Source organism: Macaca fascicularis, chromosome 6 (genome assembly GCF_037993035.2).
Source record: "Macaca fascicularis isolate 582-1 chromosome 6, T2T-MFA8v1.1".
Classification (NCBI taxonomy): domain Eukaryota; kingdom Metazoa; phylum Chordata; class Mammalia; order Primates; family Cercopithecidae; genus Macaca; species Macaca fascicularis.
In genome coordinates, this window is record NC_088380.1 from 182483521 (window position 1) to 182626989 (window position 143469).

Sequence of the window (143469 nt, forward strand, 5' to 3'; positions counted from 1 at the left end):
TGAGGCTGGGCGAGGAAGGGGCTGGAGCCCTGGGGGTTGGCTGAGGATGGAGGGAAAATGGGCATGAACAAGTGTCCAGTGGGTTAGGAATCGGATCCTCTTTAATCTTTTCTAGTGCTATTTGTAAAGTTGAGAATTCCTGATTTTATTATTGGGCTGCACTTCTGTGGAAGAATTGTTGCAGAGATTGGGCTGGTCTGAAATCTTCAAGAGTTCTCTTGGTGACCCAGCTAAGGCCCTCCACAGCTCAGAGCGATCAGGGCCTCAGACACCCAGGAAGGGTCAGTTGCTTTACATTCCTTCTCATTTAATCCTCACAAATCCATGAAGCGGGTACATTTTACTGATGGGAAAACCAAGGCCCCTCATGTGGGGAAGCAAGGAGCTCTCAGACAGCTTGTCCACTGCTTGCCTTGCATTGCTCTGCCCACAAACTGGACACAAATGATCTCCAGTCACAAGACTGTTGGCTTGGGGCATCTGAGTCAGAGGGCCCCAGGCTGCACTGAGATCGTTTTACATTTTACCATGTTTTTTTTTGGCTTTTAAAATAGTCTAGAACTATAAAACTCTCAGAAGAACACACAGGAGAAAAGCTTTATGACATTGGATTTGGCAATATTTTCTTGGCTATGACATCAAAAGCACAAGCAACAAAAGTAAAAATAGATAACTTGGACTACATCAAAATATAAAAGTTCTATGCATCTAAGGACAGAAGCAACAGAGTGAAAAGGCAACTATGGAATTAGAGTATTTGCCTATCACGTATCTGATGAGGAGTTAATAACCAAAATATATAAACAACTATGATTCAACGACAGCAAAACAACCCAATTAAAAAATGGGCAAAGGACTTGAATACATATTTCTCCAAAGAAGATATTCATATGTCCAACAAGCACATGCAAAGAAACTCAACATCACTAATCACTAAGGAAACGCAAATCAGAACCACAATGAGATATCGCCTCACATCCATTAAGATGATTACTATCAAAAAAATAGAAAATAAGAAGTGTTGGCATGGATATGGAGAAATTGGAACCCTTGTGTACCATCGGTGGGAATGTAAAATTGTGCAGCCTCTGTGTAAAACAGTATGGCTGTTCCTCAACAAATTAAAAATAGAATTACCATATGATCCAGCAATTTCATTTCTGGGTATTTATTCAAAAGAAAGGAGGGCCTCAAAGGGCTATTTGTACAGCCATGTTTATTTACTTATTTATACATTTTTGAGGTGGAGTTTCACTCCTGTCACCAAGATTGGAGTGCAACGGCGGGATCTCAGCTCACTGCAACCTCTGCCTCTCGGGTTCAAGCGATTCTCCTGCCTCAGCCTCCCGAGTAGCTGGCATTACAGGCGCCCGCCACTACGCCTGGCTAATTTTTGTATTTTTAGTAGAGACGGGGTTTCGCCGTGTTAGCCAGGCTGGTATTGAACTCCTGACCTCAGGTGATCCGCCCGCCTCAGCCTCCCAAAGAACTGGGATTACAGGTGTGAGCTACCGCGCCCAGCTACAGCCACGTTTATAGCAGCATTACTCACAATAACCAACAGGTGGAAGCAACCTGCGTGTCCAACGACAGATGAGTGGATAAACAATATGGGGCCTATACACAATGGAATAGTACTCAGTCTTAAAAAGGAAGGAAATTCTGATGTATGCTACATGGGTGGACCTTGAAGACATTATGCTGATTGAAATAAGCCTATCACAAAAGAACAAATACTCTAATTCCACCTATGCGACCTACCTGGAATAGTCAAACTATGAGACAGGAAGTAGAATGGCGGCTGCCAGGGGCTGTGAGGGGAGGAGAATGGGGAGTTAGTGTTTCATGGGTGCAGAGTTTCAGCAGGGGAAGGTGAAAAGAGCTCTGGCAATAGATGGTGGTGATGGCGGCACACAATGTGAATGTACTTAATGCCACTGAGCTGTACACTTGAAAATAGCTAAGATTATAAATGCTTTATGTATTTTACTATTATACAATTAAAAATATATATACAGCCCAGAGTCGTTTATGTTTTCTTAGAGGTCATGGTTGCAAACTCCCGGAAGACCCCAGGTGGAGTTGTGAGTTGCTTTTTAGGCAGGTGCGGGGTCTGCAGCCCCTGAGAGCCTTTTGGTTCAGCCACCTCTGGCAAAGCAGCACAGAGTCTGAGACAAACACCACCACCACCATCCCCACACCCTCATCAGCACACAGCGCACTCACACTCACTCATCAGATTCTATCTTCCCAGAACACCACCCACCCGAGTGATGATTTCACAGATAAAGAAGAGGCTCAGAGAGGGTGAGTCACTTGCCCAGGGTCACACAGCTAGTAAAGCGGAGGAAGGCCCCACACCCAGGTGCCTGTTTCCAAAGCTTGCGCTCCTCCCTCAACTTCTCTGCCACGTGGCCTGGGGTCCAAGTCACACTGCTAGATCCCTCAGAAAATCTCTCCACCTTATGGCTCCTCCTAGGCCTCAGCCTCCTCTCATAAAAAAGGAAAGATGGGGCCAGGTGTGGTGGCTCACGCCTGTAATCCCAGCACTTTGGGAGGCCGAGGCGGGTGGATCACCTGAGGTCAGGAGTTTGAGACCAGTCTGGCCAACGTGGTGAAACCCCATCTCTACTAAAAATACAAAATTAGATGGGCGTGGTGTCAGGCGCCTGTAATCCCAGCTACTCGAGAGGCTGAGGCAGCAGAATCGCTTAGAACCTGGGAGACAGAGGTTGCAGTGGGTCGAGATGGTGCCACTGCACTGCAGCCTGGGTGACAGAGCAAGACTCTGCCAAAAAAAAAAAAAAAAAAGATGGAAAGATGCAGTTTTAAGATGTGAGTGAATGCACTCATTCAGTCCCTCAGCAGCTATGACTGGTACCTCCTATGCTCCAGGCGCTGCCCTGATCCTGCAAAGGCAGTCAGGATGGAGGAACAAGGGCTGTGGTCTCATGGAGCTTACACTGGGGCAGAGGGACAGACAATAAATACACAGATAGGAGCCTCCCAGAGTCAAGGTGCCCTGCAGAATACAGAGCAAGGTTAAGAGTGTCTGGGGAGTGCTGCTTTCGCTGGGGTGACCTCCCGGAGAAGTAGAATCAAAGGGGCCAGCCTTTAAAAAGAGAAATTATCAGCCAAAGTGGTGCGAGCAAACTTGGCTTTACAGAAAAACAGAGAAGAGGCCCGTGTGGCTGGGTGCACAGAGCTAGGAAGGTGGGTGGGAAGGAGGCAGCCCCTGCAGCTGGAAGCCAGAAGCAGGTTCAGATGTGGTTCCCACTGAGGAGGGTCCTCGGAGACCTCCTTGGAGGCCCTGAATGAGGATTCCTGCTGAGAAGGAGGGTTTGAGGAAGCAAGTGGCATGAACAGGGAAGAGACCTGGCTCTGAATGAGCTACGTGAACTGTACACACGACTGCACACCCACGAGCTCGGACGTGCTTGATCTTCTAGGGCCCCCGTTGTGGAGGGGTAATCTCCAAATTCTGGAGGGTTCTGTTTCATCCTCTGGGCAAACAGGTATACCTTGGTGCTAAGTCAGCTACAACCTGTTCTTCTCATTTCCTTCCCTGTTTGCCTTTCTGGGCTCTGGTGGGCTCTGCACCTGGATTCTGACCTTACCTAGGATGTACCCATCTGAGTCACTGGAGGGCAGGCCACAGTGGCAGTCACCAAGTGGGCAATGGGGCCACAGGGCAGGCCCCGCGCCAGGCAATCCTTGAGGGAAACAAGGCCTAGGAGGGAGAGAGCAGCGAGGACAGTCTAGAAGAAAAGGGAAAATTAATGCTGGGTGGAGATTAACTGGTGATTGTGTGGAGAAACTGAGGCCTGGAGAGAGGAAGGGACTTATCTAGAGCCACGTGGCTAGTCAGAAACACTTTGGACTAGATTCCAAGTCTCTAGCAGACCCCAATGTGAGGCCTTCTCACCAAGCCCAGAAATCTAAGTGGTCTGGCTGGGCATGGTGGTTCACCCCTGTATAATCCCAGCACTTTGAGAGGGTGAGGCAGGTGGATCACCTGAACTCAGGAGTTCGAGACCAGCCTGGGCAACATGGTGAAACCCCATCTCTACCAAAATACAAAAAATTGGCCAGGCATGGTGGCAGGTTCTTGCAGTCCCAGCTGGGCAGGAGGCTGAGGCATGAGAATCACTTGAGCCCGGGAGGCAGAGGTTGCAGTGAGCTGAGATAATGCCACTGCACTCCAGCCTGGGCGACAGAGTGAGACTGCATCTCAAAAATAAATAAATAATAAATTTTAAAAAATTAAGAATAAACAATAAAAAATAAATCTAAGTGGTCCTGGTGCGTAATAATGATAATAATAATAACAGTGGTTAATCATCATTAAGCTCCCCTTCTGTGGCGGCATTCGAAGGCATTTTCATGTTGAGTTCCTTTGCTTTTCACAACAACTCTATGAGAGAGAAGCTATTCACATCTCAGTTTCATAGAGGAGACAACAGGTGAGGTTACACAACAGGATTCAAGCTTTAGTCTATTGCCTCCAGAGCCCCACTCTTAACAACCACGCTGGCTGCATGATTAGAAAAGCAAGCCACAAGGCTCAGAGAGGGAGAATGGCTTATCACGGCCACTCCGGCCAGCAGGAACACTCAAGTAATAGTCACTGTCCTATACAATTTCCCAGAGGGTGTGTCTTCTTTGTCTTTACCATTATATTATTATTATTACTATTATTATTTTAGAGACAGGATCTCTGTTACCTGAGCTGGAGTGCAGTGGCACCACCATAGCTCACTGCAGCCTTCAACTCCTAGGCTCAAGTGATACTTCTGGTTCAGCCTTTTGAGGAACTGGGAATATAGGCACACGCCGCCATGCCCAGCTAATTTTTATTTTTATTTTTTGTAGAGATGGGGTCTCTCTATGTTACCCAGGCTGATCTTGAACTCCTGGCCTCAAGCGATTCACCCACCCTGGCCTCCCAAAGTGCTGAGATTATAGGCGTGCGCCACCACACTCGGCCCTTTGTCTTTATATTGATGGCACCGAGTATAGGAACAGGCTTGGCACAGAAAATATTGCTTGAACTGAAATTAATTGTGGTAACAAGTTTTGCTTAATTGTTGCAGTTTCATTCTGTGTAGTTAGCAAGAAAAGAGGGCAATTTCAGGAAGGAAGGGGACCAAACAAACACCCGGACTGGGCCTGGTTGCGACAGAAAGAGCAAGAGCTTTCTGTTAAGTCAACATTTCCTTGCTGCAAATCTATGCGATCTGCGACAAGCCATTTCACCTTGCTCAGCCTCAGTTTTCTTATCTAGAAAAATAAGGATAAAATGTCTAGCCTCACGGGGCATGGATCAACTCAATGAATGAATGCAAAGCAGGGGTTGACAATATTTTTTCTCCCAAGGAGCAGAGAGTAGGTCCTTTCGGCTTTGTAAGCCATACAATCTCTGCCACAACTTCTCACTCTATCTTTGTTGCACAAAAGCAACCACAGGCAATATGTATTTACAAAAACAGGCAGTAGGCTGGATTTGGCCCCCCGGCCGTGTGTGCTGATGCCTGATCAAAGCCAGGGATACATAGGACTTCATCATGACTTTCATGAGCTCTAGGTACTTGTGCCTTCATGCGTCCTTGTTTCCATAGCAGAAGTTTGTGGACCCTAGAAATTTTTTTTTAACATGAAAAAATTATCTTATGATTTTTTAGAAGAAATTAAAATATTTTGAGGGTCCCTAAAAGTATCGTGGGCCTTAGGTCTGTGCCTATGTGCCTGATGGATCGGTCAGCACTTGGCAAGCCACAAGCAGGTGCTCAGGGAAATGACACTTCCTGTCCCATCTCCTTCACTTTACTGAGTCTACCTGTGTATTTGTCTGCTCAGGCTGCCGTAACAAAATACATCAGACCAGTGGCTTAAACAACAGAAATGTGTTTTCTCACCGTTCTGGAGGCTGGAAGTCTGAGATCAAGGTGTCCACATGGTCACTTTCTGGTAAGACCTCTCTTCCTGGCTTGTAGGTGGCCGCCATCTCACTGTGTGCACATCCGACCTCTTTGAGCAGGTGCAGAGAAACAGCGCTCTGGCATTGCTTCTTATAAGGAAACTAATCCTGCAGGATCAGAAACCCATTCTTATGACCACCTCATTTCGCCTTTGTTACTTCCTTATTATCTCCAAATACAGCCACACTGAGAGTTAAGGCTTCGACATATGAATTCTGGGTGAGACACAGCCCATCTATAGCAGCCTGGAATAAGGTAAGGGGAGGAAGCAGGAAGACTTCTGCAGAGCAGCTTACAAGAAAGTACCTGTGAGCGCAGGATCTGCGATGAGGTAGCCTGGGCTTTAGATCCTGGTGGACCCTCACTGGCATTTACCAGAGAAATCATTTCACTTTTCCTGCTCTCAAGTTCCTCAGGTAAAATGGGGATAGCTATGGTTTCCACCTCACTGGACTGCTATGGAATGTGTGGCAGAAATTCAAGAGAGGATCTGGCACATGGTAAGCACTAGATCAATGTTAGTGATGGTGATGGTGAGGATGATGATCATGGTGATGGTGATGGTGATGATGGTGATGGTGATGGTGAAAATGATGATGACGGTGATGGTGATGATGGTGACAGTGAGGATAATAATGGTGATGGTGAGGATGATGATAGCAATGGTGAATGATGATAATTATTACTGTGGTGATTATTATTATGGTGATGATGGCGATACTGATGATGGCGAGGATGATGATGGTAAGGATGATGATGGTGATGGTGATAATGTTGGTAATGGAGATGATGGTGATGGTGATGATAAGGATAATGATGGTGATACTGATTATGGTGGTGATGATGGTGAGGATGATGATGCTGGGGATGAGGATGGTGATGGTGACAGTGATTGCTATGTTTTAAATGTTTTTGTCCTTGCCAAAACTCATGTTGAAACTTAATCTCTAATGCAACAGAATTGGGAGGTATAGCCTTTGGGAGGTGATTGAGTCATGAGGGCTCTGCTCTCATGATTGGCAGTTAGGTGCCCTTGTAAAAGGGCTTGATGGGGGGAGTTCACCTCTTTTTGCCCTTTCCATCCCTTCTGCCATGTGAGGATATAGCATTCCTTCGCTCTGGAGGATAGAGCAACAAGGTGCCATCTTAGAAGTGGAGACTGGGCTCTCACCAGACACCAAATCTGCTGGTGCTTTGATCTTGGATTTCCCAACCTTTGGTACTGTGAGAAATACATTTCTATTGTTTATAAATTTCCCAGGCTGTGGCATTTTCTTGTAGCAGCACAAATGGACTAAGAGAGTGATGATGATGGTGATGTTGATAATAGTAATGGTGATGGTGATGTTAATAGCAAGGATGATGGGATGATGGTGGTGATGGGTGATAGCGTTGATAATATAATGGTGATGATAAGGATGATCTTATAAGAAATGCACGGACAGTGGTTGGATGTCCCCAGTGGCTAGGGTCTTTTAGCTGAACCTAAGCCTTCCCATTACCAATGCAAAGAAGACCCACTAAAAGCAGTAGATGCTGGCATCTCTGGGTGAGAACACTGACACTTAATCTCTTTCTCTGGGCTCCTTGCAAACAAACTATCTGTTCAAACTCTTCTTCCAGATGGACAAATAATTGTCCCTTTACTTATCTCCAATACTTTGACACCTACTAAATGTCTTGAAGTTAGCATCAGACTCACAGGTTTAAGAGTTCAGAACATCACATGACTGCCTCCACTGCAGATGCCGCCACACATTTCAGGTACCACTCACACTTCTAAAAAGTCAGCTATAAATTCACGGGTCCCAGACTCCCTTGGGTTTTGTAGTTCTCATAGAACTCATTGAAAATACTAGATTACAAGTACAGTTTTATTACAAACAGAGAAGGACTAACGGAGTGAAGAGGCACAAGGCAAGGTTTGGAGAGAGGGGTGCGGAGCTTCTGTGACCTCTCCTTGTGAAATACAGACACATCGCTTTCCTGCCACATTGGTGTGTTCACCAATTAGGAAGCTCCACCAAGCCTTGGTGTCCAGAGTTTTTACTGCAGTTTGATTTTGTGGGCATGACCGGTTAAGTCACTGGCTGTATGATTGAACTCGACCTCCAACCCCCTTCCTTTCCCAGAGCTTGGGCTGGCCCAAAATGCCAACCCTCTAATCTTTCTGGAAACCAATCTCCATCCTAAAACTATCTAGGGGCCCACCATAGGTCACCTCATTAGCATAACAAAGACACTTTTAGAACTCAGAAAATTCCAAAGATTTTTGGAGCTCAGTGCCAGAAATGGGAATAAAAATACATTTTTATTATAGCACATTTTCCTTAGGCAGCCCCCTCTTCTCCTTCCTCAAAGTCTTAATTGAATTTCTAAGCTCTGAACTTTTTCCTTTGAACTTGGGAGACATCTGGTCCCTGGAAATGACCTTGGCAAGAGCCAGTCTTATCCCTTAGCCATATGGGGGCTTATTCTGCTTATGTTTAGATAACCACGAACCCTCCCTTAACTTCCTTCTGATCCGGAGCCGGAGCTTCAGATCAGTTGTGCTGGACCCCTGTTGACTCCAATAGGCATGCCACCATGTCCAAGAGGCCAAAGAAGAGACCCGAAGCCAGTGAATAACACATAGGGTTTTTTGAGGGCTTACATATGGGATAGTCTAAGGGCAGTGGACTGGACAGGAGAACCACTGCCATTTGTAAAAAACATGTAGTTTATATAGCAATCTTCACTCAGCACACTCTACCTAGCAACCTCTATTTAACTCAAAACAAAAGGCCTCCATCTCCTGTATGGCCTTCATTCCAAGGAATGGGCCAGGGGTTCAGATGTTCTTTGTGGATAAGGAGTGAATCTCTGGGTTGGCTACTCCCCGATTCCCCAGCTAAAAACTCTGAACCAACATTCTTCTTAGAACATAGGGTCATTCTCAGGGTATACTTGAGTTATTGCTGTCAGGTGTGTCTCCTGTACAAGGTCTGAACCCCACTTCCTGGGCTGAGGCTGGGACCCTCACCCATCTATGTCCTCTGATGGATCTGCCCAGATTCCCCTGTCTCACCTGGCCACTGCCCAAGACCTCTGGCTGTGCTTTCTTGACTCACCCCAACTTCAGATCCTGAGCTAGAGAAACGTAGAATTCTGATTTGGAATGAGTCTTGAAAAGATGTAAGTCCAACTGCCAATAACACATTCCCAGCTCTGCCATTTGCTAGTTGGATGATCTAGAGCAAATCACTTTGTAAGCAGACAGGGAGGGTCTCCAGGGACTATAGGAATTTAATCAACTCATCAACTCGAGCAATCAGCCTGTTTTACAGCCTTCTGCCTTGCAGCCTGCTTTTCCCCAAACTCCATGTGGAATGCTGTCACCTAGTCAGTTGGAAGCAACGTCTGACAGACCCCGGCAACTTAGAGGTAAACCCAAGTGAACATTCCTCACCATCACACTGAAGTCTCTACCCATGGAGGAGCTATAGCGTCACTGTTGTAACACGGGACCTATGTGCTGGCCTGAGGACTCACTGCATCTGTGCCACTGGGACCCCTCCTCTACCTGCGATGATGCCCCCTCTCCCCTCTCCATCACCCCATAAAACCCTCTTCTCATTTTCCCTCGGGGAGACACTGCTTTGGAGAATACTCCCAGTACTTTTTTTGACTTGCGATAAGTAATAAAACTCCTATTGATCAAAACCTGTATTCTCGTGGAGGGTTGGTTGTTACTCACCAGGTGAAAAAACCAACCCTGTTTTTTTGGGGGTGGGTAACAGCTTCAAATTCAGAAGAGTCTATTTCCTTATCTGGAAACAAGAAAAATAATGCTACATGAATCAGGACTACTCTAGGCTTTGCTGGGGTAACAAATTACATCCTAACATAAAATAGGTGACTTGCCCCTCACATCCCCACTCACAGTGCTGCTCTGTCTTGCAACTCTGTCATCTGGGGTACATGTTGTCCAAGGTCACCAGGGCAGGGAGAAGGAAAGCAATGGAGGGGGTACACTGGTTTTCAGTTGCCTTGGCCAAAAAGTGACCGATGTTACTTCCACACACAAGCTACTGGCCAGAACGAGTCATATGGCTCCCAAATACTTACACGAATTTCTGGAGCTGTGTGCTGTGTGGCAAGCACCAACAGTCTTTCCCACAGGTCCTTTGGCTCCGTGGTTGGGAAAATCCGGAGAGCTCACGGACATCAAAACTCCAGCCACAGAGCAGGCGATCGCTAAATGCAGTTTTCTGTTTCCACAAAAAGCCTCTGTTTTGCCTGGTAAGGCTTTGGTATTGATGAGAGAGGTCGTTTCCATTTGTGCTGTTTTCACAGTGGGGGGTCCTTACCTCCTGGCTGCCCAGATGGGGCAGGTCCTAGGGATGTGGCTGCTGGGACAGTTTGGGCCGGGCTGGGGAAAACTCTGCAGAGGAAACCATGTTATTCTTCCCGACTCCTCCCCCAAGTCAGAGATCATTATCATCATTAGAGACCCAGTTGCCCAGCCTTCCAATCAGAGCCATAGGCAGAGCTTATCTCGAATATCACTGTCCTTTGCCTTAGCAGCCAAAGGTCAAAAACAATCTGACTTAGGACTGTTGTTTTCTATTTTCTGGCAAAGTTTACTCTGTGTAGCTGTAACTGAGTACTGGTTAGTGGAAGACAGCACAAGACATGCGGTCAAGATAAAAACAACAGGTTAAACACAGTGGCTCCTGTCTGTAATTCCAGCACTTTGGGAGGCTGACGCAGGAAGATTGCTTGAGCCCAGGAGTTCAAGGCCAGCCTGGGCAACATAGGGAGACCCTCTCTCTACAGAAAAATAAAAAATAAAAATAAAAACTAGCTGGGTGTGGTGGTGTGCGCCTATAGTCCCAACTACTTGGGAAGCTGAGCTCAGGAGGTTGAGACTACAGTGAGCTGCGTTCACACTACTACACTCCAGCCTGGGTGACAAAGAAAGACCCTGTCTCAAAAAAAAAAAAAGGCAACAATAATAGCAGCAGACATTTATTGAGCACTTACTATGTCCAGACTTTTTGCCAAGTGTTTTACAAGGATTGTCCCATTTAACTCTCTTAACAACCCTATGAGAAAGACCCTATTAGTGTCCTCATTTGACAAGTGGGCAAACTGAGGCACATAACAGTAGGAAAACTGTCCTGAGGTCACAGGTGGCACATGGCAGGGCCAAGATTCAAATCCAGGTCTGCCCAACTCCATGGCCTCAGTCCTGGACCACTGGACTCTACATCTGGAGCCCAACAGCGCCCTTGCTACTCACCAGTGGCAGGCACGCTTCCCAACACAAAGAACCCCTATCACCCAGGGTGTGTGAGGATTAAACTAGTTCACCTGAAAGACTAAGTCTGCAAGTGTTTACCAAGTGTCTACACTGTCCAAGGACCTGGCTCAGTTCTGGGGTTCAGGAGATGAATCAGACATGGGTTTTTCAGGAGCTCATAATCTAGGTTAGTAAATGGTTCCCACAGCCCTGTGATAGAGGTCATCCATGGGATGGAGGCCATGGAGAATGCAGGAAGGAACCAGGAAGATGGGCCAGTGGGGCAGGCAGCGTGAGGGAAGGTCAAGAAAGAACTGAGACTTCACCAAGGAACAGGTCAAAAAAGGGAGGTCATGCCAGGCAGAGACCAGCCTTGGCCAAGGTGTGGATTGGTACTGCTGAAGTTTAAGACCCAGGATGGGGCATGGCAGGTGTATTAGTCTGTTCTCATGCTGCTAATAAAGACATACCCGAGACTGGGTAATTTATTTATTTATTTACTTATTTACTTATTTTATCATTATTTTGTTGAGATGGAGTTTCACTCTTGTTGTCCAGGCTGGAGTGCAATGGTGTAATCTCAGCTCACTGCAACCTCGACCTCCCAGGTTCAAACGATTCTCTTGCCTCAGCCTCCGGAATAGCTGGGACTACAGGTGTGCGCCACCACGCCCAGCTAATTTTTTTTTCGTATTTTTAGTAGAGACAGGGTTTCACCATGTTGGCCAGGATGATCTTGATCTCTTGACCTCATGATCACCTGCCTTGGCCTCCCAAAGTGCTAGGATTACAGGCGTGAGCCACTGTGCTCAGCCAAGACTGGGTAATTTATAAAGGAAAGAAGTTTAATTGACTCAGTTCAGCAGGACTGAGGAGGCCTCAGGAAACTTACAATCACAGCAGAAAAGGAAGCAAACACGTCCTTCTTCACATGGCCTCGGTAAGGAGAAGTCCTGAACAAAAGGGAGAAAAGCCCCTTATAAAACCATCAGTCACATGAGAACAGCCTGGAGGTAACTGCCTCCATGATTCAATTACCTCCCACCAGGTCCCTCCCACGACACATGGCAATTATGGGAACTAAAACTCAAGATGAGATTTGTGTGGGGACACAGCCAAACCATGTCATCAGGGACACTTTAGGGGATGTTACTGGACAGTAGACAGGGGACAGAAGGTTTGTTCATTCATTTATTCATTTATTAAGTGAGTATCCATACAGCACCAAAAGATCCTGACACTGCATGGGCCACTGTGGATATAGCAGTGAACAAGGCACAGAGTTTAAGGTGTGGAGGAGGAAGATGGGCAGTAAGAGCACAGACAAGTGTTCAAGTACATAAGAGTTTCAGAATGACAGGGTTGTGAATAAGGAGAAGTGCCTTGAATGCCAGGCCCAGGGAGCTGAGGTGGTGGAGAGCCCACCACCTCAGAGGAGGTGTGGGAAGAGGAGGGATGAGGTTGGATCTGTGTTTCAGAGGCTTGCCCTATGCAGCAGGGAAGGGACCTGGGAGAGCAGGAGCCACACAGTTCCAGGCACTCTTAGCATGGGGCCAGGCACATTGCGGCCGTTGAGGGAATGCTAAGGAATCTGGGTCTCGGTATGGGGTTCCTCCTGATTAGGGCCTGCACCCACCTGCTTCTGGCTGCTGGGTCCCCAAGGACATCTGCACGCAGGGCTAGACGCCTCCTAATCACAGCTGACCCCGAGCCAGGGAGAAAGGGGCAAAAGGGATATCTCGATAAGCCAAAGACCTCTGGCATTGACCCTGAAGAAGGAGACAGCCAAGTCCTGGTGGTCTGCTGCTGACTGGCTGAGGATGGCTGAGGCCTCGGCAGGGTTTCTCTAGGACCCCATCCACCCCCGAACGATGGACAGAACCCTGGAGTCAAGAGCCTTGAGCTCAACTGCTGCTTCCACCCCCGACTTGCTCTGGGCCCACAGGCAGGCTGCTAGCCCCACGCTGGGCTCTTTCCTTCTCAGCAAAATGAGGGAAATAATCCCAACTTCCCACTGCACAGGGCTATTGGAAGGAGCAAGGCAGATCATCCACTCATTCCTCAACCAGCAAGTTCTAATTAAGCACATACCGCGTGGGTGGGGGCACTCTGCCAGGTGGGAGGGGCAGTGCAGCCAGCAGAATAAGAAGTCACTCATACTTGTTAAGCGCTGCCTATGACCCAGGTTCCTCTCTAATAATATCATGTGGATTTGCTTCATTTAATTTCCACGGCAACCCAATGAGATGGGTTCTCTCATCACCCTCTTTTCATGTACAAAGAAACTAAGGCAGAAAACAGGTATATCCCTTGCCTGTAGGGAGGGCCCACATGAGTAGTAAAAAGGGACGTGAATTTGGTATGAGTCCAGAGCCCGTCCTTCTATCCACTAAGCTACACTGCTTCCCTGTCCACACAGAGCTCACAGCCCAGGTGAGGGGGGATGTGATTTTAAAAAAACTCAAGAAACTAGTGAAGGGTGAGACTGAAAAGTTGTGCGGCATAAAGTTACACGAGATCAGAGAAGGGCGGAGCGGGCAGAAGTGGTCCTCTAGGGAGCCCAGAAGAGGGCCAGAAGAGGGAGCCGGCCCAGAAGAGGGAGCCCAGAAGAGGGGAGCCGGCCCAGAAGAGGGAGCCCAGAAGAGGGAGCGGCAGCCGGCAGAGGGAAGAGGGAGACGCCCAGCGTGTGGGGCGCGGTAGGCTGCGGTGGGAGGGTCACAGCACAGCAGGGCTCAGGGGCTGCAGGCCTGGGAGGGCTCCGCAGGAAGTTTGCTCTTTACTCCAAGAGTATTGAGAAGCCATTGGAGAGATGCAAGCTGATTTATGTTCTGGGAAGAATCCTCTGGACTCAGAGGACCACAGTTGGGCACAAGGAGACCATTCAAGAGACACTGCAGGACAGAGGGCGATCTGGTGGTGATATCTATCACCCCACTGGATTGCCAAAGTTGATTCAGTTGATCTGGCTGGCTAGGCGGGTGTCCGCTTCCTCCCTCACCCCTCCATGTGTGTCCCTCCCAAAGCTGTGCGCTCAGTCAAAGGGGGCGACCGTCCCTGAGAGAGGAGGACCATTCTTCCGTTAAGCATGTGAGAGTAGTGTGCTCCCCTGCTGGAACCTCCAAACCAGCTCTCCAGAGGCGCTGCGGTGAGCCCAGTGAGAGAGACAGGGTGGTGCCCACAGGGCGGGGGAGAAGAAGGCAGCTTTGGGCAGGACACAGCGGAATAGAGTTGACAGCAGTGCATGGGAAAGGAGGCTGACTGTGGGAAGCTTGGTACATGGTATAAACCATGGATCTCAGAGACAGCTTTGCAGGAAACAAAGTAAGAGTCAGAACAAAACCAAAGTGGAGAAGGAACAGATGGACCCAGCCAGACCTGGAAACTCTGACTCCACCCCCACCAGCCATGTGACTTCCAGCAAGTCACTCCACCTTCCTAACCCTCACTTCTTTTCCCTGTCTCCAAAACAAGGATATAAACACCCACATCTCATGAAGTTGTTGAGATCATGAAAGCGATAGCTCCTGCCATGTGGGTTTAAATCACTGCATATCATTAGCTGGAATTTACTGAGCATGTAATACATGCCAGATGCTGTGCCATGTGTTCTGTACAAGATCTCATCAATCCTCCCAACATCCCAGTGAGGTAGGGCAGAGTTATTCCCTTCATTATTCAGTGAGGCTCAGACAGGTGAAGTGGTTTGCCCAAGATCACACAGTGACTAAATGTAGGACTAGAATTTAAACACAGAAAGGTCTTGTTCCGGCCGGGCGCGGTGGCTCACGCCTTTAATCCCAGCACATTGGGAGGCCAAGGTGGGCGGATCACACGGTCAGGAGATCGAGACCATCCTGGCTAACACGGTGAAACCCCGTCTCTACTAAAAATACAAAAAAAATTAGCCGGGCGTGGTGGCAGGCGCCTGTAGTCCCAGCTACTCAGGAGGCTGAGGCAGGAGAATGGCGTGAGCCCGGGAGGCGGAGCTTGCAGTGAGCCAAGATCACGCCACTGCACTCCAGCCTGGGCGACAGAGCGAGACTCCGTCTCAACAACAACAACAAAAACAAAAACAAAAAAAGAAGAAGAAGAAAGGTCTTGTTCCAAAGCCTGTGCTTTGAATTCCCACACCAGTCAGCATTAGCATATGGTCAGCTGCAAGGAACAGCAGGCAAAGGCGTTTATACAGCAGGGGTTTATTATTCTCACATATCAAGATGTCTGGTCTTAAATGATTCCAGGTTAGAGGCAATAGCTCAACCATGTCATCAAGGACTCACGCTCTTCCCAGTTTCCCACTCTGTCCCTCTTATTCTATCAGCTTGCAATTTGGCTGCCACAGCTCCAAACATCATGAATGTATCCCAAGAGAGAAGGAAAGAAGGTGGCATAAAAGGAGTATCCTCTCTTATTATACAGGAAAAATCATGCTTGAAAAACTGCAAGAGACTTGCCTTTATGTATCATTGGCCAGAAATAGGTTGCACACACCAACTCTTGACCAGTCAGTGGCAAAAGAGTAAGACTGACATGATGTGGTAGTTTTCAAACATATCTACATATTCTTGTCACACATTAACAGGTAGCGTGCCCTTGAATTTGGGCCAACCTTAGAAACTTGACCAACAGAATACGTCAGAACTGACACCCTGTGACTTCCAAGGCTCGGTCATAAAGGAGATGGAGCTCCCATCTGGTTCACTAGAACACATGCCCTGAAGAGTGTCAGGCGTGGTGACTGGACAGTGTGACAGGGTGAAGATGCAGACAGTGAGGAATGGCAGGCCACAGAAACCAGCCCTGGCCAATGGACGCTGAACAGGAACTGAACAGGAATAGGCTGGTGGGATCCCCAGGAATGAAGAGTGAAACTCGGAAAGGAGGCAGGTCCCAGGGAGACCTCAACCAGATCAGCCACAGGACAGGCTCTCGCCCTTCCTCTCTGCATGGGCTAGTTGACCACGAAACTGAGCAAACAGAGAATACCAGGCGCTTTCTCACAAGCTGCACATGGCCTGTTGCTCTGATTGTTTAGTTGGTACAATATTTACGTAAAAGCTGGAAACATTAACACTTTTTGACACAGGTTCCTACGTTACTAACGTCTGCTGTCCCTTGTCGTGGGCAGCTGATTAAATCATTCAGGCAACCTGAGACCTTTCCTGTGCCAAGCTGCCTCTGGCCCTGGAGACACAGGGATGAAAATATAGTCCCGTCCTTTCCCTCCAGGGCTCTGAGTCAAGTGTGCCCATAAATCATTTCCAGATCAAGTGGAAAGTATGTGGTATTCATGAGAAAGTGCAACTCAGATGCAGAGAGAATTCAGAGCCTGGCAATCTTGTCTGAATCTGGGGAAGGAGACAGGATGGGGGCAGCTCTGGGGCCACAGCCGCAGCAGCAGCACCGAAAAGCAAGGCAGCTTCCCACCCACCTTTCTTCCTGGCCTCTCCCTCACTCACTGCACTTCCACCACTTGGCCTTCCTTCTGTGCCCAGAACTCCTCAAGCTCATCCCTGCCCCAGGGCCTTTGCACTTGCTGTTCCTTTTGTCTACAATGCTTCCCTTCCTCCCAACTTTTCCATGACTGCCTCATTATGATTTAGATCTCAAATCAGATGTTATCTCTTCAGACACTTGTTATTTCTTGGCTAGTCAGCATCAAACCAGCCTTTACATCAAGGAGGCCAAAGAAGGGTAGAAATCCTTTCCCCCTTGCCTCCTGGGAATTTTGGGGTGGCATGTGACACAGCCTCAGCTACTCCAAAAGGACAGTCAGAACTTATTCCCCGTGGTGACAGCACTCAAGTCCACGGTCTGTCAGGACTTGGGTAGATATGTTTTGAAACAAATCTACATATTCTTGTCACTCATTAACAACAGGTAGGGTGCCCTTGAATTTGGGCCAACCTTAGGAACTTGACCAACAGAATGTGTCAGAAGTGACACCCTTTGACTTTCAAGGCTCAGTCATAAAAGGAGATGGAGCTCCCATCTGGTTCACCAGAACACATATGCTAGAGCCTTTTGTAGCCATGTTTTAAGGAGGCCCAACTAGCCCATGCAGAGAGGAAGGGCGACAGCCTGTCCTATGGCTGGTCTGGTTGAGGTCTCCCTGGGACCTGCCTCCTTTCCGAGTTTCACTCCTCATTCCTGGGGATCCCACCAGCCTGTTCCTGTTCAGTTCCTGTTCAGCGTCCATTGGCCAGGGCTGGTTTCTGTCGCCTGCCATTCCTCACTGTCTGCATCTTCACCCTGTCACACTGTCCAGTCACCACGCCTCACACTCTTCAGGGCACTTCACACCGTTGCAGATACCTTCTGTTATTGTCTTTATTTCTCTCCTGATTTGAATACGAGCTGCGTGAGAGCTGTCTTATTCACAGTTGTATTGTTCCCAGCACCTTGAACAGTGCCTAACACAAAACCAGGGGCAGAAATTCAGTATATGATTGTTGAATGGGCATGTGAGTAAATATGGAGAGGAGGAACCACAGAAGCAAAGGCTAGAGGGAGGGAGTGTTAGAGAACAAATGCAAACTGAAGCAATGTGGAAAGTAAGGAGTTGCCTTCCCAGTGGGCACCAGCCTCCAGTCCATCCTCACGCAATTCAGCTCAGGCCATGGCCAGGGCTCCGGCACAAGGCAGCAGACCAGCTGCTGTGGTGGCCCAAATGGCAGAGGAACATGTGCTGTGTATGTGCCCTGCACTGCACTAGGAGTTTTACAAACCTCCTCCCATTTATCCTTACAATAATCCTATGAGGTGATGTCAACATCCCCATGGACAGATGATGAGATGGAGGCCAGGGAGAGCAATGGACAGCTTCCAAGGAAAGATGGGCCAGCTCTGGAGCTCACACAGTTCCCTTTGCAGGGCTTACTGATACCAGCCATCAGGAAAACCCTAGAACTGCAGGCCCTGGAGTCACAAAGGGAGGCCCTCACTAGCCTCTGCTTGAATATTCACAGTGACGAGGTGCTCAGCCCATGCCATTGCCAAAAGTTTCCACCTGGCAGGTTTAGGGAAGAGAAGAAGGAGGCTAGTCTTGGGAAAAAGGTTCTAGCAAAACCTAGAAAGACTTTAGGGAAGCTCTAACAGGGGCAGACCAGACACAATCTGGACTGTAGGAAAATCCCCAGGACAAGAGGAGACGCTGCAGTCGGGGAGCTGGAGGACCACAGACTCTTGGGTGTGGGACACCCACTGCTGGAGGTGATGGGGGGCTTGCTCAAGGTCAAGGCAGACAGGAACTAGATTATGGGGTTTTCTTCTGGCTGTTCTGGGACCCCTAAGACTGCATCTTGCATGTACCCCAAAGGCAGTACACCTGTGTAGCTGATGTCTCCTTCTGGCAGACAAGGTCACGGGGGGGCCTGCTGCCTGCCAGCCTGGGACCCTAGCAGCTACGCCAACCATTAGCTGGCAATGAGGGGCCTCTGGAACCTGTGTCCAGTGGTTTCCCATACTGGCTGTCATCGCACAAGTCTGCCCAAACGCCACCCCACCTCGTCCTCGGGAATCTTGGATCTGCTCAGGCTCCCAGCTGAGGGTTTGGAACGGCTTTCTCCCACCCACCTTGGGGCAGGGCAGAAGATCATTCGAGCAGCTGTCACTAAATTTGATCCTGCTACAGCCCTGGGTAAAGGTTTATTATTGCCTCTGGGTGTCCTCACACAGGCAAACGTGCCTGGCTCTGGCCTCTCCTGGATGTGGGTTCAAATCCTGGCTTCCCACCTCTTTGTGCTTCATTTGCACTCTCTAGCCATCAGAGGAAGTGTTGTGCAGATTAAATGAGCTACTATGTATCAATACAGGAGCCCAATAGAGGATGACTCCTACTGCCTATAGGAAAGGAGAGAAGTTCTTTGAAATGCCAGCGGCAAGTCTTTTTAATCTAATGTTACAGAGGGGAAGTTCATGGGCTGAGCGATAATAAACTCTATGGAGAACATCCGTAGGGTGCATGTGAGAATGAGAATTCCTCCAGGCAATATTTACTCTTCTTTTATCATTCAATAAGCTATTATTGAGTGTTTATTCGATGTGCTAAGAGCTAGGGACATAAAGATGAAAATATCTGACCCCTGCCCTATGGGTCAACAAAGAGCCACCTGTGTGAATAAACAATTCCAATTGACCAGATAGTTGTTGTCATGAACCTGCAGCCTATGTTCAGTGGGAGCACTGGAGAAGGAGTACTGCCTAATTCTGCCTGGGAACATAAATAAAAAAGCCATCAATGCTATGCTCCAAGAGTCCAGAGTCTAGAAGGAAGGAAAAACATGTGAAAACATGTGAAAATACAATTGACCCTTGAACAATGTGAAGGCTAAGGGCGTCAAGACCCTACATAGTAAAAAAATCTGCCTATAACTTTTGTCTCCTCCAAGACTTAACTGCTAATAACCTACTGTTGACTAGAAGCCTTACCAATAACAAAAACAGTCCATGAACACATTTTGTAAGTCATGTGTGTTATATACTGTATTTTTACAATGAAGTAAGCTAGAGAAAATAAAATGTTATTAAGAAAATCATTAGGAAAAGAAAATATATTTTCTCTTTGTTAAGTGGAAGTGGATTGTCATAAAGGTCTTTATCTTGTTATCTTCACATTGAGGAGAAGGAGGAAGAGGACGAGTTTGCCTTGTCTCACAGGTGGCAGAGGAAGAAGAAAATCCATGTAGACGCCGGGTGCGGTGGCTCACCCCTGTAATCCCAGCACTTTGGGAGGCTGAGACGGGTGGATCACGAGGTCAGGAGATCGAGACCATCCTGGCTAACATGGTGAAACCCCATCTCTATTAAATACACAAAAAATGAGCCGGGCGTGATGGCGGGCGCCTGTAGTCCCAGTTACTTGGGAGGCTGAGGCAGGAGAATGGCATGAACCCAGGAGACGGAGCTTGCAGTGAGCAGAGATCACGCCACTGCACTCCAGCCTGGGCGACAGAGTGAGACTCCACCTCAAAAAAAAAAAGAAAAAAAAAAAAAGAAAATCCACGTAGAAGTGGGCCTGCGCAGTTCGAACCCAGGTTGTTTGAGGGTCAACTGCACAACCAGATACTGGTCAAAGACGTATGAGCAACATTCAATAGGAGCACTGAAGAGGGAGCAGTAAGTTCTGCCCAGGGGAGTTAAGCCAGGTGTCCCAGAACAAAAGAAGAGGACCTGAAACCTGGAAGACCATCAGGGACCATGAATGTCCATTGCCTCCCTCCTGCCCTTGCGGTTCCCGACACAGGCCCCCAGCCCAAGCTGTTCCTGCTGCCAGGCTCCCGCCTTCCTGGCCCCATGCCCACACACCAGCTCATCCTACTCAGCACCAGAGCCTTCCCGACTCTGCTCCTTGGGGACCTCCCATGCTGGGACCCCACTGTCCCCTGAGGTGTCGTACTGGCACTAAGCCCACCCAAGTCTTCCCAGAAGATGAGACCAGGAAATGTGCTTTTTTTGGCTTCCCTCCCTTTGCTTCTTGGACTCTGCTAACTTGTGCATCCCACTCCCTTCAGATTTCACAAACACAAAAACATTGACCTCCTGTCTGCTTAGAGTGGGTCAACATCCCGTACGGTTAGCTCATTTTCAGAGAAGAGGAAACAGGCTCAAAACTGTCAGGAAAGTAAAAAAGGCAGTGATGGTGTCAGCTCCAAGTTCAGGTCTCCACCAGACACAACACAGGTGACCTATGGGTCCTCTAGGCCAATCGAGATCATGGGCCACTGTGAACTGGCCTTTGCTGAAAGGGTTAAAGGAATCAACATTCATTTTAACAAAGAATTGCTGAGCTCCTGCCCTGCGGCTAGCACTGTTCTATATGCTAGAGATTTGGCAAACAACAAGACAGACAAACATGGAGCTTGGATTCTAGTGAAAAGAGATGCACAATAAATGGGCACATAAAAGAACAAACAAGGACATTTCCAAGAGTGATATATGCAAGGAAGACAATGAAACAGTGAAACGGGATGGAGGGCAACTAGAGATGAGAGGGGCCGCCCACTTAGACAGGGTGGTCAGGGAAGCAAGGATCCCGCCACGTAAAAAGCTCTGGGAAGTGTTTCAGGCCCAGAGAGCAGCAAAGGCAAGGGCTCCAAGGTGGGAATGAACTTTGCATGTTCATGAAGCCGCAAGAAGGCCCGTGTGACTGCAGCAGAGTAAGGAAGAAGCGAGCATTATGACATGAGGTCGGAGAGGTGGGGGAGCCAGCTCCTGTGGGGGTCTTGTTCATTTGGGAAAGAGGTCAGGGCTGACCACACTAGAGAAAAATTGGCTGGGTACTTCTCACAGGACCTAGATGGTCACGCACTTACGGGGTCGGGAGAGAAGGGTACAAGGCCTGAGGCCTTGGTTATCTGCTTAGTGATTCCATGGAGTCTGCTGGCTGGAGGCTATCTGGCCTTCTGATTCATTTTTTCTTTTTTCTGTTCTTTTCTTTTTTTTTTTCCTTTTCTTTTCTTTCTTTTCTTTTTTCTTTTCTTTTTTTTTTTGATGGAGTCTCACTCTGTTCCCCAGGCTGGAGTGCAGTGGCACAATCTTGGATCACTGCAACCTCTGCCTCCCGGGTTCAACTGATTCTTGTGCCTCAGCCACCCGAGTACCTGGGATTACAGGTGCCCACCACCACACCTGGCTAATTTTTGTATTTTTAGTAGAGACGGAATTTCACCATGTTGGTCAGGCTGGTCTCAAACTCCCAACCTCAAGTAATCTGCCTGCCTCAGCCTCCTAAAATGCTGGGGTTACAGGCGTGAGCCACCACGCCTGGTGGATCCATTCATTTTGACTACTAAGCCTGGTACTACGTATCTCACCAGCTTAAAACATCTCTCTTTTATTTTTCTAGGCACATGAACACCAACTTGCCCATAGAAGTTTTTCCACATTCCATGAGTTGCCCAAGCACCCCAAAGCTTTCTTAGCTCTCAACAAACTAAGTATAGAAGGAACATACCTCAAAATAATAAAAGCCGTATATGACAAACCCACAGCCAACAGTATATGGAATGGAGAAAAGTTGAAATCATTTCCTCTATGAACCGGAACAAGGAAAGGATGCCCACAACTCCCATTCAGCATGGTACTGGAAGTCCTAGCCAGAGTAATCAGGCAAAAGAAAGAAGTAAATGGCATCCAAATTTGAAAAGAGGAGTCAAATTATCTCTATTTGATGATCCTATACCTAGAAAACCCTAAAGACTCCACCAAGAGACTCCAGGATTTGATCAACGAATTCAGTAAATTTTCAAGATACAAAATCAATGTACAAAATCAGTAGCATTTCTATACACCTATAACAATCAGTCTTCTGAGAACCAAATCAAGAAGTCAATCCCATTTATAACAGCTACAAAAAATTACCTAGGAATATATTTACCCAAGGAGGTGAAAAATCTCTATAAGTAAAACTACAAAGCACTGGTGAAATAAATTATAGATGATACAAATTTTAAAAATGCTATGCACACGGATTGGAAGAATCAATATCAGTAAAATGACTATCCTGCCCCAGATAGCTTACAGATTCAACGCAATTCCTATCATATTATCGATGTCATTTTTTGTGGAATTAGAAAAAACAATCCTAAAATTCATATGGAACCAAAAAACAGATTGTAATAACCAAAGCAATCCTAGGCAAAAAGAACAAAACTGGAAGCATTTTATCTGACTTTAAATTACACTACAGGGGTTTAGCAACCAAAACAACTTGGTACACATAGAAAATAGACACACAGATTAATGGAACAGAATAGCAAACCCGGAAATAAAGTCACATACCTACAAGCAACTGATCTTTGACAAAGTCGCGACCAAAACACACACTGGAAAAGTACCCCCTACTTAATAAATAGTGCTGGGGAAATTGGATTTCCGTATACAGAAGAATGAAACTGGACCCCTATTTCTCATCATATCCAGAAATTAACTGAAGATGGATTAAAGACTTGGATATAAGACCTGTAACTATAAAAATACTAGAAGAGGCCGGGCGCGGTGGCTCACGCCTGTAATCCCAGCACTTTGGGAGGCTGAGGCGGGCGGATCAGGAGGTCAGGAGATCGAGACCATCCTGGCAAACACGGTGAAACCCCGTCTCTGCTAAAAAAATACAAAAAAATTAGCCGGGCGTGGTGGTGGGTGCCTGTAGTCCCAGTTACTCGGGAGGCTGAGGCAGGAGAATCGCATGAACCCGGGAGGTAGAGCTTGCAGTGAGCTGAGATCGCGCCGCTGCACTCCAGCCTGGGCGACAGAGCGAGACTCCGTCTCAAAAAAAAAAAAAAGGAAAAGAAAACCCCAGAAAAAAACTCTTCTGGACATTGGCATAGGCAAAGAATTCATTACTAAGACCTCAAAAGCAAATGCAACAGAAACAAAAATAGAGGAATGGAGGCCAGGGGTGGTGGCTCACGCCTATAATCCCAGCACTTGGGGAGGCCGAAGTGGGTGGATCGCCTGAGGTCAGGAGTTCAAGACCAACATGGCAAAACCCTGTCTCTACTAAAAATACAAAAATTAGCTGGGCATGGTGATGGGTGCCTGTAATCCCAGCTACTCAAGATGGGGAAGCAGGAGAATTGCTTGAACCCGGGAGGCAGAGGTTGCAGTGAGCCCAGATCTCACCACTGCACTCCAGCCTGGGCAACAAGAGCAAAACTCCATCGCAGAAAAAAAAAGAAAAAATAGATGAATAAAACTTAATTAAACTAAAAAGCTCTTGCACAGCAAAAAGAAATAATCAACAGAGTGAACAGGCAACCTGCGGAATGGGAGAAAATATATGCAAACTATGCATCTAACAAATAAACAGAATAAACAAGAAACTTAAACAACACAACAAAAAATCCCACAAATAACCCCACTAAAAAGTGGGCAGATGACATGAACAGATGTTTTTTCAAAAGAAGACATACAAGTGGCCAAGAAGCATTTGAAAAAAATGCTCAATATCATTAATCATTAGAGAAATGCAAATTAAAACCACAAAGGGATACCAACTTATACCTGTCAGAATCACTACTATTAAAATGTCAAAAAAATAACAGATATTAGTAAGGATATGGAGAAAATGGAATGCTTATACACTGTTGGTGGGAATATAAATTAGTACAACCTCTACGGGAAACAGTATGAAGATTTCTCAAAGAACTAAAAATAGAACTACCATTTGATTCAACAATCCCACTGGGAATCTACCCAAAGAAAAAGAAATCATTACATAAAAAAGATATCTGTGCTCATATGTTTACTGCAGCACTGTTCACAATAGCAAAGATGTGGACTCAATCTAAGTGTCTGTCAATGGAAGATTGGATAAGGAAAATGTGGTATGTATACACAACATAGTACTACTCAGTCATTAAAAAGCATGAAATCATGTATTTTGCAGCAACATGGATGGAACTGGAGGCCATTATCTTAAGTGAAATAGCTCTGAAAGAGAAAGTCAAACACCACAGTTTCCCACTTATAAGTGGGAGCTAAATAATGTGTCCACAAGGACACAGAATGTGGAATAACAGACATTGGAGACTTGGAAGGGTGGAAAGTGGGAGGGTGGTGAGAGATGAGAGATTACTTAGTGGGTATGATGTACACTTTTCAAGTGATACCTACACTAAAATCCCCAATTTCACCACTATGCAATATATCCATGTAACAAAACTGCCTTTGTACCCCCTAAATCTATAAAAAGATTTTGTAATTTTGAAAAATACCACGGGGAGAAAGAAATGGGAGGATTTCATCATCCACCATCCACCAGAGCTGCTGCTGCTGCTTCTTTTTTTATTTTTTTTTTTTTGAGATGGAGTTTCGCTCTTGTTGCCCGGGCTGGAGTGCAATGGCACAATCTCGGCTCACCGCAACCTCCACCTCCCGGGTTCAAGTGATTCTCCTGCCTCAGCCTCCCGAGTAGCTGGGATTACAGGCATGCGCCACTATACTCGGCTAATTTTGTATTTTTAGTAGAGACGGGGTTTCTCCATGCTGGTCAAGCTAGTCTCGAACTCCCGACCTCAGGTGATCCACCCGCCCCTGCCTCCCAAAGTGCTGGAATCACAGGTGTGAGCTACTGTGCCCGTAGGCTGCTGCTGCTATCATTGCAGAAGGTGTTGCTGTTGAACACTGGTCTTACACAGTCCTGTGGACACTCGTCTAGTGTAGCAAAGCACCGGGCTGGTCAGACCCTTCCTGTTGATGCTGCCCCAAAGTTCAGCTCTGTTGGGGTACATTCCTGTATTCCTACAATCAGCTCTTTCCTCAAGCACCCTGACTCCACGTCAGGGTGGCTGGATCTACAGGGGCTTTTAGCCACATAAACTGAGACTCTCTTTTTTACTGAAACATTATTCTTCGGGTGTTACTAGCAGATCCAGGCCAGAGACATCCCAATGAGATTTCCCAATTTTAAATAGCAGAGAACATGAAGTGGGAGATTCCAATACTGTTCTTTCCACAAAACCCTGGTATATTTCGTTACAGAGAAAAAAATGATTTAAGCTCAATGTTGCTAAATATTCCCACTTTTTCCAGTGTAAGCCAGAAACACTTTTTTGTATGTAAAATTTCCAGACCTTAAAAAAAACCCACAAATCCTGTCAACTACAAAAAAACCACTATTAATAAATCATGATTTAATTTCTGTCATATGCACATATTTCTACATAGATCCTCATATTTGTGTATGTGTATACTTCCTCCAAAATTTGACACCTTTTTTTTTCTATTAACAATGAGAAAGTAAAAGATGGTTCTACGGGCAGCCAGACCGTGATGTTCCCATCTGAACATAAACAATGCTCAATGCTCAGTGCTCACAGAATATAAACTGAGCCCCGATGGTCTGGAGCTCAGACTAGGCCATGCTGCACCGAGGAAGATGGAGACAAAACCAATCTGTGGCCACATAAATGACCAAACACTCCCTCATTTGACTCATATGAATGATTGCTGCTTTTTTCCTGCCTCCAAGATAAAATGCATTAAGACGCCCAATCACTGAACTGCTGTTGCTCCTTGACAATACCCAATTTGGAACCTGCTTCCTTATTCTCACCTAGAACCATCCAAGTCAAACGAATTCTCTACGAAACTCTCCCAACCACCTCACCTCCGATACCCCCTCCAATTACTAACACACTCCTGTGGTTCCTCAGAAATCATTCTCCCTTGCTGCAGCAAACCAGATAAACTTACCTTTCAACTACAGTTGTGCTCCTGGTGGTCTTCAGTTGGTGGCCTTTGACAGCAGCGTATCTCAGGCACCTTTCCACACCAGTCCCTAGAGCTAATCAGCACCCTCTTTAATGGCTGCATAGCAGGGCATTGTTTGAACGGCAACATCTATGTTACTTCCATTTTTTCAATATTTGCAGTGGTATTGTCAGAGGTGTTTGAACCAGAGCAACTGCATCTTGAGTAGGGGCTGGGTAAAATAAGGCTGAGACCTACTGGGCTGCATCCTCAGGAGGTTATGCATTCTAAGACACAGGATGAGATAGGAGGTTGGCACAAGGTAAGGGTCACAAAAACCTTGCTGATAAAAGGATAAGGTAAAGAAGCCAGCCAAGGCCAGGTGAGGTGGCTCACACCTGTAATCCCAACACTTTGGGAGGTCAAGGCGGGCAGATCAACTAAGGTCGGGAGTTTGAGACTAGCCGGACCAACATGGAGAAACCCTGTCTTAACTAAAAACACAAAATTAGCCAGGCGTGGCAGCACTTGCCTGTAATCCCAGCTACTCTGGAGGCTGAGGCAGGAGAATCACTTGAACCTAGGAGGCGGAGGTTGCAGTGAGCCGAGATCACGCCATTGCACTCCATTCTGGGCAATGAGAGCGAAACTCCGTCTCAAAAAAAAAAAAGAAGCCAGCCAAAACCTACCAAAACCAAGATGGTTACAAAAGTGACCTCTGGTTGTCCTCACTGCTCATTATATGTTAATTATAACGCATTAGCATACTAAAAGACTCTCCCACCAGTGCCCTGACAGTTTACAAATGCCATGACAACCTCAGGAAGTTACCCTATATGGTCAAAAAAGGGAGGAACTCTCAGTTCCAGGAATTGCCCACCCCTTTTCTGCAAAATCCATGAATAATCCACCCCGTTTAGCATAATCAAGAAATAGCTCTATGTATCCTTAGTCCAGCAGCCCAAGCCACTGCTCTGCCTGTGGAGTAACCATTCTTTACCCTTCACTTTCTTAATAAACTTCCTTTCACTTTATGGATTCACCTCAAATTCTTTCTTGCCCAAGATCCAAGAACCCTCTCCCAGGGTGTGGATCGGGACCCCTTTCCTGCTCAACAGTATGACCCCTTATCATAGTACCTCGTCACACTCTGTAACTTTTATTGCATTGTTGTATTTATTTGTATTCCGTATTTGCCTCATTATAACTGTTGGCTTGTTTTCTGTCTTCCCCACTGGACCATAAGCTCTGTGAGGGTAGGAGCCCCCATTCCCTCTACCCCAAGGCTGTGGCAGGATCAGAGCTCAGTGAATGGTGAACCAAAACTGTTTATCACCAAAAGAAAGAAAACAAGAAGAGCAAAGTCACAATCTAGAACCCGGGAAAAGTCAAGGGCTTGGGAAGGAAGGTGCCACCTGTGCAATGCAGGCCTTGGCTGGCTGCCTGCAAGCCAGGACCTCTCAGAGTCTATGAATAGCTGTCACAGAGGGGAGCCCCGTAATGTGGGATGTCCTGGGACCAGAGCCTTACGCTAATAAAGACAGCAATGTGGTTGGGCCGGAAGCAACACTCAACCCCGGGACTGACCATTTCTTCCATACTCCGATCAGCAACTCTAACATGGATTGAGTTGGCATTCCAACTGTCAGCTCAGGGAGGGAAGAGAACTGAGAAATGCCCAGGGGTCCCCACTTAACATGCTTCCAATCTACTTGTGTCATTAGACATTCTGGGAAGCTGGGGAAACTCCCTGGCCCTGCTAGGAAATAGAACGCAAGAAGAATGCTACCAACACCTTAGCCGGCACTGCCTCCCATGCGGCATTGATTCTGGGCAGAACTGTTTCTTATACTGGGAGAATTTTGGCTGAGGGTTGGAAGGAAAGATCCCACTCTTTGAATGGTGGGATGGGGTAGAACCAGATAGGGATGTTCATGCTTTTCCTAGGGCAAGAGATGAGCCAGAGTTAGAATGTGGGAAAAGAGATTTTTGTGATACCTCGATGCAAGGCTCAGATTCTGACAGTTTTAAAAGAATTTATTATGAGAATTTGTTTGGAAAGTGTTTGGAAGTCTGTTTTTTTGTTTGTTTGTTTGTTTTGTTTTGTTTTGAGACAGAGTTTCGCTCTTGTTGCCCAGGCTGTAGTGCAATGGCATGACCTCGGCTCACTGCAACGTCCGCCTCCTAGTTCAAGGGATTCTCCTGCCTCAGCCTCCTGAGTAGCTGGGATTATAGGCACCCACCACCATGCCCGGCTAATTTTTTGTATTTTGAGTAGAGACGGGGTTTCACCATTTTGGTCAGGCTAGTCTCGAACTCCCGACCTCAGGTGATCCACTCACCTCAGCCTCTCAAAGTGCTGAGATTACAGGCGTGAGCCACTGCACCCAGCCAGAAGTCTGTTATTTTTTAAAAGCCTCCTGTTCACTAAGGAAAAAGGAAGAACCTCCTCAAATGCCTGGGGAACTTGAGGCCAGTGAACTTGGATAATAAATGCAAATACATTCATTGAGGGCTTGTTTATACAGGATTTAGAACCGAGCCCTGAGAACAGCCTGACTATTCTCAGCAACCCCTACCCCCTGCACCCTGCCCCACTCTCTCCCCTGTCCTCCCCCTCTTGGATCCTTTCCTTTCTACCTATTTTGGGTTTGCCCCTCTAGGCTGTGAGCTGCTTGATGCCAAGGAACCAGTCCTCCCAGCCTTTTCTTTTCCAACACCCAGGGCACGGTACACATTTAAATGCTCAATAGAGGTATGAAGGGAATGAATAAATGTCTAAGCTCTTAGGGTGGCTGAGATAGCAATGATCTGGGTTGAACTGTGTACCCCTCAAAAGATGTTGAAGTCCTTACCCGCAATACTTGTGAATGTGACCTTATTTGGAAATAGGGTCTTTGAAGATGATCAAGATGAGGTCATTAGGAAGAGCCCTAATCCAGTATGACTGTGTCCTTATAAAAAGGGGATATTTGGACACAGAGACACATGTATAGAGGGAAGAGATGTGAAGACACAGAGGGAACGTCATCTACAAGCCAAGGGGGCCACCAGCAGCTAGAGGAATGGCACAGAACAGATTCTCCCTCATGACCCTGAGAAGAAACCAACCCTGCTGTCATCTTGATCTTGGACTTCCAGCCTCCAGAACTGTGAGACAATACACTTCTATTGTTTAAGCCACCCGGCCTGTGGCATTTTGTTACGCAGCCCTAGGAAACAGAATACACAGAAATCTAGGGTTGTGAATGCTATGTTTTAAAGGACTTGTGGGCTCCTTCTTTCATTCCTTCATTAAATAAATGCTTACCATGCGCCATCCCTACGCCCAACCCTAGCAGAGGGCCAAGGCAGTGGTCATGGCCCCTGGCATGCACCTTCCACTTTCTTGCTGTTGTCCTGTCAACTGTTTGCCCACCTCCTTTCTATCCTGCAAAATGTGTCCTCAGACCTGTTCAAATTCACTCCCTTTCTCTTGTGAAATATGCCCTTGATTTCAACATTCCTTACCGTTCACATTCAAATGAAGAAACCAACCCAGCCCTGTAGTTCCTCTGGTGCTCCCTGCTAGATTTAAGCTCCTGGAAGTTGGGACCATCTCTTACCCTTGCCTGGGTCCCCCCTTACCTGCTAACAGATATTTTTTATTTTTTTAGAGGGAGTCTTGCTCTGTTGCCTGGGCTAGAGTGCAGTGGCACAATCTCGGCTCACTGCAACCTCCACCTCCTGGGTTCAAGCAATTCCCCTGCCTCAGGCTCCCAAGTAGCTGGGACTACAGGCACACGCCACCACGCCCAGCTAATTTTTGTATTTTTATAGAGACAGGGTTTTACCATGTCTGCCAGGATGGTCTCGATCTCTTGACCTCGAGATCCGCCCACCTTGGCCTCCCAAAGTGCTGGGATTACAGGCGTGAGCCACAGTGCCCGGCCGCTAGCAGATATTCTGATTGAGTTGTCTGCTGGGCGGCCCAGGCACACACATCCTCGAAAGATCCCAGCAGCTCCTAATGCACAGCCGGGGTTGAGAAGCCCTGCCCTGGAAGCCTATGATGAGAGGGCTGATCTCTGTCTAATCATAATGATGATGAACACCAGCAGAAACAGCTAACACACAGTGTACACAATGTGCCACGAACTGCTATCATTACTCACATTGACTCTTTTCAGCCTCACGACAATCCCATAACATAGAACTGTTGTCTCCCCAATTTGCAGGTGAGAAGAGTGAGGTGAGTTCAAGGCCACATGGCTGGAAAGTGATGGAGCTGGGATGTATAGCCAGCGGCCTGGCTACCTGTCTCATTCTGGGACACAGTACGAGGCTGGGACCCAAGGCTTTCACTAGGACTGAGAGCAGAAATGCTGGTTTAAATACACGCAGGACCTCCAGCCATCAGTTGTCACAGGCAACCTGATTGTTCTTGTCACTTGCTGCCAGCTCAATGCATCTCCAGTGGATCCCCCTGAGTAAGGTGCTTGAGTAGGCTTCTGTCCTAGTTGAGGTTCTGCCTTAACATTGGATGCATGCCAGCCTAGCACATTCTACAGGGCAGAGCCTCATGGGAAGGTAGTCAACACCTGACGTGCAGGAGGATTTCCTCTAGGGGTCCGCGACAAGGGGTAGGGAGCAGTGCAGGGGAGGGCCTCAGACCTCAGACCTCAGACCCCAGGCTACGAGACCTGGATCCAGGTCCCAGCTCTGCCTCTCGGTAGCAGGGCAACTTGGGCAAGTTGCTAACCTGTCTAGGCCTCAGTTTCCCTGTGAGCAAAGTAAAGATGTTGCTGTTAATCACACCTATCTCAAAGGGTTGTGATGGGGATTAAATAAATTCATACAGATAAACGGCCTGCTAAAGAGCCAGGCACCTGCCACAAGTGTCTGCCATCACTCTTCTGGAGACTGATGTAGGGCTTCCCTGCCATGATGGATAACGTCCATCTGTCCTGCCAGACCCTCTCTCCACCCCAAAAGCCTGCTACGTCAAAGAGCTCCCTCGTCCCCTGGCTTCCTGTTGTGTTCAGCCAACGGGCGGCGTTGCCAGGAGGGAAGCAGGGAGTGAGGTTGGGGGCTAGTCTGCTCCAGCCCTAAGGGCGAAGGTGACTGGCTGTGACCACCAAGGGTGCGGCACTGTCTCTTGTGGCTCCTTTTCAGCCTGCCTGCACCTTTGTAAAAAGTCCCTCTCACGTACTGCTCAAATTACCCACTTGCAGTGCACTGTTTCCTGCCTTGACAGTTTCTAACATGCGTGCCCTGCAGGGGCTGTGTCAGGAAATTTACTTGGTGGCCCAGAATGAGAGAATACACTCATTCATGCACAGGGTTCATAGGTAATAAACGGTGTCATAAGAACTTAGCGTTGAATTTCAAAGAAGGATGCTTGAACCCTTCCAGCCCTGCAGAATCCCACCCAGAGGTAGGGAAACATGCTGAGACTGCTAGAGAAGCCTCAGCTGGGGAGGGCTGGGGGGTAGGCAGCCTGCTGGCCTTTCTCTCCATGCCCACGCCCTGCAGCAGATGCAGGTCCCCACGGCTGGTTTCCCAATCCTTCTGCCAGCCTCCTCCCGGAGCAACAGGGAGGCACTTCACTTTCTGATGGGCTCAGGCCTCTGTGGGGCCTGGGAATCTGGGGCCCTGCAGGGGACCTGCAGCCTCCATAGATGCATTGCGGGCAGCTGCAGCGCTGAGATTGTTGGTCCAGCTGTTCTGTCTTGAGGATCAAGGACCTCCTGGAGAGACCCAGGCAGAGGTCTTGGGTTGGAAGGGCAGTGCTCATAACTTCTTTGCTTGGCCAGAAAGTCAGAGGAGCAGAGACAATGGGGAGAGCTGAGGATTTCCCTCCAAAGTCCACATCACATTTGACACTTCTCTACTGTCTCCTCCCATCCTGCTCTCTTGCTCTCTCTCTCATTCCTTCCCCCCAAGAACCCTTTCCTGTTACGTTCACTCATGCCTTTCAATGTTTCCTGTCCCCATCCTCAGTCTCCACCTGGTCTTGGAGCAATTTCTCTTTCTCTCTCTGCATCTCCACACTCAACATCCACATTGCTTTCAAGAATCTGAAAGATCATTAGGCGGAGCGCTAAAAAAATAGTGCAGTCCTCTAGTTACCAAAGAGATGGGGTGGGGGGTGTGGCATCAGAAATATTTTTTGTGTATAGTAACGACAAAACGCCCAGCATGATAGTACATTGTTTAGAGTTATAAAATATTTATGCCAGTAATATTACTAAATAACCGTAATAGAAGACATTTCTTGCATATTTGTACAGGTGCCAGCCTAAAAGCTTTACTCAAAATATCTAATTTAATATTTACGGCACGACTGCAGCACATATGTTAGTTCTTCTCTGTCACAGGCCAGGAAACTGAGACTCGAGGTGGAGGGTCATTTCTCATGGTTATACACTCATTAAGTGGATTCACACCCAGATCTGCTGGACTCTGAAGCTGTGTGCTCATAACCACTGATGCCAGAAAGCGGTAGGATCTTGATTCCACCCAAGATGCTAACTGCTCAGCCACTACAATGGAGAAGAGACGCCTTTCATAAAAGCAAGAGAAACAGCAAAACATCTAGGAATAAACGTGCAGGCAAACAGGCCAGGCCAATAACAAGGAAATGATGCAGCTTAGCAAAGCTCATGAAAGAAGGGCTGGGTAAATGCACTGCAGCTCACGTTCCTGGGGCTGTAAGGCCAATTCGCCTCAAATCACCTCATTAATTTGCTGTAATGCCAGTAAAACATCCCATTAGTACCCAAGAGAAGATCTTGACAAATTAATTAAAATTAATTTGGGAGAAAAAATGCTCAAGAATAGCCAAGAAAATGTCTAAGAAATATAACAAGGAGGGGAACTCACATTACTCAGTCATTCTTTCTGTGGATGTTTGTTGAGCACCTACTATACACCAGGTTCTGAGGCACCATCCTTGTCCTCTAGAAGCTTCCAGACTGGAGGATACTAACACGGGCTATGGAACCAGAGGTTGTAAATGGTGAGGTTCTGGGGCGGAGCAGACAGAGGGAACCAGTGACAGCCCAGACATAGGTTCTTCAAGTGGGGTTGGGGGGAATTAGGAAACAGTAATCTTGAGGATGGTTACTGTGTGATTGGGAGGGACTGGATCAATTCATTCCACAGCAATCACCTGAGTTTGGAACCCTGATGATCCCCACTTTGCAAGGAGGAGGCACAAGCCCAGAGACCTTAAGTAACCTACTCAGGGTCACACAACCAGTGAGTGGCAGAGCGGGACCCAGTACCCAAGTGTGTCCAACTCAAATGTCCCTGCCAGTAACCACTACAGACAGTGGGAGGTGGGACATCAAGGCAGGTCAGTGGGGAAAGAAGGGCCTAGCCAAGTAATGATGTTGAGATGATTATTCGAGAGATGATTAATTCAATTGTAAAAACCAATTTGAAATGGATTTGATATTCAAATAACGTAAGACAGATATTGTTAAAGTCATAGGGAAAATAAAAGAAAGAAAGGTTTTATGACCCTGAGTTGAGAAAGGCCTGTCTCAGAATGCCATGAGGGTCAGAAGTGAGAAATAAGGCCAATAGGTCTCACCACGTTGAAATTTAAAACTTTTGTATTGTAAAAGGCATAAAGACAAAGGAAAGATATAATTTGCAAAATATGTGAGAGGTCAGTAGGAAAAAGAGCAATGTCCTAATAGAAAAATTGCAGGCTGGGCGCGATGGCTCACACATAAGCTAGTTCAAATGGCTTTTTTGGCACAGTGAAGTGGCTCATGCCTATAATCCCAGGGCTTTCAGAGGCCAAGGTAGAAAGATCACTTGAGGCCAGGAGTTTGAACCCAGCCTGATCAACATAGTTAGACCACATCTGTACAAAAGAAAAATTTAAAAATTAGCCAGGCATGGTGCTGTCTGCCTGTAGTTACAGCTACTCAGGAGGCTGAGGCAGGAGGATTGCTTGTGCCTGCGAGGTCAAGCACTGCGTTTCAGCCTCGGTGACAGAGTAAGAACCTGCCTCAAAAAAAAAAAAAAAAAAAAGAGGCTATTTTTGTACTTGATAACCAAAAAATCCTGACCGAAACAAGTAGCTGGTAACATTAGAGAATATTTTCAACCTTACTGAGAAACAAAGAATTGCAAACTAAAATACAAATATTCCAGTTTCCATCTATCATATTGAAGAATATTTAAGATTTTTTGTTTGTTTGTTTGTTTGTTTTTGTTTTTTTGAGACGGAGTCTCATTCTGTCACCCAGGCTGGAGTACAGTGGCTTGATCTCATCTCACTGCAACCGTCACCTCCCAGGTTCAAGTGATTCTCCTGCCTCAGCCTCCTGAGTAGCTGGGACTACAGGCACCCGCCATCATGCCTGGTTAATTTTTGTATTTTTAGGAGAGACGTGGTTTCACCATATTGACCAGGCTGGTCTTGAACTCCTGACCTTGTGATCTGCCCACCTTGGCTTCCCAAAGTGCTGGGATTACAGGCTTGAGCCACTGCACCCAGCCAGTTTAACAAATTGTTAAATGCTGTATTAGTGAGTGTGACAAGAAATAGTCCACTTTCACACCCAGATATTGGGCATACACATTTGGTCAGCCTTTGGGAGGCCACTTACCCATTAATCTATTTGTCTTTAGAACAAGAAATTCCACCATGAAGAATTTTCCAAAGAAAATCTTGAACCAGGCCGGGTGCAGTGTGTCATGCCTCTAATCCCAGCACTTGGGATGCTGAGGTGGGCAGATCACCTGAGGTCAGGGGTTTGAGGCCAGCCTGGTTAACACGGTGAAACCCTGTTTCTACTAAAAATACAGAAAATTACCCGAGCGTGTTGGCACGCGCCTGTAATCCCAACTACTCAGGAGGCTGAGGCAAGAGAATCCTTGAACTCAGGAGGTGGAGGTTGTAGTGAGCCTAGATCGCGCCATTGCACTCCAGCTTGGGCAACAAGAGCGAAACTCCATCTCAAAAAAAAAAAAAAAAAGTAAGAAAAGTAAAAAGAAAATCTTGAACCAGTTTGTGAAGATACAAGTGCAAGGATGATGACATTGTTTATATTGGTGAAAAAACTGGAAACAACCTTAGTGTGCCTCAGCAAAATAGTTGAACAAGTAGGACACCACAGCAGACGGCAGCGCCCATGACCCTGGCTCCTGGTGTCCAGGCCTTTGTGTAATGCCGTCCCCTTAAACTGTGGGTACGACCTAGTACTTGCTTCCAGCCAGTAGAATACTGCAGCATTGAGTGGGCATCACTTCTGTGATTCGATTACAAAAGGTTGGGACTTCCACCCTTCTGGCAGATTCTCTGCCTTGCTGATCTGAGGAAGTAGGGAAGGACCACATGGAAAGGAGCTGAGGACAGCCTCTGACCAACAGCCGTGAAGGAATTCAGGCTCTCTGTCCAACAACACAGAAGGAACTAATTCTGTTGACTACGTAAGTGAGCTTGGAAGCAGATATGTCTTAGTCTGTTTTGTGTTGCTATAACAAAATACCACAGATTGCATATTTTACAAATAAAAGAAATTTGTTTCTCACAGTTCTGGGGGCTGAGAAATCCAGCATCAAATTTCCAGCAACTTGCAAGGGCCTTCTTCTCACATCACCCCATGGCAAAAGGTAGAAGGGTGAACGGGCACACATGAGGGAGAGCAAGCAAGGAAGAGACAACCAAACTTGCTTTTACAATAACCTACTTTCACAATAACGAAGCCACTCTCATGATAACATTAATTCATTTATGAGGGCAGAGTCCTCATGGTCTAATTATCTCTTAGTGGTCTCACCTCTTAATACCACCAAAATGGCAATTAAATGTCAACATGAGTTTTGGAGGAGACATTCAAACCATAGCAAGATTCTTTCTTCCCCAGTCAAGCCTTCAGAAGATAACTCAATCCTGGAAGACAATTTTCAGCCTAATGAGAGACCCTAAAACAGAGAATGCAGCTAAGCAAAGCCTAGATTCCTGATCCACAGCAATTGGGAGATAATAAATATGTGTCGCTTTAAGCCACTAAGTTTGTGGTAATTTGTGAGATAGCGATAGATAACTAATACTGAAATTATCCCACTGGTAAAAAGGGTTAAGTCATATCTATTTGTATGACTATGTACAATGGCCATGCTAGTCCTAAGTTAAAAAAAACAAGTAGATAACAAAACAGTATATGTTATATAACCCACTTTTACAAACAAGTGTCTAAAATATTTTTCTGCTTAGACAAAAAATATTTTATGCCAAAATAATACATAGATTAAATTGTTCATAAGATTGTATCTAAAGGAAAAAGATTTTAGGAACCTCACTCCATAACCCATACGGTTTCCATTTTTAAAACAAGCTTTGTTGCTTTTAGAATTAGGAAAAAATAATAAAATATTTCCATTTAGAAAAAAATAAAAATAATGTTATGGCTAAAACATCAAAGAACTTAAAATATTTTGTCATTTGTGGCAGATGCTGCTTGGTGGCCAACCCATGCTTCCATTCCCAGTAGTCTTCTCCTTTGCTTGTCTTCCACTATAGAAGTTGGAAGGGTGAAATAGTCACTTTGCAAGCCTTCCTTGCAGCTAGGGTGCCTACCGTGTGGTAGGTCTGGGTGATGAGATAAAAGTGAAAGTCTGCTGAAGAGGTCGATATCACTGACTCCCTTTTCTCTTCTTCTTTCCTGCCCTCACAGAGCACACGTCTTGTGGAAAAGTTGCCATGTGACATATGCTATGAAAGCAAGTGTACGCAGAACAGAGACAGTTCAGTGGAGGGGTGTGTGATCCAGCCTAGAACTTGGAAGTTGGCTATCCAGAGAAGACAATATCTAAGCTTGAGAGGGAAGCAGGTAGAGGATGCAGAGAAAGAATATCCTAAAAACAGAGGAAAATTTGGGCACCACACTCTCGAGGGGCAACACATTGGAGATGAAGTCCTATCTGCTGCACATTTACATATTTCCTCCTTGAATCAGGATGTGTTCAGCTGTAAATAACAAACACTCTGACTCACAGTAGCTTAACCATAGGGTGTTTCATTAGCTCACCAGCAAAACGTTGATAAGTAGATGTTTCCAGGGTTTCTCTAAGAGCCTTACAATATCTGGGTTCTGAGTCCATTTCTCTTCAGTTCTCATGGTCACAATACGGCTGCCTCACCTGCAGGATCAGAGGAAGGAGATCATGGGATAAGCCATCGGGGCAACAGGAGAAGGTGTGCCTGGTGTCTGCCTTTCTTATTATAAGAGGAAATCTCCTGGTCCCTTCATCACATTGGTCAAACTGGGTCACATGACAACCCCTAGCGGCAACAGAGGCTAGGAAAGCTGTTCTCTAAATTTCCAGCAGTTGAAGTGGGTACAGAGCAGGGGTGAAGGGAGTTGGGAATCATGGTAGTGAATATCAGTGCTCTCTGCCTCTGCCTAGACCAGGAACAAACTGCCAAAGACTTCTTTGGCTGGGCCTTAGGTTTACCTCCTTAGCCTCACCTCTGAGTCCCTTATCTCATAGGCCTCTAATTAATGATCCAGCCAGGCTCCCAGGGGCTCAGCCTGGGCTGATTCCCAGACCTGGCTTTCCCTGTATTCTGGGCTATTAGTTTCTTACTAAAGTCCCCAGTCCTGGGATGCCCGTGTCAGTCAACATGTCCCCCCAGCTGCCCAAAATGTTCTCTCCCATTCTTGCTCTAGTAGGTGACTAAGAGTTCCTACTCTGGTTATTTGTCTGGGTGTTCCAGAGAATTAAAATAAATAGGATATATATTGGACCCAGGAGAGAACTAATGCTGCAGTTTAAGTCCAGATTCTGTAAGAAGAAATCCCTCTTGCTTGAAGGAGATCAGTCTTTTTGGTCTGTTTAGCTCTTCCACTGATTAAATAGTCTACCCACAATGTGGAGGGCAATCTGCTTTACTCAAAATCCACCAACATAAATGGAAATCTTACCCAGAAGCATCCTCACAGAAACATCCAGAATAATGTTTGACCAAATATCTGGGCATCATGGCTCCATCCAAGGTGACAAATAAAATTAACTCTCATGTTCTGTTAATTCCTTGCTGTTAGGCCCTAGACAAGTCATTTCTTATATTAGGCTGTTCTTGTGTTGCTGTAAAAAAAAATGAGACAGTGTCATTGATAAAGAAAAGAGATTTAATTGGCTCACAGTTCTGCTGGCTGTACAGGCCTGGCACCAGCATCTGCTTGGCTTCTGGTGAGGGCCTCAGGAGCCTACAATCATGGCAGAAGATGAAGGGGAGCAGGTGCATCACTTGGTGAGAGCAGGAGCAAGAAAGCAAGAGGAGAAGGTCCCAGACTTTTTAAAACAACAGATCTTGTGTGAACTCACTCATCCCCAAAAGGATGGTGCTAAGCCATTCATGAGGGATCTGCCTCCATGATCCAAACACCTCCCACTAGGCCCTACCTCCAGTACTGGAGATTACATTTCAACATGAGGCTTGGAGGGGATAAATATCCAAACTATCTTATCCACCCCAGACCCCCAATTCCTATGTCCTTCTCACACTGCAAAATACAATAATCTCTTCCCAACAGTCCCCTAAAATTGTAACTCATTCCAACATCAAGTCCAGAGTCCTAAGTCTCATCTGAGACTCATCTCCTCCCACCTATGAGACTGTAAGGTCAAAACAAGTTATTTACTTCCAAGATACAATGGTGGTGCAGGCATTGGATAAACACTCACAAAGGGAAAAATTGGTCAAAAGAAAGAGGCAACAGGTCCCACACAAATCTGAAATCCAGCAGTGCATTTGTTAACTGTTAATGCTCCAAAATAATCTCCTTTGACTCCATGTCCCACAGCTGGAGCAAACTGGTGAAGGGGTGGGCTCCCAAGGCCTTGGGTAGCTCTGCCCCTCTGGCTTTGTTGTGTGTAACCTACATGGCTGCTCTCAAAGATTGGAGTTGATGCTTGAAGCTTTACCAGGGTCGGTGTGCAAGCTGCCAATAGATCTACCACTCTGGGGGGTGGAGGCCAGTGATCCCCTTCCCACAGCTACACTAGGCAGTGTCATGGTGGGAATTCTGTGTGGGGGCTCCAACCCCACATTTCCCCCTTAGAATTGCCCTAATAGTGTCTCTCTGTGGGGCATCCAGGCTTTTCCATACATCCTTTGAAACATAGATGGAAGCCACCAAGCCTCCTTCATGCCTCCATTCTGAGTATTTGTAGGCTTAACACTATATGGAAACTGCCCAGGCTTATGGCTTGCACCCTGTGGTGCTGCTGCCCAAGTTGTACCTGGACCCCTTTGAGCTGAGGCTGGAGCTAGAGCTACCAGGATGTAGAGAGCAGTGTCCTGCAGCTGTGCATGGAAGTTCCAGGCCTGGCCTGCGAAACCATTCTTTCCTCCTAGACCTCTGGGTCTGTGATGGGAGGGGCTTCCTAGAAGAGCTCTGAAATGACTTCAGGGACTTTTCCCATTGTTCTGGATATCAGCACCTGACTCCCTTTAATCATGCAAGTCTCTCTAGTAAGTGGTTGCTCCACAGCCTGCTTGGATTCCGCTCCTGACAATGGGCTTTTCTTTTCTACCACATGACTAGGCTACAAATTTTCCAAACTTTTACCCTACCTTTATATATAAGTTCCAACTTAACTCATTTATTTGCTTCCACAGATGAGCATAGGCTGTTAGAAGCAGTCAGGCCACATCTTGAAGGGTTTGCTGGTCAGAAATTTCTTCTATTAGATACTCTAGGTAATCACTCTTAAGTTCAAACTTTCACAGTTCCCTAGGGCATTAACACAATATAGCCAAGCTATTTGCTAAGGCATATAAAGGGTGACCTTTGTTCTGGTTGCCAATAGTTTCCTCATTTCTTTCTTCTCTCCTTTCCTTTCCTTTCCTTTTCTCTCTCCTCTCCTCTTCTCTCCTCTCCTCCGTCCTTCTTTCTTCTCTTTCTTTTCTTTCCTTTCTTTCCTTCCTTCCTTCCTTCCTTTTCTTTCTTTTCTTTCTTTCCTTTCTCTTTCAACAGAGTCTTGCTCTGTTGCCCAGGCCAGACTGCAGTGGCATGATCTCAGCTCACTGCAACCTCCTCCTCCTGGTTTCAAGAGATTCTCCTGCCTCAGCCTCCTGAGTAGCTGGGACCGCAGACACATGCCACCACGCTCAGCTATTTTTTTTTTTAATTTTTAGTAGAGACAGGGTTTCAACATGTTGGCCAGGCTGGTCTCAAACTCCTGACCTCAAGTGATCTACCCACCTCAGCCTCGCAAAGTGCTGGGATTACAGGTGTGAGCCACCGCGCCTGGCCAGGTTCCTCATTTCTAACTGAGGCTTCATCAGCCTGGATTTCACCATCCACATCACTATCAGCATTTTAGTCACAACTATTTAGCCAGTTGAAGTTCCAAACATTCCCTTATCATCCTGTCTTCTTCCATGCCCTCCAAACTCTTCCAACCTCTGCCGATTACCCAGTTCCAAAGTTACTTCCACATCATCAGCTATCTTTACAGCAAACCTCTACTCTTTAGTTCCAATTTTTTGTATTAGGTCATTCTTGCATTGATGTAAAGAAATTTCTGAGGCTGGGTAATTGACAAAGAAAAGAAGTTTAATTGGCTCGTGCTTCTACAGGCTGTATATAGTCATGACACCAACATCTACTCAGCTTCTGGTGAGGGTCTCAGGAAGCTTACAATCATGGTGAAATGCAAAGCAGGAGCAGGCACATCACATGGCAAAAGCAGGAATGAGAGAGCAAGTGGGGGGAGGTCCGCAGACTTTTAAACAACCAGATCTCATGTGAACTCACTCATCACCAAGAGGAGAGCGCTAAACCATTCATGAGAGGTCTGCCTGCATGAACCAAACACCTCCCACCAGGCCTCTAACATTGGGGATTATAGTTCAACCTGAGACTTGGAGGGGAAGCTATCTAAACCACATCACTCTCCTTCCTGTAAAAATGGAGATTGTACCCTTTGCTCAGTGAGGCTATTGTGAGGTTAACTGAGATATTCCATGTGCCCACTTGGCACACAGTAAGCATTCAAGAAAATGTTACTTCCCTTCCCTTTCTCTTAGGTACTTTACAAGTCACTTCCCTCGGATCTTATCTTTCTTATGATCGGAATTAAGAGACTCAAAGCTGTAGTCAACTTGTGCTGGGCCATGGATCTTTGAGTCACGTAGCTTTGAGGCCCAAGCAGAGCCCCAGTAGCAATACCATGGAAGTGAAAATTATAGGGGATTCGGAATTGGGGACAAGAGTCTGCTCAAGGAGACAAAGAAGATGATTTTCCAGGAGAGGCAGAAAAAAAGGAATAGATGTTGCCTGAAGATTGTCCAGGTTCCATGAGACCAAGCTGTGTGTCCTAGCCATTTTTCATGACCTCCTGAATTTCAGATCCATAAAGTCCTGCATGCTTGAGCCAGTTCCAGGCATCTCTGTTCCTTGAAATCAGAAGATGCCTGAGTTTGTTCCTTCTTCTATCAGTCACCAGGGAGAATGTTCTCCCGCTCACCATCTCTCAGATGAACATTCTATTTTGCACTGACCACCCTCTATTGCCACCAGGATGCAGCCCAGGCTTCTTAGCAGAATGTTCAAGGGCTTCTATGCTCTACCCCAACCCACCTGTCTGTCCCATCACTCAACAATACCACTGTCCCTTTTTCCCTATTAACACCTCATACTTAATGTCCTTCTATGCTTTGTCTCTTCTTGAAACATCCCTCCCCACCCTTCCCATGAACAAAGTCCTATTTATGCTTCCAGATCCGCTATAAAAGTTGCCTCCTGGATCCCTCTCCACCCCCGGCTGAATCATTCTCTACTCTAGGTCCCCATAGAACAGTCTGTTTTGTTGTTTGAGTGGACCAGGAGAGCAGAGTGGTTAAGAGCAGAAACCTGGTGAAGTGAATCCCCCAGCTAGCTGTGGGACCTGGGAGACATATCTGACTTTCTGAGCCTCAGTTTCCTTATCTGTAACTTAGAGGAAATAAGAGTATCTGCCTCACAGAGCTGTGATGAGAATTACTAGAGATGATGTACCCAAAGAACTTAGCACAGTATACAGAAAACAGTAGATAGTCAACAAACAATGTTCCCTCCTCCCCTTGCAAGCCAAAACTGGGTCATTGTGTAATTTCAGAGATGCTGGGGGAAGCAGCTAAGTCTGGGGTCTCCAGAATAGCACGGATGGGGCAGGAATTAGCTGTATCCATCTGGGGACTCCCAGCCCCCAGACCTTTCCGATACCTCTCTCAAGGTTCTCAGCACACAACAGCCAGGAAATCCGCACCCACACAGCCCAACCACAGTTCAGGTGCCCTACCACAAACCCAGAGCTACCACACAGCACAGGATGCAGACAAGAAATAGCCAATGACAAAAACCAGTAGGTTTTTATCAGAATTGTCCACAGACCACTTGGGTAAAAGTTATTACCATACCATGTCATTCAGTATCTTAATTGTTGGGTTTATGGGGGTTTTTGGTTGTTATTATTTTGTTTTGTTTTCCGATTTCAAGCAGTCAGACTCAGCAGAGATTACTCATTCCAAAGAAAGTACGTTTTTCTATTTTGGTCCAATAGTGGTTTGGATTTCCTCAGAATGAGAGGCCTCTTCCGGCTTCCTTTGAAAGATGGTTCTTGTTACATACAGAGAGCCAGAAGGGATTTCGGGCCATCAGATCCCAAAGCCCTCCAGCAAGGCAGGGAGCCTCAATTCTGGTTATTCGTAACAACAAGGACTCCTTTTATGATGAAGATGCTTAGGAGCTTCCAAAGGTTTTCAGATCTAGTACAGAATTGGAAACTTTGAGAGCTGGACAGGGTCAACAGTGCTGTCCTGATCAGATGGGTGGCCAACCATGAACTGCTTCCAGCAGGAAATCACTTGACAGCGTGTGAAGGATATCACTACCCTATTAGAACCTCTACAGCTCCATTGCATTTAAGATGAAATCCACCACCTTACCATGGCCTACAAGGCCCTGCATCAACCCATCTCTGGCCATTGTCCCTCTTCTTCATACACCCAGCCACACTGACTTTGTCCCTGTTCCTTGTCAAGGCCAAACTTGCCCTACCCTGGAGCATTTGCACTTCTTGGTCCTTCACAGGGAGGCTGCTCCCGCTTCTCTACAAATGCCTAGCTCAGTGCAAATGTCACAGGCTCAGAAAATCCTTCCCTAAGTATCTTAAACAAAGTGCTAGCCCAGTCACTCTCAAGGACTTTACCCTGTTGGCTTTCCCCAAAGCAATTATCTGTAGCTGGAATTATCAGGCTCATTTCATCTACCTCCTATCTTGCTCGTTGCTGCATCCCAGAGTGGACCCAGTGCCTGACACATACACAGCAGGTACTCAATACACGTTTGTTGAATGAATAAATGAATTTTATATCCTTTCTTTAAAAAAATCTGAGCCTTATCCACACACTTTACAACAGACATTGTCTCTTTACAAGAGACAGTCTCTTTAAAACAGTCTCTTTACAAGGATAACGTTACTGTTATGCTTATTTTGTAGCCAAGGAAATGGACTTCAAGATGGGTGCTGATTCTCCCAGCGCCACTTACCTAGTCATTTACTGCAGCATAACAAACCACTCAAGCTAGCTTTACACCACTTTAAACCACTCCAGCAGCTTTAAACAGTGGTTCTTGTGCTGGCCCCCCCGAGCTTATTCATGTGGCTGCATTCAGCTAGTGGGTCTGCTGCGAGGGCTGTGACTGCTGGGCACTTCTCTCCATACGGTCTTTCATCCTAGATAGCTTCACAGCGTGGTGGTCTTGGGTATTGTTCTGAGAAGGGGAAAGGCCAGGCTGCCACGTCTCTTAAGGCCTAACCTCAGAAGCCACACTGCATCACTTCTACTGGGTTCTATGGGTTGGAGCAAGTCTCAAGGTCAGTCCGAAGTTCAAGGAGCAATGAAATACACTCCACCTCTCCATAGGAGGTGCTGTTCCATTGCAAAGAAGCCTGGGCTGAATTGCCAGGTTCGTTTTTGAAAATCCATCACAGCTAGTGAGTGCTGGAACCAGCCTGGGTAAGCCTGTGACTCACTAAGGCAGACCAAGGGACCGTGACTATCCAGCAATATCAGATGACTCTAGAAACTGCAGTGGCCTACAACATGTAATGTAAGTATCTCTCACTGACACCACCTGTCCACTGGGGGCCAGCTGGGCCTCTGCGGGTTCACTCTGGGACCCAGGTGATGGAGCAGCCTCTCCCTGGCACAACACCTGAATGGTGCCAGTCCTGTGGCAGACGGGAAAGGAACATGGCAGGCACTCTCGGCCCTAAAGCCTCTGCTCAGAAGAAATACACATCATTTCTACCAGCACATGAGTAGCTACACAAGTCCCAGGCACATCAACCTCTTTCCGGGAGCAGCACTGAAGATGCATGGATGGTGATTCCACCACCCTGGAGCCCGTTTTCCTCTTCAGCTCCTTTAAAAACACATTCTTTGCTGAGTGGAAATGCATCTCATTCTATTTCTACCATTAGCCTCAGTGCTGCCGTCTCATCTGTTCCCTCTGCACAGAGGTCCTTCATAGAGACGAAGGTCACTGGAGCCTTCTCTACTCCAGGACGCACATCCCAGCCTTTTCAGCTCTCCCCTGCTTAAAGACCTGCCATAACCCCCTTATTGATAACTGGATCAAGTCCAAACTGCCATCCAAGTCCTCCAGGCCTCCCTCGATCAGGTTCCCACTGGCCTCTCCAGCCTTGTCTCCTGGTTCTGTCTGTGCTCCCCACACCTTGGCTTGCAGCTGTGCTGAACGTCACGCCTCAGTACCTTTCTCTGTGCCGTCACCTCAACCTGCACAGCCCTTCCCCTCTTCTCCAGTTTGTGAAATGTTGCTTTTCTTTTAGGATTGGCCTGTAAAGTAATCTTTTTGAAGATAATCCTCTTTTTCCTTTGTCAGGGTCAATCAACTTTTTCATTTTCTAAACCTCTTTGTTATAGCATTTTTTTTCATTCACTCATTCAGTGAATGTTTATTGAGTATCTACTGTGTACCAGGTACTGTTCTAGGCTCTGGAGAGACACAGGGAACAACACAGATAAGGTTGCAATCCTTCCCCTGTTGTATGCCGGTGAGATAAAGCAGGCAATACGCATATAAGCAAATGAAAAACAAAATAGGCCAGGCATGGTGGCTCACGCCTGTAATCCCAGCACTTTGGGAGGCTGAGGCAGGTGGATCACAAGGTTAGGAATTCGAGACCAACCTGGTCAATATGGTGAAACCCCATATCTACTAAAAATACAAAAATTAGCTGGGCGTGGTGGTGAGCGCCTGTAGTCCCAGCTACTCAGGAAGTTGAGGCAGGAGAATCGCTTGAACCTGGGAAGCAGAGGTTGCAGTGAACTGAGATCACAGCACTGTACTCCAGCCTGGCAACAGAGCAAGACTCCATCTCAAAAAAAAAAAAAGGAAAAAAGAAAAACAAATTAATTTTAGGCAGTGATAAATATGTTAATTACAATAAAAGGGTCTGCTGTGAAAAACACTATAGGCAAGAAGGTGACTCCTTTAGATAAGTTGGTTAGGGGTGGGCTCACTGAGGAGGGGATGCTCGAGCAGCTACAGGAACAGAGGGGAGCTTTCCCGGCAGAAAAAACAACCCGTGCAAATGGCCTGTGGTATGGTCTGCTTGGCCTAGTCCAGGAAGGGGGAAGAAGCCACTGTGGTTGAGGTGCAGAGAGAGAGGTAAAGAGTGGTGAGAGATGAGATCTGAGAGGCGGCTCTAGCAAACCACGTAGGGTGAGGCCTCTTAGCAGTGATAAGAAACTTGGATTTTACTTGAACTATAGCAAGAAGTCACGGGAGGTCTGGAAGCAGGGAAGTAGACAGGCACGATCTGATTTACACTTTTCAGAGATTATCTGAGCTGCTTTGTGAATGGCAGGTGAGCAAGAGAGGCGTCCAGAAGACCAGTTTGGAGGCTCTTGTCATTCCAAGATGACAATGACTTGGATGCATAGTGCAGCAATAGCCTCCCCAGAAGCTGTGAACTGAGACCTAGGGGACCATGGCCCCTCGTCCTCTGCCTCGCAGCCCCTGGCACAGGGCTGGTCCGTGGTGACAGAATGGCTTGAGGTGGTGCATCAGTCAGCAGTGGCATGTGTCTGAAATGCATGCTAGCTGAACCCTCCTCGCTTTCACCATCCTTTGCCAAGCTTCCACGGAAATCCCCCTCCACACACCAGGCTCCCCAAGCAAACCCGGTCAGCCCAGCTGACCGCCTGCCTCCCCGGCACTGGGCTGCTGTCCAGGCCTGGCGAAAATCTCTCACCATCCTGCCCACCCAGGCTCCCTCCACGGAGATCTGTGTGGTTAGCACAGTGGCCTTGATATCTTGATATTCAGGAGACGGGTTTTCCCATCTGAGCCTTCGTTTTCTCATCTGGAAGGCGGGCATTATTCTCCTTATCCCAAAACCCCTTTTCCCAAAGTCCACTTCCTTACTTCTCTCTCTCTTCATCCCTTCCTTCAACCAAAACAAAGCCACTCTAGGGTTTTTGAAGTTTCCTGATTTTTTTTTTTTTTTTTTTTGGTAATTAATAACCCCTGAACTAATTAATTTCTGCATTTGTGTTTCTAGATTTCAGATTCCAGAATTATTCAAGCTTTTCCTCAAAACTAGTTATTTCCCCCTTCTAGCCTGACTCTAGCTGGGCCCTGGGCGCCCAACGTGAGGGCTGCCACCTGACCCCCTGGGTCCAGCGCCCACCCGGGGCAGGTCTCCAGCTGTGGCCACTCAGCCAGTATCTGCGCAGGTGAACCATGGGGCTCAGGAATAGGCGGTTGTCCGGTCAAGGGCGGGCTCGCAATCAGCGGGGCGGGGAGAGGGAAAGAGCCAGGGAGAAAAGGGAGAGAAAGAGGGGGCAGTGTGTCAGAAAGGAAGAGGAAGGGGCAAGTGTCAGAGTCGGCGAGATGAGGAGGGAGGGTGAAGGAGAACGGAAAATAGAAAGTGGGTGAGACCGTGGGAGAGGGAGACTGGGGGAGAAAATGTGGGTGTGTGCGCGCTGAGAGAGAGAGAGAGAGAGAGAGAGAGAGAGAGAGAGAGAGAGAGAGAGACTTAGAGAGGGAAGGAAGGGAAGGAGCGTTGAGAGCAAGGAGGAGCGAGTTGGGGGCGGAGACGAGGAAGTGGGTGCGAGGCGCGGGGCGCAGGCCGTGCGCGCGCCGCCCGCTCCATCCCTGCCCGGAGCGCAGCCGGCGCGGGCGCGGGACCGAGGCGAACCGGGTGCGGAGCCAACGCCCGCGGCAGCAGCACCAGGTAACGCGGCCGCCGCCTCCCCGCGGGGCCTCGGCGCGGGGTGGGGTCCCGAGCGGGCTTGGGGACCCGTCGTGGGCTGGCGGAGCCGCCTGAGGGGCTGCTCCGGGATCCCCGGCGGCGGTCGTGGCCCCGAACCCGGGTTCGAGACCCGGCCCCACCGCTCCCTGGCTGTGCCTGACCTTGGGCAGGTGCCTCCGCTTGGCCTGTGAGCCTCAGTTTCCTTCTCTGTGACCGCCGGGGTTGTGCCTTCCCCAAGGGGGCGTTGAGAGCTCGGGATGCAGTCCCAGTCCGCGGCGGTGCTCGGGACACGGTTCGGCTTTATGTCCTCTTTGCCCGCGAGGGGTGGATTTGGAAAGTCCACTTGCGCCGAAACAGTCCCCGTTTTGTCCCTGGGTCTGGGTGGTGGCATTTTCTCGCGGCGATGTGTCTGTCGGAGCATGGAGCAACTTTCTGCTAAAGGGAAGCCAGCGGAGGGCGAGGGCTGGTGGGGAGGGGGCTTCTATGTCTCAGGGAACGAGAACGACCTGCCTTCATCCCGCTGGGCTGCGGCTTGCTGCCCGACGACCGTTGACTGGAGCCACGACAGGCAGCGCTCAGCGGGTGGGAGTCCTTGCTGGGGACATCTGGACGTGGATTCGCCTGTGGGATGAGCGGAGCAAGCGGCCTCTTTTGATAGGAATCCCAGTTTGCGCATTGACCTTGAGCTTGACAGCCTCAGTTTCCTCCTGAGGGCCATGCTAATCCCCCCACCCCGTCCATGAGGTGTTGTGAGGTGAACGAGGTGGGGCAGGAAAGTGCCTGTGTGCTGTGGTGGCCCCCAGTGGCAGCTGTCATGCCCTAGCTCAGGTGGGCCCAGTCCTGGAGGTGGTTGCCTCTTGGTAAGTCATTTCTACGTTCTAGGTCCCCTTTGTGTCCTTTGCCAGAGAGGGTAAGTCGGTGAAGCTGGGTGGTGACCAGGCTGGACTTGAAGCAGGGCAGGGCCTAGGGAATGTGGGGGGCCCAGAAGCTTCAGCCTCCACTCCAGACCTATCCTGAGGCTGATGCTCCTCTAGACATGACGTCTCTCAGATGGCAGTTTTTGTCCTGTGAAGACTCCTGGCATAATCTCTCAGCACCTCAGTTTCCTTATTTATAAAAGGAAGTTATAAATTCCTCCCTACTAATGAGTTTCCTGTCCCTGGAGGTTATCCAAGGCAATTGGATAGATTACATTTTTTGACATCTCTGGGTCTGGATGGTGGCATTTTCTCCTTATATCTGAGCTGGGATATAAGGAGAATTCAATATCATGAGAAAATAGCTTATCTCGAGAACCTGCTCCTTGCAGGCCGGGTACTTGGTGCATTACAAGTATGGCATTGGTTAGAGTCACCACAGCAATCCTGGGAAACTGGTGCCATCAAATCCCAATTTACAGATGAGGAAACTAAGGTTCTCAGAGGTAAATGATTGCCATGTGGTCACACTGGTAGGAAATGCCTGTGCAGAGACTGGAACCAGGTCTGCCCGCCTCCAGGGTGCTTCTGGTTGTATCGTGCTGGCCCCAAAATATGACTGTATAAGTTGCGGCATAGCACAGGGCCTGGCACATGGCACGTGCGCAATCAGCACTGGCTTCTTGTTCCATGTGTCATAGGAAGGGCTGCTACAAAGCACTGGAGAACGTGAGCCTGAAGGCTGGCAGCAGGGTTGGGGTACTCTTTCCAAGAGATTTCTCTCAGGGTCTGGAAGGAAGGAAGGTCACTACTCAGTACTACATAGGATGCTGATATCAGACTGACTCACCCCAGTCCACCAATTTCTTTGCTTCCTCCATCACCTTGTCCGGGTTAACCTTGTCTTTATTTATCTCAGTCTAGGCTAATTCTCCTGAGCTCACAGGCACATCCCACTCTCCATTCTAGGCTGATGATTAACTACTGACCCTCCCAGGCGACATTCCATGGGAAAAACAAGACCAGCTGTGGTCCATCTCCGCCAACACCCCATAGTAAGGGAAACAGGATTAAGTTCCAATCCCAAAGATTTAATTCAGACTTGAGGAAGAAATCCCTGATGATGGGGAAAAGGGTGTCCCAGCAGGCTAGAGAGGTTCCTTTGCCAAAAAATGTTTTAAAGAAGAGGAGTACATCCAAATGAAAGGATGGAGATATGCACAAAGCCTCTTTCATGTGCAGAGATATTCATCAACAATCAGAAAGTGCCTAAATGTCCAACAGTAGGGAATCAATAAAATTATGGGACGCACATGTGACCACCAAAAGTTGAGAGTTTTTAGTGAATGGAAACATGTTTTGCATCGGCATGCAAATGGCAGGGTCCCAAAAATGTGGCAAGAGCTTAGAAAAAAGACTGGAAGGAAATAGGCTAAAGAGTGTTAACAGTGTTTGCCCATGGATGGTGGGGTTGTGGGAGATGTGTTCCCTGACTACTTTTTCTTGACTTTCCAGATTTTATGCAATGAGCATGTTTTTTAATAATTAGTGGACTACCTGGCTTCGAGTTCTGAGAGCAGGGAGGAGGGTGCCTGATTGAAAAAAAGGTAACTTATGGTTCAGTAAGGGTGCACTGTATCTGAGGGTGCCCTGTCTCAGGCCTACAATAAAGACTGAATTGTCTCTAAAAGGGTTCAAGTAGTGTTTTCCAGGTTGAAATTTTCACCATCTTCTTGTCTCCTATCTTGTCCCCTCCAATTCTGATACATCCTTTATCCTATTGTCAATTTGGTAATACAGAGCTGAGGCTACTGCTCCCCTGCTCAGAAATATTCCAAGACTCCTCATTACCAAATGGATCAAGACCAAAGTCCTCAGACTGGCATACATGGCTCATGATGGTCTAGTCTCTGGCCAGCCTTCTCGCCTCCAGCTACCCCACCCACCCACCCTCTGCTGGTCCACCTACAACAATCCACATCCAGCTGGCAGAATGAACTGTGTTCTTGCCCACCTCCAAACTTCCCAGTTGGAATTTCTCTTGCCTGCAATGCCCTCCTTTGCTTAGCAACCCCATCCTACTCTTACTGCAAGATTCCATTCAAACCAGATCTTTTAGGACCCCACAGTTTACAGGTATGCTCCTCCCCCAGGACTCCTTAAAGATGGGGACGATGTAACCTGTCTTCTCCTTGCCAGCACCCAGGATGCAGCTGGCACATGAAGGCTTGTCAGTAATAGGGGCAATTATATCAAGGCCTGGCAGACCCCTTAGAAGAAATACAAAATTATTGATATCAATATCTGTTATTTGTTGTATTCTTACTATGTTCTCATGACAACCCTATGGGTCTCACTTTCAGACTGGAAAGTAAGAGTAACATGCGTTCAGCCACTTGCCCAATGTCTAACAGAATTCGAACACTGGCCATCTAAATCCACAGCCTACACTCCTAATCAGGGTCAGGAAGGGTTGACAGATTCAATCAACCAACATTGAAGCAGGGATCACAGAGATGCTGTAAAAAGCAATGCATCCCTGCACTGTAGAGGTGAAAAAATGGCACAACAATGACCTCCAAAGTGTAAGGGTTTGTGCCAAATACTGGGAACCCAGGCATATATAAGATGTCATTGCAGGCTGGACACAGTGGCTCACACCTGTAATCCCAGCACTTTGGGAGGTCAAGGCAGGAGGATCACAAGTTCGGGAGTTCAAGACCAGCCTGGCTAACATGGTGAAACCCCGTCTGTAATAAAAATACACAAAAATTAGCCGGGTGTGGTGGCAGGTGCTTGCAGTCCCAGCTACTTGGGTGGCTGAGGCAGGATAATCGCTTGAACTCGGGAGGCAGAGGTTGCAGTGAGCCAAGATTGTGCCACTGTACTCCAGTCTGGGAGACAGAGTGAGACTCTGTCTCAAAAAAAAAAAAAAAAAAAAAAAAGCCATTGCTACACGGAGCTTACAGACAGTGGGGTGTGGGGAGAGTGGTGTGTAAGCAGGTCCTCAGGGCTTTGACGGGGTGTTGAGGAAACTGTGAGGCCTCAGGGGATGCAGGTGAAGGCTGCCCAGAGGGGATGATATTTGAAATAGATCAGGAAGAATAAGTAGGAATTCACCAGGTGAGCCAGGGAGGTTGGAACGATGGTTCTCAAGTGGGGACGTTTTTGCCCCTTGGAAGACATTCGTCAACGTCTGGAGCTATTTTTGATTGTCACAACTTGGGGAGGGGGAGTGCTGGTGTCTAGTGGGTAGATGCCAGAGATGCTACTAAACTTCCCACAATACACGGGACAGCCCTCATCACCAAAAATTATCCTGTCCCAAATGTCAATAGTGCGGAGGTTAAGAAACCCTGGGTTGGAAGAGAAGAGCATTCCTGACCAGAGATCAGCTGGTTCAGGTACCCACAGGTGTTTACCAAGTGCCTTCAAAGCACTGGTCCTTTGAGCCTGAGGTTGCTCTATTGGTCACCTGGCCTCCCTGCTTCCCTTCTGCCCCCACTGACCTCAAGCAACAAGGGTGGTCTTTTTTAACATAAGAGCGTTATAGAGATATAATTCATATACTATAAAAGTCACCAATTCAAGTGACAAGTCCATAATTTTTAGGATATTCACACAGAGTTGTGCAGCCGTCACCACTACCTGATTTCAGACCACTTTCGCTATCTCCAAAAGAAACCTGTCCTCATTAGCAGTCACCCTCTATCCACTCCCCACTCCCACTCAAGGCTCAGCAGCCACAGGTCTACTTTCCCTCTCTGTAGATTCGCCTATTCCAGATTCTGGACATTTCACAAAAATTGAATCACACAATAGGTTTTGTGACCGATTTCTTATACCTGGCATGTTGTTACGGTTCATCCATGTTGTTGCATGTATCGGCACTTCATGCCTTGTTATGGCTAAATAATGTTCCACGGTATGGATAGACCACATTTTCCTCATTCACCAGTTGATGGGCATTTGGATTGTTTCTGCTTTTGGGCTATAATGAATAACGTTGCTGTGAACATTTGCATAGAGGCTTTTGGGGAGACATATATTTTCATTTTTCTGGAATATATGCCTAAGAGTACAATGGCTAGGTCACACGGTGATGAAGCTTTGACTTGACGCGTGTTTGAGGAATTGCCAAACTGCTTCCAAAGAGGTTGCACCCTCTTACATTCCCACCAGCAGTGCGTGGAGGTCCCAGTCCTTTCCAAAGCTTCTCAGGTCTTTTGGATTCTAGCCATCCTTGTGGGTGTGAAGTGGTATCATTCTGGTTTTGGTTTACATTTCCCTGAGGGCCAATGAATTTGAGCATCCTTCGGTGTGCTTGTTGGCCATTTGTGTATCTTCTTTGAAAAACTGTCTATTCAGATCAGAGTCACCTTTTAAACTTCATTGAGTCATTCCTTACTTGGACTGAAAGGCAATCTCCATAGAAGTCTATCAGGTGCCCTCCATCAGGCCCTGCCCGTGCCCTGTCTGCCTTTCTCCTCACTCAGCTCTGGCCAAAGCCTCAAAAGGGCCAGCTCATTCCCCACCGGCCCTTTGTACTCGCCAGTTCCTCTGCCCAGCTTGCCCTTTGCACAGCTGCTCAAGGATCAGCCTCAGAGAGGCCCTCCTTGTCCTCCCAGTCTCAAGGACACTTCTTCAGCCCCCCTCTAGCATACTTCAAGTTTCCTTTGATCGTATTTTCCTGGTTGATAAGATCTTGAAGAACTCCAGGTGTGACTACACCTTTGACTCACTGTGTGACCCTGGGCAAACCACCTCCCCACTCTGAGCCTCAGCTGCCCCATTTGAAAACCAGAGGAAGTGAGACTGGCTGATTGCAAAGGGCCTTTCCAGCTCTGCCCTTATCTGATGCTGTGTGACGGCACTGCCAGGAGGGTGCGGGCCTGGCGCTATTGCTGTGAGAGAGGCGTGGCTGGAGCCAAGTTGGTCACGGACTGGAGCAGGCAGCTCAGCTGGTTATTGCCAGCCCCTTGGGGACAGTCTGCAAGAGCTTGTGGCAGCTTTGACCTGGCACCCAACCTCCAATAACAGGAGGAAGGATTGCAAACACTTCCAGCTCCAGCAAGGACTGGACACTTTGGCCACTTTGGGCTCTAGAATTGCCCATTTTTCCTGGGAGAATGATCTAACAGCCAAAGCCTCTGTGAACATGAGGGCCACTCATTCACTCATTCGGTCACTCACCAAATGCTTCCTGGGGCCCTGCTTGTGCTCAGTCAGTCCTGGGCAGTGCACTGAAGATTCAGCAATGGATATGTCTGACACCTGAGAAAAGATTCCAGCATAGTGGGGAAGACAGACAGGTGCATGGGAATGCAGCAGGGAGACACAGAGCGTCTGGGTATTCCAGGTGTAGAAAGGGCGTGCACAAGGAAACAGAGCTGTAAAACGTCCAGGGGTGTTCAGAGCATTCAGAATGATTAGGCTTGACCTGAGACCCCCGGGCAGTGGGGGCAGGTCATAGAGGAATCAAGGGCGCAGACCTTGAAAAGTCCTCAGTGTCAAGCTGAGGTGTTTGGATTTTGTCCTGTAGGCAGTGGGAGCCACAGAAGAATTTTTTTTTTTTTTCCTGTCACCCAAACTGGAGTGCAGTGGTGAAATCACGGCTCACTGCAGCCTTGACCTCCTGGGCTCAAGCCATCCTCCCACCTCAGCCTCCCAAGTAGCTGAGGCTACAGGAGAGCCCCACCATGCATGGCTGCTTTATTTTTTTCTTCATAGAGGCAGGGGCTCGCTGTGTTGCCCAGGCTGGTCTCAAACTCCTGGGCTCAAGAGATCCTCTTGCCATGGCCTCTTAACGTGCTGGGATTACAGGCATGAGCCACCGCACACAGCCTGCACAAAAGGATTTGCAGCTGAGGATAGAGGCGATCCGGTTTGCATTTTCTAAAATGCCTTTTCTCCAGACAGTGCGGAGGAGGGTGGGGCTGAGGAGAGAGCAGGAGGCCAGGAACCTAATCAGGATGCCCTGGCTCTTTCTCTTCATCTTGTGCAGGGATGAAGGCCAGTATTCTGCAGCTGGAGAGGAAGGGACAGCTTCAAAGCTGAGAGGTGAAATCATCTGAAGGGGCTATGGGTTGAAGGAAAGGAAGGAATCTAAGTAATGAATGACATGGGAACAGCTGATGCCAGCCCCCTGGGGTTCCTGCTACGACCGAGGAGGCACAGGAGCTGCGGGAGCTGGCATTTGAGCATGGCATTTTCCAGGTGGCTGGAGAGGGGGAGTAGAGGCAGCGGGAGAGGGAGGTCCAGACCCAGGGATCTGGATATGCACAAGCGCAGAAGGGTGAGAATTAAAGAGAGTTAAACAGTGAGAGGCCATGGATGCCTCAAGCACAGAGGGTGTGATGGCAAGATGGGAGGGGAAACTGAGGCTGGAGTGGGCAGGAGGGGCATCCCTGCTTGGCATCAGAGGACTGTTAGAACCCAGAGCAGAGGTCCTGGCTACAGGAACACTGACTGTTGCTTCCAGGCACAGAACACTCGCTGCCCTAAGAAAGCCCGTTGCTAGAGCTAGAAAGTTCTGAACACCTTACCGCACTCCCAGGGCCAGATCTGGGTGCCCGTCAGTCTGACTGTCAAACAGGCGGAAGGCAGATTCCCCCAAACTATTGACCAGTGAATGTGATGTCAACGGAGGCCAAGCTCTCAAAGCAATTATAAAATAGGGAAGATTGGTTAGAAAAGGAAGAAGGAAATCCTGGAAACTGACCTAGCTCTCCAAGAACACCAGGAACACGCCAAGATCATAGATGGCAGCTGGCAGAGGACTTTTGCAGAGACCACAAGATATTTTTGTTTAGGAAAAAAAAAAAATGAGCCAACAGTTTTAAATGAGATTTCATTGAATAGTTAGGACATTTTATTTCAAACCCAGAAGATTTTACTTAACATCCAGATTTCCAGCTTCTGGAGAATGTGCAGCTCTGATGGCACTGAGCCCATAGTGGCCACAGCTGCGTAGTGGCTGCCCCTCCAGCTGGGCGCTACACCCCCACTGTGGGTGCAGCCTGCCATGTTTCACCTGCCTGCCTGAGCCCTGAGGCCCTGGGATCTGGGACCCCAGGACCAGCCTCATCCTTGTCTCTGCCCTGCTACCTAGAGGCTGGGCCAGTAGGAGTTCCTTGCCCTGCAGCCCCCAAACTGTATTCCTCGAAGCATCAGTCTCAGAGAGTCTCATTGTGCAGGTGGGATCTGGGGCCTCATTTGGCTGTCTGGAAGCCCTGCTACCCCCAGCCCCTCTCAGTCACAGTACAGGTTGGCGAGTTCAGTCAAGTGCTCAACAGAGACCCCAGTTGACATGACCCTTGCACTAAGGCAGAGATTCCTTTTTTTGTTTTTTGAGATAGAGTCTCACTCTGTCACCGAGGCTGGGGTGCAGTGGTGCAATCTCAGCTCACGGCAGCCTCGACCTCTCCAGCTCAGGGGATCCTCCTCACCTCAGCCTCCCAAGTTGCTGGGACTACAGACATGCACCACCTCACCCTGCTAATTTTTTGTATTATTATTATTATTTTTTTTGTAGAGACGAGGTTTCACCATATTGCTCAGGCTGGTCTTGAACTCCTGGGCTCAAGCAATCCACCCGCCTTGCCTCCCAAAGCGCTGGGATTACAGACATGAGCCACTGCACCCAGGCTCCAGATCCCTTTTTTTGAAGTAGCACCTTTAACAAATATCCACAGAGCTCATTTGGGACCCTGCTGCCTCTTCTAAAGACTGATTAGATAGTTGTGTTTCTTCTTTTCACTTTTTGAGTAGATAAGACCTTCATGTGGTTCAAAAGTACAATATACAAGGTGCACAACGAAAGGCCTCATTGCACCCTGGCCGCCATCTGCCCAGTCCCTGCTCAAAAAAAGAAGAGGGTCTCTTTTGTTAATTTGTTGTGGTTCATTCTCCCAGATTTTCTTTTTGCAAGTAAAGGCATATATATATGTAATGTATAGTCTTATTTTTGGCCCAAAGGGGACTATATTATACATACTATTTTGCACCTTACATGTTGTTTTTTAGTCACTGTAGACTTCACTCTCAACGTAGAAAACTTTGAATAAAGAAATGTGCGGGCCGAGCGAGGTGGTTCATGTCTGTAATTCCAGCACTTTGGGAGGCTGAGGTAGGCAGATCACCTGAGATCAGGAGTTCAAGACCAGCCTGGCCAATGTGGTGAAACCTCATCTGTACTAAAAATACAAAAATTAGCCAGGTGTGGTGGCAGGTGCCTGTAATCCCAGCTACTCGGGAGGCTGAGGCAGGAGAATCGCTTGAACCTTGGAGGCAGAGGTTGCAGTGAGCCAAGACTGCGCCACTGCACTCCAGCCTGGGTGATAAGAGCAAAACTCCATCTCAAAAAAAAAAAAAAAGAAAAAAGAAAGAAAGAAAAAAAGAAAAGAAAAAGAAACGCGCAAAGAAGACAGAATAACCAGTATGACCATCCAAAATAAAACCACTAATACCATCCAGTCTGTCCTACTAGGCATAAATTTTTTTTTGCTGTCCCCCCACATCTCCTGGAAGTTGACAGATTAGGAGTTCATAGTTATAATCATTGTCTCCTTACAATTTGAATCCTGCTATTTTTTTGACTTAAATATAAGCATTTTCCCTCATTATTTCATAGTTTCTAAGAAATGATAGTAATAGCTATAGTAATTTCGTTATGACATAATTTAACCATTATTCTAGTTTTGAACATATAGGTCATTCCCAATATTGCCCATTGTCGAGAATATGGTCATATCTACAGTTGTTTCAAATATTTGTAATTGGGCAGAGTGAGCATCCCTAGAAAGTGGGCCACCTAGGCCAGGAGCTGAAAAGCCATGGTTTGGTGCCCCAGGGCTGGGACTGTGTGGGAATGAGGTTCTGGAAGGGGAAGGATGGCTGGGACACAGGCACCTGGGAAGCTGGAGGAAGGTAGGTGCCAGTGTAGGCCAAGCACTGTGCTGTGGGCTTGTGCATCACGCATGTGCAGTATTCACACTCACGGTGTGTGAACAAAGAATTGAGTGCTGGGGCTTGGCACACATTTGCCCACTGACTGCACAGCAGTCAGACAGTGGCGAACTGCAGGGATTTCCTTCCTCCAGTTGAGAAGTCTGAGGCAGAGACCCCCGCTGCCAGCCATTGCTCGCAGGGTGGGGGCACAGGGGAATGTCACTCAGGAAGTTGGCTCCAGAAGGGTCTTGATCTTGACCCCATACACCTGTTAACTCCCTTGTGAGGCTGGGTTATTAACCCCATTTTACAAGAAGGGAAATTGGGGCTCAAAGCAAAGTCATCTGGCCAAAATTGACTAACTGGTAGCAGCAGAGCTGGACTAGAACTCACTGCAGCTGCTGTGAACGATGCCTTTTTTCATGAGGTGCTGGAGACTGAGATGGGAGTCGCGGTGAGGGGCCGGCTAGGAGGAAGGGCCCGGGGTGGTCAGTGAGGAGGACGCCAGCCATTCTGCCGGCTGTCCAGGAAGAACCGCGTGCTCCCAGAAGCAGAGCGAGGGTGACGGGCACTCAAAGACTCCTAGGGAAGGGCAGCAAGGTCAGGGCAGAGTTGTCCAAATCCAGAAAGAGGGTGGGAGAAGCAGGGGAGAGGGGAGCTCCCCAGCATGGAAGGAATGTTGAGGGCAGGACTCACTCAGTGCAGAATCAGGAAGCAAAGTGCAACAATGTCCACAAAGAGCCGATCGCGCAGTTCCCTAGGAGGTCCCTGCTTTGGTTTTTGTTTTGTTTTGTAAGGTAGGGTCTCCTCCAGCTCAGGCTGGAGTGCAGTGGCACAATCAAAACTCGATGCAGCCTCCACCTCGCGGGCTCAGGCCATCCTCCCGCCTCGGCCTTCCAAAGTGCTGGATTACAGGCATGAGCCACAGCGCCTGGCCCGTGCTTTGTTGAATGCATTTGTTTTTGAGATTCCAAAGAGACACAGCAGTAGAGAGGAGAGAATTATGAACCCTGCATCCCCCTTTCCCAGTCTCACTATTTTCAGCATTTTGCCAGTTGTCTTTCATCCCTGCCAACACATAATGTTCATGTGAATATTTTAAAGAAAATCCAAGGCATCATGGCACTGTGCTTGTGAGAATTTCTTTCTTTTTTTTTTTTTTTTTTTCAGACAGAGTCTCGCTCTGTCGCCCAGGCTGGAGTGCAGTGGTGCAATCATCTCAGCTCACTGCACAGTCTGCCTGCCGGGTTCAGGTGATTCTCTTGCCTCAGCCTCCTGAGTAGCTGGGATTACAGGCACCCACCACCACGCCCGGCTAATTCTTGTAGTTTTAGTAGAGATGGGGTTTCACTGTGTTGGCCAGGCTGGTCTCAAACTCCTGACCTCAAGTGATCCACACACCTTGGCCTCCCAGAGTGCTGGGATTATAGGCGTGGGCCACCGTGCCCAGCTTCAGTGTTTGGGTTTATTTCTAACTGGCGAGCGCACGGCACCTCCCCATTGCTGCAGCTAGCAGAACGACAGAACGAACACAATTCCTTAACATAACCCAATGCCTGATTCGCGTTCAAGTTTCCCTGATTGCCTCAAGATGCCTTTGTACCATGATTCTGTTCACATCAGGATCCAAGCAATGTCCCTTTTAATGCTTTCAAAAAGCACTAGAGCTCCACTAGAGGAATCCTGCGCTTACCGTTCATGGACTGAGCAGAACCAGGGAGACCCGATACTTCTGTAACTTGATGCCGCTTTTCCAAGGAGCCCAGATTCACTAACCACAGGAGCAGCTCCCTCGGGGTGACAAACTCTGATGCTTCCGAGGCCAGGCAGGTGGTGTCACTGCTCTGCTCCGCGTCACTCCCTGTGGGCTTGTGTCTGGCCAAACAGGCTCCTAGCACCAGGCTCCAATCCAAAGGGGACAGGTGGGAATGAGGGCCAGGGCTGTTTCAAGAGTAATTGGAGCCAGGCCTGTAGTCCCAGCTACTCGGGAGGCCAAAGCAAAAGGATCTCTTGAGCCCAGCAGTCCAAGACCAGCCTGGGCAACATAGTGAGACCCTGCCTCAAACAAAATTATTTTTTTTTTTTAAAAGTAACTGGAAACCTAGACTTCTTACATGAAATCTCCTGATTGTTAAAGGTTGCCTCTCAAAAAAAATTGATAAACATTGTTTGAACCCCACAGCACTCCTCAGTAGACTGAATTCAGCCTGTGGCCATTGATTCCATCTTTGCTATCCAAAAATTTGAAAACGAGGGGAGACACATGTTGTTTGAAGGAAATGACCTCCCCGTCTTTGGAGGTAATCAAGGAGAGGCAACCTGGCCATCCATCAGAAATGCTGGACAGGGACTCTTCCACTCACAGTGACCACTAGGCTATTTCCTGTCCTCGGTCCTACTAATAGATCATTCAGAAATCCCACAACTTCCCCTTGGACCAGCAGTGTGCCTGAGAGCACTGCCACAGCCAGGCTGCAAATGCAACCACCTGCCTGGGGCAGAACCCTCAAGACCCTTGAGCCCACCAGAGACCCGTGGAGAGTCTACATGATTAAGCCTAATCCCCACCCTCACTGTTGTCCAAAGACTGGCCACAGGAGGATGGCAACAATCTCTTCCAGGCAGACAGCTGCCTGGGCTGGTTCTTGATTTGCTTTGCCAGGCCATGTCCAGATTTGGGCCTGTAGCAATGCTTACCAAGCCTCATCTGAATGCAGTGGTGGGCAAACAGACATGGGGCCTGCCCTGTGGCACTTACACTCACCTGGTAGGGGCCAACAGAGAGAGGAAGAATGGCACACATGGGGTTAAGGACAAGGTATGCTAAGTGTATACAATGATGCCAAGACTGTATAACCAGATGTCTAATGTCCGCTGAGAGTGCTGCGTGGGGATGGGGCCGTGCTTTGGGGAACTGGAGGACAGTTCTGTGCACAGAAGCCTCTGAGTGAGGAAAAGAGAAGTTGGGGATCCATATTAGAAAGTTCCCAGGAGCCAGATGGATTGCCCAAGGCTTTGTGGGGCACTGCATGGGCTTGGTGTTCCTCAGCAGAGCGGAGGTTGCGTAAGATAATCAACGGGTATAAATGTTCCTGGCAAGGGTTATCTGTGTGCTGCTGCTATCTTTAAGGTGACCCAGCTGCTTGCAGGACTTCTGCCTGTAAGACAAAGCTGTACCTTGGCAGAAGGGCAAAACCTGCAAGGAAGGGGGTTGGGGGAGAGAATAGAGAGGGAGGGAGAGACGTTTCATCAGCGGCAGCGCTGGTATCCAGCTCATGTGGCCACAGCTGCTACCGATGGTGGAGGTGATGGTGATGATGGTGGCGACAGCAAGCCTGGAAAAAGGAACTTGGACTTCTTCTCTGAACCTCAAAGCTTTTCAGAGACGCACAAAAAAGTTTGCAAACACACACACATACACCCAAAGTGCCAGGTATAAAATACAAAAAGAAAACGATAAAATTGCCAGTATTAAATGTCCAGTTGAACATCTGCAAATGTAACACTATGCCAGCTGGTCAAAGTCAGCTGCCTAAGTCAAATAGCCATATACAAATTATATTTTCTTTGCAAAGTGCGTACATTGCAATGTATTTGTTATGCAGTGAGGTATGACCTCCCAAAGAAAGAGGGTGTAGAGCTCTGTAAATGTCCTTAAATGGCTGTGGCTCATTGGCAAACACTTTGTAAGATAGTAAGCCCCCCATCGATGGAGGTGTGCAAGGACAGCCAGGATGACTGCCTCTCTTGGGTGCTACACAAGAGGTTCCTGAACACGAGGAGCCCTGTGTTTTATTTCCACCCAGAGCTCTATTTCACTATGGAGGGTTCATGATTCCTTGTCTTCTCCCCTCCACATACACACATACAGTTGCTGGAAGAGACCTTTGAAATATTCTAAGCCCATCTCCACATTTTTCTGCTGAGGAAACTGAGGATATGAAACTTGTTTGAGGTAACATAGCAAGTCAGAGTCACACCAGAGACACAAACCCAGGATCCGTATTCCCAGCCCAACATTCTTCCCACCCTAGCTGCTGCCCCTGAGCAGTTTTGCCCCTGGGTGGCAGGGATGTGGGCTTCCCTGAAAACATTGGCGATCCACATCTTACCTCCCCAAGAACCAAGGCAGACTATTCAGCTATCCCATCTCACCCCTGCCCTGAAAACTCCCTCCCCAGGCCTTTGCCACACTCGCCAGCCCCCTGCGGATGGAGGACTTTGGCCAAGTCACAAAACATCATAAACCTTAATTTTCTTATCTATAAAATAGAGATGGATAGTGGTACCCACATAATAGGGTCGTTGAAGAGCTTAAATGGGATAATGTATTTAAAATATTTCAAACATTACTTGATACTTTCAAAGTGCCCAATAAATGGGATATTGCATTGTTATGATGGTTATTTTCAAATGCATTTAGCCAATTGAGTATTAGTGGATTCCCCATTAAGTGCCTGTTAGGGAGCAAGGCGGAGTGGATCCTGGATCCTGGATCCTGACCCTCGCCAAGCTCTCATTCCGGTAGGGAGAGACAAATAGTGAACCAATAGAGAAACACACGAAATGCTAGGAGGGCCACGTGGGGGGGATGTTAAAGAGGGTGAATTGAGCTGCCTTGGAGGGGTCCAGGAGGCCCCTCTGCAGAGCTGATGTGTGTACCAAGACAGGAATGTCCAGGTCATCAGCAGGTCACAGACCAAGCTCTGGGGAGGAGCAGGTGTGTAGTATCCGAGGAATAAGAGCAAGGTTAGGGGAGCCAGTGTGCACCCACTGAGGCCTCAGGTGGTAAAAGAGGAGATGGAGCAGGTTGCCGGGGATGCCGATCACAAGGGGCCTTCTGAGCCGGCGGTAAGAGTGCGGAACAGGACAGAACTGGCGAGGCAGAAGCAGGCAGGTGCTCGTGATTCAAGCGCCAGCAGCAGGGAGGCTGGTGAGGACCTGTCTCAAAACTTCAGGCAAGAGAGAGCGATGGCTCGAACTAGGACTAGGACGGGGCCAGCTGCAAAGGAGAGTAGGGGTGTGTGTGTGTGTGTGTCTGTGCATGAGCGCATTTCACAGGCAGAAACCACAGGGTTTGCTGATGGGTTGGAAGTCAGAGGTGAAGGAGAGATGGGAATCAAGAAGAATGCCGGCCAGGCGCGGTGGCTCACGCCTGTAATCCCAGCACTTTGGGAGGCCGAGGCGGGTGGATCATGAGGTCAGGAGATGGAGACCATCCTGGCTAACACGGTGAAACCCCGTCTCTACTAAAAATACAAAAAATTAGCCGGGCGTGGTGGCGGGCGCTTGTAGTCCCAGCTACTTGGGAGGCTGAGGTAGGAGAATGGCGTGAACCCGGGAGACGGAGCTTGCAGTGAGCCGAGATCGCGCCACTGCACTCCAGCCTGGGCGACAGAGCGAGACTCCGCCTCAAAAAAAAAAAAAAAGAAGAAGAAGAAGAATGCCTAAGTGTATAACCTGAGCAACCAGGTGTTTGGAGGCTGGGGAGACGCAGGTTAGAAAAAAGAATCAGGGGTCCTTTTCCAGCCCCTCACCTCATGATTTATATGCACTTTGTGCCCACAATATGCAGAATAGACAAGTCTACAGAGAAAGAAAGCAGGTCGGCGGCTGCCACGGGCTAGGGAAAGGGAGGAAGCAGGAGCGACTGATAAGGGGAGCAAGGCCTGCTTCTGGGGTGATGAAAATGTTTTGGAATCAGAGAGAGGTGGTGGTTGCACAACATGGTGAAGGTACTGAATGCTCCCCAACACTGCACAATTTAACATGGTACATTGTATGTTATCTACATTTCACCTCGGTTGTTTTTTGTTTGTTTATTTATTTGTTTGATGGAGTCTCACTGTGTCGCCCAGGCTGGAGTGCAGTGGCCCGTGATCTCTGCTCACTGCAACCTCTGCCCTCTTGGGTTTAAGCCATTCTCTTGCCTCCGCCTCCCGAGTAGCTCGGATTACAGATGCCCGCCACCATGCCTGGCTAATTTTTGTATTTAGTAGAGACAGAGTTTTGCCATGTTGGCCAGGCTGGTCTCGAACTCCTGACCTCAGGTGATCCACCTGCCTCAGCCTCCTAAAGTGCTAGGATTACAGACGTGAGCCACCACACCCGGCCACCTCAGTTTTCTTTTTTTAATGTGAAAGAGAAATAAAGACTTTCCCAGACAAAAACTAAGGAATTTTGTCATTGGATGCAGCTTCAGGTTCCCATATCTGCTGTTGGCAGAGGCCGAGCAAATGGTGTGAGTCTGTCACTGATAAGGAAACATCACACAAGAACTGGTCACACAAATCAGTGGCCAGGCTGGTTTCATGCCTTCTGCGGGAGGGTGGGCCGGGGGATATGGATGTTCAAAGCCCTGCCTGCGTCTTTACTGTGGCTATGTGGGCCCAGACAAGTGAGCTTTCCAAACCTCAGTTTTACCATCTATCAGATGGGAACATGAAAACCTCTGCTATCCAGATACTATTATTATCATCTGTCAGGTGCCCGGCACGTGGTAGGTGCTCGGGAAATGGAAGTGGCCAGGGTCTTTGCGTCAAGTCCAGGTCCCCCTCTCCCTCACTATGATGCCTAGGGGATGACACTCATCATCATCAAGTGTCTGCTCTGACCCTGCCATCTAGCGCTGAGCTGGAGGACACACGTCTCGGGGGTAGTGAGACTCTTCCCCGTCTGTGCCAACACCACCAGTTACAGAACCCGCCCCCAATTCCCAATTCCAGACAACATTCAGATCCATTCACTTTTCAGCCTGTGCAGAGGAGCCCCGCTGCGGGCTGCAGAGCTTGGGACAAGACGTGCTTGAGGACAGAAGCAAGAACAAGCTCTGCCTTTGCACCCCTCCTGACTCAGAAGAAATAAAGGGGCAGGACCAGAGCTCCTGGGAGGCTCCAGACTTTCTTTCCAACGAACAGCCTCAACCAGGAGTCTTTTCCTGCCTGTAGACTCTGACCAAATGTCCTGCCAGGAAGGAGTTAGACACCTGCAACCACAAAGATGAAAGACGTGTGGATGTTACCACAAGGGAGGAAGTGTTTTGTGCTGTTGATACAACTGCAATCACACCATCTCTTTTAAAAGCCCAAGCCCTTTCTCTACCGACAAAGCCAGATATGTGGAGGCCGAGAACAGGGACTCTGGAGGCTGACAGACCTGGGTTCAAGTCCTGATTTTGCCACTTACTGTTTTTGAAACTTTGGACAATTTCCTTAATTTTGCTGAGCCTCAGTGTCTGTGTTTGTAAATGGGAAAAAGAAAAATCTCTTTCCTCACATTGTTGTGGTGAAGATTAAATGAGATAAAGCCAGGCCTGTCATGAAGTAAGCATTCCTTATATGCCAATTTGTAGTAGTATTTTCATAGGTTGTTAACTGGCTGAGATCTAGAGATATGGGGTCCCATATCTGCTGCCAGTTCCCTGGGAGATCTTAGGGCTGAGGATTGAACCTTCAGTGACTCCTTATTACCTTCAGAACTAAGTCCAAACTCCCAAGCACTCCATCCCCAGCTACACTTTCCTCTTGAGAACTAGCTGGAGAGGTTGGTGGGGGCCAATCACACAGGGCATAACAGGCGTTGCTATTTTTACCCTAACAACAAGAGGGGAATTAGAAAGCTGCGGCATGCTCAAAGACCAGGACAGTTGGACTGCAAAACCTGTGCAATGATTGAGAGGAGAGGATGAGCCCTGAGGGCTATGAGCTTGGAAGTAGAGGACTTTTTATAAAGGGGCGTCTGGACTGAGTGGACCAAGCATCAACCCTTGCCCAATCCTAGCCTGGAGCCCATCTCAACTGTATGGCCCTGTCCCACTCCTAAGCATGAGCTAGTCCTCCAGCTTCCATTCCTTTGCATGTTGTTCCCTCTGCTCAGCATACCCTTCTCCTTCCATTCTCCACCAGTCAAACTATATGTCTATTAGGTTTTGAGTAGGTGATACATATACAAGGTGAAAAGATTGAAAAGGTCCCAAGAGATACATGGTGGAAAAGAAGGCTTTCTCCCATTTGTTCGCAGCTCCCATTTCCTCCCTGGAGGCAGCCATCCCTGCCATCCCTACCCTTTCACTGCTGCCCGCCTGAGCCAGTCCTTGACCGACATTAACGTGTAGATGCGTGGGTATGCACACATGTGTTCCCCTTGTGCATATCACACTCAGCATCGGCACACTTTTGGAGGCCCTCCCGTCAGCCCAGCTAAGTCTTTTGTACAGCTTCACCGCGTTCTGTCATGTGTACGTTTATACTTTCCAGACTTTGCCAACACAAGCAGTGCTTTGGGAATCACAGGACAGATTCCTAGAAGTGCAACTGCCAGGTCAGTAGTCTGAGTGATTTTAACATTAATGGGGTTTCCAGACCCAAGAAAATGCTTCCTTCCACAAATGCATGTGTGTGTGCTGGAGTACACACTCTGGCCCACACACATCCGCGCCCGCACTTGCGCACACACGGAGCTGTTGCCTGCTACTGCCCTCAGAGCCAAAGCTCCAGTGTCCCAGTTCCCACGCCTGTGTGGCCTCCACCCACCGCTCTTATTAGCCATTTCTTGCTGTATCTGAACTTCTAGAGGATTGGGACCACCACACCTGTTCACATGTATCCCCAGCCCCTGCCCCAGAGCTGGCCTTGGGTTCCTGGGCAAAGGCAAGAAGGAGCCCGAACTCCTAGCACATAATGGGTCATCAACACTTTTTTTCCAGGTTTTTTTTTTTAATTCATATAAATTTATGGAGTACAAGTGCAATTACGTAACATACGTAGATTGCATACTGGTCAAGTCAAAACTTATCATCTCCATCACCCAAGTAATGTATATTGTACTTATTAAGTAATTTCTTATCACCCACCTCCTCACCATTCAGAGGCTCCATTGTGTAGCATTCTATGTGCTAAGTCCATGTGTACACATTTTTTACCATCTTCTGAGTGAGAACATGCAATATTTGACTGCAGTTGCACTGGAGGATATTATTTTAACTAAAACGAGGCAGACACAGAAAGTCAAATATTGCAAAAGACAGGATTTCATTCTTTTTTATAGCTGAATGGCATTCCATTTTGTGTGTGTGCGTGTCTGTATACCACTGCTTCTGTTTCTTTTTTCCGTCTTTTCTTTTCTTTTTTTCTTTCTTTGTTTTTTGTTTTGTTTTGTTTTGTTTTCGGTTCTCACTCAGTTGCCCAGGCTGGAGTGCAGTGGCATGATCTCGGCTCACTGCAGCCTTGAACTCCTGGGCTCAAGTCGTCTTCCCGCCTGGGCCTCCCGAGTAGCCTGCACTACAGGCGTGCACCACCATGCCCAGCTAATTTTTAAACTTTTTGTAGATACAGGGTCTCCCTACGTTACCCAGGCTGGTCTCAAATTCCTGGCCAATCCTCCCACCTCCCCACCTCAGCCTCCTAAAATGCTGGAACTACAGGTGTGAATCACTACGCCCTGTTGCCTTTTCTTTATGCAGTCATTCACTGATGGACATGTAGGTTGATTCCATATCTTAGCTACTGTGGATAGTGCTCGAAAAACATGAGCTCAGATATCTTTTCGGTATATTGACCAGCATTTCTTAAATGAAGCTGTCCTGCCATGTTAAGTGGAAAGAAAGGGCTCGCTGGGAAGGCCAGGGATCATTTCAGCTCTGACCGTCTGGACCGAAGCCAGGTCGGTCAGCAGCTCATATGGGGGCAGCCACTCTAGGCTTGGAGAGGCTTGTCTTCCTTGCAACACTAAAATAACTCTCTACTTCCTTGCAACCCCAAAATAACCCCTCCCAGCCCGTTTTGGGCGGCTCCTTGGGGACTGATGCTGGAGCCACTTTCCAATACCCTCAACAGGCACCTGGAACATTTGAAGTGGTCGATTACAGGGGAAAAGTTCTGAGAATGAATAGCTCATGAGAATGAGGAACTGGGCGGTGCCGGGCAGCCACCTGCTCCGGCCCACCCCCAGCTGCCACACCGCCGAATCCTGATACACAGCAGGAGGTCAGGGACCGTGTGCCCCTTTTCCCACCTTCCAATCACATCACCCTCTGCTCGAACTTCCCCTCCACCTGCCGGAGGCGTCTCAGGGCTCTTGGGATACAACCCACCATCTTTCTCCTCCAAACGTTCACAGTGGCTGTTCTCTCTGGAATCTGCTTATCCCATGTTCACTCAGTTACCTCGTTCCCATCTGTACCGATCTCAACTCGAATATCGCTTCCCTGGGGAAGCCTTCCATACCGACACCGTGATACATTCTGGCGGTGCTATTTCCCTTTAGATAACCCTTAGCACAGCTGCCATCAATAAGCAGCTCCACCGTAGGTCCCGGATTGTGTCTCCTCCCACCCCTGTGCTGGGCGCTCCAGATGTGTCTGCTGTGCTCACTGCTGTAGCCCAGTCCTCAGCACAGCGTGTTCACCTGGAAGCCACTTGGTATGTGTCATGCTCATGAATGCTGTTTGCTGGCCATGCAGCTTCAGCCAATGACAAAAATGTTATTGGGAAGAACCTACCACGTACCGGGCACTAAGGGTTTTCCATCCCTTTACTGTCTTCATTTCACAGCCATCAAGTGAAGGAGAAGGTAGTAGCATCACCATTTTACAAATGAGAAAACTGAGGCTCAGAGAGTTGGAAGTCACGTGCCCAAGGTCACAAAGCTATTTCAGCAACAGCGCTGGAATTGGAACCCAGATCTGTCCAATGTCCAAGTCCTTGCTTTCAGCGCAGGGGCTCCCCTTCACTCCTCATGGTGTCCGTTCTGTAGAGTAAGGATCAAACCACCTGTTTCACAGGGTTGCCGTGATGCTTGCCCAGCAGGGGCATCCGGCACAGTGGTCGCTGCGTGGATGCCATTTTCTTTTCCCGTTGTACATTATTGCCTGGAAAATCAGATTTATCTTTCAGGCTGAGTGAGAAGGCCAATCAGGCCTTAACTGATTCCCCCAAATTGCTGGCCGCTTGGGTGCAATTGCCGCTTGGGTGCAATTGCCAGGGCTGTGTCTGGGGTTTAAGTACTTAAACCACAAAAGGGGTTTCACTTCCCACTGAAAAGGGAAAAGAAAGTATTGGACTTGATTTGGTAAATTTGGAGGGGGAGCACATCCCAGTCCCCAGCTTGGTTGCTTTTCTAGATGGCCTCGCCCCTCTGGTTTTCAAACTGAGTGCACACCAGCGGCATTTCTTCTGGAGTTTCATGGGTTGTGGGTAGTGAGAGGGAGGCTGTGGCATCAGGCAGACCTGGGGCAGTCTGCCAAGTTCTACCTCTTTCTGTGGAGAGCTTCACCCTCCAAGCCCTGGTCCTCTTCACCACCAGGTGGAAGGATAGAAGAGAAGAGTGGTATTTTGTGTCTCACCACAACTCAATTCCTGGGAAGACACATTCTCATGGTGAATCACCAAGGACTCCACTAAGAAGAGAGTGCTCCCAGGGCCTTGAAAACTCAACACTCTGCCCAATGGGATTAAAAAAACACCCCCTTTCTGTCCACCTCAGAAAGCACAAGCCTCTGCCTGAGGTGAGTACAAGGGAGGTAGAAGTGAGAGAGGATGGAGAAGTTACCTCTGGAAGACTTCCTGGAGGAGGTGACAGAGGAGGCCAGGGCTTGACAAAAGGGTCAGAGCTCTCTAGGTAAGGAAAGGCCTTCCAGGCAGTGAAAACAGCATGTGCAAAGGCACAGAATCAGAATGGGCCTGGCACTTTTCAGAATTAAATACCGCAGAGCCAGATCAACGCTACAAGGCAGCAGGTGCTGTACAATCGAACTCGGTACAACGTGCAGAGAGGTTACTCCTGCTTTTAGGCATCTAGGAGGACTCGAGGAGACAGGTACCTGAGCTGGGCCTTGAAAGGAGAGTGGTTAAAGTAAATACAAGGAAGAGTGAAGCACCAGACATAGGGGACGCAAACGCAGAGACAGGAGGGAGAAGGCATGCTGCATCTGGGGACATGCTCGGTTGCCCGAGAGTCTGTGAAATTAACAGGCAGATGCTGGAGTGCTGGGTGAGACCCTGTTGGAAAGACAGGTTGAAGTCTGATTGAAGAATGGGCATTAAATACAGGCCAAAGGAGTTTGAGCTGAATTCGAATCCAGGCTCTGCCACTCTCTAGGGGCATGACATCACCTGGCCTCTTTGAGCCTCAGTCTCCTCAACCGTTAAACAGAGGCAATGAGTTTCCTCACTCGTGGGGTTGTGAGGATTCAGTAATATTTTATTTACTATGTGTGGTGTCGCTTTGCCCAGGACGATCCTGCAGGACAGTTGTGCCGTGATTCGTTGAAACTTCTTCCCCCTGCAGATGGCAGCTCAGATTGTTTTCCATTCTTGCCATTGCACATCTGCCAGTGGACATCCTTGTGCACATATCCTCATGACAGCAGTTGCACTGCCGTGGGCTGGGCTCCCTGAAGGATGGCTTAGATCTAAGCGACCTAGAGGGCCATCCATTATAAGGAGAAGCAGTTGCTCAGTAGCGTGTATGCTGTGTATGGACAGTGCCCAGGGTGTGTCCATGTGCATGCAGAGGCATGAGAAACGCAGGAGGCCCCCACATACCAAATGGTCAGCAGCAGTCACTTCCTGGTGCAGGGGCGCAGGTGTGTGGTGGCCCTGATTTTTGGCCCTTTCTGTACACCTCAGGGGTACTTGGCTTACTGGAATAAGCCTGTCATCACTTGAGAAGTTTGAAAGGACAGTTTGAGAGACTATTTTTTGTTAGCTATGATGGTGACAACGATGGTGACAAGGATGACATGATTCTTCCTCACAGGCAAAGAGAAGCCATTGAAGGTTGCTCCATAAGGGGATGACGTGGCCCTCTAAGGCAATCCTTCTGCCCACATGGGACAGGAGAGAATGGGAGGGAGACAGAGCGCCGTACAAAATCACCTGCCCTCGAAAAAGGTGACCAGAATTTACGGGAGCTGGGCTTTAAATAGGAATACAGCAGAAGTGGTTCTTCTTTGAAAACTCCATGAAGAAAGGACTCACAGCTGTTTTGGTCATCATTGTCCTCCCAGCACCTGGAGAAGCATCTGACACATTCTGGGTTTTCAGAGAAATGTGTGTTGAAAAGGACTGAGGAAGAGAAGGAGAGGTGGGAGGGGAGAGAAGGAAAGAATTTTCTAATTATAGGAGAGGCTGGTTCACTCAGATTTGAAGACCTCTCATCCAAACATAAATGTCAGCCTGATGCCAAAATACCTATACCCGGCTGTTGGGGTAAGTCAGAAAAAATTTTGATGAGAAATAGGGATTCTCAAAAAAAATACCCTGATTGCTACCCCCTCCAAAGTTAATTAAGTGTGGCGGTGAGACCCATGCTGTTTGGGCTATTTATATAATGAAAAGATCTGCTAAAAATAATACCCGGAGGTTCAGCTGCCAGGACTGGTGGCTGAGCCAGGGAGGGTGGCAGAAGGTGATCGGGAACCCTGATCCCTGCACGAACACAATCGTTATGATTAAATGATGCTTCTCGTATTCAGGTTGCAAACCGCTCCAGGCAAGAGCCTGGGAGAGGCTTAATTTATGTTTTATGGAGATTAGCTTGCTTCTGAGAGGAGGTTCCACCGTCAACTCGATTTCTGCACACTCTCAGAGCTCAGGAGATTGCCTGCTCTCTGAAAAACCAGGAGAAGCTGGTAGGGAAGGACTGGGGCATGGAGCAGGGCCTCCGCTTGTTTCTGGCCAGCTGGAATCATATACAGCCACCACTGGGAGGGCGCCTTGGAGATTATCTGGTGACCAGGGGCTCTTATTTAACCAAGAAGCATTGCACATGCAGTTACTTTATTGAAGTAGTGTTTGCACTACTTCAATAGTGCAAAGGGAGGAAGGGAGGAAGGAGAAACCACCCAAATGCCCGTGAGAGGGTGATATGGGGAAGATAGGATAAACCTATTCATGGTGAGCCTCCCCACAGACTCTTATGCAACCATTAGAAGGATTGAGTGAGTTCTGTCCCTGCTGACCTGGATGTGGGATCACGTGTTCTGCCAAGTAAGACCAGTAAGATTTAGAGATGTGTTCAGAGCAGGGGTGGCGTGGATGACAGGTGACGAACTGCAGACTAAATCTGGCCCTCTGCCTGGCTTTGTACAGCCCGTGGCTAAGAATGGTTTTTACATTTTTAAATTTTGGAAAAAGATCAAAAAGAGATTTTTGTGACACGTGAAAATGATATGAAATTTAAATTTCAGTGTTCATTACTGAAGTTTTGTTGGAGTGCAGCCACGCTCTTCTGTCTGCACGTCATCTGCATAGCTGCATTCTCACTGCAAAGGCAGAGCCGAGCCGTCACAGGCTGCTAGGCAGAACGTGTTTATTACCTGACCCTTTTCTGAAAAAGTTTGCCGGCCACCACCTTAGAGTATGAAGACATTTTGCCCAACAGCAGCACCAGATACTGTTCTCAGCACTTCAGAGGAGTAGATTCGTTACATTTGTTTATTCATTCATTCATTTTATCCTTTATTCATCAGACGCTTAATGTCTGTCTGTGGGGCCAGGCACCAGGAGCAAACAGATGCAGGCCCTCTTCTAGTGGAGCTGAAAGTCTGTGTCTAGATCCTTCTTTTCTCAGTGCAAGCACTTCCAGCTTTTCCAACTCTTCTCACAAGTCTCAGTATCCAACCCCTTGCATCCTGCCTCCCTTCTGCCTCCCCATTATGTATCCTGATTGCCCGAGTCCCTCCCAAAGAGAGGTATCCAGACTGGCCCCATACTTCCTGGGGTCTTGCCAAGAGGTTGAGATCTAGTAGAAGGATACATCTTGAATCGGGTCATGCTTTCTATCTGGTTTCAAGGTGCTTAACATCCAACCTTTGCCTTTTTAGCTCCTGCCCTCCACTGACTGCAGAGAGGGAGATCCTCAATACTTGACTCCATCACGCAGATGGGAGCAGGCACCAGCTATGGAGAGGGATACAGCTGTGTCTCCACATGACCCATCCTGCATGACACCAAAGCCACCGCCAGACAGTGCCTCGGATTCTATGCAAAACCCGGGGAGCGGAGACCTACCCCAGTCCCGGCAGGAAGCTAGCTCTTCAGGGGATCATCTGAGGACTGGAGTTTGATACATGAACCTGGCTTCAAGGCTTTGCTTTTCTCTATTCTTCATTCATATTCATTCTCAACACCTTAGAAGGTGTTGCTTAATTTATTTCTAGAAAAGCAGCTCAGAGTCAGTCATTGAAGCCTTCCCCACCCCCTGGCCAAAAAAAAAAAAAAAAAAAAAAAAAAAAATTGGACACATTTTGGCTCTGTTGGGAGCCTGGAATCCAGTGGTTGGCATAATTGTCACATTGGGAGCGGAGAAGCAGCAGCCAGGGGCCCTGGTCAGGGGACCGAGCCATAGGGTCCCAGCATGGCACCCAATGGCACAGCCTCTTCCTTTTGCCTGGACTCTACCGCCTGCAAGATCACCATCACCGTGGTCCTTGCGGTCCTCATCCTCATCACCATTGCTGGCAATGTGGTCGTCTGTCTGGCCGTGGGCTTGAACCGCCGGCTCCGCAACCTGACCAATTGCTTCATCGTGTCCTTGGCTGTCACTGACCTGCTCCTCGGCCTCCTGGTGCTGCCCTTCTCTGCCATCTACCAGCTGTCCTGCAAGTGGAGCTTTGGCAAGGTCTTCTGCAACATCTACACCAGCCTGGATGTGATGCTTTGCACAGCCTCCATTCTCAACCTCTTCATGATCAGCCTCGACCGGTACTGCGCTGTCATGGACCCACTGCGGTACCCTGTGCTGGTCACCCCAGTTCGGGTCGCCATCTCTCTGGTCTTAATTTGGGTCATCTCCATTACCCTGTCCTTCCTGTCTATCCACCTGGGGTGGAACAGCAGGAACGAGACCAGCAAGGGCAATCATACCACCTCTAAGTGCAAAGTCCAGGTCAATGAAGTGTACGGGCTGGTGGATGGGCTGGTCACCTTCTACCTACCACTACTGATCATGTGCATCACCTACTACCGCATCTTCAAGGTCGCCCGGGACCAGGCCAAGAGGATCAATCACATTAGCTCCTGGAAGGCAGCCACCATCAGGGAGCACAAAGCCACAGTGACACTGGCCGCCGTCATGGGGGCCTTCATCATCTGCTGGTTTCCCTACTTCACCGCGTTTGTGTACCGTGGGCTGAGAGGGGATGATGCCATCAATGAGGTGTTAGAAGCCATCGTTCTGTGGCTGGGCTATGCCAACTCAGCCCTGAACCCCATCCTGTATGCTGCGCTCAACAGAGACTTCCGTACCGGGTACCAACAGCTCTTCTGCTGCAGGCTTGCCAACCGCAACTCCCACAGAACTTCTGTGAGGTCCAACGCCTCTCAGCTGTCCAGGACCCAAAGCCGAGAACCCAGGCAACAGGAAGACAAACCCCTGAAGCTCCAGGTGTGGAGTGGGACAGAAGTCACAGCCCCCCAGGGAGCCACAGACAGGTAATAGCCCTAGCCGTTGGTGCACAGGATGGGGGCACCGGGAGGGGAGGCTACTGATGGGAATGATTTAAGGAACTGCTGTTTAGATGGTGCTGGTTTCTGTTCTAGGCACTCTTCACGAGCACTTTGTAAACACCCTCTTGCTTAATCCTCCCAACGGCCCCCAAAGGGAGAACTTATTAGCTCCATTTTAAAAGGAGCATATTAAAATTCTCAGAGGACTTGGCAAGGACCGCACAGCTGGGGCCTGAAGAGTGGCCACCTGACTTTGGAACTCGCGAGCCCTTTTTCCTAGCTACATTGTCCTTACAATTAGGAGTCTTATGTTTGAAGCCTGACTGCCACTAAGGAGTCGTAAGTGTTCAACGAACCCCTCCAGGATAGCACTCAAATAACCATGTCACCAATGCTGCCACTTGATGGGGCTGTTGTGGGGTTAAATGAGAAACTCAGCTCAGTTCAGCATTTATTGAGCACCTACTATGCATCAGCTTTACCGTGGGGGTGTGTAAGTCGGTGGGGAAAGAGGCCAGTGGAGTCAGAAAGGTGGGGCCTTGAAGGTGGCTGAGTTTGGGCATGATACTGTAGATTTTAGGAAAGGTGAAAGAGTTAGAAGCAAGGGTAAGGGTACCTTCAGCAGATCTATGCTTTGGAAAGAGGGCTCTGGGTACCCCTAAGATGTGGACCAGAGGATGAGACTGTAGACGAGGGGCTTGTGGCACTGACTCATAAGAGAGGAAAGAGAAGAAAGCAAAATCAAGGAGGCCATAGATCTTAAAAGCTTGCAGACTCTCGGATGTTCAGAGTGCGGGAGATGCAAGTGAGGACAACAGGATTCCCCTCCTGAGGGCACCAGGCAGAAAAGAGGCGCAGAATCAGAATGAGATTTGGATAAATTCGCTGGTGACAAAGCCAATGCAGGATCTTAAGGGAAACCACACCAAAGACCTGAGTGGCACCAAGGAAGCTCCCTGTGGGGAGAAGCAGCTTACTGGTCTGGGCTTTCACTGCTGAGAGGAGCAAATGAAAGAATGCTCAGAGGATACCTGGCACATAGAAGTTGCTCAATAAATGTTGCTTTCCTTTCTCTTCCCACAGACCATGGCTTTGCCTTCCAGGATGCTGGTCTGTGGAACTGACCCTTTCATTCATCTGTTTGTTCATTTGTTCATTCATTCATTTGCAAACATTCATCCAATTCCCACCACATGCCAGGAATCATGATGAATACTGGGGGTGTAGAAATGAGATTTTTTTGGGGTTTATGGTGATGACGTTATGGAAAATCAGTGGCACAGCCCTGGTCTCAGCTCTGCCGGCACTCACCTTGTATCCTGAGCAAGTTCCTCCCCATCTCAGGCCTCGGTTTGCTCATCTCATAGAGAGTTGATCTACCCTCACCGGGCTTCCTACTTGCCGTCCAGAGTTGCCTGAAGCTCACATGAGCGAAAGGACACAAACATGCTCTGCCGTCTCCCAACAGGACATAAGTCAGACTCAAGAAAAGCTTGTGTGGATGCTGCAGACCCACCAACAAGGTTTCCAGGTTCTGGAGTTGTGGGGGCAAAACTGCCTAGTGAGACCCCTGCATATTCCCTCTGGTCCTTGTAGCTACTACCCCCATTCCCAGGGGTGGAGTGTCCCTCCATAGACTTGGATCTGGGGCCCTCTGCTCCCTCACCACTGTCCATCTGAAGCAAGCCTGTTGCTCCTGCATTGAACTGTGGCCTCAGGCCCTGGACCCGGTCCCTCAAATCCACCCTCCAAGTGCACACCTGGAAACTTCCGCTTCCAGTCCTGATGGGCAAAACGCCCACCTACCATATCCTTGCGCAATCTCTTATTCAGGAGGCAGCTGGAGTGCAAAGCCTACTCAGTTTACAAAGCTTAAAAAAGAAAAAAATACAGGGATGTGGTTCAGCTAGAAGGTGGTTGCCACTCCTGGGTTTAGTCTTGTATATCCCTTTGTATTTGCCATTACCTGTTTGAGCCCTGGGTTAATAAGCCGCCTTTTCAGCTGGGTCCTTAAGGGAACTTCTTCATTCAATAAGCACTTAACAATAGCTGACATTCATTGAGCACCCACTACTGGCCTGTTTTCATGCCTGACATTGTTTCTAGGCATTAATTGTTCCTCGGGAGCATCCTACTCCCACCCCTGCACCCAGTGCTAAGGGCATGAAGTGAGATAGAGCATCTCCCACCCCCTGTCACCCTCGGCCACCTGCAATTGCTCATGGTCTAGTTAAGAAGCTGACTGGTCAGATTCAGAGCCACACATGCCAAGGATTGAAGCCCGGATGGGGCTGGCACGTGGGCCCAGGAGCCCACCCCGGAGAGTAGACCTCTGAGCTTTTAAATGCAAATGAGAAGACCCTTTCATCCAAGGCAGGACTGGACCCTTGAGACTCAGGGCCTCACTTCATCCTCCACACAACCCCGTGAAGCAGGGACTTGCTTAATCTCCACTTTACAGATGGGAAAACTGAGGCTCACAGAAGTCAAGTAAACTGCCCCAAGGGACACAACCCAAAATTGCGATCTGAGCAACAACAGAAATAGCAGCGCCTGCCATAGACTGTCCTCTGGGTGCCCGGCATGCTGCAGGGTATGAGTGTCCATCTCCTGTTCTGATCCTTGCGGGCACCCTGGGTGAGGGGCTGTGAAGAAACAAAGGCCAGCAGAGAGGCAGTGCCTGCCAGGGTCATGCATGCAGCCATGGAGGCAGGGCCAGAGCCGAGTCCAGGGCCCATGCTCCTGGAGAGCACAGCTGTGGTCTGTCCTCCAGTGGTGCAGGGGCAGAGGGCTTTGGCAGAGAAGGGTTGGGGAGCCAGTCAGAGGGCCCCACACCGTGGTTGAGGGCATGGAGGGCGGAGGTAGCCAAGAACAGCCAGAGGTTGATATTCCCACTAAGACTGCCAGGGCGATCAGGGCCTCATGTGTCCCTCGATAAGTTCGGCTCCCAGTTTCCCTGCTGGCTGATAGCATGTCCTTCCAGCTCTCCGTCTGGGGTCAAACCCGCACTGACCCAGAGCCCTTATCACTGCCAAGATTGGGCTGTCTGCCTGAGCCAAGAATTCCAAAGGGAACTGAGCCAGCCTGCCCTGGGTGGGGTGGGGGCACCATCGGCCAAGGGGTGACTCCAGAAGATAGAGTGGCCAAGCTGGTTGGTCCTCCCTTCCCTGTGGCCAACTAGCAGCCCCCCAACAACGTTCCTGCCCGGCCTCTATGAGTGCTCTTTGCAGCACACCCAGGGCAGCTCACCCCACAGTCAGGGGCCCCGGCTGGTCCCACCATTCGAGAACCTGCTGTCTGCCTTGTGGGCAGACACCATCTGCCCCTCATCACCCCTCATCACCTCTCCCCTGTCTGCTCTCAGATACCCCTGCTCCCAGCCTCTCCCTGTCTGCTCCGTCACTCACAGTGAGCTCCCTAAATCATGAATCTCAGTGTAGTGCCCTGCTCAGGACTCTCCTCTGCCTCCCACGGCCGCCTACACATAGGTAGCCCTGTGTCCATTTCCTGTGGCTGCCATAACAAATCCCTACCAGCCTAGTGGCCAAACATAACACACGTTATTCTGTTGCAATTCAGAAGGCCAGATGTCTGAGATCAAGGTGTTAGCAGGGCTGGTTCCTTCTGAAGGCTTCCAGAGAGCCTCCCTTTCCTTACCTTGCCCCACTTGTAGTTAGCCTGCATGCCTTGGCTTAGGGCCCCTCTCATATCACTCCAGCCTTTTGCTTCCAAGGTCACGTCACCTTCTGCTCTGCTGTAGCCAGCTCTCTCCGTCTACCTCCTTGTTAGAAAGACACTTGCAATTGCACTGAGGCCCGCCTGGGTAACCCATGCTACTCTAGAGCCCCAGCTTAAATTTCGTAACGTCATCGAATCTGCAAAGTCCATTTTGCCGCGTAAGGTAACATTCTCAAAGGATTAGGATGTGGACACATTTGGGGGCCATTATTCAGCCTCCCACAAGTCCCAACCCTCTGGCCCACCCTGATTTGGTCCCTGCCCACTGTCTTGCTGCCTTTCCTGCCACCTCCCCAGCCCCATCCACCACCCTCTGCCCCAGCCAGAATAAACCACCCAGAGCCCAGTGAGAAGCATTTACCAAGGACTTGCCACCTGCCAGCACTGTTTGCGGTAGAGCAGTGCGCAAGTCTGAGGCCCTCTTCTCATAGGAATGTGACTCTGCAGCAGGCATTCTCACAGTGTGGCCCCCACCCGCAGGGGACTCCCAGAAACAGAGGAGCTGGCCTGGGCCGCCAGCCTTACTGAGTGGCAGAGCTAGAATTTGAGCCTGAGTCTCTCTGATCCCAAAGCCTAGACTCTAGGGTGAAATGCTCTCTGGATTTGAACTTGGCCCTGTTTTTGACTGTCACCTCCGTGCTAGCCCTACACATACCAGATGGGGAAAATGAGGACCAGGGAGGCAAGTGACCTGTCTGAGGTGTGAAGCAAACTCAGGAAAGGCTGGGAGGAGAACCCTGTGTTTCTGGACCCCTGCCTAGGTCTCTTTGAGCCCTTTCCCCACCCATTCACTTGTTCATGGTAATCTCCCAAGGCGGGAGATAATATTCATTAGCACCTGGGCTATCACGGTCTCCGGGCGTGGCCCTTCCTCATGCCTATACACTCCCTGGGCCTGTGCCTGTGGCTTCACTACTCCTGATGTCTGGAGGGCTGGAGTCACAGCTGGTGCCTCCCCACTCCTTCCAGCTTTTCTTCTGTCCCCCCATCAGCTCAGCATCCCAACTGGCCCCTGACTGGCTCCCTGAATTTGCTTTCCTTCCCTCTGTGAGGTTTTCAGGCATAAGTTGGATTATACTCCACTTCTCCTATTGCTTAGAGTAAAACAGCAAATTCTTATTCCCATCTCCAAGGCCCTGCCCTGCCACGACCTCCTCTCCTGCCCCTCTGGCTCCCCTCAGCCCACATGGTGTCTAACCCCACGCAGGCTCCCCTCAGCCCAGGCCCTCTTCTTCCCCCTCTTGACTTACCCTATTGGTTTAACGTCTGCTCCCCCTAGACCGTAAGCTCCATAGGACAGGCCCCTGTCTGTGTTGTTCACTACTAGACCCTAACACGTGGCACTGTGCCTGGCACAGAACAGGCCCAGGAATATTGCTGGTTGAATAAATGAATGAGTGAATGTCTTGTTCTAGGCCCCCAAGAACCCTGAGAAGTGAACCCACCCCCACTGTAGAGATCAGGAAACCACGTCTCTAAGAGAGAAGTTCCAGAAACCTCATAAGAACTCAGAGATTCCTGGTTCCCGTTTTTAGCTTGGATGGCACGATAAGCCTCCCTGCAAATACTGGCATCGGGGCAGGTTTCCTGGCAGAACCCAGCACCAGCTCTGAATCACAGAACCGTGGGGTGGGAACAGCCTAACCCCTCTCCAGCTCCAGCACAGATGAACCCGGGAAGGTGGTGCGACTTCTGGCCAATAGCATAGACAGCAAGCTTCTGAGTCAGGATTGGAATCCGGAGTTCCCAACAACCTGGGCTGCATCCACAGCATCGCCACGGCATGTCCTGGTTTGGCCAGAAGTCAGGGGCACAGCTTGAGGAGCAAGACTGACTTTATCTTTTGCTCCAAATCCAATCTCAGAAGATGCGGCTGCAGCCACGTGTCTGATACACACACTTCTCAAGAAGAGCTGTTGCCCAGAAGATAAGTTTCCTTAAGGGCCTGAATGTGTTCACCCCCTTCAAGAGCCCCAGCTTGTTCACTTATACATTCAGCTTTACTGAAATGCTCCCTTTAGCACATGGTTTCAGTGTTCCTGCCCGGCCTCTATGAGTGCCCTTTGCATTACGCCCAGGGCAGCTCACCCCACAGTCAGGGGCCCCGGCTGGCCCCGCCACTCAGGAACCTTCTGGCTGCCTTGTGAAGCTGGAGCCCTGTCTCACAGCTGCTGGGGGTGCTCTCCTGGGCTGCTGGAGGGTGGGCCTGCCTGGCATGAGTCATGGCCCCACCACTTACTGGTTTGACGACTTCGGGCAAGTCACTCTCCAGTCTGAGCTGCAGCTTCTTTACTGTAAAATGCTGATAATCATCAGACTTACTTGGAAAAGTCAGAAAAGGCATAAAGGGCACAGACATTTAGCATAATTCCTGGCATGTGACGGGTATTTCAGCAAATGAGAATTTTCATTCTTCACCATCCATTTCGTTTTCTTGTTCCTGTCTGTCTGCCTGCCTGCCTTTTTCTTTCTTTCCATTTTATTGTAAGTTTTTTTCAAGCTACATTTGACATATTATAGAAGTCACCTGTTTGAAGTGGACAGTTCAGTGGTTTCTAGTATGTGCATGGAGTTGTGCATCTACAATCACAATCCATTTTAGAACATTTCACCACCCCCAAAAGAAGCCCTGCACCTGTGAGCTGACCCCCACGCTCCCTGCGCTCCACTCCCTGCACCTTCACACCGAGGTGGCCACGCGTCTGCTTTCGGCCTCTCTGGACCTGCCTGTGTGACATTTCATGGAACGGGTGCTCTTCTGTGCCTGGCTCCCTCACGTAGCGTAACATTGCCACGGTGCTATCTTTATTTTCCGCCTTTTTTTCCTTTGCCTCTTTCTTCCATCCTTTTTGCTGTGATTTTTCCTTCCCCTGTTTCTTCTGTCCTTCCCTTTCTTCCCTCCAAGGGCCCATTTTTCCTTCCCCAAGTGTTTGGGCTTTAGGGCGGCTCGTGGCCTCTGCAGGCCCTGGGTGGAGAGCTCGAGGCTGCACCCTGGGCCACCGGGGCCCCAATCCCTGCCCGCCCAGCTTCTCAGGGCCTGCACTTCTGCACAGCAGCCACGCGGAGCAACGGCGCCAGCACACAGTTAATCCTCTTCCTCTTCTGTCTCTTCAGAGAGTTTGGGGAGTGAGAGCCCCTCCCACTCCTGGAGAGGAAGTCAGGGGAAGGAGAGCAGAGAGGAGGTGGGAAGCCCTTTACAGCCTCAAAAGTCAAGGAGAATAAATCGTGGCCCCCCAGGAGTCACTGAAAGGTAGAGAACCTTCCTACATGGGTCTGGGGATGGTGACTGGAAGCCATCTGGAGACTCTGGCTTCTACCTGTGAACCCCTCCTTCCCCTCACCTGCCCTGCCTTTGCCCTGATCTACACCTCCTGGCTCCCTCTGAGCGGGTCTGAAGGTGCTACCTTCCCAGGGACCGAGATGGGGCGGGAAGGGGCACCATGCCTTCAGGGCCACTGCTAGTACGTTTGTACCCTTAAGAAGGAGCATGGCGGCTGGGCGTGGTGGCTCACGCCTGTAATACTGGCGCTTTGGGAGGCTGAAGCGGTGGACCACCTAAGGTCAGGAGTTTGAGACCAGCCTGGCCAACATGGTGAAACCCCATCTCTACTAAAAATACAAAAATTAGCTGGGAGTGGTGGTGCATGCCTGTAATCCCAGCTGCTCGGGAGGCTGAAGCAGGAGAATCGCTTGAACCTGGGAGGCAGAGGTTGCAGTGCACTCCAGCCTGGGTGACAGAGCCAGACTCCATCTCCAAAAAAAAAAAAAAGCACAGAAAGGTGAACAAATGAGGAAAAGGCCCTTCCTCCAGGGGACCCGGCCTGGGGTGCACAGCCTGGCAAGCAGAGGAAGGGCTCATGGCAGGCCCTTGCCCCCTTCACCTGATGCCTTTGTGCAGAGAACGGCCTGCACAGCCGTATGGGGGCTGCGTATTTTCCAGACCCTTCAGGAGACAGCCCAGCAAAAGGCAGGGGTCAGAAAGCTTTTCCTGCAAAGGGCCAGATAGCAAATATTTTAGGCTGTGCAGCCCATTTGATCCCTGTTGCAGTGCCGCAGCTCTGCCCTTGTAGGGTGAAAGCAGCCACAGACCGTACATAAATGGATGGAGATGGCTGTGTTCTCATAAAACTGTATTTATGAACACAAAAATTTGAGCTGCATATCATTTTCACAGGGTCACAAAATGTTATTCTATTATTTTTCAACCATTTTGACAAAAACAGGTGGTGGGCTCAATTTGCCTGTGGGCTATGGTTTGCCAACCCTGGCGTGGGGGAAGAAATGTGTGCCATTTCCAGCCCCTGCCTGTGTGACCTTGGGCAGGTGGCTTGCCCTCTCTGAGCCTCAGCATGCTCATCTGCAAAATGGGGATAAAAATGCCTCCCTGAGAGAACTAGGATAAGATTTAGCACCGATTTATGCAAAGCGCCTGGCACACAGCAAATGCTTAGTAAGTGGCAGCCTTTATTTATTTATTTATTTTCCCCATGGCCCATTTGCCAAGGAGCAGCTGGAAAGTTCAGGGCAGGCTCTGTGGATGCATGTCTCAGCTGTGCTACTGAATTGTTCCAGGGGGGTCCTGACCCTAAGCCTGGTGCCCCCCATCTGAAAACGGGAGACTTGGATCGGTGTCTGGGGACCATTCCAACACTAACTATATATAAATACTTAACAACGGAGAGCGCATGCCAACCCCCCAACTGTGTTGTGTCAAGAATCTTCTGGCAAGGGTGGTGAGGAACGTGTTTTTCATACTAATGAGTCTCTCAAATTCAGTAAAGCGTGTCCTTGTCACGACTTGAGTTGCCGGTCCGGGAGTCGGGGCAGGTGAGGGTGCAGGCTGGGCCCAGGGCGGGACTGCTGAGAGAGCCCCAGCCATGGGGACAGGAGACCAGACCAGACTTCCTCATTCCCTGCCACAGATTGGCTGTGTGAGCTTGGAGAGATCGCATCCCCCTCTTGAGTCCCAATTTCCCCATCTGTAAAAGAGGGCTAAGAATTCTGGCAGCTGTCCCTGTCCCTGAAGCAGCAGTGGTGAGTCACAGGGCTCCCTGTTTTGGGGTGTTCATTACACTCGCAGTGGCTGTTTGTGGCAGAGCATTCAGAGAGTGGAAGGGGGTGTGCCTGCATTGCAGGGCGTACACAGCCCTTGAGGCTCTCCTGGGGTAGGAGGACCGTTCCCTCCCCGCCCTGCCTGGAGATAGGAAGTCGAGGTGGTCCCGACTGCCCCAAACTGGCAGGTGGTGCTACACAGCCATCAGTGTGCCTGCTTCTCCTGTCTCTGATCCATGCAGAAAGCTGCAGAAGGTAGCGAGGGCCTCACAGACGGGAGGTCGCAGGTCCATGGAGGACACTCAGTCCCTCCTCATGTGAGGACTGACCACATCCCTTTGTCACCCAGGGACACTGTCAGGGTGGGTGGCAGGGCTGTCCCCAATGCCCAGAGGATTCAGGGAACTTCTCCTTCTCATGCTGAATCTGGAGACACAGAGTTTTAAAGCTTACTGTGAAAATGGAAGATAAAATGGAAAGTCATAGAGAACCCCATGTCTGTTGCCATCCTTCCTAGTCCCTGAAGTCCCAGCTCGACGCTCCCTTCCCATCTTGGTGTGGGTGCAGACATGGCCTTGGTATCACGGTGGTAAGAGGATGCACACGCTCGCGTTCTGCCCTGCTTTCGTTCCACCTGGTCTTCGTTCCTGAGCAGGCAGCAAGTCTCTCCCTTTTGTGGCTGCTGAGTTTCCTGCTGTCTCCCCCATTCACTCGTCCCTTACGAGACACTCTCACAAACTGGGAAGCCATCTATGACATGGCGGCGGTCTGTTGCCAGAGCTCTGAAGGCCGACCTCCCCAGTTGGCTGGCTGGCTGACATGGGGCAAGTGACTTCCTCTCTCTCAAACTCTGTGTCTTCTTCATCTGAAAAATGGAGCTGATCATTCCAGCGCCTCCCTCCCAGGGCTGGGGAAGGAACAGTTGAGTGAGCGCCCTTGCCCCAGTAGTGGAGCTTGGCACGCACACCTGGACGTGCCCAGGTGTAAGATACTTTGTTTTATTCTGCTCTGGGACCTTATAGGCCACCACTTCACAGATGATGGAAAAACTTAAATTTTCCGGGTCAGGGAGCTCAGCCACTTCCAGTAGTAAACATGGTGGCTTTGGAAATGGCACGCAGTCCCTGCAGGCTTCTCTCCCCTCCCCACCTGCATCCCCCCAGTGTAAGTCCCCAGAGGCTGTCTGGCCCCAGTGGCATTCTCTGGGCCACTCCAGACCTGTCTTGTCAGCTTCTCTATCCATGGCAGCCACGTGGACATAGTTGGCCGGCTCCTGGGCTCTCCCTGGCACTGTCCAAAGCCAGCTACATCGCCCTGCAGGCCTTTGTCTCTGCTATGGGTCCCCACCCCAGGACACCCTAGCAGGCAGTCCCCAAGTCTCAGCCATGTGCTGAGGCTCACTGTGGGCTCTGGGAGATTTTAACGATCTGCAGCCCCTGTGGAGGAGAGGAAGGAGGAACTGGGGTACAGCTTGAGGCCTCCTAGCTGCTATTTCTGTTCCCCTGCAGGGGCCCCTTCCTCTGAGACAGCCTTGTTCTGAGCTTCTAGATGGGAAGTGAAGCACAGCCTCTGTGCTTTCAGACTCCCCCAAACTCGCCTTCTAGTGACTCCCGCTCCCCTGCCATCCAGGTTTTGACCCAACAGGAGAGTGTTGGGAGTAGGAAGCAGGGCCCAGCCTAGCACTGAACTCAGCCCACCACCCCACTCCCCAGGTGGTGCCCCCTTCACCCTGGGTGGTGGGGAACGGCTCACAGGGGCTCTTGCAAACCTAAAGCACATTGACTCTCTCTCCACCGTTTCTGTTTGGGACTTAAGAAATTGTGTCTGCCTTCACCTGCCATTGCTGCCTGAGTGGCAGGGCCAGTGCCGATGACACAGACAAGCCAGGGCCAGGAGCCGTGCCGTCTCCCTGCATTGCAAAGTCCAGCCCAGCCTGCCCCACCTGACAAGCATCTCACGCTGCCCAGCACGTTGACCCTCTCCCAACAATTACCTGGTAATGGTGACTACTAACCATCGCTACCCTGGTAACAGTTGAGGCTGGTGGAGTCAGACTTTAGGGAGCTGGCTGACCTTGGGCATGCTGATTAACCTTTCCAAGCCTCGGTTTCTTCACTTGTCAAAGGGGATGTTACTAGTACCTGTTTCAAAAAGTTGTTACAAGGATTAAAAGAAAGAATAATATAGAGGCTGGAGAACAGTGTCCAGCACACAGTGAGCCCCAGGGGTACACCAGCTCGCGCGGGAGTAGGTGCGAGAAAACCCTTCCCTATTGTTGCATCTGGCTGTTGTCTCTTCTTCACTCTATGATAACATCTTCATGCAGGGAACACTTTGTTTCTTTCAGATTATTTGCCTAGAAACGGAATTTCTGGGAACAATTACTGGCTAAAGGGGAGGGTATTTGAAGCCTTTTGCCACACTTCGCCTCGCTGTTTTCTAGACAGGCTGGGGGAGCCTCCCTGCTGCCAGCCCCATCAGGTTATTACTTCCTCGAAGCCACATCAGCAAGAGGGCCCTAGAAGTGCTGTGGGGGCGGCAGACTAAGGCAGAGGGCATAGACCGCACGGAGAAGGGGTCACCAGCATTTAAGGATGGGCGAGGGGACAGGGAAGAGGGGAGAGGAATCCTCGAAGGGGCTGAGAAGGAACCGTCTGAGAGGTCCCCAGGTCCAAGGCCTGAGCCATTCAGAGGCTACAGAGCCAGTAAAGGTCTCAAACCAAAGAAACTGGCACGGCGATTCAGGGCCTACATGCAGGACACAGCACTCAACAGGCCCAGGCAATTCCCAGCTCTGCCAGGCACTGCTCAAGGCCCAGGGGCAAACAGTAGGCCTCTCTGAACCTCAGTTTCCCCATCTACAAAATGGGCGTGACACTTCGCCTGCGTCTCAGAGCTGGGATGTAATGAGGGATCGTGACTGATACTGAGAACTGCCTGTGTGTGAGCCGCCGTTGGCATGAGTGGGCAGGAGCCTGGGGGTTTCCCTCAGTTTGAAAAAAAACATTTCACGGTTTTGAGGAGAGGGCGCGTGAAGTCAGCCCATCTGAAAGTGGCAGTTATTGAAAAGTTCGAGCAGCTGGGCAGGGCAAACACAGTCCAGGACTTGGGAGACCTGAGCGTGACCCCGATTCTGGAGCAGCGTGGGCCAACTCTGGGCCCCCTCTGAGTTCGGCCTTGTGCATTATAAGGCGGGGAGCTCCCCACTTTGCCATGGGGCCGACCTGGACTTCGCAAGACTCCACCACTCACTGTGAGTCCTGGGCAAGCGACTGAAGTTCTTTGGGCCAAGACGCCCTCATCTGTTAGAGATAAGAACAGGATAAATATCTATCATATCAATCACGTGGATGTTGTAAAAGTTAAGCGACAGTGTGGATGTTAAGGGCCTCCTCCATGCATACTCTTGTGGTTTTATTACCAGCAATCCTAGGTCAGTAGCAGGAAGTGGATGGCAGGGAGGTGGGGGAGGGACTTCGCAGGAAGTAGGGCTCCCACGCCTTCACTTCTTCCACCGGAGGGTCTGCAACACACTCAGCGCCGCCTACTGGCTGTGTGACCCCCTTGCCAGGTCTTCTAACCTCTCTGTGCCTTAACTTCCTCTTCTATAAGACGGGGAGAATCTCAGCACCTGCCCCATGGGGTTGGAGTGAGAAGGAACTGAGTTAAGACATAGAAAATGCTAGAGACGGGCCACAGTGCAGCAGGAGCTCAGCGGACGGTGGCCTTGAGTGGTAGTTCTTAGGCCTCAGCCCAGGCTTTGCGCCTAGTGGAGGTGGCAGGAGTCCGGTTCCTCTGCTCACCAGCTATGTGACTTTGGTCAGGGCGTTCAACCCCAGGGAAGGCCAGTCCTCTCTTCTGTAAAGTCCCCGCTAGCATGACTGCTGGTGGCGTGGGGGATCCCAGGCTGAGCACCCAGTGCATGCTCAAAGACCGTGCTGAGTCACACATTTTGCCTAAAGTTTTACCTTTAAAGAGGATGCCCATGAAAATTGCCCAGACCCACTCCCCTGCAGCCTCATCTCTCCCAGCAGTGAGTGAATATGCTTTGCCAGAGAGGCAAGCTCCCTTCCCCATTCCCCCACTGGAGTATTCACCGCCCCATGCAGTCATAGAATTTGAAGAAGGGCCATCCCGGTCACAGACTGAGTCCAGTCATTGTTCAATTCACAACACTCTCCCTGCTCTACAGCCTTCAGTGGCTCCCCAGTGCCTGCCAGATCACACACAAATTCCTCAATCAAGACCTTCATGCTCCGACTACAGAATCCCTTCTGCCCTTCTCATCTTCTTCCGCCCCATGCTTCTTCCTCTTCGGCTGAGATAGGCCATTCCCTGTTCTCAGAGAATACCCCAGAGCTCAGGCTGCTGTCTGCCTGAAGAGCCTTACCCACCTTCCCAAACACCCCTCATGGCAACAGGCCCAACTCAAACGCCACCTGCTCCATGTAGCCTCCCGTGAACTCCAGAGCCAGAAATGGCTTTTGTGCCACACAGTCTTGCTGGTGCACGCCCACTCACACTCACGGGCAACACACCCATGCACACTCAGGCACTGGAGCACACACACGCTCTTGTGTGCAAGCAGACCTGCCCTTGTGTGTAGTTTACACCTGTGCGTACACTGGCACACCTACCTGCAGACGCTCGCTTATAGGCTCCTGTTATCACACAGGCAGTTCTGTTTTTACACTGCAGCAATTAACCCAAACGTTTTCTCACCCTTGAGTTGCTGGAGACCAGCAACCCTGCCTAGATCATCTCCGTGTCCCTCGTATTATCCCTCTGTACCATTCTGCCTGATCCATTTAGCCCGCCCCACAGGAAGCAGCATGTCATCGTGGGAGGGAAGCGTGCTTTGAAGTCAGCTAGCCCTGGGTTCAGATTTGAGCGTTGCTACTGCGTGACCTGGGGCAGCTCTTACTTATGTGGAGCCTCACGTTCATGGTCTGTTAAATGCACACACCTGTTCTCGCTTTATCGTACCATTGAGAAAGTTAAACAGAAAAAAGATGCAAAACACCTAGCTCAGGCCTCAGAACGGGAACACTCAGTAAATGCTACTTCTTGCCAGGCATTTATTCATTCACCAGCAAATTCAGGGATCCTGCTAGAGTCACAGCCAACCCCTCCCTCTGGCAGCCTCCAGGTCAGGTCCGAGGCTGTAGCTCAGGAGTGTTCAGGGATAGGGGTCCCAGGAGCTCCCTCATCACAATTCCCTTTGTGGGCCTAAAGCTCCCAGACCTTCACTTTCCCTTTATCATGGAAGATATTAAAAAGGGGTTAAGGCCTGTGACTGACAACTGTTGATCTCAAGTAAGTCCCACGGGGTTCACTGCACCTCACTGGGTGCAAAAGCAAACCCAGGATGTTTGCAAAGCTCTTGCTGGGAGTCTCCCCGGCCTGCTCAGCGGCCTGCTCATGCTGCCTGTTAACGCAGGAAGAAGTGAGCCCTGCCTTAAAGGGGGATCCCTGCCGTTCCCACCGCCCCTCAGTCTCCACTTCTTCAAAGCAGACCCTGAGGGCGGGCAAACCCTCTGTGCTTACTTCCAGAAAACCAGGAGAAGGCCTTGAGAAAAGAATTCCTTTCATGAGCAGAGGGCTGCAGTGTGGGCATTTGGGCATATTGGGTAATGTTGATTTGTGGCAGAAAACAAGGGGGAATGAAAAGAACACCGTGATTGGTCTCCAGGTGACTTTGTGTCCTGAAATTTCCACCACGGCATATTTTAAAACAACCAAAAAAAGGTATGGTCTAGAGAAAAGGGTCCCCCCCAATTTTTGCAAAAGCCTAAGGCAGTAAGAAAGATCTCTCGGGAGGTGGGTTGTGGCTGGCCCCAAGGATAGGAGCCAACCCCTCTTCTCCCCAACCTCCTGCACTTCCATTTCCTCTTAAAGGAGTGACGTCCTGGTGACCCAGTTCCCAGGATGAAACTGACCCTCTCAGTCTGGGGTTTCCGTGTGTTGTTCAGTACAGGATCAGCCCACAGCCTCAGCACACAGTCCCTCTACTGTCAGGTTTTTGTTTGTTTGTTTGTTTGTGCTTTGTTTTTTTTATTTGAGACAGAGTCTCTCTCTGTCTCCCAGGCTGGAGTGCAGTGGCGCGATCTCGGCTCACTGCAAGCTCTGCCTCCCGGGTTCACGCCATTCTCCTGCCTCAGCCTCCCGAGTAGCTGGGACCGCAGGCGCCCACCACCACGCCCGGCTAATTTTTTGTATTTTTAGTAGAGACGGAGTTTCACTGTGTTAGCCAGGATGGTCTCGATCTGATCTCCTGGCCTCATGATCCACCCACCTCAGCCTCCCAAAGTGCTGGGATTCCAGGCGTGAGCTACTGTCAGTTTTTAGGGACCCTCAGGGACAAAACATTTACAAAGGCGGAGAAAGAGAAGGATTCCCTGAAATTTCAAAACATTCCACTTCTCCCATCTCATCTCATGGCTTTCACAGCCTCTTCTTCAGGACTGCTCCTGTTGTACAGATGTGGAGAGGGACTGAGGAACAGAGATGGATGGAGTTGTCTGAGACCCAGCAGCGGTGGATGAGGAAGGCTCAGACAGAATGCAGGACTCCTGGTTCCGAATCTCACACCTCCTCCCATTCACTCCTAGCACGCAGTTGCTGCTCAGATGTTTGTTGAAGTGGTAAACCTCCTTCACTATCTCCCTCCGGTGCTCCTGCCCACAAGACTCTTACAGGCTGGTGGTGAGAAGGTAGATGGTGAAATGAAGCCAGAAAGTGGGTACCGGCTACTGGAAACAGGCGGGGAGAAGCTCAACTGCTTCTGACCATCTGTGAAATTGGGAAGTCAGAAGACAGGAGAATCACTATCCAAACTGAGATTTATTGGGGTTCTCATTCATTCGTTAACACACATGAACACCTACTATAAACTTGGACAAGGTAGATGATGAAAGATCCAATGCCTGCCTTTATGACACTCCTGTTTAGTCCAGGAGACAGACAAGTAAGCTGACACCTAACCCAGGGACATAAGTGCCTCGGCAAAGGGGCTGCAGGAGCCAGGAGGGAACCAGTAATTCTGGGAGACCTCAGAGACAGCTGCCTAGAGGAGATGATACTGAACAGAGTATTGAAACAGGAGAAATTGGCCAGGCATGGTGGCTCACACCTGTAATCCCAGCACTTTGGGAGGCAGAGGCAGACAGATCACGAGGTCAGTTTGAGACCAGCCTGACCAACATGGTGAAACCCTGTCTCTACTAAAAATAACAAAAATAAATTAGCTGGACATGATGGCATGCACCTGTAATCCCAGGAGGGGATTAAACCTGTAAACTCAGGAGGCTGTAAACTCAGGAGGCTGAGGGAGGACAATTGCTTGAACCCAGGAGGTGAAGGTTGCAGTGACCTGAGGTCGTGCCACTGCACTCCAGCCTGGGCGACAAAGCAAGACTCTGTCTCAAAAAAAAAAAAAAAAAAAAAAAAAAGTAAAGACACAGGATAAATTGACCAGCAAAAAAGAAAATGCAGGAATTTAAAGCAGTGTGAATAACAAAATCTGTGCAAAGGCACAGATGCAAGAAATAGCAGGGTAACACATACAGATGGTGGTTCTGTCTGATCATTTGTATGATAAGCAGTGGAGGGAAATGGGAAGGGGCACTGGCATTCATCATCCATTGTCCTCACATTAGCCTTGTGAGGCTGCTATTATTAACTCATTTCACAGATGAGAAAATCGAGGCTCAGAGCGGGGCTGAGCAAAGCTACCCACGCCCAGTAGCTCTGAAACCGGGTCCTGTCCCCTGGTGGCTGAACATATTATAACACTGTCCATGTAAAAACACAAGATTCAGATTCAAATAACATTTATTTAGGAATGTGATTAGTCTGAACCCTCTTAACTGCAAGTAGCAGAAACCCAGTTACAAGAGGATGGAGTTTGGGAGATAGGTAACTGACTCATAGAACTGAAGAGACTAAGAGTAGCTTCAAGCGTGGCTGGACCCAAGGGCTCAAATGTCCTCAGGAATTTGTCTTTCTCCAACTTTCAACTCGGCTTTCCACTGTGTTGACTTCCTCTTCAGGTGGAGTCTTCCCATAGAGCCACCAGTGGGTGCAAGCTTCTATCTTAACATCTTTGCAGACCCAGTGGAAAAGTATATCCCTTTCCTACTATTCCAACAAAAAGCTCCAGGCTTCAGTTTCATCAGCTGGATTGGGTCATATGTCTATCCCCGAAACCAACTGTCACGTACCCAACCCTGAAGCCAGGGCAAAGGGAAATAGGTCAACTCCACCTAATCTACAAGGACAAAAAGTGGGGAAGGTCGAATTCCAAAGAAGAATCAAGGTGCTGTTAGCATGAGAAGGGGAATGGAGGATGGAAATGTGAAAACGAGGTGTTTATCACAAACACTTACTGTTCAGCAGACGCCGTGTTATACACACCTATAACCCCATTAGCATCCACTAGCTTCCAGTGTTCTGGCTCAGGGCAAGGAGGGGCCATGGGACCGTGAAGGGGGTTGAAGAAGATTAAACCTACTAGAATCTTTGCAAGTGGTAGGTTGGTGCAAAAGTAATTGCAGATTTTACCATTAAAAGTAATCTATACTAGAGTCTACACAGCATGGGAATCCCAGTTTGGTGTTTCATCCCAGCTTATGCACAGCATGGGGGGCAAGTCAAGTAAGAGAGAGAGAGACTCCTGCCACTGGGCTTTTTAAAGCTAAATATGCATGTCAAAATGCCTCGGATAATCACTTAAAAAACAGAAGGTAGAGATTCCATATGGTATGGAGGAAAGAGAATGAGAAAAAGAAATCAACTTAAAACAAGAAAAGAGAGGGGGGAAAATTTAGAAAAAAAATGGGACAAATGTAAAGCAGAAAAACAGATGGAAGAAATGAATGAAAATAAATCAGTAATTACAGTGAATATAAATGGAATAAATTGGCCAATTAAAAAAATACAAAGATTGTCAGGCTTGGTTTTTTAAATCCAAACAAATGTTTTTACAAGAGACTTAAAATGTTAAGAACATAATTTTTGAAAGCATAGGAAGGAAAAAAAGATGTACCCAGCAAATACTAACTGAAAGAAATCTGAGTAGCTATAAGCAAAAGTATACCAACTTTTTTTTTTTTTTTTTTTGAGATACAGTCTCACTCTGTTGCCCAGCCTGGAGTGCAGTGGTGGGATCTCGGCTCACTGTAAGCTCCGCCTCCTGAGTTCATGTCATTCTCCTGCCTCAGCTTCCTGAGTAGATGGCACCTGCCACCACAACTGGCTAATTTTTTTTTTTTTTTTTTTTTTTAGTAGAGACAGGGTTTTACCTTGTTAGCCAAGATTGTCTCTATCTCCTGACCTCAGATCCGCCCGCCTCAGCCTCCCAAAGTGCTGGGATTACAGCCATGAGCCACCACGCCCAGCCAAAGTATACCATCTTTAAAGATAAATATGGTCACCATATTTTGATAAACAGTTCAGTTCACCAGAAAGATACATTTTACATTTGTATGTACCAAATAACCCTGCTTTAAAAATATGTAAAGTTGACAGAACTACAAAGAAAAATTGATAAATAATCGTTAGAGCAGAAAATGTATAATATACCTCTATCAAAATTTACAGATTAAGCTATGATAAAATAGTAATTAATATTTGGGAAACACAAAACGCTTAGAACACTGTGTCTAACAACTAGAGAGTACATACTCCTCTCAAGCACATATGGAACATTTAAAAAGCTGACCATGTATTAGGCTAAGAAGTATGTATCAGCATGTTTCAAGGCCTTGAATATGCTTCATACAGAATAATTATCTGACTACAACAAAATTAAATAATAACAAAACTCTTACATAGTTGTAAACATTTTTAATAGATCATGGGATGAAGAAAAAATAATTATGGATATTAGAAAACATTTTAAAGTAAACGACAATGAAAATACTGTACATCAAAGCTTATAGGATGCCACTAAAACGCCACTCAAAAGGAAATATATGGCCTTAATGGCTCATATTTTTAAAAGCAAATTTGAAATGTAATGATTTAAACAGCCAATTTAGGAAGTTAAAAAGAAAACAAAATAAACTCAAAGATAATTAAAGAAAGGAAACAGTAGAGACAAAGGAAGAAATTAATGAAACAGAAGACAAAGATTTAATAAGGAGAAGAGCAGCAAAACCAAACTTTAGTACTTTGAAAAGTTCTGGCAAAATTTGTTAAGATAACAGAATAAACAACATAAGTAAAGACTATGAATAATAACGGGGAGATATTAATGTAGATGTTGCAGAGATCAAAAAAGATAATAAGAACATTATGATCAATTTTATGCCCAAAACAAGAAAAAACTAAGGCGAAGTGAATAAGTAAACAGAACTTGCCAAAACTGACTTGGGAAGAAATAGAAAACCTGAATGGCCCTATAACCATTAAAAATAAATAAAATGACAGGCTCATTTTGGCAGCTCATATACTAAAATTGGGGCCATACAGAAAAGATTAGCATGGTTCCTGTGCAAGTATGACATGCAAATTCATGAGAATTCCATATTTTAAAAATAAATACATGATATGAATAAAACACCAATAGTATTTGGTTTTGCAAATGAGTTCTACCAGACACTCAAAGAAAAGAGATCACTGTGCAGTCCTGTACAAACTCTCTCGGAGGAGAGAAAAAAAGAGAAACTCTCCTATTTATTTTATGAGAGCAGATTAAAAAATAAGTATGAAAAAGGAAATTACAAGCTAATCAGAAACATGAACATAGTTAACAAAAATTTCAGAGCATTAGAAAACATAATAGTGCAATATTTTTAAAGAAAAATATAATTCCTCACGACCAAGTTAGATTTATACAGAAACAGAGGTTGCTTTAATATTAGAAATGTTACTAATGTAATTCCGCTCATCAACAAATTAAAGAAGAAAAAAAAGTCTTTGTGAATATTATATCAATAGAAGCAGAAAAAAAAAAACACTGGGTAAGTTTAAGCATTTATTCACGATTTGAAACACAAAACAAAATATCTGAGCACATTCTGAACAGAAGGAAACTTCCTTAACCTGAGGAAATACTAATAAACTACTTCTAAAATAGGGAGCAGAGATGGCCATCACACTTCTATTCAACATATTACCAGAGATCAGTCCAGTAAGACAAGAAAAATAAATTTAAAAAATAAGAAGGGGGAAAAAACAAAACTATTATTATTCACAGCTAATAACCATCCTCTATACAAAAACCAGAAAGTATCTACAAATTGTTGTCATGAATAAGAAAGCTAAGCAGCATTGCCAGGCACAAAATCAACGTACATTGTCAACTTTTGAAAACTACCACTTATAAGAACAATCAGAAAATTAGACATTGAAGAAGAGCTAAATAAATCTTTCAATGACTACATACTTTTCTTCATAAAAACCTGGTATGTCTTTTGTTAGATGAGTACCTGGGTGCCTTGTGATTTTGGTGGTTGTTATAAGTGGTCTTGCTACCTATTTCTGATACATAGAGAATTGGACTGCATATATGCAACTGAATTTTGTATACTGATCTTATGTGCAATACCCTTGTTATACCCTAACATTAATTCAAATGACTCATAGATTCTGCAGGAAAAGACTCAATTTTACAAAGATGTTTCTCCTTGCCAAATTAATCTGTATGTTCAGAACAATTCCCATTAATCCAAACAGTGTTCTCATAGAAATGGACAAGCCGATTCTAAAATCTGTACGGTTGAGAATAGGGTCAGGAATAGCCAAGTCTTTTCTAAAGAGGAAAAAAATAAGATATAGCAATTAAGTCCTTGGTGGTAATGCTGCAAGAATAGACAAATAGACTAGTGGAAAAGGATAGAGAATTCAGCTAGCACTCAAATACCTATGCACCAGGGACAGGTTCAGTGAAGTCCCGAGCAGCATTTCTTGTAATGGTAAAAAACTGGAAACAATCCAGATGTCCTTTAACAGATAAATGCATAAATAAATTGAAGTCTATTCATACGATGAAATACCATTTTTAAAAAATTACAGCACATTTCAAACATATACATAGTAAGGCTCCCTGAACCCATCACACAGATGTAAACAGTTACCAACTTATGCCCAATCTTTTGTTTTGTTTGTTGGTTTTTAATTGCTCCTTATGGAGCAGGACTACCTACCCCCCCACACACAGGACCACCTATCCCCCCCCGCCACAGGACCACCTACCCCCCCACACACAGGACCACCTACCCCCCAGAGTAGACTTTTTTTTTTTAAGACGGGGTCTCACTTTGTCCCCCAGGCTGAAGTGCAGTGGCACAATCTCAGCTCACTGGAGCCTCAGCCTCCCAGGTTCAAGCAATCCTCCTGCTTCAGCCTCCCAGGTAGCTGGGACTACAGGTGCATGCCACCAGGCCCAGCTAATTTTTGTATGTTTTTTTAGAGACAGGGTTTCACCATGTTTCCCAGGTTTTGTCATGTTGCCCAGTCTGGTCTCAAACTCCTGAGCTCAAGCGATCTACCTGCCTTGGCCTCCCAAAGTGCTAGGATTACAGGCATGAACCACTGTGCCTGGCCCTGAAATACTTTACAACGGTGAAAATGAGCTACAGCTATACCTATCAAAAATATAATGTCGGGCCGGGCGCGGTGGCTCAAGCCTGTAATCCCAGCACTTTGGGAGGCCGAGACGGGCGGATCACGAGGTCAGGAGATCGAGACCATCCTGGCTAACACGGCGAAACCCCGTCTCTACTAAAAACACAAAAAATTAGCCGGGCGAGGTGGCGGCGCCTGTGGTCCCAGCTACTCGGGAAGCTGAGGCAGGAGAATGGCGGGAACCCGGAAGGCGGAGCTTGCAGTGAGCTGAGATCTGGCCACTGCACTCCAGCCTGGGCGACAGAGCGGACTCCGTCTCAAAAAAAAAAAAAAAAAAAAATATATAATGTCAAACGATAACAAAAGGTTAGCTACAGAGAAAAGATCATAAAACACGATTTTATGTATATACAAGTGAAATACAGGCAGAACAACACAATAGATTGTTTAGGGATACAGAAATATTTGCTGAAACAAATCAGGGGCTGGTAAAGTTCAGTTTCCTAATCTGACAGGTGGTTCCACTGGTAATCTTTTCAATATTCCTTAAGCCATGTATATGTGTTTTATATAGCGTCTCTTTGGATGCTTAATGCATTTCATTTAAAAATATTTAATGAGTGAATTGACATGTAACAAAGAGATATGACTGAATAGAGGAAGACTTGAGATGTTTATTTTCATTTTAGTTCATCTTTATGGTCTGAATTTGTTACTATGAACATGTGGTATTTCCAAAATAGCATTATTTTAAGTGATTTTTAGGCCCTTTAGAAGAAGGGAGGTGGTTATTTTCTAGCCTAGAGCTAGCTGTTCTTTGATAATTTCACTGAGTGCAATGAGAGTTGCCTTCTCAGAGCCACAGGCTGCATCTGGAATGTTAATGCAAGGGCAAATACCTGCCTGCTTGGTCAAATATGTACACTGCTAACACGGTAAAGGACGCCCGCAGGCTCTGAAATGCCAGAGGGATGACCTTGAGGCCCAGGTGCAGGTGGGGTGTTCAGGGAGAAAGGGCCACACCCAGACCTTCTGCAATGGCCTGGCCGGCACATGCCCTCACATGGAAGGAAGCGCAGATGTCAGCTATGTCTTTGTTCACAAAGCCTTACAAAGTCAGGCCTCCAAACCCACAGCTATCATCAGATGGACACAAAAGGCACGAGTGTTCCTTTCCCTCTATGTGGAAGGGAGAAGGAGGAGTACGTTTGATTCCCTTGGTGGCCGAGGTGTTCACAGCTGATCTGAATGCCAGATGGAGCAACTCAGACTTCTCCCAAACTTCTTCCCCAACTCGGGGCATGCTGCAGATGCTCAGGAATCATCTCACTAAGATTCGGAACTGGCACACTTTGACGGGGCTCCTACTGCCAGGCAGCCTATGTGTGCTTACTTTTATGTGTATTCTGTAACACTGAATTCTTTCAGGAGTAGGAAAAGTGAGGGCTGGGTGCAGTGGCTCACGCCTGTCATCCCAGCACTTTGGGAGGCCAAGGCAGGAGGATCACTTGAACCCAGGAGTTCAAGACCAGCCCAGGAAACAGAGTGACAACCCACCTCTATAAAAAAGGCTTTTTTTTTTTTTTTTTTTTGAGACAGAGTTTTACTCTGTCACCCAGGCTAGAGTGCGGTGGCACGATCTGGGCTCACTGCAAGCTCTGCCTCTCAGGTTCACGCCATTCTACTGCCTCAGCCTCCCGAGTAGCTGGGACTATAGGTGCCCACCACTGCGCCTGGCTAATTTTTAGTATTTTTAGTAGAGACGAGGTTTCACCGTGTTAGCCAGGATGGTCTCGATCTCCTGACCTCGTGATCCGCCCATCTCGGCCTCCCAAAGTGCTGGGATTACAGGCATGAGCCACCGCGCCCGGCCAAAAAGGCAATTTATAAAAACTAGCCAGGCACAGTGGCACTCACCTATAATGTCTGCTACTCGGGAGGCTGAGGCGGGAGGATCCCTTGAGCCCAGGAGTTTGATGTTGCAGTGAGCTATGATCACGCCACTGCACTCCAGCCTGGGCAACAGAACAAGACCCTGTCTCAAGAAACACAAAAACAAAAACAAAACAAAAATCCTGAATTGGATATTTTTATCTTCATCTGAAGTCCAGAGACACTAAGTAAATTGACCACAGGCATACAACATGTTAGAAGCAGAGCTGGGATTTGAAAGCAAGTCTCCTGAATACTCCTTCTTGTGGGTTGAGGGAAGAAGTCCTTGTTGCCTATAGGCTGCTCGGGGTGGCAAAGGGCGGTTCCCCTCCCCCCACCCCATCCCACCCTTCCCAGGCCCTGACTTAGTAGAAGCAAAATCAAGAGGCTAAACCTGGGCTGCCCCGCCTTGCTCTGCGGCCACCTCAGCCTGGCATGTGCTTGTGTCTCCTCAGGAAGCCAGCACTGTCCTGCACTACGTGCTCCAGCAACCTCCTGAGCTGCTCCAAGAGCCTGTGGGGGCTCAGGTTCCTTCAGAGACACATGGGAGGCCCCTCGGAGGAGCCATCGGGGGAGCCACTGTCTGAGGAGCCACAGAAGAGACCTCCCCAGAAAGCGGTGAGGACGCTGCCCTCTGAGGCTGTCTAGACCTAGCCCCAGGACACTGAAGATACTGCTCCTGGTCCCCAAGATGTGACTCCTGGAGCTCCTAAGGACCCAGTCTCCAAAGCCACCAAGGACTCACCCTGGACTGAGTCTGGGGGCTCCCGGAACACACAGTTGGGGGTGGGGTCCTCAGGCCTAGGGCAGAACAGCCTATTCTGTGCTCAGCATTCCCAGACAGGCACACAAGACTCCTCTGGGCCCGAGTGGGCTGAATCCCATGGGTTCAAAGCCCATGTTGGTGCTGGCCCTGGGAGTCACGAGCAGAGACGGTTGGACAGACGGGGATGCATGCACCTGTGTGTGCATGGGTGCGTATGTGTAGGAACGTGCATGTCCTCTGAGCAAGGCAGAGGGTATTGCAAGAAAGCTTTGGTCTCTCACTCCCTCTTGGGTTCTGCAGGATGAAGGAAAGGAAGGGTAAAGATAGAGACAGGAAGGAAATAGCTTTTCATGAGCGCCTACTGTGTACCAGGTGCTTCCCTGGCATGAACTCTTGTAACCCTTACAGCAACATGAGTTTACAGCAAGAACCACCACCCCAGCTTTACAGAGATGGAAACTGAGGCTCAGAGAAGTAAGGGACCTACTCAAGGCCACTCAGCACCTAGAAAGTGTGCCTAGCACATAGGAGGCATGCAAAAATATTTGTTGGATGGGTGAATGAATGAGAGGACGGGTGAAAAGCCAGGCCTCAAACCCACACCACTGACACTGCACTACACCGCCTCTCAGGAGAGAGGGCAAATATTTCCTTGACTCAGCCACCTTCCTCCTAGCAAGGCTTAGACCCCCAGGCCGTGGGGGTCCCTTCCTGCTAGAGTATGACCCTCTCTGGTGCTTGTCATCAACAAGTGGTGTGTGGTGGACTTGCTGGGGAGAGTGTCTGCAGCCAGGCTTCATGGAGGGAGGAATGGAGCTTGAGGGACTGTAATGGTTGTGAATGGAGTTGGTCCCCAGCACTCTCTGGTGGCCGTATGACCTTGGGCACGTCTCCTGACCACTCTAAGCAGCTTTTGATTCTCCCGTCCAAGAGGGTAGGCCCCCTGTTCCTATTCACAGGATCCATAAAGTGTCTCAAAGAGACAGGATAGTGCCAGCCCCAGAGAGAGGGGGCTGTGGAGGGACATCTGCCCCCAGGGCTTCTCAGTGGCATCTCCTGGCTGGCCCCTGACACTCAATCTTCCTTGGTTTCCAAGATGCCTCATGGTCTTCCCCCTCCCTAACATCCCTGACCTCCCTTTTCTGTCCCCTTTGCAACTCATTGTCCTCTACCTGCCATCAGATGTGGCTGTTCCTCAGGCTCAGTCCGGAGTCCTCTCTTCTCACTCAGCATCTGTCCCCCTGTGACCTTGTCTGCACCCACAGCTCCAGTTACAAGGCACGAGGTTCGGTTACGAAATCCCTCACAGATTTATAACTGCAGGCTTGGCTCCTTCCGGGAGCTTGAGACCCACTGCCGCCTCCGCAACACCTCCACCTGGGAGTTTCAGAGGCGCTCTCCCTCAGCGTGTCTGCAGCTGCGTGCCTGCCTTCCCCCTGCACCTGCCCTGCTCCCCAGGTCCCTTTCTCAGACCTAAGCCTGCCCGGGCTTCACAGGCTGAGGGTCCACCTTGCCACCTCCCTTTGCCTCGGTCCTCATGGAGCCCTGGCTCCACCATCTGCTGGCTTCTCCCCATCTACTCTGTGTCACTCCATCTGACCACCACCGTCTCCATCAGGCCAGTTGGAACACCTCTTAGCACTCTCGCCCCCACCCAGTCCACCCTCCACCCGACAGCCAGAGTGAGCCATGCCAGATACAATCCAGGTCATGCCACACAGCTGGATAAAATCATCTTCAGCCCGGCCCTCAGGCCCTGCGTGCTTGGACCCTGCTGGGCCCTCTCCAGCCTCCCCCTGCACCAGGCCTCCTCTACAACTTCACTCTGGCCCTGCTGTTCTTTTCCTTTTAGTTTGATTAACTCGCTTTGCCCATTCCACGCTCAAAGCTGTTTCCACGACAAAAGGCTCCTCCTGCCCATTTTAGTGCCCCGAGATGTCATTTCCTTGAGGAAGTCTTCCTTGGCCCTTCGCACCAGGCCAGGCCCCTGCCACACCCCTCAGAGCTCTCCTTGGAAGGCACTGGCACGGCTGTTTGTGTGATTCCTTGAACACTGTCTGTCTGTCCTCCTCACGAGGCTGTGGGTCCTGTCTGTTTCTGGTGCCCGTTGTCTGTCTAACCCTGGCAGGAGAGTTTGTCTCATGGTAGGCGCCTAATAAATGTGTGTTGGATGAATGAGCAGAGAACAGAGAGTGCAGAGTGGATAAAACAGATGCTTTCAGCCGTGTATCTGCCAATAAACCTAAAGGCATGATTTGCCCTGGTGACCCCCAGAGGTGCTTAGTCTCTTGGCTGAATTCCTTCTGGAATCCCCAGAACCCCCTCCTTGGAAGTTTTCCCAGGAGTCTGAGGCAGGCAGGTCTCCCAGTCGTGGCCACATGACCTCGAGTGAAAACAAACCAGTCTGGCTGTTCACAGACTCAGCTGGTCAGAGCTCTGGCCCGAGGGGCCGACGCACCACCCGCCCCTCCACGTCTGTCTCTGGGCTGCCTCCGCCTTCTGCAGGCCTCCTGGAACCTCTGCTGGCTGCAGAAGTCGGGTGCATGCTGCCCGGAGGAGGAACATCTGCGGTGGGACCCCAAATCCATGTTTGTGTTACCGTCGTGTTCCAATAAAACTATCGAAGCAGATGCTGCCTCGCGGTTTTATTTTTTAACTTCCTGGTGAGGAAATGCTTCCCAAACTTCATCAGACGGTGTCTTGATTTAGAAAAAGAGTCATGATAAAATGCTGGGGTAAAGGCCAAATTAAAAATTGCCTCAAAAAGTAAAGACATTTCCCAGAAGCGAGTTTTATCGGAAAGGGCCACACCAGCAGGGAGGGAAGGGCTGATCAGACGGACCCGGAGAGCCAGGTAGTTGGGAGGAGCTTGGTAAGTCTTCCCGGAGTTGTCAGATGCGGAGACACCTTTTTTTTACGTGGGAGAACGAGGCGTCTTTAAAATGGAAAACTTGCCAATCAAACAAGCCCACAATAGAGAGTGGGTGGATGGATGAGGCACAAGCAAAAACCAGGTCAAGGGAAAATGCATGGATTTCGTGCAAAGAATGAATCCTAGAGCTACCAACAAAAGGGTTGTGAGGAGGAAGGAAGGGGGCAGGCCGGAGTTGAGGATGATGTTTGATCACCGCAATGTCAGCCGTGAGCCGTGCTCCCCGGCATGGTAGGGAGGAGGCCAGAGGTTGTGGAATTCTGAGCTTCCAGCCCTCCGGAAGAGCCCGCTAAGACAGACCCTGACAAATTTTCACAAGAAGCAGAGAAGAGATTGTGTGTTAATCAAAATGTGCAGGAACCACTCTGCTGAAAATGAGTTTTAATATATATTTCAGGGGAGAAAAGACAAAGCTGGAAGACTTGGGACAGGTGAAGGTAGTTAATTGGGTTGGCAGATGTTGCTAAGCAGTCCTGAACTGAAGTGTTAACCCCTGAGCGACAGCCACGGGTGTGATGAATATCCGGGCTCTTTATAGGCAAGCAGCCAGGGCTGGGGCCTGGGAACTACAAGGTCCGGAATCCTGTGCCAGCAGGCTCAGATTCCACCAGTGGGAATCGGAGAAGCAAAAATCGTGATCGCTAACTAGGCAAAGGGGAATGGGGTTGCAGAGGGGGAAGGAGACCAGAGAGTCTTTGGGAAACTACCAAGACTAGGGCGTGTGAGGCCCAAACAGGCCCCATGGGCAGACGGGAGGCTTGGCGGCCACATCAGGAATTGTGTCTCCTCCCATGAGTCACGGGAAGCCTTTGAAAGGTTTTCAGCAGAGGGGGCTAAAATGATGCAGTGTGTGTTATGAAAAGAGCATTCAGGCTCCGGTGGAGAAAATAGATCAGGGGGAGGATCGGGGGCAGATCGTGAGGCCCCTGCAGCAGGTGGGGGTGGACAGGAACATTCTATGAGCATCTGCTCACTCAAGCTACATCTGGGAACCCAAGGGAATCAAAGCTCATGCCCGCCTGAAAGATGGGCATGCACCTGAACGATACAAGGGAATGAGGGAAGAAACCAGCTGTGTGGAGAGCGGGGTGGCTGCGGCTGGGAGGGAGGCGCGGTGCTCGAGTGTGGGAAGAAGTGGACCCAGCAGCTGTGAGGTTCTAGAGGAAAAGGCTCCTGAGTACCCTGGTTCAGGGGGTGTTTAAACCCGGTTTAGATGCAAGGTGGGTGGCGGGGAGTTGCCTGGTAGCCGGATTGAGGGGTGGTTTGGAATCTAATCCCAACTGAGCTGGGTGGGATGGAGAATCCCATTCTACTCACAGTGACTGAGCCCCAGCAAAGCACCCGGAAGTTCACCATGCTTGGTGTGGCCCTCAAGACTACTGTCGAGGGTGAGGTCATCATCCTCATTGTCCAGATGAGGCAACCGAGCTCGGGGAGTTCAGGTGGCTCTCCCCATGTCACACAAGCAGGAAAACATTGCTGGGAACATACGTTTCCCACCGGAATTCCAAGCATCCAGTGAGAATTCAGGAGCCCCGAGCCTGCAGGGTGAATGGAAGGAGCCCCCCACCCCCACCCTGCCACTGCCCCAACTGTCAACAGACCTAGGCTCATAACTCAATGTTTTGGAGGTCTTTGCGGAAGTCAGTGCCATATCCCTGACCTCCTCATTCAAGGTCACAGAGCACAAAGTGCTTCTCAGGTCCTGAGATGCCACCGGGTGAGCCACTGCACTGACCTGGCCTGAACTTAGCCCTCACTGCCTGGGCCATTTGGGGCATTACCAGAGTTCTCATGCACCTGGTGGGCCTGGCAGGACTCCCAGGGAAATAGGGCCCCAAAGGGACACACAGTGTGGACCACGTGGTTCCCAGATAACCCATCCGTCACTTTCCACTGACTTTTACGAGCCCCTTCCTGTACCCAGACATGATGTCAGCCCTTCTGCAGGCACCAGCTCGTCTCTTCTGTGACCAGCCATCCCAGGTAGAGATTAGCATCCCCACGAGCTGTTAACAACTCCAAAATTAACAACCCGAACAAGCAGCATAGCTGGGGCTCCAGCCAGATTCGCTTGTCTCCAAAGTCCAGGTCTTTTCTTTATACCTTTATCTCGAAATTAATTGTGAAGGACATAACTGATAATAGACATACAATCTCTTTTTAAAATGGAAACATTATAAAGAAAAGTAGAGTTTATTTGACACCCCCGCCAACCATCTTTTTTCCCTAGCAATTTCTTTCCATGCAACCACTGTTATCCTAGTTTGCTGTATGGTATTTGGTTCAGCTTATTTATTTTGTTTTTTTTAACAGGAAAGTTCTACTGCTCCTAAGGAACCAAATGCAACAATATGTCTTCAAGTTTCAACCATGCTAGCACATAAAGATCTTCCTCATTATTTTTAGCTGTGGGAAGGTGTTCTATGGTATTGGTATTGGTAGGTACCCCACAGTTTAGCTGTCTTCCTAGCCACAGACATTTGAGTTATTTCTATTTTTTTGGCTGTTTAAACAGTGATATGCTGATCATCTCATGCACATGTGTAAGTGCAGGTTTTTTGGTTGTGTATGTGTGTGTGTGTTTAGCATAAGTGTACCTGCAAATGTCTTTCTGGATGTGGAGTATACATGCTGCCGAACAGCCCTCCAGAGAAGCAAAGCATGTTCACACTCCCACCAGCAACACTGGGAAGAAATTGTCTCTTCACAGCCTCAACATCCCACCTGTGCCTTCTAGTCCTTCTAGTCCTCCTAGAGATGCCCTACTTCCAGGGCAGGACAGAAAAGGTAGGTAGCAGAAATACTCAGACTTCTCCTGAGGCTCACCCCAGGCTCTCCCTGAGCTCTACCAAGTCCTGCCTTCCTCCTTGGACCTCTGTGGAGGAAGCCAGTCCTGCCCGAGTCACCCAGCTATTAGAGGCTGTATCAGCTAAGAATGGCTGCAGGAGTGCTGCGTAACAAACATCCACAATATCTCTCGGCATGTGAGAGTAAACATTTATTTAGCTCATTCATCTGTAGGCAGCTAATCTAGGATTGGCTCTGCTGGGATGGTTCAGCATTGCTTCCGGTGTCTCCCAGGCTCTCCTGGGACCATCAGGGCCACCCAGGCATGTTCTTCTCCGGGAAATGGCAGGGACATAAGAGAGCAAGCCCAGCAACACATGTGCATTTCAAGTTTCCGGGCATCTCATCTGCAAACACACCATGAGCCAGAGCAAGTCCCATGGCCAAGCCGTGGATGAAGCAAGTAAACCCACCCCTTCACTCTCCAGCGGAACTGAGGTGAGGGGTGAATGACCATCTAATCCGCCACAGAAGCCAGGCCAGATATGACCTGAAATCTGCCTGACACCAGAGCCCTGCAGAGCAAGGGTCTCAGGATGGAGACAGGGTCCCCCAACTGTCTGGAAATGAGTTCTTTAAAGATCCTCAACTCCCCATTATTGAAGTTGTCTTCAATCTCCTACACACACCACAGTGATTTTCTACCCTGCCCCACAGTGAGATCTCTAAGACTCAAATCTGGGCCTTGGCACTGCCTGGCTATGGGCCCCTCAGTGTTCTACCTCCATCACCACTGACCCACCCCCCGTGGTCTGACTCTGCCTAACGGTCCAGGCTCACTCACAGCCCTCCCCCTTTGCCGCACTCTCCTCTCTTGCTCAAGGACCCAACCTCTCATGCATGTTCTCACTCCATGGTCTCGTCTGCTGCAGAATTCCCTTCCCAGGCATCATTCAAGTCCCAGCTTGGGCCTCACCTCCATTTCAAAGTGATCCCTGTCTCTGTTCCCAGACTAATTCATTTTACTTCTTCCCTTGGCACATCCCTCTGTCCAAGAGACACATCACAGACATCCCAGAGGGTCTAACTCAGATGCCTTCAGGGGCCACTAAAGCTCACTGGCTTAAGACAAACAGAAGAGGGTGCCTAGCAATTTACAACCAATGTCCCTGCTGTTGATCTCCACCCCAGCCATGCTAATTGCACACATGTTTGTATGACCTTGGCCAAAATGGACCAGAGCAACTCTGCTGGACGATGATGCTGCCACCCGGGACTGTGGGCCGAGTCTATTTTTCAGGAGAAGACATAAATTTGGATATTTATTAGGAATATTAGATGGGTTAATATTTGTAAAGCTCTTAAGAAGGATGCTGGGGGCATTGTAAATGCTGTATACTTGTTTTTTTGTTTTTGTTTTTTTTTTTTTTTGAGATGGAGTCTCGTGCCGTCGCCCAGGTTGGAGTGCAGTGGCACGATCTCGGCTCACTGCAAGCTCCGCCTCCCGGGTTCACACCATTCTCCTGCCTCAGCCTCCCGAGTAGCTGGGACTACAGGTGCCCGCCACCTCGCCCAGCTAGTTTTTTTGTATTTTTTAGTAGAGACGGGGTTTCACTGTGTTAGCCAGGATGGTCTCGATCTCCTGACCTTGTGATCCGCCTGTCTCGGCCTCCCAAAGTGCTGGGATAACAGGCTTGAGCCACCGCGCCCGGCCAAATGCTATATACTTGTTAAAGTAAGTGGATAGATGGAAGGAAGGGAGGGAGAGAGGAAAGAAGGGAGAGGAGGAGGATAAATTAGATAAATCTCTCTTGGAAAAGTTGGTAATTTAAAAAAATGCTATACTGAAACAACCAAGCCTTTTCATAGGCCACATTTGATCAGAAGGCTGCCAGTTTGTGGACTCAGGAACAGAACTTCCCTGTTACTCTGGGGGAGCCCCTAGAGGAGAAAGTAGGGGTGGGGTGTGGCCCCTGCCCAGAGCAGACACCACTGAGGATGCCTCCTCCATTTCCCTCTGCCCTGACAACACCGCACACACACTTCCCTCAGCCCCTCCAGGGGAACTGGAGAGAGCAGGCAGACCTCAGAGGAAAAGAAATACAGAGAGATTGGGAATTGCCTCTGTCTTGACCAGGGTTTCTCTACAGTGCTCAAGAGAGGTCCCAAGAGCCTCCTGACCTCAGAAAGGGTCTTTAGTGAGCCCGCTCCTCCCATCTTCATCACCATTGCCCTACGTCAGGCCTCGCTTTACCTTTCTTGGACTCCCCACTAGCTTCCAGTCCTCATTCCCTCCTCGTCCAATGTCTATGGACACCACCCTGTGTCCCCAAGGGCATCTCAGAGCCAGCAGGTCATGGTATCTGACTGGCTTTGAATTCCAGCTGAGGGAACAAGTCACACTCCAGTTCCCTCATCCACCAATGGGGAAAATTGGTGGTATCTTACAGAGTTGTTGGAAGGTTTCAAAGGATGTCATGCCTGCAAAGTGCTTGGCACAATGCAGCCAAAGAGCTTAGACAATGTCATGTGCTCAATAAGCATCAGCTACTGCTACTGCCAAAGCGCAAGTCATTGAGTGCTCTTCTGCTTAAACATCTTTGTAGCTTTCATTACCTTTGAATGCAGAGCTGGCTCCTGGGCTTGACATTCACAGCCCTGCCTGATCTAGCCCATGTAGCCTTCCCTGCTCCCACATGGATGCAGTCGCCAGCCATGAGATGTACACACCCGACTCTAAATGGTACATTCTTGACTTGTCAATTCTGAGCCTTCCAAATGTCAAGACCTTGCAGGCTGCCCCCTTCCAAAAGCAATGGAGGTCCTCCACCAACCTGGGAGCTTAGTCCAGGATTTGAGTGCCAAGGCAGGGCTGCTCTGGGCATTGAAATTGAACCTCTCTTAGAGACTTAGGGACAGAGCTCATTCTGAGTTGACTCCAGGATCTTCTCCCAGGGACCCAGCATTCATCTGATCTACAGTCTGAGCCAGAGAGGGAAATCTAAGTGACTGACACAGGCCCCTGAGTCTCATTCTCTCATCCATGACATGGTGGTACTAGGGACATTTTCTTTATGCTATTTATAACCCAAACTGCCTTTTCCAAAGAAGACCCCTTAATGTTAACTAGGTCCCCTTTGTTCTGCTGAGCACCTGGATGAATCTGAAAATTCATTTATCTGCATAATAGTGGGAGAATAATTTGGAGTTCGTGAGGTACAGTCTGGGGTGGCAGGTGGTGAGGAGGAGGGATGAGAAAAGAGAAAAGAGATAAAAGTCGTTAAGATGGGGACAGAATGAAGTTAACCATGTACATTCCCAAAATGACACTTGGAAGAAAAGTGAATGCCTCATGTTCGTTTTATAGTTGTACACACTGATATGCTGTAAATCCTTCTCCACCTCTCCTCCTGCACAAAGATCTCCAGGAGAGACCATTGCACTCATGAGTATTTTGGCTTTGGTAGTGGGTGTGGAATCTGGGGAGGGAGTGGAGTTTGGCATCTGGGCCCACACAGACCACAACAGAAGGGACCCTGGAGGAGGCAGGTTTCCAGAGCCAGAAAAAAACAGGAGACTCTGGATCCTTTGGGAAGTCACTGGAATCTCAGGAAGGCTGTGGTCTTCCTAGAGGGTAGTGAATGAGTGAGATCAAACCAGCCTTGTCCAGATCTCAAGGCATCAGGAGGACACAGATACCATTTTGTTTACACAAGTTTAATAAAATCTACCTTACAGGTTGTGGTGAGGATTAAGAGATGATGAATAAAAGCATTTGATACATAATGACAACATTATTTAAGGTGGATTTTCCTTGTGGTTGTGACTCCTTCCAATGCCAGAAACAATACTATAGAAATGTCCAGTTTGAAGATTTAGGTCCCAGGCAGCATAAAATGCTAAAGCACTGGGTGGATCTAAGCAGGTGTTCAAATGATTTTAAATCTTTTAGACTTGTATTGTGTACGAGAGGTAGAGGGGAGAGGACCCTCTTAGTTCTTGGAAACTGTCTCCTTTGAAACATGTCACTAAAGACGGGACGGGCCCAAGCTGAGTTAGAGTGTGAGCCAGCCAGATGGCAGGGAGCCCTGAAACATCATGGAAATAAACCACAAACATGCGAACTCCAGTTTCCAGGATCATTCTTCTCTCATAGCTGGAGAAATGTGCATTGATCCCTACACTTGGCCCTTTAGGGAATTTTCCAAAATCCCTTGTTGTGTTGACCCTTTTCTGGAGTGTTTTTTGATTGAGATATAATTCACATACCATAAAATTTGCCTTTAAAAATGTACAACTTAATGTATTTAGTATATTCACAAAATTGTGCAACCATCACTGCTAAATTTTGCAACTTTGCAAAATTTTTTCTTTTCCCTAAAAGAAACCCCACACCCATTAGCAATGACTCTCCAGCCCCCAACAACCAAGAATCTACTTTCTGTCTCTGTGAATTTGCCCACTCTGGACATTGTGCCACACACGGGCTATCAGAGCGAGTTTGAGGTTCACAGTGTCCTCTGCTGAAATGCAGGAACCCAGTAGTTCATGCCTTCGAGCTGCTTACCAGTAAAAAATAATGCCTTGTCTAGAGTTAAAACTCTTTCCTGTGCTTCCAGTAACTTATTTTTGGGTACTCCCCAAACGAAACTAAGGAAGGAACAAAAACCGAAACAAAATTGGGAAATGTTTTGCTGAGTATTTTCTGAGTACTGACTCCATTGTGACCATGGAAATAAACAGGTAAGTGACTTTGTTTCTGTATATAGTTTTTGTTAACAGAAAAATCAGTTTTTCCCTGACCCAGCTAGTTTAATATTGAACAAAGATTGAAAGACATAGCTCTGAAGAAATGCCAAACCATTTACTTCCTTGGGAACCTTGACCCTAGCAAAGACTTGCCCTAGAAAAACCCTTTTCTCCCCCTTTCCATTGTTAAGAACTTTTACCCAAAACTTAGGAATAAAGCTAAAAGGTGACAGCATGTCCTTTGAGTGTCACACGGGGGGACCTATCTAGCAGGCCCGCCCAGGACTATCTGATTCTCCAGGGGAATGTCCCTGTGTTTGACTTACTGTTTACTATTGATTAGGGCCCAGACTCTGCAAAGTTACATGTTAACTTGTAGAAGATTAAGTTGTAAATAGCTTCCTTTTGGCCCATTAGAAATGCAAATGATTTCTGTACAGTGGCAGAGATTACACCAAAGGTTATAGTTTATTGTCCTGTAGGACATTACCCTGTTTGTGTCTAATTCAGCAATCCTATCCCAAGACATTCTTTCAGTGATGGTCTATGGCTGTTTCTCAGATTCTTATTTGAACTAGCTCCACCTACCATCCTCCTTGTTCTCTCATTAATGAGTTAAATTATTCTGTGTTTTCTGTTGACTATCTATTTGCACGAGTTGTGTGTTTAACCTTTTCAACATTACACTTAGATGAAATCTTGGGTTCTAACCACAGCCAGTGGGCAGGGACGCCCCCTGCTGGCAGGGCCATTTTATTCATTACACCTTATAAGCACAAGATTTTCAGAAGCTTCCAAAGATACTTGGGACTTGGAAAAAAAAAAAAAGGAAAAAAAGAAAGAAAAGAAAACAGCCTTTAAAGTATGAAAAGAAAAATGCAAATTTAAAATGAGTCTACATTTGATTAAAATCTACAAAATGAAATATTTTATTTTTATTTATTTATTTATTTATTTTGAGACGGAATCTTGCTTTGTAGCCCAGGCTGGAGTGCAGTGGCACAATCTCGGCTCACCGCAACCTCCGCCTCCCTGGCTCAAGCAATTCTCCTGCCTCAGTCTCCTGAGTAGCTGGGATTACAGGTACCCACCACCATGCCTGGCTAATTTTTTTGTGTTTTTAGTAGAGATGGGCTTTCACCATGTTGGCCAGGCTGGTCTCGAACTCCTGACCTCAAGTGATCCGCCTGCCTCAGCCTCCCAGAGTGCTAGGATTACAGGCTTGAGCCACCACTCCGGGCCTAAAATGCAATATTTTAGATGTCTACAAAGTATAGCTTGTCAGCCATAGCTCAGTTCAATTCATAATTACATAAAAATTATCTTTAATATGGGATATTCTGAGTGGTTACAATGTCTGATGGGAGTTCTTCAGGACAAAGGCAGAAGGCATGTTCTGTGCATCATTTTTACTTAATGTAAAACCAGCTCCATCTGCCCTATTTCCAAGATGAGATTGATCTAGGACTATAGACACCCCACTCCACCTGCCAAGGCCACCTTGCCTCAATTAGACCTAGAGCAAGAGACCTGCCTCCTCTCTACACAACCCACCAATCTTCACAAGGATGTGTGCTCATAGACATCCCCTTCTGCTATCCTGGAGACAACGGCCAGCCAATCAGCTTGGCTTTGTTGAATCCTTGCTGCAGGTTGTAAGAACCTAGAGCACACACACACACACACACAAAATACTCTAGGTTTAAAGAATTGCTCTCCTGTGTTCTGGTTTTGAGCTGCCTCTCGAGCAGTTCCTTGACCAGCTGGTATCATGGGTCACTCGAAGGGGCCAGGAAGAGGTTTCTCTGAGGCTTTCATATCTCCACATCCACAGGTCACAAACTATTTCTTGAAAGATCCTAATACTGATTTTGATAATGTAGAAGTATCAATTTTGGCCAGCCATGGAGAACATCTCGAGCACAAGAAACTCTCAACCACGCCAAAATTGCTCTTAGAGCCGTGGGGTGGGGATTAAGACCCCTGTCCTCCCAGGTCTGAAACCATCATCAGGTCCAGCATATTTGTGTTTACAAAACCAAATTTTATTTTGACCCCAGATAAGAGGAGAACACAGATATGCAAACTGCAGGCCTCAGACCCTTTGCTGAGGGGAAACTGCACTCCTCACTGGGCCTCGAAACCCTGAGATATGAGCTCTGGCTCCAGTTCAAGTTCTAAGGGAACCTTAGGGGGTCTGTTACTTCTTTATCTGTACCTTGGTTTACCCATCTGTAAAAAGGGATCAAGGATCAAGTCAGGATTGCATATAACTCATCTAGCACCTATTTAGTATTTAGTAAAATATGTTTTCAAGGTCCCATAATTTTGAAGTAAATAAAAATTAATTTATCCTACGTGTTACCAAAATGGTAAAGGTTTCCAGGTCAAAAAAAATAAAAAATTCCTGTGGTTTAATGTTTGATGAAGGTCCTTTTTATACAGACACCCTAATCTGGGGGGGTTATTCCTCATCTTAGCAACACACTAAAATGTTTCCAGACACCACCTGAAATGACTCTCCCAAGTGTTAAATTCAATTGCAATTCACAAGCTGACATAACATTACTGCCTGCAGAATATGGTGCAGAATATGGTTACATAGAAATACTGATTGGCTTTGATCCTGCAGTCCTCTTTTCATATTCTGGAATCAGCTTTTTTTTTTTTTTTTTTTTTTTTTTTTTTTTTTTTTAAAAGCAAGCTAGAGGACTGGAAGGTGACAAACCAGTGAGAAGGGGGAGGAAGTCCTGGGCTGGAGATTATAAACAGCAGCAAGGGCTGTGGAGGTCTCTCTGGGGATTGTTTAAATATTTACCTCAAATTGAAATAGAAAGTGACTTTTAAAAATGGAAGGGATTAAAAATCCTTTATTTGGCAAGATCAGATCCATCATTATTCTTCCAAACCAGTGGTCTCAGGAAACAAAAGTGACATGTTATTAGAAGAAAACGGAAATGTTTCATTTTTGTACATTGCTGCTGGGTGATTCCTGCTACCTTGTTATTCCCTGTATTTATTGCCATGGCAAGCAGCTGTCAATCAGGGCTGCCCCAATGGGGAAGCACCCTCTCACATTTAAATCCTTTCCTCTATCCTGAAAAGCCCTCCTGCCCAGTGTAGACTGCAAACCTCTGCATTGCTCAGCCTTCTTTACCCCTAGGGTGCAGACATCTGACAGAATATCCCAATCAAAGGCTCGAGCAACTCTGATTTAGAAATAAGCTCCTCCAAGCAGTAGAATTGCAGGATCATATGATAGTCCTATTTTTAGTTCTTTGAGGAACCTCCATACTGTTTTCCACCGTGGCTGTACTAATCTACAGTCTCACCAACAACGTGCAAGCATTCCCTTTTCTCTGCATCCTCGCCAGCACCCGTTATTTTTTGTCTTTTTGTTGAGACTGGGATGAGACGATATCTCATTGTGGTTTCTGCCAGGCAAGGTCAGAGTCCCAGCACTGGGAAGTGGTCAACTCGTGGGTTCATTTAAAAAAAAAAAAAAAAAAAAGTACCAACAATAGTATACGTTTGAAAAAGGAAAAGTTTATTAGAAAGGAAGAATGCTGCAAAAGCCTGCAATGGGACACCTCAGCAAGAAGACAGCTCGCTGCAGTGAATTTTCCCTTAGGGGTATCTATGGACTTCAAGGCAGGAGCTGAGGGTTGTAAAATGAGTTTTGGCATGGCCTTCCAGAGATGTATAGAAATTTTAGTTACTTATAAACACTGAAAGATGCCTGGAACCAGATGCCGACTTTAGATACTAGGGAAGTCTAATTACTTCTGATTTTCTCCAGATCTAGGGAGCTTTGCCTCCGGAGGGCCTGTCTAAAGGTCACCAGGTGGTCTTCGCTCTTTCTGAACTCCTCAGATAAGGAGTTTTTGCCTCTGGGACTGTCCAGTGCTCACCAGGTGATTTCCACTTTCCTCAGTTCCGACGTGGATTTCCCTCATGATAGACATTGAGCATTTTTTGATATACCTCCTGGTTATTTGTATGTATTCTTTTGAGAAATATTTTGCCCAATTTTAGACAAATAATTTGGGCTTTTTGCTATTGAGTTTTTGTTTGAGTCTACCAACAGATAATAGATAAACAAAATGTTATATATATATATATACACACATTATATATATTTTATATATATATATATCAGTCAATTTTCATACTGCTATGAAGACATACAGAAGACTGGGTAATTTATAAAGAAAAAGAGGTTTAGTGGACTCACAGTTCCACATGGCTGGGGAGGCCTCACAATCATGGCAGAAGGCAAAGGAGGAGTGAAGTCATGTCTTACACAGTCACAGGCAAGAGAGCGTGTGCGGGGGAACTGCCCTTTGTAAAACCATCAGATCTCATTAGACTTATTCACTATCACGAGAACAGCATGGGAAAAACCTGCCCCCATGGTTCAATCACCTCCCACCAGATCCCTCCCGTGACACGTGGGGATTATGGGAGCTACAGTTCAACATGAGATTTGGGTGGGGACAGAGCCAAATCATATCAATACATGATGGAATATTATTCAGCCACAAAAAAGAGTGAAATTGCTGTAATATGAATGGAACTAGAGGTCATCATGTCAAGTGAAACAAGTCAGGCACAGAAAGACAAAAAATCACATGTTCTCACTCATACATGGGAGCTTAAAAAGTGGATCTCATGGAGACAGAGAGTAGAACGATGGTTACTGGAGGCTGGGAAGGGGAGGAGAAGAGAGGATGAAGATAAGTTGATTAATGGGTACAAAAATACAGTCTGATAGGAGGAAGAAGATCTAGTGTCTGATAACTTAGTAAGGTGGCTAGAGTTAACAATAATGTATTGCATATTTCAAAATAGCTAAAAGAGAAGAATTTGAATATTCCCAACATAAACAAAGATAAATATTTGAGGTGGTAGATATCTCAGTTACCCTGATTTGATCATCACACATTGTACACATGTATCAAAAGATCACATGTACCCCAAAAATGTGTACAACTATTATAAATCAATTTTTAAAAGGGAGGGAGGAAGAAGCTCCTCCATGCAGGACAGAATGTGGTGGGCTCTGGCTGTAACTGGCTCGCCCTGGTGCACAGGCTTCCAAGGGCAGCCCCAGCTCCCCGCCAGGCCAGCTCTGCTGTCAATCCATGAGCTTTCTAATAACCTCTATACTAATAAATTTCTCCCTGCTTAATACCCAGTTCCTGGCCTGTAATATATGTTCAATGAATTCTAATTAAATGAATCTGCTTGAGGAGAAGGACTGGCTCTGCTCTAAGGTATGTCTTCCTTACTAACTGGGAAGCTGGAGGCTCTGTCCATCAGACGCTTTGCCAGCAAGTGCTGAGCACAGGTCAGGCCCCAGTGAAGGTGGAAGACAGGGAAGAGGGAGCAGATGTGGGCCCCAGCCCTGCCCCTGGGCTGAGTATTATTGGATCCCCCTCTTTTCTGGTATATCCCTGGAGACACCTCATCCCTGCCTGAGAAGATTAGAACAGGGGGCCCTCCCAGGACCACCCTCAGACTCAGGTAAGAGGGACCCTGCTTTGGAAGACCTGGCCCTGTCCCTCCAGTGGCCCCCACAGGGTCAAGGGTCTATGGGGCGGAAAGGATGTGGCCACCTGGAGCGCACCCCAGCCCCCTTCTACATCACACTTGCAGGAATTGGGGCCCTAGATTTTCTTGGCCAAATGGTGCTAAAACCCAATTCTTGGGCCTGTGCAGGCCTGTCCCCATGTCCAACCTCTCAGGAGTGGACCATGAACATGACTAGGCCCAAGGGCGGCTACTTATGGGGGGATATGAATGGAGTTTTGACCCTTGGGTGTGTGTAAGATGTGGGGTGTATGGGATGGAACCCAGGTGTGAAGAGACAGAGCAGGGTGGCCTTCTGCCAAGGTCCAGCTCTCCTCCCCATACCACGTTCTGGTGTGGAACTCCAAGGAGTCTGAAGATTCCAGATTTGAACCTGACCTTCTAGGTAGTTTGAAAAGTATACTTTCTCAAGATAAAAAAATAGAAGCTATTTAATTTAATAATGCGTCTATGTACCAGTTACCTATTGCTGTGTAACAAATGACCCTAAAACTTAGTAGCTTAAAACGACACACGTGCATTACCTCACAATTTGCGTGATCAGGAATCCGGAAACTTCTTAGCTGGGTTTTCTGCTTCACAGTGTCTTGGGAGGCTGCAATCAATTCTCAGCCCAGGGTCTACAGTCTCATCTGAAGGCCCAACTAGGGCAGGGTTGGCGGCTGAGCTCAGTCAGTGGCTGCCTGTCAGCCAGGCTGGCCTCAGCTCCTTGCCAGAAAGAATCTTGCTTCATCAAGGCATGTATGCCAAGAGGCATCATAAGATTGTAACAGAAGTTACCATTTTGTATAACCTACTCATGGAAGTGACACCTCATCACTTTTGTCATATTCTACTGGTTAGAAGCAAGTCTCCAGCCAGCACACCCTCAAGGGGAGGTGGTCATACAAGGGCAGGAACATCAGGAGGCGGAAATCACTAGGACCATCTTAGGGGCTGCCTGCCACAGCTTGCTTGATTTTTGACTTGTAAGTATTTAGATATGTGAGATACAGTCCTCCCAAGCTCCAAAAATCTTAAGAGCAACCCTGCTCTTCACTGTGAAGCCCACAAAGCACCTCCTTGCCATACATAAAATGTGCCACCTCAGGGGCTGTAGCAGAATCCAAATGCATCACCTGCCAAGCCCAGGGCCGTGCACTCAGAGCTCCCACTGAGAGACAGTGCTCCAGGATCACAACTCTGCATCCTGGACAGATGAGCAGAGCCCAATTCAGAGGAAGCTTCCATGAAGGACAGAAATTACCACCTCCAGCTCCAATTACCAGCTGAGCTAATTGCAAAAGTAATTGCAATTGAGGGACCTAATTACCAGGCTGGGCCAGAGAAGCGCTTCCTCTCTGCCTTTTGGGGGCCTCCTGCTGCCTCCTGGGGGCTGCAGACAGGGCGGGAATCCTATTCTTGAGAGAACAAGAGGTCTGGCCTGTGTCCCAGAGACCAGACTGTTAGAGATAGACCAGTCCTCCACCCGACCATAAAGCTTCGCAGCTCTGAGAACTGCCCCTCCCATTGGATTTCTGCCCCTGCCCTAGACTCATAAGCCACCTGGCTCACTCCAGGGCTACCAAGGGCCAACAATTATGACATTATGAGCCGTGGGCTCCTAGGCCCTGGCATCTGGGTCCTGGCCCTCTCCTTGCCCTCTCCTGCCCCAGGCACTGCCTCTGCACCAGGCACTGTCACCCTGGGGCTGGGTCCCCCTCACTGGCCAGTCCTTCTCTCAGAGCACCCCTACATTCCTATGTTCACTTCCAGCCTCTAGATCCCACCACCTGCCCACAGGACCCACCCACTCCCAGCTCCCGGGCCTCCCCAGCACATCTGGCCCAGGAGGCCCAGCCTGGCCTGGACCTGGGTGAGCTGCACGGGTGCACAGCTCAGGTTCTCCTAAGTAATGGTGGAAAAGACGAGGGTGGACAAGGGGAGGCCCCCAGGTGACAGCACTGCCTATGCCCTCCATTAGGCCCCTCCACTCCTTTCGCACAGCCCCCAAAATCAGCCATCCTCGGGCACTACACCGCCAGCATGGTCCCTACTCTACAGACTGAAGCCAGGCAAGGTCCCTGCAGACCCTGGAATCAGACCTGACGACTGTTTGGCGGAGGAAGGCCGGGGCCCCTGTAGGCGAGCTCCTGTTCTATAGAGACCTATCTCACTCACAGGGCCTGGCCACTCCCCTGCTCAAAACCTTCCAGTGGGACCCACTGCCCTCACCGGTCTCCTCCGCGCCAGCCCGCCCCTCTGCCTCTGTCGTTTGATCCTCTGCCGCTCCCTGCAGGTTCCGTGGGGCACTAGCCCAGGGCTCCGGCCACAGCGTCCTCCTGGCGGCTCTGCCTGCTCCACATCCTTCGCATGCATCCCCATCTGTCCAGCGGCAGAGCCAGGCTTGGTGGAGCCCTGAAGCTTACATGAGTTGGGGTATATCTCCTGAAGAAAAATAGTACAAAAGGATAAATGGGACAACGAAGTCCAGAGTCCTAGAAAACGAGGGTCCCCTAAAGCTTCGGGCCATTGGCCTTAAAGCAGATTTGCCTCCCCTCCCCCATCTGGTCCTATCTCCCCTCCCTTACTCTCCCGGGGCAGCCTTTCCCGGGCCCCGCCCACCGCTCCCCACTCTTGCCCGAGTTGGGTCCTTCCCCAGGACCCCCTGCGCTTAGCTTAGGGTGGTCCAATCTCCCTGCATAGTGGGCGTCTCTCTGTGGATCTGATCCTCCCATGAGGCTGGGGGCCAGGGCAGTGCGGAGTCATCAGCATTTCGGCCTGTAGAATGCAGGGAAGTGGATTAATTAAAGAACACTTTTCCCACAAATAAGCAAACACATGAACATCTGATCTCGTAGGCTTAAACATTCAGCTGTCCCAAAGCAGGGGCTGCTTGCACCAGGAAGGTCTCCAACCCGCCCATAGCCAGGAAGGTCTCCAACCCGCCCATAGCCAGCAGCCTTCAACTCCCAGTCTCCAAACCAGGGGGAGCCCAGGCACGGGGAATCCACCAGGGGGCAGTGCAGGACCACGAATGCCTATCCAGCCAGCACCTGCGAGTAAACTGCCCTCCCTAAACCCTTCAGAAATCGTCTCCCCCTAGCGCCAGCATTCCTAGACTTTCAGAGTTCCAACTACCCCTTTCAATTAAACCCAAGAAAAGTGGAGCTGAGGAGTCAGGCAGATCCAGGATCAACCCCAGCTCTACCATTTCCACCCTGGCTGTGTGAATGTAAGCATGTTCCTTCCCCTCTTTGAGCCATAACTCTCTAACCTGCAGGCTTCTATGATGCCTGCGAGGGTTCCCTGAAAATGACAAACTGCCAAACATAGGTTGGTTATTGGTTAATTTAGTCCACTGTCTGATTTCCAAATGATGCCATATTAACCCAACTTTAGCTTTAGGGGGAAAATGTTGTAAATGCCAACTCCATAGCAAGGTTATGAAAAACTCTGATTTAGTCTCTATTAAAGACATCCTGAATGGTTTGTTGATTTTGTTTTTTAAGGGGAGTGAGAGGAAATAGGACCAAACCTTTCTGGGTACCAATCAAATTCATAGTTAAACGTTTATAATATGGGAGACAGTGGGCACAGGAGAGCCCCAAGCCCTGACTCCTGGCCACTGGGCACTGGCCCCCATCCGTCCACTGTCTCTTTTCCCTGCCTTCAATCTGTGAGCTTTTCCAGGCTGTAAAGGGGACTGCTGCCTCTCTGCAACCCCAGGGGCTAGCTCACAGTAGATGACCAAAAATCACACACTGCGTTGCTTTGAGGATGGCTTTGGGAAATTCTTTCCCACTATTCATTTGGGTTTCTGTCTGCATCATCTGGAGTTGATGCATCATCTGCATCTTTGGCTGCAAGCCCTGAACACTGACTTGGGTGAGCTTTATTGGAAAGATGTCAGGTAGCTCAGAAAAAATGAAGGAAAACTGGAGGTCTGAGCTTACCGAACACCAAAGCAACTCTGGGGGCGAGGACAGGGAGCGCTTTTCCTCTCTGCCAAGTTGCCACCACTGTGATGAATGACTTCTGGTGGCCTCTCTATGATGCAGAGCCCCTGCAATCAGGCCACCCCCGCACCTGGCCTGGAGAGCACAGGACAGCTTGATGGATGCCCCAGGATAATGTCACATGCAACGCAGAAGGGCAAGTCCCCCCAGTGAAGTGGGCAGAGAGGCCAGATGGTCAAAGATCAGCCAAGTTCATGACAGTTCAATACACCAAGTCCAGTCTGGGACTCCAGTCCCCCTGACATTGGTTCCTGTTCTGGTCCTGGTCCCAGCCCTGCAGCGTGGAGCTCAGAAAGGTAGAGACATGAGAAGGAGCAGGAAAGATTCTGCTGTCAGAGTGTGTGAAAGCCACTGGGGGAGGCAAGGCTCAGGGAGGACAGAGCAGAATGAGCAAAAGTAAAGGAGGGAGGCCCTCCTTGCAGACAGGCAAAGTCCTGGCTGTTCATCACAGCTTGGCAGTCACTTGCTGTGCAACCTCCAGCAGATCCTTGGTTTCTCTGAGCCCCGGTTTTACCATCAGTAAAGACGTTTCTGGGCAAGCATACCTGTCTTCTGCAGTCCCTCTGTCCAGCAGTGCTTTACTTACAAAGAATCTCAACACTGGGGTCACTGAGGACTCAACTGCCACCCATCACCATACACACACACACAGGCATACACACTCACACTCACTCACCAGGCCCCAGTGAAAAAGAGGCCCGTAAACATCTCAGGTGACTCAATAGCATGTTTCTAGAGCCAGGGAAGCTTGCCTTGAGTTGGCTCCCCCAGTTCATAGTTCATCAGCTATGTGACCCTGGGCTTATTCGGAACCTTGCAGCCCTCTGACCCCAGCCTTCTGATTGTAGTTGATGCCATAGATTCTAGGGCAGTCCATCCAGGGAATGGCGGCTCAGTGTGGCCCCTCCCTGCCATAGGAGACTGAGCCAAAGTGGATGTGAAGAGTACTAGCTGTACCCAAAAGTGGCATTTATCAAAGCTGCCTATGTTAGGGCAATGCTAGCTGCTGGAAAAATAGACCCAGAGGTGTATGCACACTCAAACTCAATGGAAGTCTATTACTTGCTCATGCAGTGTCCAAATCTGGAAAATCCAACCCACCCAGAGAGGCCCCACCTTTCTATTTTCTTTCATTTTTGCTTGCAGACTACATAAATCTTACCTGAGCTCTTGTCTTTCTTGTAAGACCTTGCTACAAGCAGCAAAACGCAGCAAAAGCTAGTGTGTGCTCCTATGAGCAGAAACACACACTAGCTTTCAGGATTTTTGCCTCTTCCCCTAGAGCTGCCGGTTCTCTGGCCTTTGTCTTCCTTCTAGATTATTTTAGGCAATGAATGTCTCATCAGATGCGCTGCGGCTGCATCACACAAGTCCCCCACTTTCCACCTGGGATCTCCAGTCTTCGCTACTCACTGTCCACCCCCTGGGGCCATGCCATGTATTTAAGGTTGTTATGGCAACACCCTTGCTTCAAGGTGCCAATTCCTGTATTGATTAGAGTAATATAAGCTGCTGAAGCAAGTAGATCCAAAATGAATAAGGACTCAGCCCATCAGAATTTGGTTTCTTCTTTACTTGATGGTCCTGAGCCTACGGTTGCAGCCGTGGGTGGGGGGAGGGTTCTCTTCACAGTAAGCCAGACAGCAGGCTTCCACCCCTGGCAGCCACCTCCCCTGGAGCACAGGGGCCTTGTTTTCATCTCTTCCAGATTCAGGAAGGGAAGAAAATGAGGGACACATTTGCTCCTTAAAAGCTTCAGCTCCAAAAAGGAACCCCTTACTTCTGCCCAGTTTATGGGCCAGAACACAGAACTCAGCCCACCGCCCAACACACTCCAAGGGAGACACGAACCAGGAATAAAAGAAAACAGATTCAGGGTGAGCAGCCAGCCATCAAGAGGGAGGCCCCACGCTTTCCTTTGGGGGTTTCTTGCTGGCCCACACCACACGGCTAGTGGCCCATCCAAGTAAGCAATTGTTGACTTAGCCTCTGATGTGTGCAGGCCTCAGGCTGGGAACCAGCAATAGTGATGAATCAGACATCATCTGTATACACTGAGTTCACCACCTAATGGAGAGACCAGAGAAACACGTGATTCCCCCCAGCTGGATTGGACCGAGAAGGGTGCTGAGAGGGTGTTGAACGGGCACATGCCCAACTTCTCAGAGGAGGTGACACTGGAGCTGAGAGGTATGGGAGCTGTCCCCGTGGAAGAGAAAGGTGGAGGGTAGGTCCCAGACAGTGGCAGGCCAGCCAGCAGGTGGAGTGGGGTCACTGGAGGGGAGACCTGAATCCAGCTGACAGCTGTGAGCCGGGAGAGGTGGCTCCATCTGTGGGTGACAAAGTGGGGGCCAGTGTGGAGCATGATCTCCCGAAAGTAAGACGTCAGGTATGAAGCCATTAAGTTTTTGATCTGATGTGGCCATAACAGATCACAAACTTAATTGCTGCAAACAACACAGAGGTAGGACCAGAAAGTGCTGGAGACCAGAAGTCCAAAATTGGTCTCACAGGGCTAAAATCAAGGTGCAATTGGTCTGTATTCCTTCTGCAGGCTCCAGGGGAAAATCCATTGCCCTTCCTTTCCCAGCGTCTGGAGGCCACTTGCATTCCTTGGCTGGTGGCCCCAGCCAGCAGCTGCATCCCTCCCACCTCTGCTCATCATCCCTTCCCCTTTTCGGACTCTACTTATAAGGACAGACCCTTGTGATTACATCAGGGGCGCCAGATAAGTCAGGGTCACCTTCCCAGCTCATGATTCTTAATCACATCTGCAAAGCCACTTTTGTCACGTAAGGAAACACATTCACAGGTTCCAAGGACTAGGACACGAACATCTTTGGGGGCCATTCTTCAGCCTGCCACACCTGGTCATTCATGCTGGCAGTCACCAAGAGAAAGCTCAGACAAGATGAGGAGCATCTGTGCAAAGGGCCAGAGGACAGCGACAGGAAAGCCCGGAGCTCTCATGTCTGAAGGAAAGGTGGGCTGGGCGTGCTGGCTCTGGAGTGTAACGCCAGTGATCCGGGAGTGCTGGGAAAGGAGGGGGTGGTCCCTGGCTAGGGCTCCACCCGCACAGAGCTAGATGAGGACAGGCACTTCTGCCTTCGCACACAAATGTTGCATTTCTCCAGACCACCCTCGCCCGCCACGCCCCCATTCTGGGCCTATGAAAACCTGAGACCCTAGCAAGGCAGAGACACGAGCGGCTAGACGTAGTGAGGAACACATCGGTGGAAGAAGATGCAAGCGACTGGTCCTCGAGAGCATGCGGGTGGGAGCACACGTTGCCAGGCACCGGCAGGCTGGCAGGCCAGTGACCGGGGGGACGACGCGGAGTTAGGAAAGAGCGGTCGGAGAAGAGTCAGGCTGCACAGCGGCCAGACTTCAGGGAAAACCGTCTCCCTTCTGGCTCCCCCATCTGTTGAGAGCTGCTTCCACTCAATAAAACCTCGCACTCATTCTCCAAGCCCACATGTGGCCCCATTCTTCCGCTATACCAAGGAAGAACCCGGGATACAGAAAGCTCTCCATCCTTGTGACACGTAGAGGGTCTAATTGAGCTGGTTAATACAAGCCTCCTATAGATGGCAGAACTAAGACAGCACCCTGTAACACACACCCAGGCTTCAGGAGCTGCCAACATTCACCCCTAGACACTGCCCTGGGGTCGGAGCCTAGACACTGCCCTGGGGTCGGAGCCTCACAGCCCGCCCATCTGTTTGCTCCCCTAGAGGTTTAAGCAGCGGGGTACTGAAGAAGCGAGCCACACCCACATCGTACGCCCTGCGAGGGGGGCAAGGGAACTTTTCCTGTTTCACCAGCACTTTGAGAAACTGAGGTAGGAGGATCGCTTGAGCTCAGGAGTTCAAGACTAGCCTGGGCAACATAGTGAGACCCCCATCTCTATAAAAAAATACAAAATTAGCTGGACATGGTGGCATGTACCTGCAGATCCAGCTACTGAGGAGGTAGAGATAGAAGGATTGCTTGTGCCCAGAAGGTTGAGGTTGCAGTGATCTATAGCCATGCCACTGCACTGCAGCCTGGAAGACAGAGTGAAACCCTGTCTCAAAAAAAAAAAAAAAAGAAGGAATGATAGAGGCAGCTGGCAGCAGGAAGCATTACAGCAGGACCAGGCCCTGCCATGGACATAGCTTTTGCCTGCCCTAAATCCACTATCTCTCTTCCAGTAACTGCACCCCAGGTTTCCTAATGGAAATACTTTTGTACATTCTTAACCCAAGGATCAGCCCATGATCCAGTCAAAACTAACCAGAGCCTTTCATCCCCATCCCTCAGGGGTGGGCGTGGCCCAAGCCAGGACAGAGACCTTTCTTGGAACTTACTCTGGAGCTATTGGGGAAGACGTTGGTGCTGGGGGCTGCTTTGAGAGAGAGCCCCTCTGAGATTCTACAGGGGGAAAGCAGACTTGAGTGATGAAAAGAGATGATGACAGCGTTTGGAAAACTGCATCTAGCTATGCAGAAAGCCAACTCTAGATTTCTCAATTATGTGAACCAAAAAAAGAAGAAGAAATCAGCTTAATCCCATTTCTAGCTGTTGCAACTGCATAAGTATTGACGAATCCAGCCCCGGCACTGGTCTAAGGTTTTGAGGCTGCCTGCTGTGTCTCTTCTCTCCCCACCGCCCCCGCCCCCCACCCAGTTTCTTCCCCATCCTTCAAGGCTGTGCTCAACACCACCTTCCTAAGGAAGCCATCACTGGCTCGGATTCTCCCGTTCCCAGGTTGGCCTGGCCCTACCTTAGGGTCCCAGCCTCTCAGGGTGGCTGCCTTGCCCAGGGTGCCGCTCACAGCCCCCTTGCCTTTCACCTCTTGGGTAATGGGCTGCTGGTCTTCTCTGGTTGCTTGCAGCCCCCAGGGACACGTCCCCATTTTCAGAGAGGGACCCCAGCTTGGACAGGGTCTGCCAGCCAGTGAATGTCAGAGCAGGGGCTTGAGTCCAGCCTATTTGATGCTAAGCCACCCCACGCTACGCCTGTCTCCACCCTCCCTTCCCGCACTGGAGCGCACTGGGAATGCTCCATTGCGGCGAGAGGCTGCTGCTGAGGGGCACAGGCCCGGTGGCTGTGCAGCTTTTTCCCACAAGAGGAAGGGGTTGCTGCTGAGAGAGGGATGCAACAAAAAGCCAGGCTCCAGGAGGGGATGCAGCAATTTCTTCAGATGAAAACGCCAGACTTTATGAGCCTGGTTGCTTCTCAGGACTGCCTGGCAAGGCCTCTGCTCCACTCCAAATCCCCCTCCTTCCAGAGGCCACCTCAGACCTGCACACACATGCACCCCCATGCACGCTGGCCTTCCCAGCTCAGTAACTCACCAGGGCACTGCCTGGCCAAGCCTGCTGCTTAACGAGGGCTCAGGGGCCTGTGATGTCAGAGGAGGGGAGGCCATGCAGTCAGGGGCACATTCACTCAGTTACACCAGGAACATTCTTTATTATTCTAGACACTACTTATCAGCTTCCCACTGTGCATGCGGTAGGTTCCAGCTGTGCAACTCTGGGCAAAGCAGTTCTCTCTCAGCCTCAGTTTCTTATCTGTAAAATATGAGAGTCTCTGGTGTTTGCCTTAAAAATTTGTTGGAAGAAATAAATGAGTAAGCCTTCACCTAATGCCAGCTGCTATTATGACTATATTACTATTACACTGTTTCTAATCCTGACGACAACACAGCTAGGGAGGTGCTGTTATTCCCATTTCACAGATGAGAAGACTGAGGCAAAAGCAGGGCAGACCCTGCTCAAGGTCCAATGGAGAGAGCTCGGGGCGATACCAGAAGCTCTCTTTACCATGTCATTGTTTCTATGTTCACCCAGCATCATTTTCACCCCCAGCAGCACATCAAGGGCCAGGGCCTCTGGGGTACATCAGACCTGATCCTCCGTCCAGTGGGGGAGACAAACACGTAGATAGACAATTGCAATTCCAGGTAGCGAGAACTGGTTGGAGAGCCCAGGGAGCTGGGGAAACACAGGAGAGCCCCTCACTCAGCCTCGGGCCCTGGGGAGACCTCGTGAATGGCCAGCTCTTAGCCAGGTCTTGAGTAACTAGGACTATATAAGGAGCACTGTCCTAGTTCCTGGGGAAGCAGTTGGAACCGAGCCTGGCTCTGCCCCTTTGCTGTGTGATTACATGATCTTGAGGGAGTAAGTTTGCCTCTCTGGGCATCCATTTCCTCGCTTCAATAGTGAGGGTCTCAGCAAGTGCACACCGGCGGGAGGGGGGATGCCCGGCACTGGGGGGATTCATGGCTCTCGAAGTCTCCTCTTCCTTCAGTCTCCAAAGGCATAGTGAGCAGTGAGCACCTCATACCCGACCCACCTGGGATGCAGGATCATCATTATCTCATTTTATAGCCGAAGCTGCTTGGGCTCAGAGAGCTGACGTGACCTGCCCCGAGTTTACATGAGTTCTGAGCCAACTCTGCATTCACTGGGCACTTACTAAGTGCTCATCCCTCGTTTGGTCCTCCCCACGTCTCTGGGAGGGTGGAGTTGTTTGCTTCCATTTCACAAATGAGGGAGTGAAGATCCAGGGCAGGTCCTGACCAGCACTAGATCCTCCAGGGTGCCCGGGGCACGGCCAGGACCGAGCGGGCTTCAGCCTTCCCTGACGCTCCCCACACACTCCCACCCAAGCACCTGCGCTGATGGCCCCACACAGGCCCCTGGACAGGCCCAGAAGTCAACATGAGCACCCCAGTTCCATAAGGGCTTTAGGAGTTGACAGTTTAATGCCCAGGTCCCATTTTTCAGAGGAAATGAGCTTATCGCAGGGGACCAAGTTAGCTGCCAATAGGACAGTAGTGAACACAGGTGCTTTCTTCACCAGTAAAACAGAAGGAATAACAACCCTCCCTTCCGCGTCCATGAACCCAGCACTGATTTCACTCAGCGATCCATCACTTGCCTCTCCAAGCCCACGAGGTCTGGAAGGGGATGAGCCCCTCCCCAGCTCCAGGCATGGACCCAGCAGGGCTGGCCAGCGTGTTACCATCCCTCAGCTGTGCTTGGATCTGAGTTCTGGGACTCTGAGGGTCTGCGATGGAGGGAAGAGCTCTTTCAGTGGGGCTGTAGAGAGGAGAGGATGGGGTGAAAGACCTGTGCCACGAGCGAGAGCCACATGGTGGAGAGCAAGCCAGGAGGTAGACGGGGGTCCTGACACCATCCTTGGATTGTCTGAACACAGCCTCCGCTTTGGCTGAAGCAATCCCCCTGGAATGTTTAGTTACAGAAACCAATAAATTTCCCCTTTTACTTAAGCCAATTTGAATCAAAACGTCAGAGACTTGACAAATACAGTAACCCAAAATGGAACTAAAATATCACATTTGCCGTGAGAAAATACAAAAAAGCATTAACATTTTAATGGTAGTAATTAAACAAACAGGAAAACAATCAAATTAAATAAAAGCATTTTATTTATCTAGAAGGCAGTACTTAAGGGGAACATTATTTATTTAGGGAAGAATAAGGAAGAATAGTCAGATGCATAGAAGCAGAGTAGATAGTGGTTGCTAGGAGCTGAGTGGGGGAAGAGGGGGCCATTCAATGGGCAGAAAGGTTCACTTGTGCGGGATGAAGAGGTTCTAGAGACCTACCGTGCAACACTGTGCCTGCAGACAATAATACTGTATTGTACATGTAAAAATCTGTTAAGAGGGTGGATCTCATGCTAAGTGTTCCTGCCATGATTTTTTTTAAACCTGAAAAAAGCCTACTGAACTAGGGGAAATCAAAATAAGAAAGAAATAAGACTTTCTTCATTTTCAGAAATCTGAAGAAGGCAGCTGGGCACTCAGAGAAGATGCCACCATGGATCGAGTGCCAGCGTGTGCTAGGTGCTTGCTCAACTGTGATTGTTTATGCCTCAAACACCCAGCACTGCCAGTGGTGTTACATTCACTGTCACCAGTGAGGAAGTTGATGTTCAGAAGGAATAGATACTCAGCCATGCACACATAAAATCTGCATCAAGCTTTGTCTCGCCCCAAGTCCAAGACTATTTCCTCATCACATAATTCATTCAACAATCATTTATTAAGGACTTATGTAGTACCAGATGCTGGGATGGCTCTGTAGTTACCATGTGAACATCCTTGAAGGAATCCAAAAGAGGAAATCAGTGGTGAAAATCAAGGCCAGCAACCTGGGACACCAGGCTCCAGAGGCTGCCTCCATCCCCAACTACTTCTGGGGTCTCCAAGCACAAGGTGAAAGTTCAAGACCTCTGACTATGGAAGCTGTGTATGTCTTACTGAACCAGCACACCCTCTGGCCCTAAGATCAATACACCCTCTGGCCCTGGACCAGCATACCTTCTCTCTCCCTAAGACCAGCACATCCTCTTGCCCCAAACCAGCACACCCTCTATCCCAGGACCAGCACGCTCTCTGCCTCCCAGGACCAGCACAACCTCCGGCCCTGGAAAAAAGCACATCCATTGTCTCTGACCACCAGCACAACCCCTGTCCTTGGCACTGATGCAGCCTCTGCTCTTGAGAAAAGCATTAACAGTTGTGCCTGAAAACCTTTCAACTCTTCCTTACATAAACAGGAAGAAATCCCTTGCAGATAATTATAAAACCTCTATCCTCTGGTTCAAATGAAAAGCAAATCCTTTGTGAATCTTCTTGAAAATTCCATTCAGAAACCCTGCACTTGAGAGACTCGAAGAACTCAGAACCACACGGAGTCAAGCTGGACCCAGCTTAGCCAGACCCGAGAGTGGGACTGCCCCTGCCACCGTGTGAGCACCTACTGTGTGCACCCATGCGAGCACCTACTGTGTGCACCCAGTGGGGAGCTGTGAGCCCACATAGGTTTCTGCCTCCCTGAATGCCCCGGGGACCCCGTCACAGGGGGATGCTCATCTCCATCAAACAGATGATAAAATGGCAGGCCAGAAAATGGCCAGCACAGAGTGACCCAGGGCAGAGGAGGATTTAACCCAGACCCCTCTGTCTCCAGAGGCCGTCCTACCTCCTCTTGTCACCCTTGCCAGCACACTGAGAAACGGTAACCAGGAAGGAGCAGAACTGAGCTCTTCAGTTCTTCACTGCTGCAGAAAGAAGCTCAAAGCCCCCCTCCCTGGTGTCTGCAGAGTAGGGGTGCGGGGACTCCAAGGAACAAAGTCACTCACATTCTCCCCTGACATCCTCAGAATGTATTGCAATGCTCTAGGAACAGTCTCCTCAGACCCATAAATAATTGAGAACCCGTGTGTCCTATGGCATTTCTGCTGAAATCATCACTCACCCACTCTCTTTGTGCTTTCTGCAGAGCCAAAGAAATTCTTGCTGATTTTTTAAAATACAGCCTTTTATTGAAACTGGTTTTGAAATTCAGCATCCACTGAGTAGGTGCTTGGTTCCCAGTCTAAGGCAATGGAGACACAGAGATGACCTGGATGAAGCTCTGCCCTCAAGGAGCTCAGACCCTACTTATGGAAGAGAGACTCAACAGACCCTTAGCCTGCCACAAGTAAATGAGTCACCAGAGTTAAGGAAGCAGGCAAGGTGGGAAGGGTGATACGGAAGTGCAGACTGGCCTGGCGGGTCTGTGCCTTGCAAGGGGAGCAGGAGGAGACAAGGGAGGAGAGAGCAGAACTCCACTTCCCCAAGGCTGGGCCCAGCGGGAGGCTGCACTGAAGAGAAGGTGGTCTTAGAAGGAGGTGGGAGAGGCCAGGCGCGGTAGCTCACGCCTGTAATCCCAGCACTTTGAGAGGCTGAGGAGGGCAGATCACGAAGTCAGGAGTTTGAGGCTAGCCTGACCAACATGGTGAAACCCCGTCTCTACTAAAAATACAAAAATTAGCCGGGCGTGGTGGCATGAACCTATAATTCCAGCTACTCAGGAGGCAGAAGCAGGAGAATTGTTTGAACCCAGGAGGCAGAAGTTGCAGTGAGCTGAGATCACACCACTGCCTGGATGACAGAGCAAGACTCTGTCTCATAAAAAAAAAAAGGGGGGGGTGGGGGACAAGTGGGGAGGCAGCTTCGTGGCAGAAAGCTGTTGTGAGCCGTGTGTTCCCTCAGGTCTTCAGTAAAGCTATTAAACTCACAAAATCTCAAGCATGATTATGTTTTCCAGTGGCAATGGAAGGATAGCAAGGTGTGCGCACCAGTAGTCAAGAGGCTTACCTGAGCTGACACCCACAGGTGTGGGAGCTGAGGACCGCAGGGGAGGCAGGCCAGGAGCATGCAGCCCCCAGGGAAGCACAGGCTTTGACACCGAGGCATTTGGCCACGTTCACCAGCATCTTCCGGAGACAGGTGGCCCCAGGAGACACCTGGCAGTGGAGCATGGTGTGAACACAGAGAGAAACAAGTGACTTGCTCTGGGGTGGGGTGAGGGGTCTTAAAGGGGGGGGTGACACTGGAGACCGAGCTAGGAGGAGGAGAAAGGGAAGCGTTGCAGACAAAGAGCCCTAAGGGTGGGGGATGTTTATTGTTGTGGCTTCTCAGCCCCTGTTCCTTGCTGTATTTGGTAACCACACCTTGATTTTCCTCTGGGACCCCCAACTCTTGGTCCCTGTGGATTTTGTGGTGCTTATCCCACCCTCCAAGCTGCAGGAGTGGGTTTATAATCCAGGCTTGGCCAATCAGTACACTCCATGCCCCACAGCCATTGGTTTACTGATGGACACATGACCCAAATCAGCCAGTGAGAGTCTGCCTTGGGACCTTTGTCGGAATGCTTAGGAAAGAGGCTTTCTCTTTCCCCAGAAGAGGCTAGTGGCCACCATAAGGGTGTGCCTGCCTGAGAATGGAGCCAACACAGAAGAAAGCATATTCTTAGAGCAATCTGTAAGCACTTTGCATGTCTGAAGCTCCCTCCACTAGATATTCAGTTACTATATTAGTCCGTCCTCAAATTGCTATAAAGAAATATCTGAGGCTCGGTAACTTATAAAGAAAAGATGTTTAATTGGCTCACAGTTCTGCAGGCTGTACAGGAAGCATAGTGCTGCCATCTGTTTCTGGGGAGGCCTCAGTAAGCTTCTAATCATGGTGGAAGGCAAAGGGTAAGCAGGGATGATCTGGGGAAAGCAGGAGAAAAAGAGACACGGGTGCCACACACTTTTAAACAGTGAAACCTCGAGAGAACTCAGTGTCACAAGGACGGCATCAAGGGGGCAGTGCTAAACCATTCACGGAACTTCCACCCTCATGATCCAGTCACCTCCCACCAGGCCTCACCTCCAACACTGGGGATTACATTTCAACATGAGATTTGGGCGGGGAAAATATCCAATGTATATAAGTTACATAAGTCAGTAAGTTTCCATTTTTATTTAAAAGGATTTGAGCTGGCTTATCACACGTGTGGCCTCCAAAGCTGTGATGGTGGCTGCAAAGACCCCTACGGGGAAGATGGCTGGTGTGTCCAAGAACGGTGAGGTGCTCACTCTGAACGGACTGTGGTTGGGTCATATAGGGCCACAATGTGAAGCCAAACGTGGGCCTCGGGAGCCAGGAAAGGATCCTAAGCAGGGCAGTGGCATACTCAGATATATGTGTATGGACTCACTCTGTTTATTCAAATGTGTTTAAAACCTAGAAAGAATTCCCAAGCAGAGTGTGAGCCAGACATTTTTCTTTTCCAGTTTTGCAGCCTGAAGGTGCTATCCAAGGTACTGAGATCCCCCAGAGGGCTCTTCCAGGAAAGGGAGCAGGCTGAGTACTGTGGGAGGAGACTGGCGTGCTGGCTCCTCTATTTGCAATGCCACCTAGTTCCCTTCCCTTGCATCTGCACAAGTGGAATCAGTCCTGTGCGGTCTCCCTGCTCCCATAGAAGGGAAAGAAAGATAATGCATGTACTGGTACCACCTGAAACCAACCTCAGGGCACACACAGTGTTTTTTGTCTTGACTCTGCCTGGGCTGATGAACAAGGGACTGATAAAACTCATGGATAAGAGCACCAGGAAATTAGTTCTTTGACATTTTCCCTCGTCCAAATAGCCAGAATGATTAACACACTTTTTTATTTTTAGAAGCAAGGTCCCACTCTGTCACACAGGCTGGAGTGCAGCCGGACAATTCTAACCGACTGCAACCTCAAATTCCTGGACTCAAGCAATCTTCCCACCTCAGCCTTTAAAGTAGCTGGGACTACAGGCATGTGCCAGTACACCAAGTTATTTTTAAAAAACTTTTTTGTAAAGATGTGATCTCACTATATTGCCCAGGCTGGTCTCGAACTCATGGCCTCATAAAATCGTCCTACCTCTGCTTCCCAAAGTGTTGGAATTACAGACATGAAACACCACACTGGATCAACACACTCTTATACAGTTGGTGGTAGGTTGCGTTATCAGCCCCGGTTCTTCACCTCTCCCTGTATCCAAGCCCTTTGTTATGTGACTTTGGAGTCCTCCCATTGAAGGAACAGAGTATATTTCCCCTTTCCTTGACCTTAGCCATGACCATACGACTTGCCTTGGCCAAGAGAATGTGGTCAGAAGACACAGTGGGGTCCATTCCAGGCTTAGACCTTAAGAGGCAGAGGTGTTTCCACTGGCCTCTTTGCACCTCTGCCCTCTCCATGAGGAAAGCGTGCACCAGTGAGACAGCTGTTGGGAGATCATTCTTCCTATCTCTAGACATCTTTTGAGCAGAGGCCAGGAATGGCTATATAATTTGCAAGTCCCACTGCAAAGTGAAAGTACAGGGTCCCTTGTTCAAAAATTATAAAAAATTTCAAGACAGCTATTGCACAGCATTCAATCAAGTGTGGGTCCTCCTTTGTGCAAGGCCCACATCCATAAAGCCAGCCCTGGAAGAGGCAATGACAGCTTTTGTTTTAGACCAGGGGTCAGCAAACTATGGTCTTCAAGTCCAGTTTCGTCTACTGCCTGCTTTTTTGTGGCCCTAAAGCAAAGAATGGTTTTTACATTTTTAAATGGGAAGAAAATCTAAGGAAGAATACTATTTCATGACATGCAAAAATTATGTTTTATTCAAATTTAAGGGTTCATAAATAAAGTTTTATCAAAATTCAGCCATGATTATTCATTTATGTCTGGTCTGTCTGTGTCAGCTTTCACACTACAACAGCAGGGTTGAGTCATTGTGACAGAGACTGTGTGGTCTACAACGCCTAAAGTGTTTACTTTCTGACCTTTTACAGAAAAAGTTTGCCAACCCTGTTCTACCCTAGACAGAAGAGTCACCCAATGAATTCCAGCCTGGATCAGCAGAGCATTAGCTGACCTGCAGCTTTCTGGGAATGAGGGGTTTTTGTTGTATGCTCCTGAGTCAGTGGCGTGGTTTGTAATGCCGCAGTAGCTAACTGTTCAGGGTGCAGTTAACGTTTCTCAAAGAATGGTACATGGAATGATTTCAGATGAGGAGCCCTAAATGACATTGAAAGGCATAGAAAGCAGGGCTCTTTCCCACTCTCATTAGTTCCTTCTCATTTTATCAAAGGGGAAGCCTCGGCTTGGTCCTGGCAAGTCTTTAATGCTCTCCTCACTTCTTAAGAACAAACAGAGCAGATCTTGAGCTCATCGGGTAATGGTATCCCTGTAGAACAGAATGAGTGCTTGTTTTTATTGTATTTATTTTTATAATGTACCTTCTATTTCTGGCAAGCATCACTGGTTTTCTGTCTATGACAGTACTTTAGTTTCCTTTACAAATGCAATTCTTTACATAAAAAAATGTGAATTTTTTTAGCAACAATAAAATGGTTTTATTATTTCAATAAAATATTGAGTAAGTCATTGTGCAGATGAAAGCAAATGTAGAAGAAAGTCACAAAGGTAGTGAACAAATGGCTGAAGTCTGGGAAACATGGATAGAGATGACAGCTGAGACCCTCTCCCTTCTATGGCTGCAAAGTACAATGCTAAGCTTCTCAGATCTGGAATGACATTCCCTGATTATGGCACCATCTCTGCCACTTCCTGGCTGTGTAACCTTGAACAAATTACTTTACCTCTCTGAACCTCAATCCCTTTGCTGCAAAATGGAAATGCTAACTCCACCTCCCAGGCTGGAGTGCACACTGCTGGCTGCCTGCCGCCATGTTTGCTCTTCTGTCCCATATGCACACAATCCCAATTTTGTTCAGGTATCCACTACTCCCTGACATAGCCATGAACTTCAGGAAAGCTGATCCCAGCCCAGGAAGTGGTCTACTCGCCTTTGCCCTTGCTAGTACTTTGTCTGAGAGTAGATGTATGATCCAGTGCCACTGAGGCACAAGAAACTCTTGAGAACATGTCTAGCTCCTAAGAGCCACTGGCAATAATATTCTCTTTTCTTTGCCTGGATATGATTTGGTTTGGATATCATTCCTAGAAACAAGGTTGCCGTTTGCCTCCAGCCTGAGGAAGAAGCCAACACCAAGCACAAGAGAACAGGTAGATAAACAGAGTCCAAGCTGGATGATGTTGCTAGGCTGCCAAATAAAGCAACCCTGGAGCCAACTCTACCTCTGGGAATGAAGTGTGTGGACTGATAAATGTCCCTGTTTAAACTGGTTGGAGATGAGCTTCTGTTACTTGAAATGGAAAGAAGTCTAACTGGTACAGATATTGGTCCCTTATGTTCTAGGTTCAAACAGCTACATAAGCCTACTACAAAACTGTCTACTTAAAGTAGTCAGGCTATTGTTATGCAGACAGTCCTTTGTATGTAGACATCTATAGCAGGGAGGATTCCCATTTGCTAGCCAGTATTCCTTCCCCTCTTGTTCCCTAAGAACAAAGCCCAGATTTTATTGAGGGTAGAAGTGTGTCCAGTTAAAAGACTACATTTCCCATCCTCCCCTAGCAGCAAGGAGTGCCCACATGACTGTGTTCTGGCCAATGATGCACAAATGGAAGTCAATTGTGGAAATTCCAAGAAGATAATTTAAAGGGGCTGGACTCAGCCAGACGTACACTGCTTTCTGTCCTTCCTCTCTTTCTCTTCCTTCTGCCTGGAGTGGAGCTGTGACAGTTGAAGTCCCAGGAGTCTTGTTGGACCATGTGGTGACTGTGAGTCCTATGCAGCAGAGCATAAAGAGGGAAGGAGCTTGGGTCCTTGATGAGTGCCTAGGGCTGCCTGCCAGCTTCTTGACTACTTTTATGCAATAAAGTGAACCTTGCATGTTTAAACCACTGCTACTTTGCGATTTCTGTCACAGCAAAACCTAATCCTAACTGATACTTTATCTAATTGGAAATTCCTTGTTCTTTATCAAGAGTGTGATGTCTGCAAATACATGAAAGTGTGGCTAGGATAACTTTCAGATGCACAAAATATCTAAGATTTAATATGACCTTTATTGACACTCAGGTTCTCCAGAGAAACTTAGAGTTGTTAGGAGAGTTAAACAGATGATTTATGTGATGCACTTAACTCAGAATCTAGTGCATAAAAAGCACCCTAGTAATGATGACTTCTAGATTATCACTATCACCTAGTCCAGCCCTCTGCTTTGACACATGAGGAAATGGAAGCCCAGAGAGGGGAAACACCTTGTCCAAAGCCACGTAGCCACTTTGCCACAAAGGCAAAATGGGAGCTCACACTTCTCCCCTTTGCTCACTTACTGGTTTTTCCCCTATCTTGAGTCCTTTTACAAGGCAATGATCTCCACCACCAAGGAAGTGTTCAGGGGTCCTGGATGACCACACTTCCTCCAGGAGACCCCTCAGGCAAGTATCTCCTTCCTGTGCAGCAAGCTCAGTTGAACAACCTCTCAGTTCTCTTCCAAGTTCAGGATTCCATGACCTGTTCAAGACCAGAATGAAAGGGAAGGGCTAGGGAGTCCTGCCTTCTCCCTCCCCTCTCTGCATTCTCCTGGCTCTGTCTCTGTGATGCCTGAGACTAGAATAACTCATGACAAACGTGAGGGAAAAGTGAGAGAAGTTCATCATCTAAGCCCACAAACCATACTCAAAATCCAGAACACAAGCAGGGTGGGTTTCCGGCCTATTCCTTCACCTTCAGGGTCCTTGCTTACCTTCATTCAACTCCCCTGTCTCCTGTAGGGAAGGTGGGGTCCATGTGACATCAAGGTTGCTGACACAACCACGGAAGAGGGTCTAGAGGTGTCTGCTCTTGCTCGAAGACCAAAGAGGAGACCGACTGGGAGTCTCCAGAAACTATTCTGATGCTGCTCCCCTGCTGGAGAAGTACCTGTTATTGACAGAACCTTATCAACACTTCCTTAGTGCTGTTATTAAGGCAGCCAGCTTGCCCCAAGCTGATGAATTTTAAAAGAAGCATACAATAATTTTTGAAAAACCTTGAAGCTGAAAGAGTAATAAATGTTTAAAAGCTTGGCTTGTTTGAAGCTTCTCTCTGCCAGCAGATTAACCCATTTACTGATTATGGATTTGGAAAAAAATATTATTAGCAGATTCCAAGAACCCTATTAGACATTAAAGCATCTCTGACCATCTAATTCTTAGAAGAACCTTTTCAGCTATGAATTGTTGTCATGTCCTCCACACTCGCCCCTGCCCTCACCTTCAGTCATAATGGGGAGCTGGACTCAATCCTGGGCCTGTGAGACTGTGCAGCTCACACTCTGGTCTCCATGCTGGGCCCAGCCATGTCCTGGTCCTCCACCATGGGCCCAGCCCTGGGACTCAGCCAGGACAGATGGCCCACTTAGCCTGCCCAAGGACAATCTCTTGTGATTGACTGCCAGCTCTCAAATCTTCCAGCCTGGCCAACAAGGTCAAGAGCCCTCCAGGAGCAAGGAAAGGGTGTCGCGGGGCAGATGTGACTATCACCTATTCCACTCTGGTTCCCATTGGCTCGAGCAAGCCACCATACCCCTAAAAAGCAGAGGGAATCTGGTCCTGGTGGCCTTGAAGACAGAACTAGAGACCCCGGAGAAGAAGCAGCATGGAGGTAAGTTATAACTCCATAGATCAGCTACCAACAGAGCCACTCAACTAGGCGGGAGTGAGTTTCTTGTCACCAGAGGTTTGCAGGCAGAGGGCAAACTGCCACCTCCTAGGAATGCAATATGAGAAATCCCGGCCTTAGGCGACTTCTGGCACTCAATAGCATCAAAATCACCCATGTTCCTGGAGAACTTCTTGCAATCAACATCAAGTCATGTACTGAGCATCTGTTCAGCCAGGACCTGCTCCAGAGGCCCATTCAATCCTCACCACAGCAAGGTGGGGAGCACTGGCCCCATTTTACAGATGCTCAGAGAAGGTAAGTAGCTTGTCCAAGGTCACACAGCCAGACCTATATCCAGCTGTCCCCCACACCTGTGATTTACCTCTCTATACTACTTGAAATTAATCCCATTATAAAAAGCAACATTGGGGCGGGGGTGAGGGCATAGGGGTCTCATGCATAACAACAAAAATCACTACTATTTATTAAAAATATGCTGCATGCCAGGCACTCTTCTGTGCACTTTACAGATGTCATCTATTTAATGCATCCACAACCTCTTTCCCATTTGACCTGGGAAGGAAATGGCCTCCAAAGCATGCCTGAGGCCACTGCAGGTCAGTGGCAGAGCCAGCCTGGCTGTGCTCCATATCTTTGCCGTATTCCCTATTCAGGCAGGGGCAAGCCCAGCTGCAAGGCATGTGGGTCAGCAGGTGGAGGACTGTGAGACGAAGCGGGGTGCAGGGGTGGACTGGGCAGCCCGTGAAAGAGCAGAGGTCACAGGACTGAAAGGAAGGCCTTTTGAGCCACAGGGCCTGGCTGCAGAATGGGGAGGCTGCCCATGCTCAGGTGGTGTGTATGGCCAGGTGGGTGGTCTTGGTCAAGGCACTGCCCTCTCTGAGTTTAGGGTAGGTCATGGTTTAAAACAGAGCTCTAAGCCCAGCAAGGATAAGATAAGAATTTGGCAAACTGAGGCAAGTAGTTAGAAAAGAACTGAGATTCCATAAGCGCAGAGGCCCTGAAGCCCACTCATCAGTTTCCTAACTGTGAGTGTTCATTAATTCACCCTCCCTGTCCAGAGGAACGTGGGGATGGAGATTCCTGCCACTTGAAAAGCCTTAGGCTCCCATTATTCCAAAAGGTAGCTGTGTGGCCACCTCCGACTCCTGTACTCTCAGATCCCACTTGCACACTCTGCCTTCTTCCAGCCAGGGCCTGCAATGGGGCCCAGTTGCCAACCAGATTCCGGGGAGTAGGTCCTCAGTTTCCTTCATAGGTTTGTTTATTCATTCAACAAACATTTATTGGACACCAGCAATGTACCCAACCTTAAGCAGGTACGTTCAAGTCCAAAATCCTTGCTTCTCTGGTATGGGGCTGATTACCTTCCTGAGCCCAGAGAGAGGAAGGGGTTCAGCCACAGTCGCTTGGCTAGGAAGGGGCAGGATCTGCATGCAAGCCCGCGCCCTTGTTGTGATGCCACCAGCCCTGGCCCACTGTTTCTGGGAAGAACCCACAACCCACGGCCTGCTGCTTGAGCCATGTGCATGTGTGTCTGAAGGTCCCGGATTTCCCACCGTCCTGGCACCTGTCACAGTTTAGCAGGTTACCATGGTATCGCTCCCCAGCACCCCGGGCAGCAGGGACCACCATCTGTTTACACGGCTGTCAGAGGAATTGATGTCATGTGAAATTGTCGGCTCAGCGGGGTGGGAGGAGGAAGAGTGGGCGGCTCTGAAAGCATCCAAGCCATCAAAACTCATTTCCATCAAAGCCCTGAGTGAGCCTATGCTCCCCTGGGGGGATGAGAGAAAAAAAGGGGAGAGCCAAGAAAGAGCATTTCCTGAGAGGAAGAAGCAGGTAGCAATAGTAACAGTGTTACTCTTTCCGTTTTTACCATCATTTACAATTCACAAGCTCATGGCTGCTTCTTCCAACTCTGGGAGGTGAACATTGCCATTCGCTCCATTGTACAGATGCTCCGAAATATAAAACTGATGCTCAGAGACATGGAGAGCCTGCTCAAGGTCACAGGAAAGCCAGAGGGCAACTCCAGGAGGAGAAGCTCCCTGATCTGGCTAAGAGGCTGGTGGGGCGGGCGGGGTTCACTGTTGGCCAAGATCAGAGGCAGGCCTACCCCAAAGTGAATGTGCTCGGGTAAGCGCAGGACAGTTTTCCGTTGCCCACACCTGCAGAAAGGACTGAGCGCAGGGAGTTCCAGGTTCTCATTACAGATCTGACACTACCAAGGCTGCCGTAAGGGACAGAGCAGCTGACCAGTGCCCAGGGCACACATCTTTAAAGACACCTAAATATCCCTGGGAATGTAACCAGAGGGAGAGTGGAAATCTGTCACCTGCCTGTTCAGCATCTGTCCCCTCTTCAACGGTGCCAGCCTCCTGATTCTCCTCTGGACAACCAAACGTCTCTTGTCTCTCTCCATTGGGGTTTGCACAAGACTGGCCCATCCAGGGATGACCCAGACCTAATCCAATTCCCAGATGACCCAGATATAATCCAACTAGTATATCTTGACCCCTGGCCATGGTGATTGGCTCAGGCATAGGCACATGACCCCAAACAAACCAATGGGAGTCAGGAAAGAGGATCTCTCCCTTCTGCTGGGTTGCCAACAGGAGAGAACACAGGCCAGAGTTAGGCTGCCCCCTTGTCATCATGAGGTACAGCCGGCCTGAGATGGGAGCGACCATGGGGAAAAGCAAGGCCAGGAAGGAGAGTACAACAGATTTTTCCCTCTAGGTTCAACTAATCTTGAAGCAGAGGCCACTGAACTTATATCAACCAATATATTTCCCTTTTTGCTGAGATAATTGAGCTCGGTTTTCTGCCATTTGCACTTGAAATAGTCCTGGTGGGTTCATCCCAACTCACTTCAAGGAGGAAACCCTGTGAGTTTGGAAGGAATCACTGAAGAGACTGCTGGAGGTGAGGACTGGACTCCCAGAGCAAACTGAATAACAACAGATGATTGCTAAACTGCCTTCAAAGGAGAGTGGGAAGGTTAACTGTAGGGTTTTAGTTTTGCTGGGTGGGCTATACAAGTTGAGACCAGAAAGGAATTGCTACAGTAGAGGGCAGACTGAGTCCGCCATTCGCGCACCCATTCTCCACCCTTCCCGGTGCAGCACCTGACCTGACCTCTAGAGAAACGCTGAACAAGTACTTAGAAAGTATTGATTGGAGGAGATCCAAAGTATTAGACTGCTTAAGTAACCCACTGGTTTCCAGCTATCTCAAGTACTATAACATCTTGTGACCTTGAGCAAACCCTGTTCCCTCTCTGGACCTCAGTTTCCTCATCTGCGAAGCAGGGACTCTTATTTGTATTTTACTGGTGAGGAAAGGGAAGCAGTGACTGGGTAGGATTTGATTGATGTGCACTGCGGTAGGACCAGGGAGAGCTTAGAATCTCTCATCCCTCATTGCATGGAATTGCTGTCTTTCATTTTCCAATAAGCCAGGATTTCAGGTGAGAAAATCTTCTTCCTTTAAAAATATATCTTTCCCCACTTCTTATAGATACAGACTGAAATACTTATGGATGAAACAGTATGATGTCTGGGATTTGCTTCAAAATAAATGGAAGGGGGAGAGGAGGTGGGGGTATAAATTAACAAAATTGGCCAGGAGCTTTGAAACTTGGGTGATGGACATATGAGGATTTATTATCCTATTTCTCTACTTCTGTAAAAGTTTAAAATTTCCACAAGAAAATGTTAAAAAAGAAAAATGAAAAATCTGGCCTACTATCAGTGTAAACTGCTCTGACATGTTTCAACACACTACATCCAGAGCCCGAGACAGGCTCAGCCAGAGGGAGATGAAACAAGTGTACCAGAATAATGGATGGAGATGATAATTTGAGTTTGTGCTTCCTGTGTTTTTTCTCTTCCTCCACCTCAAACAGGTTGGCTGATTTTTGCTCCCTGACTTCCAGGGAGGAAGAGGAGGCAGGGCCAAAAGTAACAGCTGCTTGAGTCTTCATTGAAAAGAAGGGAGAATATTACTGAGGTTGAAAAGAAGAGTGGAAGAGGTTTCCCCAATTTTGGAAGCGTCCCTCTTTGGCAAAGCTCCTTAAGTCCCGAGAGCAGCAGAAAAGCCATAGAACCACCATTTCCACTGTGTAAGAAGGTTGTGGGAGCTGGGACTGGGAATGTCTCTATGGTGGCCAATGGGCACCCATGCCTAGTGCCAGAGGGGGCCTCTCAGGGGCTTCGGCAAGATCTAAGAATGCATAACCTTTACCCTAAGCCAAGGGGAGGGCTGTTCCCATGATGACTCACACTGACTTTCGGGTCTGTCAGGCGGGATGGGAGTTTGGATTTTAAACTGATTTAAAGAAAATAAAGAAATAGATAATGGCAGGCACATGAGAGGGGAGGCGAAACAAAGCAGGAGGCTCTAGGGTCCAGAGAGCAGGGTTCTAATCCTGGTTATGCCCCTTGTGAGCTGTGAAAACCTGGACGAGTCCCTTCACCTCCCTGACACTCTGTTTCTTCATCTGTGAAACAAGGACAACTGGCCCTGCCTGAGGGGGTGGTTGGGAGGATGAAAATGAGGGTCCATCCCACACGCCACGACGGCACATGGTGCCTAACAGCGCTTACTTTTACTTCCTCCTCTCTCCGCAGTCCCAACCACCTCACCCCCTGCATTTAGGAAGAAGCCATTTAAATGCAACTGTAATTAATATGCAGTTGGTGGAGGCTAATTAAGAATTTATTTTTGCTTCTTGATTAAATGACAGTTTAAAATCTGGTTTCTCATTTTCTTGGTTGGATACACAGAGTCCCCTGGAGTCTCCTGCATACGGTCAGGAGGCCCCAGTTAAATCTACAAACAGAAATAAGTCATCTCCAGCGCCACATGCCCAACTCAGTATCCTCTTGCTCATCACCCTGCAGAGAGGATGAAACTCGCACAGGAAACTAGACTTCCTCCAAACTTACTTCTCCCTGGGCTACTCCAAGTCAGGAAATGGAACGCGATCCCCCTGGAATCCTCCCTCATTATCTGCGTTTGCCGCATCTCCCCATCCCATCCCTCACCAAGGCTGCTGGCTCCATCCCACCCCCACCATCTGCCTGCTTCTCTCCTTTCCTCGCCCCCTCCCAATTCAAGCTGCCGTCTCCTCTTGCCTGGAGCTTCTCACTGGGCTGCTCGCTTCGCCTCTCTCCCTCCTCCTCCCTCCACTTGACAGGCTGAGTTTTTCCAAATATAAAGTGGATGGTTAAAATATTAATTGAGCCCCTCCAATAGCGTTGCATTGGTCTCAGAATAGAAAGTCACTCCTTATCCCTCATAGCAGCACCATCTATTCCCTGCTTGTCCTCCAATCTTATCTCATCCATCATTGTCCCGTCTTTGCGCAGGCCACTCCAGCCTTCTGGTCACGTTTCTGTCTCTCGAACACACACACCACGCCTTTTCCTACTTTCAAGGCCTCTATCTTCTCACAGCTGCTTCCTTCTCATTCCTTGGGTGTCACCTCTTCAGAGAGGCTCTCCCTGACCTCCCCAACTAAAGCAGTTTCCTCTCTCCATTACTCTCTGTTACATAAATGAGCCAAATATGCCCCGTACATTGGTCCCTAGGCTATTTCTTCCCGGGAGGCTGAGACCAGTAAGCTCTAAAGCTCACTAAGCACCAAACTCAAATTTTCACATATCCTCTTGTTTTAAAAATAGTCCAAACCCGCAGATTTTTTAGTAGCTTAGGACGTGCCAGCTTTGCACACTCCACAGAACGACACCCGACGTCTGCTGACCACTGGGAAAGTGGAGCCTTGTGGTTATAAGACCCCAGACTATTTCTGCCCATCAGAACAATCTAACCCAGAGAGACCTCACCATGATGTGGAGCGCCATGGCCAAGACATATAAGCTCCATCTCCAGCACCCGCCAGGAGCTCCCTTGCCTTCTACCCCTTCTAAATGGCAGCCCCCCACCCCCGCTCCCCGCCCAGTGCACGTCTCCAGGCAGACTCATGCTACCAAGGATTTGCCTTCTCCTGCACCCCTGTCAGAACACTGCCCAATAAAGACTGCTGCATGTTACTGCCTCTTGCGATCATGTCTTTGTCCTTGATCAGTCCCCAGAGCCTTTGAGCCCCCTATACTCTATCCATTACCCTGTTTTATTTTCTTCATACACTTATCACTCTCTGAAATTATCTATTTAATTTTTTTTCACTTGCTTTTCTTTTCTCTCCCTCACTAGAATATAACGTCCATCTTATCAGTCAGTACACCTACGAAAAAGATATTTGTCCACACTAGCAATCCAAGAAATCTCAAAGTAAAATGAGATGTCATTTTCCATCCAAGGTGGTAAACTTCTAAAAGTGTGACAATAACACATATTACAAGAGTATGGGAAGAAAAGGAGTACACTCGTACCCTGCTAGTGGAGAAGTAAACTGACACAACTTGGAGTTTAATTCAAAGCTTCAAATACACATAGCCTATGGCCAAGCCACGCTACTCCTTGATATCTACCCCAGAGTAGCATCCCCACATTTGCACAAGGAGGGATGTGTAAAAAGAAGTAAATTGATGGGGTGCAGTGAGGCCAAGGTGGGCAAATCATCTGAGGTCAGGAGTTCAAGACCAGCCTGGTCAACATGGTAAAATCCTGTTTCTACTAAAACTACCAAAATTAGCCATTTGTGGTGGTGCATGCCTACAACCCCAGCTACTTGGGAGGCCGAGGCACAAGAATTGCTTGAACCTGGGAAGCAGAGGCTGCAGGGAGCGGGAGCCAAGATCGCACCACTGCACTCCAGCCTGGGTAACAGAGTGAAACTCCATCTCAAAAACAAAACAACAACAAAAAACAAGTAAATGAAAGATGACTTGCTTCACCAGGAAGGTAGCATAGTTGTACTTTCCCCTACTCTTCCTGTAAGAACAACAAAAAACCCCGGGCATTACACACAAAACAAACATGAAAAGACTCTGAAAAATAGAGAGGAGAAGGCAGACTGGGTAGGGATCTCAGGACCCAAGGAACAACACAGCTTTGAGTTCCCTGGGTTTTCTTTCAGACTTGGAGCTGAATAAACCAGCAATCAAGAAAAGCCAATGGGTACAAACAACAAAAGGTCCAACAAATACAAAGAAATGATAACTGCTTGAGGTGATGGATACCCCAATTACCCCAATCATTATACATTGTATGCCTGTATCAAAGTATCACGTGCATCCCATAAATACATACAACTGTTATGTACCCATAATCATTAAGAAGAATAACTCCTTTAAAGATACAAAGTACAAGAAAAAGTCAGAAAAAAAGACTTGTTTTCCTCCCTCTCTACAGAAAACAATTCTAGCATGTATGTATATAAAATAAAGATTCCACTGTGAAGTTAAAAAAAAAAAAAGAAAAAAGAAAGGTCCAACAAAAGACTGCTCTCTCTGGCCAAAGGACTAGGAAATGTGCAACCTGGAAAGACAGAACACTATTAGACAATAACTGCTCCACTCCAGAAAATCTCCAGTTCTACTCTCACCCACACCAGCAAAGGCCAAGTGAGTAGCCTAAATCTCCATTCTCACAGGTCTATAACAAGGTGCCCACACCCTCCAGGTGGAGCAAAGGAGGCCAGGCAGGTAATAAGTGTCCCACCTATGGTGTCAGTGGAGACCACATGGGGAAGCACTAATGAGGAACTCCTACCCCTCCCAACCAGGGAGGCATAAATGGGGACCTAGTGAGGAGCTGAAACTCCCATACCCAGCCAGCAGTCAATGAAGAGTATCCCCCACTTTGGATGTCAAGGAGACCAGGTGAGGAACCTATGACTTTCACCCCATCTAGCACTAACATGACAACACCATTCTTCCTTTACCAGAGCAGTTTCAAGAAGAAGCCAACTAAAATAGAAGATTTAAATAAGAAGCAGAGGCTGGGTGTGGTGGCTTAAGCCTGTAATCCTGGCACTTTGGAGGCCAAGGTGTGCAGATCACTTGAGGTCAGGTATTTGAGACCAGCTTGGTCAACGTGGTGAAACTCCGTCTCTACTAAAAATACCAAAATTAGCTGGGCATTGGAGGCTGAGGCAGGAGAATCACTTGAACCCAGGAGGTGGAGGTTGCAGTGAGCCGAGATTGTGCTACTGCACTCTAGAATGGGCAACAGATCGAGACTCTGTCTTATAAATAAATAAATAAAGTAAATAAGTTGCGAAGTCTTACAACATAATACCCCAAATGTCCACTTTCAATCAAATCGCTTGTTATACCATGAACCAGGAAGATCTGAAACTGGATGAGAAAAGAGAGTCAATAGTTGTCAACACTAATACCATACAGTTGTTAGAATTATCTGAAAGAATTTTAAAGCAACTGTCATAAAAATGCTTCAACAAGCAATCATAATCATGCTTGAAGCAAAT

General features: G+C 48.5%; 1 protein-coding gene, 2 long non-coding RNA genes and 1 other non-coding gene across 9 annotated transcripts in view; 2 read left to right on the forward strand and 2 right to left on the reverse strand.

Annotated features, from left to right (window-relative positions):
- Positions 1-6045, reverse strand: part of LOC123574087 (uncharacterized) — a 74509-nt gene extending 68464 nt beyond the window's left edge. For both annotated transcript variants that reach the window (XR_012414368.1, XR_012414367.1), the window contains exon 1: positions 5916-6045. This is a non-coding gene — a long non-coding RNA (uncharacterized lncRNA). The remainder of the gene's footprint in view (positions 1-5915) is intronic.
- A 26593-nt stretch (positions 6046-32638) lies between these two features.
- Positions 32639-48294, reverse strand: LOC123574089 (uncharacterized). Of its 2 annotated transcripts, XR_006698961.3 has the most exons (3): positions 47901-48294; positions 38388-38550; positions 32639-37602 (listed from the first exon to the last, which is right to left on the reverse strand). It is a non-coding gene; the product is annotated as an uncharacterized lncRNA (long non-coding RNA). The 2 variants fall into 2 exon arrangements; XR_012414370.1 differs by lacking the exon at positions 38388-38550.
- On the forward strand, positions 47586-100741 carry HRH2 (histamine receptor H2). 4 transcript variants are annotated; one of them, XR_012414369.1, is made up of 5 exons: positions 47586-47721; positions 72430-74038; positions 74147-74392; positions 80906-81041; positions 97801-100741. XR_012414369.1 is itself a non-coding variant. In XM_045394526.2 (3 exons), exons 2-3 carry the CDS (start codon positions 72963-72965, stop codon positions 97991-97993), a joined length of 1269 nt encoding a protein of 422 aa, XP_045250461.2. In that variant the 5' UTR covers positions 47586-47721; positions 72430-72962; the 3' UTR covers positions 97994-100741. The 4 variants fall into 4 exon arrangements, 2 of the variants coding, with proteins under 2 accessions (XP_045250461.2, XP_045250462.2); XR_006698960.2 differs by lacking the exon at positions 74147-74392; XM_045394526.2 differs by lacking the exons at positions 74147-74392; positions 80906-81041.
- Positions 93273-93379, forward strand: LOC123574225 (U6 spliceosomal RNA). Its single transcript, XR_006699116.2, has one exon. It is a non-coding gene; the product is annotated as a U6 spliceosomal RNA (small nuclear RNA).
- Positions 100742-143469: the final 42728 nt, after the last annotated feature.

Bases quoted from the DNA above. Each gene is read 5' to 3' on its own strand.
- HRH2 (XM_045394526.2), top strand. From the start codon at position 72,963: ATGGCACCCAATGGCACAGCCTCTTCCTTTTGCCTGGACTCTACCGCC. The intron at 74,039-97,800 runs GTAATAGCCCTA...GTGTCTCCTCAG, and splicing joins CCCCAGGGAGCCACAGACAG to GAAGCCAGCACTGTCCTGCA.